The following is a 144,179-nucleotide window of genomic DNA, read 5'->3' as shown; positions in this document are numbered from 1 at the left end:
CTAAATTCCGTAAATCTACGAGAGAAATGTGTAAATAAGGTAAAGATCAGTAAAACTAATTCCTCTTTTTATATATTTTAGATACAAGTCCTTTGTCAAGTATGTAGTTTGCAAATATTTTCTCCCAGCCTATAGTTTGTCTTTTTATCTTTTTAATAAGATCTTTCATTTTCATAAGAGCAAATATTTTTAATTTGGATAGCATCCAATTTATTAATTATTTCTTTTATGGGTTGTGTTTTCACGTCATGTTTAAAAACTCTGTTTATACATTGTTGTATATACTCTGTTTATTCAATTTGCTAATATGTTTTTGAGGATTTTTGCATTTAAGCCCATGAAAGATATTGGCCTGTAGCTTTCTTTTTTTCCTTTTTTGTGTGTGACTTTGATATTAGGATAACACTGACCTCATCAATGAGTTGGAAAATGTTAGTTCCTCTCCTATTTTCTGGAAAAGATTATGTAGAGTTGATGTCAGTTCTTATTTAATGTTTGGCAGATTCCATTATCAAAAACATCTGGGCCTAAGATTTCTTTTTTGTAAATTTTAAGTTACAAATTTAATTTAACAGTTACGGAGTGTTGAAATCTCAGTTAAAACTGTGGGTTTGTCTATGTTTCCTTTCAGTTCTATCAGTTCTTGTTTCATGTATTTTGATGCTCTGTTGCTTGGTGTATACACGTGTGGGATCATTATGTCTTCTTGGTAGACTAACCCTTTTGTTATTATGTAATATTCTTCTTTGTTGCTGATAAGCTTCTTCTTGGAAGTTTATTTTACATGATACTGAAAGAGCTCTTTTTTTTTTAAATTAAGGTTTGCATGGTTTATCTTTTATAATCCTTTCAATCTGTTTTTTTGAAATAAAAAATGTTTCTTATGGACAACATATAATTTGATCATGTTTTTTATCCATCCTGTTTTTCTTTTAATTGATATAGCTGAAACAGTTAAAATTAATGCAATTATTAGTAAGTTAGTAGATAAGTCTTGTATTTTATTTGTTTTCTATTTGTTCCCTCTGTTTCTTATTCATCTGTTTTCCTTTCCTTCCTTTGGATTACTGAAAGGTTTTTTTTTTAGAGTTCCATTTGACTTGTTTACAATGTTTTTGAGTATATGTCAATATATCATTTTTAGTGATTGCTCTAGGTATTACAGTATACATATATTTACTGTCACAATCTACATGTGTCAACATCTGCTAGAATTGACATTTTATTGCTTTGAGTGAAGTGTGTACTTTATTCAAAGCAGCAACTTACAACTGTAAAGTTGACTTCCATTTTGGTCCTTTTACCCTGCCAACTTTTAAAATATAATTTTCTTAATTTTTTTTCTATGTACTTTGAGCTCACATCAGATGGTATTATAATTTTTGCTTCAACTAACAAACATAATTTTAAAAACTCAAAAACTCATAAAACAATTAAAAAATGACCCAATTAAAAATTGGGCAAAAGATCTGAGCAGATACCTCACTAAAGAAGATACACAGATGTCAATTAAGTGTATGGAAAGATGTTCAATATCATATGTCAATGAAGGGGGGGAAATCGGAGGGGGAGACGAACCATGAGAGACTATGGACTCTGAGAAACAAACTGAGAGTTCTAGAGGGGAGGAGGGAGGGGGATGGGTTAGCCTGGTGATGGGTATTAAAGAGGGCACGTTCTGCATGGAGCACTGGGTGTTATACGCAAACAATGAATCATGGAACACTACATCAAAAACTAATGATGTAATGTATGGTGATTAACATAACATAATAAAATAAAATTATTTATGTAGATCCAATTTTCACCTATATCATTTTCCTTCTCTCTAAAGAACTTTTTTTTTAAGACTTTATTTATTTATTTGAGTGAGAGAAAGAGCACAAATGGGGGGAGGGGCCGAAGGAGAGGGAGAAGGAGACTCCCCTCTGAGCAGGAAGCCCAAGGGGCTAGATCCCAGGATCATGACCTGAGCCAAAGGTAGATGCTTAAATGACTGAGCCACCCAGGTACCCCAAGAAATTGTTTTAACAATCCTTTCAAGACAGGTCTGCTGGCAACAAATTCCCTTAATTTTTGCTTGTCTGAGAAAGTCTTTATTTCTCCTCACTTTTCAAGGGTAATTTTGCAGGGTTCTAGGTTGATGTTTGTTTGTTTGTTTGTTTTCTTCTCAACACTTTAAATATTTCATTCCACTCTCTTTTTGCTTGCATGTTTGCTTTTGCTCCTAGATAGATAAGGTTTTTTTTTTTTTTTTTTCTCCCTCTGGCTTCTTTCAACATTTTTTCTTTATCTTGGATTTTTTCTAAGTTTGAGTATAATATACCTAAGTGTAATCCTTTAAGCATTTTTCCTGCTTGGTGTTCTCTAAGCTTCCTGGATCTATGGTTTGATGTCTGACATTAATTTGGGGAAATTCTCAGTTACTATTGCTTCAAATATTTTTTCTGTTCCTCTCTCTCTTCCTTCTTCTTCTGATACTCCCATTATGTGTATGTTATACCTCACGTGGCTGTTCCACAGTTCTTGAATATTCTGTTCTGCTTTTTTCAGTCTTTTTTCTCTTTCCTTTTCAGCTTTGGAAGTTTCTATTGTCATATCATTAAACTCAGAATTTCTTTCCTCAGTCACATCCAGTCTACCAATGAGCCTATCAAAAACATTCTTCACTACTATTATAGTGTTTTGGGTCTCTAGCATTTCTTTTTAGTTCCATTTTAGGGTTTCCATCTCTCTGCTTATATTAGCCATCTGTTCTTGCATGTTGTACACTTTTTCTACTAAAGCCCTTAGCATATTAATCATAGGTTACATATTTTTAAAATTCCTGGTCTTATAGTTCCAACATCCTTGCCATATCTGACTCTGGTCTTATGCTTCAGTCTCCTCAAACTATGTTTTATTACCTTTTAGTAAGCCTTGTAATCTTTTTGTTGAAAAGTGGACATGATGTATTGGATGAAAGAATCTGCTATAAATAGGCCTTTAGTAATATAGTGGTTAAGTTGTAGGGGGAAGAGAAACATTCTATAATCCTGGGATTAGGTCCCAGTCTTTTGGTGAACCCATGCTTCTGGACTGTGAACTTCACACCTTCTCAACTCCCACTTCCACAAGATGTCTCGATGGGGCTGACATTGGGTATTTCCTTCTCCCAGGTAGGTTAGGATCTGGTAAAATAGTTTCTCCTGAGGGAGGGTCTTGTTAAGAAAACAGTGCTCTGGTGTATTTCAAAATGGTTATTTTCCCCTACCTTTTGTCAGAAATAGAGGGGAATTTTTCTCTGATTATTCATTGTGAGAACCTGATAGAGCTCCTGGAGATAAAACTGATAAAAGTGGGAGGCCTCATATGTCTGGGTATTTCTAGATCTCTTAACTTTTAGTCTTGCCCTCACTGGGCCTCCAGCAATTTATCATTACAGTTTAGGTTTTCCTACCATGCTACTGGTTCCCAAGAAGCTTCCTGCTTTTGGATTTCTGCTTGGGTAAGTTGTGATTCTCTATACCTACTTGTCTGTCTCTCCAGTTTAGGAGGAGGCAATGGTTTGCCCCGTGACCTCACTATTCTGACAGATCTAAGAAGAGTCGTTGATTTTTCAGTTTGTTCAGTTTTTAATTTAGGTTTAGGTTGGGGTGGCTATTTTTAAGCTCCCTACATTTTGGACCAGAAACCAGAAGTCACACACTTACTTTTGTTTTATTTTTGTAGTTGGTGTAGTAGCATGAGTGAAATGTTTTCCATTTTCAATAAAACAGCAACACTTCACTGAGAAAATAGATTTTAAGGTGAGCTAAAGCAACAAAGTTTTAAAAATTCAGTGGTTTTATGGCCAAATATTAGACTGCATTTTGAAAAGGTCAAACTCTAAAAGGAATATTAAGTAACCAACTCTGTATTATAAATTCTATAAATCTTGGATACCATTTTAATGATATCTTTGCAAGTGGGTATTACACCTGTTAATTAAAGTTGAAAAAATAACCAACATCCTCATTATTAGTATCTATAAGTAGCAATTCATCTGCTGGGTATCTCAGGCATATATATTTAAAGCACAATGTGCTACATAAAATCAGTGATAGTCAGTTTAATTAGCATCTGATGGGAGTTAGCAATTTAACTTCAATTTACAGCATAAAGGTTAGGTGTGGTGAGCTCATTCTATAATCCTGGTGCTATTATAATAATGAACGGTAAATTGACCACAGAATAAAAAAATAAGAGTAGAGAAAAACCATCCACAAGTTTGGTAATCTGTAAAGGTACTATATCCCAATAAAAAAACATACTCTTATTTTTAATTTTTAAGTACATTTGTCATTACATGGTAGTGCTTATGGGAAGCTAAATCCTGAAGTCTAGTCTAGACCTAGACATAATGAGAAAAAGTAATCACGTTAACAGCAGTTGGTCTTACCCATCTGACTTCAAACCAGTTCTGATTTTTATAAAACTTTTCAGGTTACCAGATGCTGGGGGCAAATTCTTTGTAGTGTTTATGATTTCACACTCAGGAATCAAGATTATTTATGTCCTTTTCTACCTTCTTAATGTATTTAAAACTACCTCATATATTACTTTGTTGGTTTTCAACCTGTCTATAGTGGTTTCTATATTTGTCCCTGATGCTTTTAAATTATTCTTGTGGTGTTTGTTTTTATAAACTCATCTCACTTTTATAAGAAAGTCTATCAATTTGTACAGCCTGGGGAAAAAATGAAAAACGAAACAAAACAACAGCAAAACGCTGTGTATAAAAGTTTTGCAAACTGCTTTTGAAAAGTTGGTATCTCAGGAAGACAAGAAAAGTGAAAAAACCCCCAAATTTCTGATATTGACTTTTTCTGGGCGGGGTTATATCTATACAAACTTTTAAAGCTTGCATTTCCTCTAAGGTATATCACCTGTGAATATATTTTCCTAACAATCCACTTAGATCTTTTTTCACTATCAGGGCATCAGAAATCAATGAACTCATATAGTTGGAAAAGAAGCAGGGATATTTCTATAAAAAGCATGAGATTATTTTAGCCATAAACAGATGTGACAAAAAGACTATGGGACATGAAGTTACAAAGAGAATATGCATTTGGTAAGAGCACAATGACAGAGCAATAAAATTAAGCAAAAAAAAAGAAGCAAAACAAAAGCAAATCCACTCTAAAACCACCTAACAGGGTAAGTCATTTATTATACTGTAAATTAGGTAAATTTAATCTTCAGAATTGAAAACCTCAAATGCGCATTTTTTATTTTTCTTCCTAAAACTCTTTTTGCCCATCTTGTTGCTTTGTGCCTTTATAATCTTTTCCTCACATGTGTGTCCCTGAGAAATTTTCTTTTGCTTTAAAACACGAAAATGATGGCCTTTTCTATGAACTGTACCTGTAGATTCTTCTTTTACTTTCCATTTTTCAAGCATATAATGCTGTAGACGACACTGCAGAGTTCATGTGTCTTACCATGGTTTCATGGATGTCACGTCTTGCCTCTTACTAGGAAACTTTCCCTTGAGGGCAAGGCCCAAGACTACTGCTTTCTTTGAAACTTCAAAGTATTCTGTCTGCTGAAGTGTTAACTCAATAGGTACTCAGTAAATGTTAATTGGTTGAATATAGGAGCCAATGAAAGGAATGCAAATTCTTTTACCTTTGTTAAGAATGGTTAATCTATTCTTTTTTAGGACTAGTTCAAATGGCTGTAAGGGTATTCGTTGGAGCTGTTTATTAATTTAACTTGTTCTTGTTGTTGTAGAGCTTAAAGACATGGGCTAGTTTTCTGGTAATGATCCTATTCACTTCTGTAGCATACTTCTCAGGCACAAGATTAGAGATCCAATCTAGCAATTAATCACTGACTCCCGAGGTGACCTACATTTTCTACATAAAAAAAAAAAGGGTAAGGGAGCAGTAGTGGCAATCTTATTTATTTGGTGGAGATTGTCCAACTTAAACAAATTAATTAAATTTATTAATGGGGTGGGTCTCTCCTTTAGCCATGGCCCTGATTTTAAGTCAGTGAGATGAATACTACCAAGGAAGAATGTATATTGAGGAAAACTTTAATTTATACACACACATATCAATCTTTCTTTTTAAACTTTGGGTTTTAAAACTTCACCAAAATGGGAAAAAAATCTTTAGTTGAAAAATAAAATGCTAAAATATCTGATTATGTTTATTTTGCTTCAGATAACATATTTATTTTAGAATTGATGGAATATATGAAAGATGTATTTGCCAAGATTTTTGTCTATTTAAATCTGCAGTTCCAAGGCAGTGTTTTAATCCTATTAAAGCTAATTGAATGGAGTCTGCAGGCTTTGTCAGTTAGGTGAAGTTCAAGTTTAACTACTATTAAGGAAAGAAAAATATAAGAACCAAACAGTAACGTCTAACTTCTGCCATTTATTCTTTCCACTTGAACCTTAGGGCAATGTGAAAGAATGTTTTTTGAGTTCACAGGGCAATTCATTGGAGACATTGAGATGAGATCTGGTCTCTGAAAGGACAATTAGTAGGTTAAAAAAAAAAAAAAGGGCCCCTGTGTTTGGAAGTTTAAATTATGTCTTTATGGGGGATCTAGTAGCTCTACTGAAGATAAAGGACTGACAGTGTTTCCATTAAAACACCACTTTCCAGAGCAAACACTGTCAATGTAAAAATTTGCTCCAGGCTAAAGTTGGCCTCAAGATTCTAGCCTGGAAGGTATTTTGTTTTAGAAATTCATTTGGGCCAGTTTAGCTTAAAGGTTAAGGGGATGAATATATGTGTCCAATTGCTTTTTTTTTTTTTTTTTTTAGTGTAGTTATGAAATTCTTTTTTCAATTGTATTTGCAACTGGACAATTTTTTTCTCTATGCAACTAAAACAGACACATGTTTATAAAAAGCAGTTTGGAATTTGGCACATTTTCAATTTTGGATGATTTTGTAAATTGGGTTAAGTGATTATAGTTCTTGTTTATTATTATTTCAAAATTTCATGTTGAAAATTTTTCTCCATTTAGAGTGCAACATAATTTTGATATCCACTGAAAGCCAAATATCTTTGTTTATGTAGGGTCTTGAGTCTGTGTTCTTACTCTCCCATAGAAAGATTTTATAACTAAAGAATGATGATTTTGTAAGGGTAGTGACATTATAAATGTTCACAAATTGCTTATATTTGAAATCTCCTATTTGTGATGCCCTGAGGGAAAAACAAACGGAGGAAAATACAATCTTAAATTTTTATGTGAAAGACAGGGCCAATAACTTATTTCGCCATTTACACAGTATTTGCTTTTATTTAGGATCTTACATTATTTAATAAGGTTTTCAACAATTGAAAGTTTTATATAGTCTAACCATGAGATTTCAGGGAAGAGATCACTCTTGATGCCAGTTTAGATCTCCAGAACAGCTTCTCCAACCTTTTAACATTGCACGATTCTATAGGTAAAATATTTTTGAGCACCTGCAAATTATGTATGTCTATTACATTTAGATATTGATACTCATGATATTACTAATACATTTTCTAGATAAAAAATAGTTTTATCTTTGAGAAAAAAGAATAAACAATTATAAAAGTCTAGTATTTCCTACTTTCACCCCAGTGGTGAGACCTCACTTTGAAGACCAACATCCTAGATATCAGCTGCCGGTCTGTGTGATGGTTTGACACATCTGGAAGAAGTCATGCTGGACTTCTGTGGTTAGGGACCTCTTCCCAAATTCTAATACCATAGGCCTCTGGACAGAAGAGAAGTTCCAGGGATACTGGCTAGGACAGAGCTTACCCTCTTTGTTTTAAAATCAGCTTCTTCATATTATCCTATTTGTGTGCATTTTTCTCCCATAGCTAATGGTTGACATCTACCTGTTCTCAAGGCCCAACTTCAATGATCCCTCTTCAGAGATCCTTCCCTTAGTCTCTTCCACCTCAGTGGGAATTAGTATCTTTTCTTCTAAATCATTATTCAAATTTAATTTTAAGAGTAGCTGTAGCTGCCTTTATCAGAGTTTAAAAATATATATTTATATTTTTTAATGCACTTATTTATGTTTTTTGAGCCTTATATATAAGGCTAATAATGTATTTCTATCATTGTATCCCCATCAATGTCAGTGGCTGTGATTTGTGCATGATGGTCATTCAGTAAAGGCTTTTGGCTAACCTCTTGTTCAGACCACTATAAAACCTTTTAAATGGTCTCCTTGCTTAAGGGTCAACCCCTTCCCATAATCTTGCATATTCTAACACATTACATTCCTGAAGTAGAGCTCCACTTGTGTCATTCTTTCAGTAAAAAGCATTCATTGGCTACTTTTCCAATTAAGTGTATACTTTTCATCCTTCTATTCAAGGCCTTAAATAATCTGGCCCATTTCCACTTTTTCAATGTTAGTTCTTTGCTACTTTTTATGTACCATATTTTCAGTTCCAGGCATTAAGCTTACTATTCATCAAATACGGTCCATGCTTCTCGTGATAAATACTATGGAGTAATTATACGTCACAGGGTAGATACTGTTTCCACTTACTATAGATTTAAGCAAATACATGCCAAAGTCATAATGAAATATCGATCTAGTGATAATGCACTGTGGTGAATTTATAGTTGGCTGAATATTTATACATGAAGAGATTTTTTTCAAAATATACAATGTTATATTACTTTCATGTATACAACATATTGATTCAACAGTCCTATACATTGCTCAGTTCTCACCATGATAAGTGTAGTCACCATACAGTGTTACTATATTATTGACTATATTTCCTATGCTGTACTTTTCATCTCTGTGACTTATTTATTTTATAACTGGAAGTTTGCATCTTTTAATCCCCTTTATCTATTTCACCCATCCCCTTACTCATCTCCCCACTAGCAACCACCAGTTCTCTGTATTTAAGAGTCTGTTTGTTTTGTTTTTTACTTTTTTTGTTTTGTTTTGTTTTTTAGATTCCACATATAAGTATACGTAAAGAGATTAATAATAGAAGAGAATAAACAACTTTTTCAAATTTGTGCAATCATCAGGTGCAAGAACTGAGACTTAGACCCAAGATTATGTCCAAAGTCCTTGTACTTAATTAATAAATTTCCCTCTCTCTTTTCCCACCCCATCTCTGTTTCTCTGTCTTTGTTTCTGTGTATTTATGTGTATAATATTTATATAAATATAAATATATACTTCATATATATAGTTTATGTGTGTATCTATTATTAATATCTTCAGTGATGATGTTAAATGTATTTGTATTTCAGTTATCTGGAACAATTGGCTAAGATGAAAAGTAACAAATATAAATGATAAGCTCTTCCTTTATATTTAAAAAATCAACATTGTAAGTACAAAATTGTGTAGGCATAGTTTAGCATTAGCTTATGTAAAAAAGGAAGGGTTTTAGTTGACCACAAAAAATAATGACCAAGATTTATTGAAACCTTCCTATGTACTAGGGACTTCTCTTAGATTTTCATATATATTGACTCAATATTTACAGTAACGGCAAAATACTGTTCTCATTTCCATTTTATATATAAAGAAACTGAGGAACACAAATGTTCATCATCCTGCCACAATTTTTGGTTTTCCAATTATTTCACAAATATTTAGCTGCATCTACCATGTGCTCAGTTTTGGAGATGAGTAAGGCAGTTCTGTTGAAAGAGAGCTGGCAGTCTAATTGGAAACATGGAGGGAAAAAAAATACAGAATTACAATACACTATGAAAAGTCCCATAATGGGTCAGCACGCATTTCTACAGCAACACTAAGGGTGGAGGTGGGAGTGGTTAAGCCAATCTTTTGGAGCATTAGAGAAAGTTCCCCAAAGAAATTCATTCCTAGGTTAAGATCTGATGAATGAGAAACAGGTAGCCTGGATCAGTAAGGGGCCAGGAAATAGTGGTCCAAGCACAAGGAACAGCAGGTGCAAGAACTCTGAAATGTGAGAGATGGTGAAGAACTTGACAACAAAGTCATACAAAAAAGGATAAAGAAATATGTTACATATTTATCTCAGTAATTGGATTTAATGGAATTGTGATAGCAAGTGTTTTCTGAAGGATTGTTATATGGAGAAAATAATCATAGTCCACATTATTCCAGAAGGAAAAATGGCCTACAGAAACTAACATGTAGGAGTTAGAATGTGGTGATTTACAGTTTAAGATAAAAAATAAACACTTAATGTAGTAGATTGATCCGACAGCAGAATAGGTTTGAAGTTCCTGTTACTGGAGGCATTTAATTACAGGTTGAAAGATCTTTTTTCATGAATACTGAAAGGCTCTTTTTCTTTCATTGGGAAGGAAGTTAAATTGTTCTCAAAGATACTTTCTACCTCACCTACCCCTGAAATCATAACTAGATTGTAAAGTGTGATGTTAAGAAAAGATGAACAATGGAATGTAGCATTCCAATTTGCTGAGTACAGAATTTGTAGAAAAGGAGATATATTTGATAATAGTTGTATTTCAATTTGTGAGCAATCTTATAGTTCTTGAGTCAACACCCTATGTACTTTGGAAAAATAGTAAAGGAATATAAAATGTTGGTCTTTTATTATATACATTTTCAATTTATATATGGAAAGTCAGATAGATCTATCCCAGTCAATATTTCTTAGTATCCTAGACCTTCTATTTTGGTAGGTTACATATTTTGGAGAGCCCAAATATTAAATACAGCAATTTTTATTTTTTAATTTTCACCTGAAACACTTTCTTAAAAGATAAATAATTTTGTTGAATTTATGAAATGGTGTAGTAAAATATTTAACACCATTTTAAATATCATTTATTCCAAATAAATATATTCTAAGCAGAGTTTCTTTGGAATAAAATTCTGGACCCAAGGTTGTGAATTGGTGGCATCTAGGCTTAGTTGGAAGTTTTTAACATTGGCTGAAATATCTTTTCTTCCTTGACCTCCATGGCCTTGTGGGTCATGTACCAAAGAGTTTTGCCATAAAATTTCATGTAATGGTCCGAATAGTGGCAGATTAAGCCAGAGAGTGAGTAAATTTACCAAAGGAAAATAGCTCATTTATTACTGTTGCTGCTCTAAGGATGTGACTTCGCTACTTTTGGCAGGTTCATTTGGCATTTGGCAGATTCAGAACTATCTCACCTATAGATCCAGAAGGGAATATATTGGAAGAATAATCTTGTGAGACATGAGGAAACAACTGTGGGAGCAGAAATTATATAATTTTATAATTTCCATTTTGTTTTTATGCAAGCAGTTTACTAGTAGCACAAATAGGGGAGGGAAATTTAAAATCATGACTTGGCAGAACATTCTTTCTCTCTTTCCTGTTTAATGCCAAGTAACCATTCTTCTAGGATCTCATTCCTAAAAGTAAGATCTAACTTTCTCAAAGTATGGATGTTGTCATTTTGTGTTTGGTGCAAACAAACAATTCATTGGGAGAAATGCAGTGTCTTATAGCATTGCCATTTGGGAAACAGTGGGGACGGTAATGGTAAAGAAATATTCAAGATTCTAAAAAATGAGTACCAGAACAATTGAATGGTAATTTGGAGTTGGCCCTTCTCTAATTCCCTGGTCCTTAATATGGTATCATTATTTTAGGAAAGTGCCCATTATCTGATAGCCAGAAATAGAGACATAAATATTTAGTTTGAAAAAACTGGGCTGGGGGGAATGAAGGGGATTGTAATAAAGCAAATAAGTCCTTTGAATTCTGGGGCAGGGGTTAACATCAATTCAGAGCACCCCTCTTTAAGTATGGAACTTTGAGTTAAGAGAGGAAAATCATTAGAATCAAACTACTTTTTAAAACTATCATTTACCTTTAATTTTTATTAAGGAAAATAGCTTAATATCTTAATAAATCATGTGTGAAAGAAGTTAAATTTAAAAGAGAATAATTGGCATTCTAAAAATGAGGAATAGGCAAGCTACAGGCTCTGAAAGATGTATTTTTGCAGATGTTATGTAAGAGCCAATTAATTCATGGAACTATTTTTGCCATCCGAATGTTAATGTTAGAGCATCTTATGAAAGAGAGGTTAAAAGGATACATTTAATAACTTTGGAATCATGGTTGGTTATTTTTGTGTTAGCTTTATCAAAAGGTCAATCTGGAAAGTTCTGTCATCGATAACACTGAATGAACTAACCAAATACATTTAATACATAGCTCCAGCTAAAGGTGATATCTATGTAACTTTGAATGAATGATTGGTCTAACCTCACTGGAGCTAATAATTTCATTTTAACTTCATCTCGGGCTTATTTTATTCTTGTGACATTTAATGAAATCTATAAACAAACTTTTAAAAAATCTTATTCAACAATTACATACTTTGGACTTTTAAACATATTTTTATTTAAACCAAGAAGTTATTGGCCTGTTCTTTTGACATAATTACTTTGTCGAGCATAGCATTCTATCATCTGCTTAATGGAGATTAATAAATGCAATCCACGTGATCAAACTAGTTCTATGAATTAGACTTTTAAGTAAAGTTTTATCAGTATATGCAAAAAAACCTCTCTACCACAGAAGTAATTAGAAGATTTATGAAATTTCTACTTAGAAATGGATCCCCTGTTTTACTTCTCTCTTAGTTTAAAAACTCTTTGTTGTATTCTTCTCGGCAGTACAAAAATCAACCACATTATATGTTCCTTAAATAAAATATAACTTCTTGTCATAATCTAAAACACCCTGTGTGATCTGATTGTTACCTATCTTCCTAATCTAGTTCAAAGCCATTCTTTTCTCCTTATACTGCAAACTGGCCTTCGGTTAGTTCCTCAAATTCTACAAGCTTACTTCTAATGAGGAACTTTTGCATATGCTGTTCCTTCTGCCTTACTCTTTGTATGCCTGCCTCTTTTTTATTCTTTAAGTTAATGGTCCTTTTTGTTAATGAGTCTCCTCCTTCTTCTAGTTAGCCTCTGTTAATTAGTATTTATACTAATGTTTATCTGTTGATCTTTTGACAACACCTTTAGACTAAACTTCTGTGAGGGAGTGGTTATGATTAATTCACCCTTTATCCACAGCAGCCAGAAAATGCTTGTTATTTAGTAGCTGCTTAATAATTACTAATCAATGAAAACACAACTGCATTAATTGAAAAGAAATCAAGCACTTAATTATTGCAAAGCTCTAATATAGGGGCTCTCAAACAATTGTCAGATACTTATTAAAACTGAAATATATTGAAAGCCATGGATTCTTGAAGATTTTGAAAAATATAAAGAAGTATGAGGCATGATATACATTATACATCCCAGGAAGCACACTGTAAGGCATGATTATTTTTGGAATTATATTTCAGAATTATAACAATAGTCAAATATGGAAAATTTCCATAAACTCTGTAGACTCACCGGTTGATTCCATTAAATATCCTGATACTTTAGAAGTACTACTTAGGTCATATATTATGGAAACCTCACCAACATGCCATAATAAAAACTGAATCATATCGTTTCAGATCTTGGCTGACAAATGGGCAAAAAAAGTCATTTTTATTAAATTGCGTTGTGAATCAGAAGGGTAGAAGAACAATTTAATATTATAAAATGTTCAACTGTTAGTTAAAATAATTTTATTTGTTATAAATAATATTGTGTTTATGGCATAATTAGTACAGAAGAAAATTTAACTGCTGTACCATCATTAGAAGTTTAGGAAAGATTATATCATGAGTAAAGTTTTAATCACATCTTAAAGTTGTCTTGGTTTATTTTGTAGGCAACCCAGTGAAAATATTTTAGGCAAAACTTGAAAAGATGCTGGAAGGACAAGCAAAAATGCCAAGAATTGGGTTAATTGGCATAACACAAGGTGGCTGGGCACAGTTGGGGAAAGTGTCAAAGTAGGGAGAATCCCTACCAAGAAAGACGGTTTGTGCAATTAGCTCTCTGAACTTTAACCCTTCGAGAATAATTAATGAGTAACAGAGGGGATCAAGACAAAGACACAAAGTGATATGGTGGGTGCTAGCAAGTAATACATCAAAGAATGCTCGTAATTGGCCCTGTGGCTTTCATTCTTTGCCCTATTTCTTTCAATTCATTGACTCAAAATAATGGGTTCAGGTTCATTATCAACAGGTTTTTAGCTATAAGACTACAACATTACAACAAAGCTTAGATTGTGGCAGTGTTGATGGCCACGTAAGAAGTTGTAGTTGGTAACCACTCCTTGCAGAGGGAAAACAGCAGATTCTTTCTGAATGGATCAACAGCATTTACACACATATTCAGAATCTTGAAAGCCTTATATTTTTCAACACTACAATGTTGGAATATGGTTGGTGTGGGCAGGTATGTATATTTCCATTTGAATGATGTATGAAGCTGGGGTGAAAGGTTTATATTCCCTGCATTATTTTAAATGAAACTAAATTATTGGCATATGACACAAAAAGACACTAAGGATTTTGTCTCTCCAAGCATGTAACTATAGATTCTTTCTTATATTTTTGAATTATATAGCTGGCAGAAGTTTTGATTCCTTTTATTTACTTTAGATCATAATGAGGGAAAAAACGGAAAGTTTCCCAAGAAATTCCTAAGACAAGTGTTCTGAATTCTTCTAATTTAGTAAGCTAAATTTATTTCATATACGGATATGTTTTAATAACAACTTATATTTTTGTGCACAAGATGTGCAAATATTTTTAAGATTTATCCTTTGTTATTTAATTTTGTGTGTTCATTATGTAAGGCAAGGTAAATTCTATTTTTTGCACGTGGATACTTGAAAAATACCTTCTTTGCTAATCACTCCTAAGTTTCTAGAGGATGTTAGCACTGTAGCTATTAGTTTACCTTATCATGTTAGTACAACTAATTTCAATTTTGGAAATTAGGTATCATGATGTAATTGAAATATTATAATTGCAAATATCAGTCTAAATCTAATTAATGCATATGATTATTTAAAATGTCATATATTTTCATAGTACTTAATATTATCATTTCATCTAAAAGCATTTTAAATTAGAATTTTATTAAAAGCTTCTATATTTTTTAGCTATTATATTATAAAAAAGCATACTCTATATTGGTAAATATACCATATATTTGTTGATAGTGTTTCAAATTTATCTCAAACTTCAGAGACAAATGGAAGTCAAATACGAAATATGAGATTGAGTTAGGTATTTAGTTTTGTGATTTCCATTAATTTAACATCTATTAAAATGTATTGGAAATGATTGATGGATATGAGGCTGACTAGAAACATAATTTCATTATCTCACAATAATGAAATCTGTACTAATTACCTAGGATGTATCTGCCAACAAAAAATTTATGACATCATCACTAATTAATAAGAGCATATTGTTGGAAAATTATTATGATTCACTATAATTAATCCATGAATCTACAAATTTAGCTTTTACATTTCCTGGTGGGCAGTTTTTAACTCAGCATATTTTCTTTTGTTTTAGATCATATGATATATTAGATTTTAAATGAAGAAGATATTCTTTTTTTTTCCTCATCAGTAACAGAAAGCACTTTTTTATTTTGGTTAATAAATGATTTGTTAATACACAACATTAGTCAAATATTTTCTGTGGTGAGTTAAAAGTTTTCTGGATTTATAATTTTAGAGATTTAAGAGTACTTAGAGAATATCTTTTGACTTTAGTTTACCAAGTTAAACTAGCAAAAGGTCCTCCTAGCTCTAATATCCTATGCCAAAGTCTGGGTGAAGTAGTAAATTTAAGAGTAGGGCTTTTGGAGGATTTGCCTCTCCACTTACCCTGAAGCAAATGGGTATGTGTACATATTTATTATTCCTGTATACATTCCATGCATTAATAAATATTAATGAAGCATTTCCTAGTATAACAAGCATTGCAATAGAAGCATTGGAATATCAAGGATGAATAAAAGTATCATCACTAATCTCACAGTCTCTTGGAGGAGACAGATGTGTAAACAAATAATAACAACACAATAGTGTTCAATACCATAATGAGGATATGAATGCAATTCTTTCCAAAGAAGAAAGGAGTCACTAAATATGGCTGAGGGGTCTCCTAATTGACTTCATAGAAAAGGTAGCATTTAAACTTGGGCCTTAACTGATAAACATTAATCAGTCAGGAAAGGTGAAAGATGGAGGGGATGTATTATATGAAGGTACCGAGGCTTAACACATATGTGTTGAAAACGCAGCAAGTTGCTTGGAAGATTATCTTGAGTCTTGAGTACTTGTTGGAAAGTTGCAGGGTATTTGGTTAATTTTTTTGTGTGGGGTCAGGCTGAAAATTACCTTGTATCTATGCTAAAGGGTTTGGACTTATTTTGGGGAGCTATGGGGGAACTTGGAATATCTATAAGAACATGTACTTTAGGAAGTCAAATGTGTAGTCAGTGAGTAGATGGCCTGGAGAGAGTAGAGACCGGTGGCTTGCAGCAAGAACTTTTTGGCAAGATGCTGTGATTATTTAGACTGTAAACGATGACATACTCAACTGAAGCAAGGGCAAGTGAGCATAAAGACAATAGAACTGATTTAAAGATTGCTGAGATAGATTCCACAGGATTTGATACTGCCAAGTAAAGAAGTTGGTGCAGTTGAGGGAAATTCCCCAAATTTAATTTTTTTTGGTGTTTGGGACAATATAAATGTATTATTTCTTTGTAAGAAGATAATGAGATTAACATTAAAAAATAGCATAATTGATATATAATTTATATACCATTTAGTTCGCTCACTTAAAATGTAGAATTCAATGGTTTTTAGCATGTTCACAGAGTTGTACAAACATCACCACAATCTAATTTTAGAATGTTTTCATCATTCCCCTGAAAAAAACATCACACCTATTAGCCGTCACTCCCTCTTATTCACATTTTCTCAACTCTGGGCAATCACTACTATGCTTTCTATTTTTGCCTATTCTGACCATTTCATATAAATGGAATTGTACAATACACAGTTTTTTGTGACTGGCTTCTTTTGCTTAGTGTAACATTTTCAAGGTCCATCCATATTGTTGCATGTATAAGAACTTCATTCTTCAATCATTTTTATTGGTAAATAATATTTCATTGTATGGATATATTACATTTTATTCATCCATTAATTAATTGGACATTTGAGTTGCTTTTACTTTTTGGCTATTATAAATAATGCTGCTATAATTTACACGTATAAGATTTTGTATAGATGTAAGATTTCATTTCACTTGGGTGTATATACCTAGGTGTGGAATTACTGGGTCATACAGTAATTCTGTGTTTAACATTTTAAGGAACTGCCAAATTAGTTTCCAAAGTAGCGGCACAATTTTCACTTCCCACCAGAAATATGTGAAGGTTCCAATTTCTTCACATCCTTACCAACACTTGTCATTATTTTGTTATGGCCATCTAAGTGTGGCTGAATTCATTGTGGTTTTGATTTATATTTCCCTAATGAATAATGATGCTTAGCGTCTTTTCATGTGCTAATTGGCTATTTTTTATATCTTTTTTAGAGAAATATCTATTCATATCCTTTGCCTATTTTTAAATGGAATTCTTTATATTTTTTATTTTTGAGTGATAAGAATTTCTTTTATTTTAGATAAAAATTCTTCGTCAAGTATATGGTTTGCAAGTATTTTCACACTCTTGATGGTATCCTCGGAAGGACAAACATTTTTAATTTTGAAAATATATATATAAAATATATATTTTTTTCTTTCATCCCTTGAGCTTTCATGTCATTTCCAAGAAACCATTGCCTAACCCAAAGACACAAATATTTCCTCTTATGTTTTCTTCTGGGAATTTTATCCTTTTAACTCTTATGTTTAGGTCTATGATCCATTTTAGGCCAACTTTGTGTTTGGTGTGAGGAAGGGGTTCAACTTCATTCTTCTGTGTGTGGATATCCAGCTGTCTCAATACCATTTGTTGAAAAGATTTTCTTTCCTGTTTTGTTGTCTGAACACCCTTGTTGAAAATCCATTGACCATAAAGGTAAGGGTTTATTTCTGGACTTTCATTAATAATGAATAATTAATCTATGTCTATCCTTGGCCAGTGCCACCTGTATTGATTATTGTACTTTTTAAAAAAGTTTTGAAATTGTTAATTTTAAGTCTTCCAACTTAGCTTTTTTTTTTTTTTTTTAAGACTTGTTTTGGTTATTATGGATCTATTGAATTTCCATATGAATTTAAGGATCGACTTCTCAATTTCAGCCTGCTGGGATTTTGATAAGGATTTCATTGACTCTGTAGATAAGTTATCTGCAGATCAATTCAATTTTATTGAATCTGTATTGCAGTCTTAACAGAATTGAATATTCCTATCCATAAACGTGGCATAGCTCATCAAATATTTAGATCATTATTTTCTTTCAATGATATTTTATAGTTTAGGATAAGTATCTTGCATTTTGTTAAATTTATTGCTAAGAATTTTCTTCTTTTTGATGCAGTTGTAAATAGAGTTGTTTTCTTAATTTCATTTTTTGGATTGCTCATTTTAGTTTATGGAAATACAAATTTTTGTTTATCAATCTTGTATTTTGCAACCTTGCTGAATTCATTCATTCATTTTAATAGTTTTTCCATGGATTTCTTAGAATGTTCTATGTACAAGATTGTGTCATTTGCAAATAGAGATAGTTTTTCTTTCCAATTTGGATGCCTTTTATTTTTTTGCCTAATTGTCTTGACTGGGCTCTCTAGGACAATGTTGAATAGAGGTGGTAAGACTAGACATCCTTGTCTTGTTCCCAATCTTAAGGGGAAAATATTCAGCTGTTCTTCACTAAGCATCAACTTATTTGTGTTTTTTTTCCCTCAAAGATACTCTTTATCAAGTTGAGGAAGTGCTCTTCTATTCCCAGTTTTTTGATGGTTTTTTTTTTTATTATGAAAATGTGTTGGATTTTGTCAGATGCTTTCTCTACATTTATTGAGATGATCATGTGGTTTGATGAAATGGAATTTTAAATTTTAAATTTAAAAGTCCATGGATATATACCAATATAACATTTATAAGTCTGCTTAAACATTTTTGTAACAAATCTTATTTTTAAAAATATTTTTTTAAGAAAAAACTTTAGGCCCAACTATAAAAGCATGACCTGTGTATCCTATACTTCAGTATCCCATACTGAATATATTTTTTATGTGTAAGATTTTAAATATATTCTGTCTATAAAATAAAAATAACTGAAATTATTTCACAAACACACACAAGCATGCAGCCCCAGCTATATTTTTATGCATTTTCAAAAAAAGACAAGAATAGGGGCTAATCTTTGAGAAAGAAATAAACAATGAATAAATTCACTTCTTAGACTGTATATATTTCTATTATGAGAAATACACATTTTCTAGTTTAAGTAATACTATATATTTTACTTAAAATTGTGACATACAGAATTAAAAATGGATTTCTCATTTGATATGTGATATTAAAACTTGAGAAAATCCAAGCACATTATCATAGACAGTGAGGAATCATAAGCAGATGTTTAGATCAGAATAGGAAGTTATTAGCATTCATAAGAGACTTATTTAAAGTAAGATTTGTGTATTATGTGGCAACTGCAGAATTTCTCTCACTGTATCCCTTACATAAATATAGCAGTCAATATAAGAGACTAAAGAAATCTCTTTATATCTAGTTAAGTAGACTTTTTAGGAAAAGGAAGGAGGGATATTTTTCAAATTTAGCAGTTATTCTTAAAATAATGTCATTTCTTAAAACTATCTTTGATTATATAGTATATTAAAATCTCAGTTCAAGATAAATATTTCTGTATTCCTGCATACCTGAGTTGCCCTTTAAATGCCTAATAACTTGATTCATATTCAGTTTTTTTTAAACTTTAGTCTGCCTGCTGTGATGAAAGAGTTATCTCATCTTGTATTAATTTCATTTGATATATAGAATATCATTATGTCACAGCTGTTGAGAAGCTTAAATTTCTGAAAATCTCTAAACTCTAAAAGTAATATTTAAAACTTTTTTTGTGTGTTGGGAGTGTTTTTCTTTTCATTAAGTTGACCATTTTAGCATCATCTAAATATAGTAAAAATGTTAACTTGATCAGAAAAAAATATTTTATTTAAAAAGGTCCCTTTCTTATATAATAACAAAATAAAGTAACTTAAAAATGTGTGTGAATGTATTTTGTCATTTGAATCCTTGCCTTTTTTTTCTTTTAACATTCTGCATAGAGAATTGAGATCATGCTCAGGTCTCAGCTCAGAGGAAATTTTAAGTCAATTTCATTGTGCATTACCTGAGTATGTGTGTATCTATGTGTTATTTTGGGGTTTGTGCCCTTACTTTTTTGTTCTGTCTTGCTCTTCTCTGGGGGCTATTTCTTCAAATACATTTCTGAAAAAAATTTTTTTTTCATGCTTGTATGATAATGGTAATATTGGCAGTTACATTATTAAATTTGACTTTACGTGATAAAGATATCTAAGAGTGTTCCATAACTTGGTCATAGAGGAACCTTATTACTTTAAAACTAAATTTTGTCACTGAAACTTCAATTTAGATCTAATAGACCCTGGTATTTGGTATGTATTAAGAGATGACATTCTAATCAACCGCAAAAAAGAATGTGTACACCAAATGTGCTTTTTCTCCGCTTCTGATGTGTTTATATTTATATTTTCTTCAGACTTATCATATAATTCAATGATACTCCTTTCTAAGGGTATGATAGTAGATTCCTAAGTACCAAAATACTAAAATACCTAACACTATAGTTTTGCAGTAGATGATCTGAGAGAATTTATTAGTTCAATATTTGTTCATAAATATTAGATTTATAAATAATCTTATTTTTTCAGATAAAGACATGATAGGTATTTTTGTCTAAATAAGCCAAAATGATCCATTTGTTTGCATTAGGGATTAATTTGATCTCTTGCTTTGTTTGGTGACAGAGAAATAATAAATGAATATACTTGACATTTTAATATAAGAAACCATATTGAATTTTATAGATTTTGCTAAGAATTAACAAAGTTGGATTTCTTTGGGGATTTTGGAAACAGCTGTATACTCACACACACATATTTATATCACTTATATATGCATATTTTATGTATATGCAAAATAAATATATTTATATTATTTTAATATTATATATGTTTATATACATATATTTATTTATATTATTTTATAAGAAGCAGATCTGAGAGAATCAGAGTACATATCATCACTGGAGGCTAAAAATGGGTCAAATATCTTGACAGATTAAAATTACTTGACCATTAATTTGAGGTAAATTTCTAAATATATATATATATATTTATTTATTTAAAGATTTATTTATTTATTTTAGAGAGAGAGAGAGAGCATGAGTGGGGAGAGGGGCAGGGGGAAAGGGAGAGAGAGAGAATCCCAAGCAAACTCTTCATTGAGGATAGAACTGTTTGAGGAGCTTGATCCATGACCCTGAGATCACAACCTGAGCCCAAACCAAGAGTCAGATGCTCAACCCACTGAGCCACCCAGGGGCCCCATCTAAAAATATTTTAAAGTTGATTAGTAGAAAGATTAATTAATTGTGATTGGAAAAGAAAAACCCAAAACATTTTGGAAGCTTTTAGAATTTTTGATACAAGAAATCATGAACCTATCAGCTAAGGCAGGGGCAGTGAGAAGGAGAAAGGTGGGGAGATTTTTTTAACTACTGATTAACACATTAGTGGTATAGGATTAATCATTAATTATGACCTCTTTGGAAAAGGAAGCAGTGCTCACTAAAAACCTACATGAATAAATCATGTCAATCTAAAATTATAGCTAAGAATCATGACAGACATCTATTACATTGTTGATTAATAGTGGTCTCCTAACCTGAAGGTAAGGTTCTAGCAGCATTTCAGAGAATACTTTATTTGAACTTTTCCTCTTCAACATTTTTATCAATAGCATGAAGAGGGAATACGTATCAAATATGCGTTTAGGATTACTCAAGATCTTTGTTTCTTACTGAGTCAGTTCTGATGAGATGTATTTTTTTTTGGCAATTGTAAATTTTGCTTTCAAAATCATTGCCATATAGCTATTGATTATATTCTCTTATCATTTTAGTCTCTTCTTTATTTCTTTTATTATATTGTTTATGTCTTCTCTATTTTTTGATCAATTTTTCCAGAGATTTATCTGTTTTGTTAGGCTTTTTATCCTCAAAGAACCAACTTCTGCTTTGTTGATCTTCTCTAGGGTACTCTGGTTTCGATTTCATTGAACTTGAAGAATAATGACTCTTTCTATGTATGCAAGCTCAGCATGTTAGCCAAGAAACAAGTGTGGAGAAATGTAATGTTGGCAAACCCCAAATTTAACACATCTTAACACATTACAGTTATCTATTTTTCCTATTTCTACAAGTGTGTTCTTATTTCTGTTATTTCTTTGTGTTCAGCATTTGCATTCATTTTTATTATTTCAATGTTTTCAAGTTCAGTCCATTCCATTCTTGGGAATATCCTTGGAAAATATAAATGTTATAGTAAAAATGAGAGTGTGGATCTTTGTAAAATAGCCTGCATATACATTGAAGAACTAGATATATCTAATAGATTTTCTGCAGTTGCTTTATGACTTTTGGATATATTTTTTGTCTTTTACTTTTAGACTTATTATTTATTATTAAGACTTGTGAAGGCAAAGCATTCTTTTCTGGTAGTGTTAAAAATTATTAAAATTTTATTTCATAGATAAACTGTTTATACACAAGTCAACTTTTCTCCCACTTTGTTAATTATTTCAAAAATCTCCAGTCAAATTATTCAAAGAATTATAACTAAAATGTTTTGTACATATTGTTTGGACTATTGGAACTTTTTAATGTCAGGAACTCAGTTTAATTATTTTTCAGACATAGATATATATTTTTCAGCTTTTTGCTTTCCTGTTTACTTAACTCCCACAAATCTAACTCTGTCTACCCGCAATTTACTCTCCTCTCCTCTTAGGTTTTTAAAGTCAGATTCTCTGAATGCTTGTTTTCAAGTCGCACTTAGTGTAACACTTAAACTATTTCTAGGCTTAGCAAAGTTGAAATAGTTATTTGCCCAGATTCAGGGAGATCAGGGCCAGCTTATAGAAAAATAGGTAATCATCCTGTCGTACAATGTAAGGGAAACAGGGACCTCCAGATCTCCTCAACCTCCTCAAAAATATAAAAAAGAAATTGCTTCATTTTGCTTGAAATCCTCATTTTATTTTGCAACACTCCCTGAAATTCTACCTATTAAACATTCACTTGAGATACTATTCCCTTTCAAAACAAACAAGGAAAAAAATCCTCAAATGATTAACATTTATATGGATTTGTTCTTTTTAAAATATCTTAGATAAATTGGAGAGTTAGAGTGGAACTTCTGAGGAGAAAACGGTGAGAAGATTTCAAAATTTTCAGTGAAGGACAGGCTTTGGTGACATACTGTACTTTTGGTTAGAAATGAGACAAAAGCTCCTCCTTTTCCCTCCTTCCTCAGGGAATTTGATTTACTGAAGAGCAGCTTGACAACACTGAATGCTGCAGGTTAATGGCCAAACACATTACTATATAGAGAAGGAATGTAGAGTAAGTGGAAGAAAGACTTTAGTTAAGGACACAGTCCATTTTGACTAAAGATGGATTATTTAAAAGTGACTTTGGGGAGTAATAGCTACAATTAGCACACAGATATTAATAAGTATTTGCTAAATTCACAAATAAATGCATAATCAAAAAGAGTAGAAGTAGGTGTCAACATTCAAAGCAATTGAGATGGGATGATATGCCATTAATTGCCCTGTGCACCTGGTCTAAGCAAAACAAAGTGAAAATCAGTCAGGCTGAGTGCTTATAGAAAATGGATATCCAAAATTCTTGGTCAGTTGCCTACAGGTTTCTCCATATTTTTCTTGTCTTCATTTCTTGTTTCACTTTCTATTCCATGATTCAGAGCCAAGAATTATCAGCATCTCACTGGAGATGCCATTTTGTTTTTGCTGAAATCAGAGGCATTGTAGACATTCTCAGATTAGCACTTGAAATTTATTGATTCATTTCTGTCCTATACATGAAACGTCCATGACTAATAAGTCTTCCCGAAGTGTCTGAAATAAGTAAATCAAAGTTTGTGGAAAATCAGGGAATCCTTAGTATAAGCTATGAAAAATAGTTTTTCCTAGCTCCTGTCTCATGTTTTATGGCCTTATCCTTCTGGGCTAGTGGGGTTGTTCCAAGGATCCTTCTAACTCTTCCCTTTATAAAATGTCATATGCAGTAATTTGAATCTAAGAAATTTGAGTAGAAAAATCAGAATTTAAATATTAATTTAAAATGTGCTTTACAATTTATACAAACTGATCTCAAAGATCATGATACCATTTTTAAAAATTTTTCACTGTATTTTTTTAAATACAAGTAAATCTTAGGTGAGAGAATGATTGAATTTCCAATATTTAGCTTGAAATCACCTCTTGACCAAGATGAATTATAGCCTTTACATAAATTGTACTTTGACTTTAATAGATCATATACTCCTACTGTGTAAACTGCCCAGGGAATAATTTAGTAAATTGTAAATTGCGTTATCTTCTCAAGACTCCTAGGGTCCTATTGAGCTACTGAAGATACAATTTATACAGTAGACATAATCTATGATATATATTAAGCTCCAGAGATTTTTTTTATTTGTAAGTGAATTTTTTTAAACATCACACAAAACAATTACAATTTGGCTAAACTGCTTTATCTTAACTAGTTTAACACTTCACCAGTTAAGTTCAAAAGCTCTCAAGCCTTTTAAATGTTTCCCAGGATCATTACAACTCAGAGAAAGAAAATTCTTATTCCCAAATGTAATTCGGTATTTTAAAATTAGAATATATGTTGCTCTTCAGCTTTATCTCAAACACCTATTCCCTGATGGTTTTAAAAGCATTATCCTCTATTTAATCTCCACTAACTCAGAATTACAAACTAAAAAAAAATATTTTCCAGCATATTAAATGTTGACTAATATCTTAGGTAGGAACCCACTTTAACCTAGATGAAAATAAACATCTATTATAATGATTTCCAACGAGAAATGCAGCTACCAAGGTTGCTACATATTTGTGTCCTCTGATGATTGTATCTGATCTTTATAGATATAGATAGATATGGGCCTGGAATCAGAATAAAGGAGAATTGGTTAAGTGACTCAAACATTTAATGGCAGCAAGTAATGAAAGATGAGTGAATTTATTTCTTCATTAGAGACAGAAAAGCCACCGGGGCCATCAGGCTATGTTATGTAAGCAGGGCACCTTCTTTCTTGGGCGGGCCTTGAATGAACATTGCCAGCATTTACCAGGAAGATTCAAATTTTACTTTGTTTACTTTGCTGACCAAGGCTCCTTCTGTTTGATGTATTCTTCCTTGAGGTAAGATAATAACCTCAATCAGATTGCATTCAATTTTTTAACTGACTGGGAAGCCCTTTTCTCACTTTAGGATGATGCTGTGTAACTTTAGTGTGATGTTATGTCTCAATTCTGCTGCAGAAGGCCTTCTGATATTCCTAGGAGAACATCATCCACATCAAATCCACGCATAAGTGTGCACATATATTTAGACACCTATGTATTAGCTACCACCATACAATAGGTGATGAAGACTGTCGCAAGTTCAAATGGTGAAATATTCTTTGCTTTAAGAATCAATTTATAATCAATTTAATATTCATGCCATAGTTAATGTGCTATAATCTGTACTGAATATAAATCCTTTTGTTGGTGTCCATTTTTATCAGTGTTATACATAGTCAAAGAGTTCAACACGGCTCTTATAAAAATCAATATTCTACCCCCTGCCCCTTCCCTCCATTTACTCTGTCCCAGAAGCATCTCCATTCTTGACTTTAGCTCATTTGTTTGGTACTAGTCAAGTCTCTAAATAATGTATTTGTAGGATGAACTCCAATAAGCCATGTTATTTTTTTCATGTGATATAGTCCTGGATTCAATTTGCAAAATTTTTCTTTAATATTCTTACATTTATGTTCATAAAAATGTAGATATGTAGTTTCCTTGTTTTGTAAAATCTGGTTTTGGCTCAGGGTAATACTGACTTTCTAGAATGAATGGGAAAAGATTCCCTCCTTTTCAATTTTCTGGAAGACTTTGTGTAGAACTAGTATTTTATCCTTATCAGTGAAGTCATCTGAGGTTGGAATTTCCTTTTTGGGAAAAATTTTAACTTCTTTTTCTTTACTAGATATAGGCTATTCAGGTTATCTGTTTCTTCTTAAAATCTTGTTTCTGTCTTTTAAAAATTTTGTCCATTTAATTTTTTTAAAGTTTTAATTTTTTTTTGGCATAAAGTTGTTCGTAATATGCACTGATCATCATTTTACTATTTTTAGTATATATAGTGATGCCACCTCTTTCTTACTGGGTGGTTTTTATTTTCTTTCTCTATTTTCTGTTCTGCCTAGCTAGAATTTTGTCAGTTTTATTGATTTTCTCAAAAACCAGTTTTTGTTTTCATTAATTTATTTCTATTTCATTAATTTTCACTCTGATCTTTAATATTTTCTTTCTTTTACTTGAGGTTTAATCAGTCTTCTTTAGGTTCTAAAGGTGGAATCTGAGGTCTCTGATCTGAGGCATTTCTCCTTTTAATATAGGAATGGGCTGGTAAAAATTCCTTTCTAAGTACTGCTTTACCAGCATCTCATAAATTTAGCTGTTTTATTTTCATTCAGTTCAAAATATCGAATTTCTCTTTTGATTTCTTTTTTGACCATGGGTTATTTAGAAGTATATTTTTATGTTCCAAATGTTTGGTGATTTCAAGAGATCTTTCTGTTTTGATTCTGCTTTGATTATAGAGAACATACTTGGTATGACATGATTTTTAAAATGTTTCGATATTTGTTTTTTTGCCAATACTATGTTCCGTCTTGGTAAATTTTTCATCTACACATGAAAACAATGTGAATTTGTTGTGGTTGGGTGGAATCCCTAAGATTTTAAGGGTGCCTGGGTGGCTCAGTTGGTTGAGCATCCAACTCTTGATTTTGGCTCAGGTCATGATCTCAGGGTCCTGGGTTCGAGCCCTGCATCTGGCTTGTGCTCAGCATGGAGTCTGCTGGAGATTCTCTCTCTCTCTCTCTTCCTGTGCCCTTACCCCCCACCCCCGCTCCAGTACACACACGTGTGGGTGCTCTCTCTCTCTCTCTAAATTAATAAAATCTTTTTTAAAAATCCCTAAAATTTCAAGATTTTCTATTTCTTATTTGAGTTCAATCAGTTTTTGCTTCGTATATTTTGAATTTCTGTCATTAGTTGCATAATGGTTTAAAATCATTATGTCCTCGACACTTTCATTATTATGAAATGGACTTTATCGCTGCTAATATTCTTTGCTCAGAAACCAACTTCAACTGATATTAATGTTCTTTTGACTAGTGTCAGTATAATATAGCTTTTTCCATTCTTTCATTTTTAAAGTATTTATTACTTTATATTTAAAATGTATTTCTCTTAGGGACCATACAGTTGGGTATTACTTTTTTTAAAAATGCAATTTTATAATCTTTGCCTTTGAATCCAGGTAATAAGACCATTTACATTTAATGTAGATTATTTTTTTTTTAAACATTTAATGTAGATTATTAATTATTAATTTGGGCCATTTAAATCTATCACCTTAGTATTTGTTTTTTATTTTTCCATCCATTTTTTAATTCTCCTTTTCCTCTTTTTCTGCCTGTTTTTAGATTAGTCAAATTAAACAAATATAGGTTATGATTCCATTTTATCTCCTTTGGTGGTTTATTCATTATAATTCTGTTTAGTTATTTCAGTTGTTACTTTAGGGTTTATAATTTATATCTTTGACTTATCACATGTTACTTTCAGTTTATATTATACCTTTTAATGTATACTATTAGAACCTTACAAGAGACTTCCATTTCTCCTCTCCCAACTCTTGTGCTATTTTTCATTAATTTTACTTTTACAGATACTATAAACCTCACATTGCCTTTGTTATAGTTTTTGTAGTCATTTATCTTTTAGAGAAATTTAAATAGAATAAAATCTTATATATTTGCCCATAAATTACTATTTGTAGTCCCTTTCTTTCTTTAACACTAATAGTATGGATTTTCAGGTAATAAATTCTTTCAGATTTCATATGTCTGGAAAAGATTAACATAACAATAAAAAAATTAAAAAACAAAACAAAACAAAATCACCTTCACTTTCAAAAGATATTTTTGTTGAGTTTAGAAACTAGGTTTATCATTTTTATCTTTTAGTACCTTAATGATGCTCTTTCACTGACTTCAGTGACAGAAATCTGTCATCTTTATCTTTGTTCCTCCATACATAACATCCCCCCCCCGCCCCCCCCGGCTACTTTTAAGATTTTGTCTTTATCACTGGCTTTGAACAATTTAGTAATATATGCTACGATGTTTAGGGCTTGGGGTTAATTGAGCTTCTTGGATGTATGGGCTTATAGTTTTTATCATACTTGATAAGTTTTTGGCCATTATTTCTCCCAATATTTTTTTCTGCTCTCTCTCTCTTCCTAATTCTGGGGACTACAACTGCACTTATTATAGGCTACTTGAAGTTGTCCCACAGCTAACTGACATTGTGTTCATTTTTATTGTTGTTATTCTGGTTTACTCTGTGTTTATTTTGGATTGTTTATTTTGTTATGACTTTAAGTTTCCTGACCTTTTTTTCTCAGCAGTATCTAATCTGCTGTTATTCCAATCTAGCCTACTTTGCATCTCACAGATTGTTGTTTTCATCTCTGGAAGTTTATTTTGAGTCTTTTTTTTTGTCTTATGTAACTCTCCAAAATTTCTCAAACACACAGTACAGTTATCATAGTGTTTTAATGACATTTTCTGCTTATTCTTTTTTTTTTTTTTAAAGATTTTATTTATTTATTTGACAGAGACAGACACAGCGAGAGAAGGAACACAAGCAAGGGGAGTGGGAGAGGGAGAAGCAGGCTTCCTGCTGAGCAGGGAGCCCGACGCGGGGCTCGCTGGATCCCAGGACCCTGGGACCATATGACCTGAGCCTAAGGCAGACGCTTACCGACTGAGCCACCCAGGCAGCCCTCTGCTTATTCTTAAAGATTGATTTTTCTTTCTTTTCTTTTTTTTAAGGATTTTATTTATTTATTTGACAGAGAGAGAGAGCAGGAGAGCATAGGCAGGGGAAATGGGAGAGGGAGAGGGAGAAGCGGACTCCTCGCCAAACAGGGAACACCGATGGGGGGCTTGATCCCAGAGTCCTGGGACCATGCATGACCTGCGCTGAAGGCAGACGATTAACTGACTGAGCCACCCAGACACCCCAAGATTAATATTTTCTTGATTGATTTTTCTCCTTATTTTGGCTTCTGTTTTCTGTTTCTTTGCATCTTCGATTATTTTTTTAACAGATGCCAGATATTGTAAATTTTACCTTATTGGATGCTGAATATTTTTGTGTTCTTATAAATTTTTTTTTAGAGATTTTATTTTTTTATTTGACAGAGAGACACAGTGAGAGAGGGAACACAAGCAGGGGGAATGGAGAGGGAGAATCAGGCTTCCCACGGAGCAGGGAGCCAGATACGGGGCTCGATCCCAGGACGCCGGGATCATGACCTGAGCCGAAGGCAGACGCTTAACGACTGAGCCACCCAGGCGCCCCTCTTATAAATATTTTTGAACTTTGTTCTGTGACACAATTTAGTGACTTGGAAAGAATTTGAAAATTTGGGGTAATTTTTTAAGTTTTTTTGTTTGTTTTGTTTTGTTTTTTAGCTAGGAGCAGAGCAGTGCTAGATCTAGGGGTAAGTATCCTTATAATTGGGGCAAGCTCCTTCTTAGTTCTCTACGCAATGCCTGTGAATCATGCTTTCCAGAATGTCTGCTGTCTCTAATCATTTCAGGTCATCCTTTTTTGGTTTGGGTTATTTTTCTCCATAAATGCACAGTTCAGTACGTAGCTGAATACTTTCAGAGGGCTACCTGCAGATACCTGGAGTTCTTCCTCTGTGCAGCTCTTTTCTCCCCAGTGTACTGTCTTGAGAACTCTAGCCCCCTTAGTCTCCCTATATTCTCATTTCTGCTTTCCCCACTTGTAGAATCTGCCAGCTTCTGCCTGGGTTGACCTTCTCTGTAACACAGGCTGCAAACTCTCATGGCAGTAAACTAGGGAAATCACTGAACTTACTTTTTTCTTGAATGTCTCCTGTCTCTCAGGGATCATTCTCTTATTGACTCATGTCCAGTTTCTTGAAAGTTGTTTTTTCATTTTTTTTTCTCATTTTTTAGTTGTTTCTATTAAGAGGGTAAGTCCGGTCCCTGTTAGTCTTTGTCAGCTGTAGTCACATTCGGTTTATGCTTTCTTAACAATATTTTTACTACTGTTTTAGTGAGGTTTAACAATATGCTAACAATAGTTATAAAGTAATCTTTAATAGCTGTTAATTATAATATCAATGAAAACAGAAACAGTATGGCACAGTATGTACCAAATAGGGGCACCTAGGAATGTAGCTTATTGTAGTGAAAAGATCATAGAAACATAATAGGAATATCTGGTCCTTGAATGAAACTTGCAATTGATTAGTTTGTCGTATTTTAAGCTTTCTGTTTATTCTTGATTTTCTTATTTGCAAAACAGATATTCTACAGCTATACTATATTCTTCACAGAATTGTGAAATCATTGGGATGATGTGTATATATTACTTTGAAAAATGGATATCTTATGTACAAGATCTCTTTAAAAGTTTTACATTTTAATTTTATAAAATATTTATTACAAATCTTTTTTACAATATATAATCCATGTATATTTCTTATGTTGCTTATATAATTTGTTGGGAAAGCCCATAACAGGAAAACAGTACAAAGTCCAAATAGACTATAAAATCACCATATGACAAATATTACAAAATATTTGTATGTTTAATTCATTTGGAATTATTTAGATTTCTATTCTTTTTTATACACATATATTTCTATCTTTTTTGATTCTGTCTACATAATTCAATAAGGATTTAAATTAAAGATGAAATAGGATGAAATAGCATTGGAAAAAGAAAAAAAGCCATATTTAAATGACAGACATTACTATAGCATTGATTCCAAACTGTGGGGCCTATTGCTTTTAAAAGCATAACTTCAAACACAATGCTAAATTTGTTTTAAATATAACTATGGAATTACTGAGAGGGATCTTTTCCCATTTATGTCAGAGATGAAAGATGATTTGTGATAATGCATAGCTATTTTCCTGTCATCATAATTGGACTTACTCGCTAAACTGAATTAACAACATAGATGATCAGGGAGCCTGCCCATTGATATCTAATTACACATATAACTAGTGATAAAAATTTTAGATTGCAGTTTGTGCTTTTAAAATACTTTTGCTTTTATAAAATGCCATATACCTTTATATATTCATATGAATATAATATTGTAAGATCATAGAATGAAATTTACTCTAATTTAGCAGACTAGTAGTATAATTCTGACTTGGTAAAACTTATTTATTAATTTGCTTAAATTGATACTAATGATAAAGATATATCAATTTAGGAACTTAATCTGTGAGTAAGACAAATCTGAATTCAGATGCTGGCTCTATTAGTAGGCTTGCCAGATAAAACAGATGATGCCCAGCTATATCTGAGTGTCAGATGAACTATATATATATATATATATTTATATTTATATATTTTTTTGGTATATGTATGACCCACACAATATTTGGGATATACTCTCACTAAAATAATCAGTTTTATCTGAAATTAAAATGTATCTGGGCATCTTTTATTTTTATTTGCTAAATCAGGCAGCCCCATCCATCCATCATTATCATCTGAGTATTGATCCTCTTCATTCTCTGCATCTAGATCTGTGTCATTCTCTGGATCTGGATCATTCTCTCTAAAACTGGTTTTGTCTCGGTCATTTCAATACCTCTATAGATAATATCTTTAATACTTTGGTCTTTTAATCCCTTGATCTTTTTTCCTCCTAGGGATCTTGGACTCTATTACGTTAACCATCCTTTTACATGATTATATTCTAGACCTCATCATTCCAGATATAGGCACATCTTTCATAATTTTTAATTCTGTGAATTTCATCACCAACTAACACATCTTATTTTTTTTTTTAAAGATTTTATTTATTTATTTGAGAGAGAGAGAATGAGAGAGAACACATGAGAGGGGGGAGGGTCAGAGGGAGAAGCAGACTCCCTGCTGAGCAGGGAGCCCGATGTGGGACTCGATCCAGGGACTCCAGGATCATGACCTGAGCCGAAGGCAGTCGCTTAACCAACTGAGCCACCCAGGCGCCCCACATCTTATTTTTTATTTCATATCATTGAAGACCCACAACTGCAGCATTAATTCTTTTTTACTCCATTGGGACCTACAACTCATTGATCTTTCTACCATCTCATTACCTTTATCCTTCATGATCACAATTCTCTCCTTATTCAATAGATTCCACAGTTCTTCATGGCAGTATAGAATTACTGTTAGATGCAACCAGACTGCCTGGAATAAAAAGGCTTAAACCTTGCCTTCACCATTTACTAGCTATAGCCTTCAATAATTTACTTAATCTTTCTGCTTCAGTTTACTAATCTATAAAATGGAAATGATAACAGTTACACATGCCACGTAAGATTGTGAAGGAAAAATAATTTATATAATGTGCTCAGAACAGTTCCTTCCTGGCACATAGTATACACTATCAGGTTAGCTTTTGTTGTTGTTGTCCTCAGTATTAACATTATCACCGCTGGAAATGTCAAAATGCCTTTGTTCACACTCTCAAATTCTTGGTCCATCTCTTCCTTCACCTTTCTTGTCTACCAAAACCTCAATCCTATTTAAATCCAAATATACTCTGGACATGCCCCCACAAAGTATAGGGGAGAAAACCCGAAACAAACAGGCTGTTTGGTTTCACTTTAAATTAATAACTATGAATTTCAAATTGGCTTTTACTCTTGCCCAGAAATCCAATCACATGTCCAAATGCATTCCATCTCTTTCAAATCTCTCCTTTCTCACCAACCTTGAATACCTCTCCCTGCTCTTACATTTCTTCTTCACCTAGGAAATGGGAGCCATCAGCAGAGAACTTCCAAAAACTCTCAGCCCCACAGTTCACATTTCCCAGCTTTCTGAGTCTGTCCACACTCCCCGGCTTCCTTCCTTTCACTCTGAATGGACTCTTACCATCACCTTGACCAATCTCCCCACCTTGACCACCATCCACCTGGACCAGTCTCTCCATTTGTGCACTCCTGTATGTTTGCATTTTGTTATCTAATAGGCATCTCAAAGTTAACATGTTGTAACCCACCCTGCTAATTTCTCCAGCAACCCCATCCTCAGAACAGTCCCTCAGGACACAGCATTTGTGTCCTCTCTTCTCACAGCACAAATCCTTTGCATGAGGCTCCGGAGAGCACCTGACATACCAAAAAGTTAATTTAGCTAGTCCTTAGTTTGACAATATGGACTAAGTAGATGATAAATAGTAGCACCTATCAAAAATTTTTTGGAAGAATTAAACCAATAATGCAAGAAAAGTGCTGACCACAGTGTGTAGTAAATATTCAATAAATGTTTGCAGCTATTTTGACTATTATTAATACTATTCCTTTTTCTGTTCCTCCTCCTCCTCCTCCAGCATGTACTAATGTGGATAAATATACATACACATGTACCTGAATATAAGATACCGTGGGCATAAATGTTATCAGATGTGTATTCACACACAATAATACTATTTGCTCCAGTTCTGTAGAAGAGCAATTCCTTTTGGACTATTCTATGAGTTTAACTTGAGAGGTACCTAAAGAATCTCATCACTAGAAATCATGTTTTATAATGTTAAGAATTCAACTTGAGGGGCATCTGGCTGGCTCAGTTGGAGGAGCACACGACTCTTGATTTGGGGGTCATAAGTTCCAGCCCCACATTGGGTATAGAGATTACTAAAATCAATAAATAAACTTAAAAAAAAATTCAACTGGAGCCAGACCTCCTGAGCTTGAATTTTGCCTCCAATATGAATTTGTGTCTTACTTGAACTCTATGCCTCAGTTTTCTCATCTATAATATGGGAATTATTAGTACCTCCTCATAGGATTGTTCAATTTTTCCATATTTGTGTAGTTTTTAGTACGATTACTGAGATATTAATAACCCTTTGTATGTGTTCACTCTTGTTTTTATTATAATGAAGTGGTCTTCTCCATAAGAAGGTTCCAAGACATAAATTCAAAAGATTGCATAATAGCTCATCTCCCTTATAGGTGTTATGGTCTATGCATATGGGAAAAGTTTTTTACAACTTCAAAAATGTAAATCATCGTGTGATTTTTTTGCCCCATGTCCTTTACCATTTTTTTTTTTTTTTGTATTTACATCTTTCTGGAATGAGACAGCATGATTTGAGTTGCACTTAAAGTGCAGGAAATATCAATATGTTTGTCAATTTTATTTACTCATTAGAGAGCTATTAAGCACTAATTTTATGTTGTGCACTAAGTTTTCTGGTGGGGTTCAGTGGTGATTAAGCTAAAAAAATTTTCTGTTCTCTTTGAACTCATGAAGCAAGGAAGAGATCTTTTTCACATAAATTACTAGAAGCCCAACTATTCCTTTTCTTTTGGATACCTATGTTAGATTAAGGATCCAGCCGACTTCACAGCATCAGATGGTGCCAGTTTTTAGGCAGCACAGGAACGACGCTGGGATACATGGGCTATCGGGTGCTAATTTGCTCAGGTTTCCTCCATGCAATTCCTTGCGTAACTGGGAAAATCGAATTTGGTCTCCTTTCCACTGAAGTAGACACTGCTGCTAAGTGGAAATAAATTTGAAAAAGAGAAACCCTTCCCGGATGCTGGCCTGTCCCAGTTGGGTATTTTGCACCTTCCATAGTCAGGTTCCAAGTGGAACCATAGATTATGCCTGGAAGCCTGAGACCAGTCGGCTGTCAGATGCCTGAAGCCAGCAGGTGGAGGCAGTCAAAATGAGGAAGGAGAGAATGACACTCAGCACCTGGCTGTTTACCAGGAACCAGTCATTCACTTTATAATCTAACTTTAAATATGCTTCCCAAATGGTTGTTGTTCAAAAAACTGAGGAAAACACCAGAACTAAAGAAATTGAAGAACATTTTGTTGATACGGTAGCCAGAAGAAAATAAAGTTAGATTCTGATAAGATTTTGTAATAAAATAAGTGTAGGTTAGTTACACCTATTCTTAGTGACTATAGCACTGTGAAAGGAAAGAATATTCCAAACAATTTGATTTTATATTCGGAACATGTAATAAATCTCTTATTTTGCATATAAAGAGGCATAATATTAGTACTAATTAAGAGCAAATGCTTATTCTCATTAAATAGATTTTGTACAAATACCTTAAAATATCAGTTAGGAAGGGGTAACACATTATTGGCCTGTGGGGTAGCCCATAAGACTTGCTCTAGTCATGATGGAGAATATACATAGAAAAGCTTTAGAATATTAAATAAATCCCGCTCTTGTCTTCTTTAGGGCAACTCACTACTATGTTTAATATTCAGAGGGCTGAGTTCTCAACTTCTGAGAAAAACTTTACATTGTTCCTAGTGGAAGACTTAGGTGCTAATTCTGCCAGAAATTTAAATGCTCGAATTTTAGAGACTGTGGATTACTTTTTTATTTTTGAGAAAATAATTATGCATTATCTAGCAGCTAAGAGTCCCAGAAATTGGATAGTAGTGGCTTTGTAGTTCACATTCACAGGAAGACCCCATATAGCAGCCAGAAGTGTTCCCTAATAGCATTAGGAATCCCACCCATACCCATACATTCTCCTTCAGTAATCAGTGAGTTCAGTAGTGTTTGGTTTATTTTCATGACCCCCAAGTAGACCAAATATGCATGAGAAGTTGACCTAGGATTTGTCAGTGTATGAGTAAACCCACTGGTGTCCCCCCATGACATTTCTCAGTAGCAGCATCTCAAATGGTCACAGTCTCAAATACTTAGACATGCATTTTTATATGGGTTTCCTTTCCTTTTTCTACTTAACTATTACTTGCAGGTAAAACTATGTTGTTTTTAATACTTTTTCTTTGAAAATAAGGAATGTTTTATTCTTAACACATTTTTATAAATGTAAATAGATATCTCAAATTTGATCATAGCTTGCTTGGCCAGATTTGCTAGATGAGAACTGCCTATTTTTACTTAAATCCTCCTGTACTGTGACTCATTTTTAACAATTCATGTTTTAGCTTACCATTTTCTCCTAAGAATTCAATGAGGGATTTTTTTTAAAGACTTTTCCATTCATAAGCTTATTCCCCTTTGTATAGGGGAATATTCACTTACAGTGCATATAGTTTTTCAAAAACTTTGGTCCTCTGTTTGTAGAGTATGAGGCATCTATTATTAATAAAATATTGGTAGTTTTTTTTTTTCTGAATTGTCTTGAGAGAATAATGTTCCATTACTCAGGAAAAAAAGTCTTTCAGAATGAGGTATTCTTAAAGAAAAATCATTATATACACATATGTTCATAAGATACACTATTAAATTTAGTAGTCCCATCACATGTAAGCTTCAGATATTGTTGCTTTAATGCATTCCCTCACTACTTTGATAAAAGCCTTAAGATGTTGCCACTAGTTCTTTGATGATTTCCTCTGATGTTACAGTACCTTTCTTTTTTTCTCCAAAAAAATCTGTTTTGCATAAACATGAGAAGTCAAGACAGTTTGAGTTAACGAGTAAAGAGATTCAAGTTTTAGCAACAAATGTACATATATTTGTGATCAGTTCTCTCACACATTATGGCCCTCTCTTTCAACGTAAGGGAAGTTTATTTTAGATTTCTGGAAAATATAAGCATTATCTTTAAAAGAAGCCCAAATAAGTTACTCAAGTTTATAGTTTTGAAGCTTATTCAGCCTTTTCCCCATTGAATTAATGAGAGTTATTAATAAAATTCAGAGGGAGAAGAGTCATATTGACTGAGATGTTGACTTACTCTTAATTCATTTCTTCCATCATCCCTGCCTGACTTCTGAATGTGTCCTGAATTCTGTTGGATTCAGGAATGGATGGATATTTTTTTTAAATGTTTAGTTCTAGCTTCCAAATCCAAATCAGTTTGTGGTAATTACCTTTAACAAAAAAAGCCATTATGTCCCTAGTTAGGTTTTATATTCCTATAGAGATGAACTGTTAGCAAATTAATAATGAACTTAGCTTTGTCCATTTAATTATGAAGTTCTGCTTTCAATTAGACTATAGTTAATACAGTATTATATACTTGAAATTTGCTGAGGGTATGTCTTAAGTGTTTTCACTATAAAAAAGTTGACTATGTGAGGTGATGGATGTGTTAACTATTTGATCGTTGTAATTATTTCACTATATAAATATATCAAATCATTACATTGTACATTTTAAATATATACAATTATATTATTCTATTATTCCTCAATAAAGCTGGAAAAAATAAAAAACACCTAATAATCAGAATTAAATAATATTACTTAAAGAACTCCAAATTTACTTTTGATATCAAGTGGTGTCCATCTCATATCACTTCTTTTTATCAACATCTGGTCAAGTTGTCTACATTGTGAATGTTTCCCTGAGCCCATGTAACCCCTTTAGTTGTTCCTTGTCATATGCAGTGCAATCCTTCTAGTGCTTGTGCTGTATTATATATTTTTTTTGTAACCAAGCATGTTCGTCTGTGGCTCTATTCTAGAAAAGAATGCCATTCTACCAACTCTCAGTGGTACCTGTGGGCTTGCATTTATCTCATTGTGCTAAAATGTCATTTTCCCTTTGCTACCTATACTCTGTGAATTGATAATATAGACATCTAAAACCTAACTATTGTGCCTGGCACTTTTACCTGTTTTTTCTTTTCTTTAAAATTAAGGTTACTAGGCACCACTTTCACTATTGTTCCTTCTAGTCACCCTATTGTGTCCTGCTAATACCTGATTTATAGCTTCATATCAGATTGCCAGCTGAAGATGAACAGTTGTAGGTCTACATATTGTGTGAGAGATACAGCTCTTGCCCCTTGTTTTTTGAAATGTCTGATCATGAATCTCTATCTTGTAGGAGTGAGAGTCACCAACAGTCATATTACGTGTGTGTGTGTGTGTGTGTGTGTGCGTGTGTGTGTTCTCTTTGTTTCAGAGCTGTTATCCAAAACAGGGGAGCATAAGAGAGAACACAAAACCTGTGAAATCCCTGGGTTTTTTGAAGCACAGCTTTGCCTACTTTGAACTGAAATCAGACAATGAAGTACAGTTTTCTACGTGATTAGCAAGATCTACACACGGGAGAAAAGAATTACTTCTGAGCACACCATTACTTGTCATACGTTTCAGATATACCAACATGGTTACTGACACTTCCCAGCTCTCTTTTTCTCTTACTTAACATAGAAAGTTCTCAAGGCATTGAATTTTATAGTCTCCTAACTTTATAATTTCTGAAGTGTGTTACCTTTAAAAAAAAATCACGGTATTCCACAATATACGCAAGCGACAGCACCTAGCACAAGTCCTGGCACTCGGTCCATATGCCCAAATTATTTGAATATAGAACTGATATTTGAAGAGTGTTTGGCTTATATTTTATGATAGTTAACCACTTTCACTAGCATTTTAAAAGCTGGTTATGTTTTCATTTCTTTTTTTCTTTTTATATCTTCCTCCTTTTTCTTCATTAGATTATCAAAAAATGGAAGGAAGCATTATCATATGGGGAATGTAACCCACAGAAATGTTCTATGGAAAGATAAGGCAATCCACAGAGCTCACACCCAGTGCAATTGGTGTGTTTACATGCTAGTCTAGACACACCCAGTTATTTGCAGTTTGAGAAATATTTCATTTAGCAGATTTAACAGATCCTTCTTGTTTAAATCTCACAACAGGAAATAGATACTCAAGCTATATGAACTAAGTATCTTGGGAAATTAAGTATTACCCTCCCTTGAGGGAAACCTCTACATAATAAGAACATATTCCATTCTAAATTTCCTAAGCCATAGCAGTATATCTAATCTATCTCTCTGTCAAAATAAAAGTGAATGATCCAAGGTTAATTCTCTAACCATTTGGCATAATAATATTCTCGCAAACATGGAGTATGGCAAATCTGGGTTAAGTCATATTGCATGTGTTCCAAATGGCAAGGGTGCTGTTGGGAAGGTGGTTTGGAACACGTAGGATGGTTTTCATTGATCGTGATATTAGTGGCTAGATGTTGCGAATGTGTGACTCCATGTTTGTACTTGCTGGGTTCAGTGTGGTTGACCCAGGCACTCAAAGCTGACCACCACAACGCTGTGCAGTTAGAGCATTATAATCGATTTTTAATCTGGGGTGAGAAAATAAATAAAAATGGAATGCTTGAAATGCAATTGTAAACAAAAGTAATATTAAAATATCAGTCTTTCCATTTATAATTTTTTTGATTTATATGTCCTTGTAAAAATTTAAGGGAAAAGATATTTCAAAAGCTGCTTTGAGTATTTATTTTGGCATCTCTCTTCTGAACCCATATGAACAAATATAGAAGTATTTATTTTTTATTTTTTAAATTAGGAAATAAGAACAAATCATGTTGGCTACTTCCTAAGATACTATATATTAAAAAAAAACAAAACACTATTCCTGCCAATGCAATCATTTTCCTTGGGAGTTGTTGACACCCTTATTGAAGTCCTACGAGCCTCATTTTTCTTTGTTTTATTCCCATACCATAAAGCACCTACTACCAAAGTGAATTTAGATACCATTGACGTTTCTGGTCACCAAGAGTAGGAGTTATCTCTGACAGAACATTTATACCTTGCTTTATTCTACTCTTTTTGTTCAGTTCACATCTAGATCTCTCCCCCCTTCCATTTCTTCTTATTTTACTTTGTCAGAATATAGCTTTATTATAGATAAAAATGTCAATGAAAATTATAAATTAAAACAAGAGATGTGCATTGATGATTCTTCTGTGTGCATGAGCATTTTTTTAAACCTCTAAAGGAATTTTAAAAAATACCTCAAAATGGAAACACAGAAAAATATTTCTACATTTTCTTCTTCCAAATCTCTGCTCTTATTACCCTTTCCAGATTTTCTTCCTTTAAACATAAGTGTATTATTACAATTATTTTAGTTTCTTCAGGAAAACTTTATGTTTGCTTGTAGCAAAATATGTATTTGTGAAATAGCTCTCTCATATTTTTATGCTTCCCTGAAAGATGACAATTTCCCCCATGTAGATAGATCCTGAAAGGTGTTTTGGCAGAGATCTTGAGAACAAACGTAATACTGACAAACATACATACGCTTATACATAGAGTTTGTTTTTATTTTAGTTCTTATCTCTCCAAATCATGATGATCAAAATTATCATCTTCCGCTATCTGTCTATCTGTTTCCCCTCCTCTTCCTGTACTGTCTCTCTTCTTATTTGTATTTTTAGTGTAATGGCTCAGAATAAATCTCACAGCTTCTTATTGGGTGGATTGAACTTCTTAGGTGACATTATGGAAAAACACACCTTCACTGAAGAGTAATTCCCTGGGAAAAGTTGATATATTAAAGACTATTAGGAGAATGTTATAGTCGTTGGCCCTAATAACAAATATCCCTGTTATCTCTTATCAACACATGGGAGGATTGCAGGTTAATTTCCTTTGAACTAAGCATGGCCCTTGATAGCTTCAGCCAATGAATGATAAACAGAAGTGAGTCATTTCCTGCAGAAACTTTAAGAACCTGCATATGGTTCTCCACATCTTGTTTCCCTGCCTCGGTGGTATTGAAAGCATATATGGACTTGGGGTCTCCATTACGCTGGGTCTTTTAGTAACTGTGGCACAGAGCTCTCCATTATTCCACACTGGACATGTAGAGTATGAAAGAGCATTTTGTTTTTAACATTCTGGTTTTTTTGGAGTTGCTTGTTTCAACAACATATCCCATCCTTCCCTGTCTGATAGAGAGCAACTGTACAATTTTGGCAGACTGTAGAGGACTTGTCATTTTTCCAATCTCTAGGGAGCTGCAATGTCAATCATGGGACATGCCATCTCACCATTACAAAGGAAGAAGCTTTATGCTTTTATTTATTTTATGGATAATACATTGTCTAGTCTGAGTATAACAGTGTTCAGATTAGATGGCAGCCTCCATGGAATATTTTTGATTTCTGGAATTTTATATATAATAATTCCTTCACAAATTTAAATATATCTTCCCTCTTTACCGAAAAGATTCATTACCTTCCAAATGCAAATGCTTTGGGGAGGGAGAGTATTTTAAGTCTTATCAGTCATTTATACCTTAGTGAATAAAATGTATAATGAATTAATTAGAGAGTCCTCTAAAAATAGTTTTAGATAGCAGCAAAATGGACAGATGATAAGGAATTGTAGTACCTATCTGGCAAAAGGGAAAAAGACATAGAGATTTCATGTTAAAGACAAATGTTGCCTACTACATAATTTTCAGAAGGGCTGGCTCTTGTTTAATACCCTAGTGTATGCCAAGATCAAGATCAAACATCAACTCTAGGGAAATCTTAAAGCCTTTGGCATCATAGAAGAATTAAATTATATTAATGCCTTAAAGGTTTCCAGAGACTTCTTGTTCTTCAAAACTGAGTTGTTGGGGACAGAAAAACTTGGAAAAGTCATTTGATTCTCTTGATAGAATTTACCCATTTATCATGGAACAATGATTAAGTCCATGCACTTCTGCTGATACTGGTGGATTTATGAGATGATGTTTCTGAAGTTCACTGAGGTAGACGAAGAGTATTTTAAAATTAAAAAATAACTACTACTGCAATTGTATAATGATATGCATATTTTACTGCTGTCCCACAGCCTTTGCGCCTGGTTCATTGTTAAGGACATAATAACTCTGACAGGATAAAACCTAAGTGCAATTTTATGTTTTGAAAGTTTACAAATATTATACTTGCTAGTATGCTAATAAAATAGTAGAAATCTAGATAAGTTTCAATGTTAGTATTTTAGTCGGATTGACTCCTGTTAAATGGTCTGTAGTTCTTAAATAATATCAGAATTCAAGATCATTTGGTGTTTGTTAAAGTGCTATTCAGGCAAAGTCTGGAGTTATGACCTAAAAATATGGGATACTAACTTTCTAACTTTTGCACTTCCCCAAACTAGATAATGAAATCAGAATTTTAAATAACCAATGCCAATTATTTGCCAAGTGACTGAATTATAATATTAATCTCTCCAAAAGCATGATTCTTATTTATGAGTGACATATAAATTTCAGTTCTACATACTCACAACTGATTTTGTTTGTTTTCTATGGTAATATTGATCTTGGACTTTCTTTCCAAACTTCTTGGGGGAGATATATCATTTCCTTTGATTTATTTGATTCCTTTTTAAGAGAGAAGCTAGGTTTCTTCAGAGTTTATCAAATTGGAAATTTTCTATAATGATTATCTTTAACTAAGCTACTTGTTGGGAAGAAAAAGTCATATTTATGAGCATAAATATCCTCAACATCCCAGGTGTATAGTTATAAAGTCAATTTCCATTAAAAAGATTTTTACCTTTTATCTTTGAGACTTCTATGAAAGCAATCTGAATTAACAACAGGTGTGTTGTTTGTCCTTTTTGAAGGGCTAATATGCTCCCTTCTCCTCTACTTTTTACCAACCTGTAGAGCTACTAAGTCCCTTTCTAAAAGTGTGTTAGCTGCCACTTGGCAAGCAGTAATTTTTTCCTATATGATCTGTTAATACTTTTAATGCAAACATTATTTAACTTAGGCATTATACATTATTGATAACCTTAATGCTCCCCAGTATGTTTGACTTTAGAAACCCACCATCCTCTACTTTCATCACATTTCTTATTTCAATATCCTCCTTCCTACAAAAATCAGATATAAGAAAACAATCCTTCATTCCTTATATCATTTTTTTGTTATTTTAAATCTTACCCCATTAAAGTACTATTTTTCTGTCTTTCAACTATTTTAAACCGTGGGTGATTTATCTTTCAAATTCTATTAGATTTTAATCTCCTTGAGGGTAAGAACTGTGTTTCTCTTTATATCTGAGTCCCTGATAAATGGTAGGCATTCAATAGAAACCTATTAACAAATGAATAAATAAACAAATGTGGTATTCATTTTGATGGGAAGGTTAATGTAAAGAACGTGAAGGCTTAGTATTTAATATAGACTGTGTACTGTGTGACAGCACCACTTCTAAATACTTGGAGCAGAGACTGTTGGTGTTCTGTCTATACTTCCACATACCCCTTACTGTTTCAGTGAATGACAGCTTGTCTTCCACCAGCCTGCATTTGGAGTTTTGTCAGAGTGCTGCCCTCATTGTGACAGAATCCACTTTGCTTGCTAGTGTAACTTGGGCAGGATGTGTCTTGTGTCTGGGAATTAATTTTCCTTGGAGGCAGCCTGGAAACAGTGATTGATAGATTTCAGGGGGATAACTCTCTTAGATTCTTTACTCCCTGCCTAAGGTAGTTTACATAATTTTCAGTGTCATAAAACTAAGACAGAATCACTACTAATAAAAGAAGAAAAAGTTATAATCCAATCCGGCAATAAACACATTTTCAGGTAAGAAGACAAAAAAAGAAAATAATCAAACATTTATAATGCAGTGGTGACAATTAACTACATATTATATGTTTTGTAGCTACAGACAAAAAGCCATTTTCCCAGTTTTTGTTTTGTCAAATTATAAAAAAAAAATTTCTTTTCTTACAGAGGTTTTAATATTTATGTAATGAAATATGTTGGAGATTTCTTTGTTGACATATTACTCTGTGGGTTATAAAATAATCACTCACATTTTTCTAAATGATGTTTTGAAATTTTTATATTTAAATATTTAAGATTTTAAAATTAGATTTTTGGTGTATTAGAGGTATGGGTCTCTCTCTCTCTCTCTACTTCTCTTTCCTTCTTTTTTCTCAACAACTTGTTAGTCACTTACCCTTAGAATATTTATTGAGGAATGTATCAAATTCCTACTAATGTAACATACCACCTTCAATATATACTAAATTTCTAAAAATGCAGAAGACTTGAGTTTTATGTCTATTATACACCAGCAGTAAATTGTTTTAGTTAGTGTAGTTTTATAATGTGTTCAATATCTTATTTTTCAAGTACTTTCTCACTATTTTTTTTAAATATCTTGCCTATGTTTTTCATTTATTATCCTTAGTAAATAATAATAAAAATACCCATAGAAAGCAACTAGAATTTTGATGGATATTATATTGAATTTATAAATATATTCGGTATTAAAATATATTGACATAACACCACAGAAATATGTGTAAACTTCCACCTGTTCACACATACACACAAGTACATTTTTTTCTCTTTCTTTCTCTTTCTTTCTTTCTTTCTTTCTTTCTTTCTTTCTTTCGTGTTATAGAATAAATGTAGATTTTCTCAGTACAAATTATAGTGTGGGAACAAAGTTGAATCTTTAGATTTTTAAGTTCACATAGATAACTAATACATAAAATGAAACCTTTTAAAAAGTTTCGTTTGTAAAGGCAGTAAGTAAGTAACCAGTGCTCATGTCCCTTAAAAATACGGATCACACTAGAATATGAAAAAAAAATTACTAGAAATCTTATAAGCTGAATTATAGATCTTCCATCTCCATAGGAAGATAAAATATTCTTGGACAAGATGAAAATTATCCTGGAGTCAGTATGAGTGCAAAATCATATGTAAGGTAAATGTGACTACATGAAATATGGGAAATTTGATGGCCTTAAGCAAAACCTCAAAATCTATTAAGACTCTAAACAAAACTGCAGTTCTTAAAACCTGAAAATTGGTGCAGGGCAGTTTGTTGAACAACTGTTAAATGTGAGATTTAACATGTTGCAATAGATGTGGGATCTTAGTCCATTTTGATAACAACCATGTACTGCTTGTGTATATTCTGGGAAGAAATGTTAATTACAGGGCAATAATGGGATCAACGAGAGCTTTTACTGTGGCCACATTACTGTGGAATAGTTTTGTTGGAGTGCTGTTTCTCAAATTGGTAGCATATTTCAGATAAAGAAAGGAAGTCCCCCTCTACTTGAAACTGCTGTGTCATTTCTTCTTCCTTAACTGAAATTCCAACCAAGTTTCAGGAAATGCCCTAATGAGCCACTTCTCTTTTCTCTTTCCTCAACTAAGTGGATTCCAACCAGCCCTAACTATTCATTATTCATGATCAGATCATTTACTCTGGTTGTCTTTTTTGGCATGGTGCTTATGTTATGGGAAGAGGGATTATAATTTGGTGCTGTTTGTAGAGGTGATAACACTGATAGAATCCAATCATTGCTGGTAGGTAACTAAACTGGCAGGTTAATTTTCTGTACTTTAAACAAACTATGAAGACAAGTCTAATCAATACTTATTTTACTTTGATATGTGTGGCTTGCTTGTAATTACGGTTTCATCTTGCATGATCATTAGGTATCATGATATTAGAGTAGCTGAGCTGTGATTTGCTATAATTTAGGTAAAATATATCTGAAACTTTATTAATGTCTTACTTTTAATCAAGATGTAGAAATCACTGTTTTAGTTCATGATAACCAAAGCAATTTCTTCTTCCGGTTTAATATTCTTGGATATTTACTAAATTGTACCGATTTAACATTTTATTGCATCTTATATGTTATTCTATGAGTAAATGTTAATTTCTGTTTACATTTTAGCAATATATATTTTATTGGCTTTTAATGGTAAGAAAATATGAATTCTGTTCATAGCTGAATTAACACCACATAGTACTTTAGTGTATGTTATTTTTCCAGGGTTCAAAATTATTCTGGTTTTTTAAATGAAGGTTTGGATCTGAAAAGTTTGTGTAGGAGATGTCAAATATCCAAAGCAATAACTTTTTATAGTAATAGTTTTTAATTGTTATAATTGTAGAGTCGTGGTAGGGACTTGAAGATTATTTATATATCTGTATACGTACACACACACGTACATCTATTTCTTACATATTTGTTTCTGTGAATTATAATCCCATACTTTCAATATTGCCTTAAAATGTTTCATTGGGCATAGACATTTTGAGAAAAAAATAAACCTGAAGTAATCTTTAATTCATTTCAGGTAGCTTAATTAGTAACTTATTTACTGGAAACTTCATTTAACATTGACACTAAAATAACCTTCACAATTCTTCCCTATTCAGAGACTGTGTCAACAAAGCAGAGTGAAACAGAATGAGAGTTTCTTATCAAAATTATTCAGACCGTTCTGCTTCACTTCTATTTTAGATGAATCTAAGCATAGCTTTACATCTTCAAGTCACTTTTGAATGAATACTAAATCTTCCACTTTTTTGGTGGAAACTGCCTTGAATAGGCCAACTTTGTGATCTCCATTTTGAGAATAAAAAGTCTTTTTTCACTATTAAAACAAATGGAATATATATAATTTCCATGTTGCCTATTTTTTTGTTTTGATTATTATTAATATTATTTTTTAATTTTTCAGTTTCATTACAAAGCAGTAGAACAGTTAAATGCATGAGTAGAGTATATTTTGTTGAACTGAAACTTGGAGCTGATGTCAAAAATGAAACAAGCTGAAAAACGTTTCTTAAGCGTCAGCTTAATTTTAATGACTGTGGCACAAGGTTTGTAGTAAGTTCTAGATAACCAAAATAATTATGAGACATTTAAATCTGATGCAAATATCTAGCATAAGTGAAATTTTCAGAAACCGTAGTAATTAACACAGTGGGAGTAGAAAACAATTTTGAAAACAGTGGTTTGAATAGTCAAAAAGGAGAAATAGGAAAGGAGAAACTGAAAGAAATGAAATACTCTTACACAATTGTTTCAAATAAACTAATGAAATATGATTCAAAGGGGATAATGATGGATATTGATAAAATAATAATCATAATTATACGTGTGGAAATGCAATCATTCAACTCTTTGGAAATCAATGTACAAATCAAATTATCTGAGGTCAGTTAGACATGCCAGATTCTTATGGAGATAAATTTAACTCTTTTAGTAAGAAATACTGGATTTAAGCAGTGGAGTGATAGCAGATCTAAAGAGGTGATGTTTACTAATAGCAGATTGCAAATTTTATGCTATTTGGCAAAACAAGCAAATGTAGAGTGCAACATATAGTTCCCGCTCAGGTTTTACTAATTGTGTTTACTAAGATCAGGAAGAAGAGTCTCAAGCATAGAGCTGAGGATGTATGAGGAAAGCACGAAGAGCCACAAGTGTCCTCAAAAACATAAGCTTTGAGGAGAGAGCTTAACAATAGTCTTATAGAAAAAATGAGTAGCAAGAAACTAATGTATAAAAATATACCTTGTTTTATAGAGTTGTGAATTGCCATCCAGTTAAGGAGTCTCTAGGTTGGGGTGCAAGTGTTTGGAGACATATCAAAGATTTGGCAGACATCACTTTGCCTGTGAGAGCTTAGTGGATACCTAATTATGTGATTCTATTAAATTGTATTCACTGGAGCATGGGAAGTCTGGCCACTTACTCATCAGCAAAAAAAAAAAAAAAAAAAAAAAGTAGAAGAATGGTATGAGAATGTGTTACAGGTAGTTTATGTTAAACGTCAGAAAAATTGGGGGAATCTGTATTTTTGAAAAGTGAAATAGTAAGGTAGGTTGTAGAATTTCTTCAGGTGACCAGTTTAAAGACTAGATTGGTCAAGGAGAGAAAGCCCTTGTTACCGATGTTGTAATTGCTCTCAGGATACCATGCGAGGTTGGGCCTAATGATCTTAAAGATCCATTAGGTTGCTGTTTTTCTTTTTATCTCTTTAGGTTTGAAAGAATAAGTGAGATTTCAGAAATAGAACTAAAAAAAGCAGTTGAAGGGAATGAATCTAGGAAGTAGAGATTGAGTTTTAATAAGGATTCCCATGCTCCCTGATGTTCATTCCTAAGAGTTACCATGGAAGAGTATCTACAAATCATTTCTTGCCTTTCCTGAAAGACTCCTCCTCCACCTGCATACTAGAACACAACGTGATTCACTTTCTGGGTTTTTCGGATGGGCCAGAGAATCCTTCTATTCCTCCCTTTTGTTCCTTTCTTTATTTCTTATTTTGTGAACATGTTTCCAATACAGAAGTTCATATGCACATGAACAAATTAAGTTCTGAAAGATATTCAGCTTGCTTAGATGTATTTCCATCCAAATAACAATTTGAGCCAGGTCTCTCTATCTCTTCAATCAGGTATTTCTCTGTGTCCTTTTATCCCTTTGCCAAAAACTCATTCTATCCACCATCTTTCCCCACTCCCCCCAAAATCTAGACCATACCTACTACTTTGAAAATCTGTCTATAGACAGGTAAATGAGCTCAGCTAGTGTCTGCAAGGAATATCTCAGCAGCTATTTATAATCTCTGCTACCTTTGATCTTGTGCAGACTCAGAAGGATTTGAACCTACTGAACAATCTGAGGTCTGCAATAGAAATTTTGTCAGCAGCATTTTTTACCATCAGACTTTAAGTTCTGGTAAACTTTTAGGCTTCCTCTTAATTAATCTTATGCCAAAACGGCATTGATCATTTAGTCATACTCGCAAATGTTTCTATTTAGACAATTGCCTTTTCACTTCTATAGCTTATGATTGTCCTTCACATATGCAAGGCTCTTTTCACATGATGGATGATTTGTTCTTTCCATCAGAATTATACCTACCATTCAAGATTTTTCCCATAAGTATAGTCGACCTTCTTTATCTCTGCTCTCAAATTGTAAAACATCTATTGTTGTTTTTATTGCAAACAAACATTTTTTCTCTTAAAAGACTTTTGACATGTTGTGGACATGTAGGGATATAGTGTTTGGAAAACTCTGAGCATATCCACTCTTAGCGTAGGAACAAAGCAGTGGGTGGGTCTGCCCAGTGAGATGACTGATGACACCGTTTTCTGGAGAAGGTACGGAATATGCAATCTTGTCTTGAGCGATAACTTAGTTAATATCGTGTAAGTTGATTATCGTGTAAGTTGAAGGTGTATAAGTAGAGGGGTGTACCAGGTGTAACACTAGTTTCTAAGGATGCTAAGTTGCCTAAGATAGGTACCTGTCAATGAGCATTTGAGGTATCTCAACAATTAATCACACTGACAAGTTTTAAAAGTATATATGAATTCCCTGAGTTTGGGGGTTTGGGAAGGGTTCAAAGAACCCTTGAAAAATAATTAGCTATTCTTTAGGCAGGCAAAGGATAGGAGAAAGGCATCAGACAAAAAGACTAGCATGTGCAGAGTTGTGAAAAGCATGGCACATCCAGGGGTCTTTGATTAGAGCTTGCGATCATCGTGGGGAATAACATAAAGTAGGGCTGGAGAGTTAAGATGGGGGCAGACCATAACTATGCTTTTAAGTGTTTTAGGATTTTAACAAGAGGAGTAGCTTGATCTGATTGTGTTTTAGCTGAATACTCTGGCCATTTGGAACACAGTTTGGGGGGATAAAAGATTAGAGCCATTAGTTTTAGATTTTGTTTATACAGTGCCCCTGTTTCTGCTTTAAGAGAACAAGGACAAGTATGTGCCTCTGCATAATACTTTGCAAAGTGGTTGCACCTCTGGCAAGAACAGAAGGCAAGTGCTTTGCTAAAAATATGATAGAACCTACTTCATAAGAAAATCAAAGGTGGTGGACTGTGTCATTTTCCACTGTAGAAATAACCACTGAAATTGAACATGGATTAGCTCCCAAACCAGTGGGCCAAGCAAATATTTGCAAGTGATTCAGTGATTTCTTTGTGGTTGCTTGGTTTAGTGCTGATAGAACACACTGAAATGGGAAGTCAGAGTTCAGCATTTTCAGCTTGCTACTAACTTGCCATGTGACTTTGAATAAGTCTGTGTGTGTGTGTGTGTGTGTGTGTGTGTGTTTGCTGAATATTCTAAGTTGAATTAATATCTGGTGTGGAGAGTGAAGGGCTAGGGCTGGGACTGAGTGTGAAGGACAAGGGGTCTGGTGGTGTTAAAGTTTAGGTCTCCTGTGCCTGAAGAGTAGTTCTGAATTCACTCCTGGGATATCAAACTTAGATTGGATGTGGGAACTCTAAGATTGGAAATCTAGGTCGTAACCCAAAGGGAGGACCTCTCTCCTTCCCCCTATGGGATCCTTGATCTCACATTTCTGACAGATTTTCAGAGCATGAAACATAACCATGGGCTACTATCTCATATATCTGGCCTTTTTTCTCCCTCAATATCCTTTCCTAAATACAGGCTCAGAGGACTCTGCCTTTAGGACAGAGCTCTCAGAGCAAAATGAAGTAGAGAATGAAGCAACTCTGCATAATTCGGGAGGTAACTTAATTTGCCTTTCTTCACAGGTCATCTCTACTTTTCCATATTTTCTGAGGATGTAGTACCAATTCATTCACATTTCTATGTTTCAACATGAAATACTGGTTGTACTAAGTAGTATCTAAATTCACTTATATTCAGCCTTACTGAGCACACCTAGTAAAATGTATGACTAAACTTTTGAGCATTTGCTTAAGATGTATTTGTCTAAAGACAAAACAAACAAACAACAACAAAATAGCAAGCAAAGATATTCCAGAATATGCTAGAAGGAAAGAATTTATAAAATAAATGCATAAGCTAAAATAGTAAGTTCTCTACTTGGGGATAAAAAGGAGACAGTGACTGTTAACTATTCCTGCTTGAGGAGCAGTCATCTTAGAAGAGTTTTCATGAATATCAAAAGCAGCTATATTACCTGAAGTCTTCTCTTCTCCAGTTGATAAAAGTTAGCACTGACTGGACTCTCATCAGGTACAAAAGGCTTTGCACGTATCAATTCATTTGAACCTGAAAATACCCTTGAGGCAAGTGCTCTTATCTCCATTGTTCAGAAGAGAAAAGTGAGATTTTTTGGAAGATAGGTAAAGTTCCCAAGGTAACCAGTGAGTAAGCAATGGGGCAGCGACTTGGTTCTAGATCTGCATGGTGCTTAGACCTAGGTAAACTATATAATCTTTTTTTTTTTTTGTCGCTTTTAGATTTAAACTTTATCTTTGTTGTTCTATTTCATTCATTTTGAACAAGATCCCACCTTTATTGCAGAGAACGGGAAACAGTTCAAGGGAGAAAGGTTGGGGGAAATCAGAAACCATGCTATGCTAAAAATGGTTTCCAGGATTACACATGGATAACGAGGTCTTTGACTGTATTAGATTTGCAAAAATAGCAGTTGCAGAGGTAACAAGGGACCAGAATAGATGGCTCTATTTCATAAAAGAAAGAGGCAAAGTGAAAAGACTCATTAATGTTGAAGCAGTAGATGGATAACCAGTGACAAATATCAAGTAGATTTCCTTCAGTTTGGTCAGAGAAAGGTCATTGATTATTTTTGGTTAAACTGGTTCACAGAGGCCAGGTCTCTACTAAAAAAGGGAATTAATTGCTTCCATTTCCCACTAATTGCCTCAACATTTCCCTTTGCTTTGTCATTGGAGATTTGGTCAGAGAGGCAAAAAGTCAAAAGTCAGAGTGTGATGGAATCTACATAAAAAGGGAATCTGAGGAGACCAAATTATGGCATTTGGTGTAATAATTATAATGATACTTAGCATTTTTCCCTGGGAGTGCTGTGGATTTTTAGAGACCTTTTCAATCTTTAATCAGACCGTAGGGCACATTTAAGAGAGTTCACTGTTTTTATTTCCATCTAGAGGATAAGGCATCACAGAGAGATGAACTGACCTCGGGCAAGTCTCCTGAGATGTTAATCCTGTATGTTGGATTGCACCCTCCTATGTTGAGTTTTAGCTAGAAGCCTGGGCTCTTCCCAGAAGTATCATTCATTCATGCTTCTTCAGAGTCTAAAGACTTTTGTGCACATTATCTGAGATTACTATCTCTATCAATGACAGAAAAATCACCTAAGAAAACAGCATGAAATAGTCTTGATGTCACAACTATTGCTTAGTTTTCAGCTTATTAATTGGCGCTCCAGCCATTTTCAACTACCAAGACATTCTACTTTGTATTTGATGACTCAACCAGTCTTTGAAATCCTGCCCAGCTCTAAGTCCTCTGGAATAGGTGAATTTTGTATTCCAGACATTTTGTTTTATTGTTCTGAAACCCAAAGTGGCAATATAGAAAGGGGAAAGAACGTGAGCTCTGGATACGATAAGTCAGTGTTTACTTGTACTACCTTCAGAGGCCCAATAGACAAATGTTTCCCTTTAGGAAGTCCCAAATCTTCAATATTAACTACTCTTCTTTCTGGAAGAACCAGAAATATGTTGTTCTTAATTAGATAGTTATTACACTATAGGTCACTTAGAAACATGACATATTAGAATGAGCAGAAGTTTTAAAGATGGTTAGGTTTCAAAACCAGCTCTGTCATAACCAGTTGTTTGATCCCAGACAGGTCATGTAATTTGATTGAGACTCAATTTCTTCATGTGGAAACCTGATATACCTCATTGGGTTTCAAGGTTATAAATGAGAAAGTGGTGGTAAACACCTTGCTTAATGCCAGCATGGAATGAGGACCTAGAGACCTCACTCATGTGCTTATTAGTGTTGTTATTAGAAATTATAAAGATATTAAATGATACAACTATTAATTGGGGCAAGACTTAAAAAACATAAGATGCTGGTGAAAAAGAAGTCTAGTACTCTATAGAGATACTTTATTTGAATAAGATGCTCTCACAGTTATGGTGACCTTGAGCTGGACCTTCTTCCTCTGGTTGGATGCCTCTCCTCTCCATGGCAAGTCTTCCTTACTCTATCCTATTGAAAGTTCTTTGTTCCCATTGCCATTTCATAATCAGAACAATTCTGGGAATTCAGTAGTATTGGTGTATTATTGTACCCACTGTACAGGTAAGGGTATTTACGTACTGGGAAGACACTGAGCGGCCCAAAGGCACACAGCTTGTCAGTGGGGAGCCCAGGCTTGAAGTCAGGTGGGCTGATTCCAAAACCTGTAATTTCAACTGCTGTTCTAACAGTGCTTTTGAAACATCAGACTGCAGTTATAGCTGTCATTTGTGCAAGCTGAGACATTAAATTGCCTCCACCTCCATTTTTAAATTAATTAAGAGGTTTCTTAAAGCTTATCCTTCTTCTGACAAAAGTGGCTATTCACACTAAAATGGAAAACCAGTCGATAGTGAGATCTATGTCACTAACCCTACTTTGGTTTCTGAGTGTTTTAATTTAATCTCAAAAGGTATAACTAGCCCAATCCCTTGTCAGGACACATGTCTCAGCCCTCTAACCAAAAAATATTAGGAGCTGGGCCTATGGGTCCTTCCTGTTTCCATGGTGCTTTTCTCTCGTCTGCCTTTCCTCCTGTCCCCTTCCGTAGCTCTCGGGCAGGCCCAATGAGCCTTTTCTCCCTGGCGCCGAAGCTGAAGACCAACTCCGAAGAGAGCCCTAATTGTCAAACTAGTTGCTCACAACATTTTTGACTTGTTTCTCTTAAACAGTGTAACCTAATAAAACTTTAAGATATATAAACAAGGCCTACCTACTAACATAAGAAGAGCTAAGACTATGTACACATGGGAAACCTGGCTTGACTGTTTTGATTAACTTGACTGCTCAAGTCAGTCAAAAAGTACTCACCAGTGAAGCAAACCATTCTGACAGATTTTTTGGCCCACTGTGACTGCTTGTTTGACTGGCTTGCCTGTCAGGTTGAAGTGGTCAGATTGACTGGAGACAGTCTAACTGGGAAATTTAACTCTGGAGGACGTGGGTGTCTATATACCAGAATCTACTTTAAATAACTTTATTTGAAATCTGTACCTATTTTCCTGGGACCGGCAAGAGAAGTTTGGAAGTGACACATTGCAGCACTTGACTTTCTAGAGTGAGATGTCTTGTCGCTTGCTAGAGCTGGCAATATATTTATAGGCTACAAAACAACCACATTTTCCCCTATGCACATATAGAGTTCAAGAGGATTGAAACTCTACCCTAACTTGGCCAAGTCTTAATAAGGCATCATACTCTCTTACTCTTCTGAAGGGTTGATGATAGATATGTGACAGCAAATGACTTCTCAGATATCAGGATACCAATTCAGTCATCAGTGACTTGTGGTAAGGGCCAAGTTGACCTTGCCACTTATAGTAGTTTTTCTAAGAAGAAGAATTTATAAGAGAAAGAAAAAAAATCAGAATAAAACACCAAACAAAACCCTTGGTGAGATGCAAGAGAATCTGGTTGACATTATTACTTGAGCTGCTTTTTGAAAGCAAGCCCCTTTATATATCTATGCTTGTGTTCCGTTTGGAAATTTACTTTGAAATGAGCTCCCAGGTTTGGGCAAGACAACACCATAAGGATGGAAAGAATAATTTATTCTCACATGATAGTGTTGGATTTTATGGGGAGAACACATCAAGGTTATTGTCTGCTGTAAGCATATTTTTATATGGTCTGGTTTATGTTGGTTGAGTATCCTAATGTGTTTACATTAGGAATTTGAAATATCCTGTTATTGTTTGAAAGACTTTTTCATGTGCTGCTCTTTAACACTCCTAAAATTCTAGCTTTACTCACGGACATGGAAATGTTTAGTAAATATTCAGAACTTTGATGCTACCTCATGTACTTCTATTAAATATATTTAATAATAAGATTAGATAGAAGTTAGGGCTACAGTGTTAGTAAGGACTTTAAAGTTATGACACTTTTCCTAAAATAGTTTGCTTAATAGTCATATTTTCCCTTGTGTTAGAGTCACTTGGTGTATCATTCTATTTTTTAAAATTTTGTGATTAATGGACGGAAAGGAAGCTTACTTTAGTTTTGCTTTCAAAGTTTATACTTTCTAGTCATTTTATGATTAAATGTTTTTAGCAATAAAGCACTTTGATCTGAGTAAAAGAACAAGGTCAGATCTCACAGTTTAAAGAATGCTATAGAGAGGCCACTGGGATATATATTTAAATTTTATATGTTCTCTATATTATAGAATCATTATTAATTATGGTTCAATGATCATCTTGATGCTTCAGAGTTTTTACACATTTAGGATTATTTCCTTAGGCTATGCAAATGTATTGCACACATTTACTTCCTTGGTAGTAAGTCATGTGGGTACCTGTTGCATTGTTCCCTCCTCAGCACTAGGTATTAAGAATTAAGACATATTTGTTAAGTTGAAAGGCAAAAAACTTTGTTTTAATAATTACTTCTGATGAGGAACAGAGACTCAGTAGTGAGACCAGTGAGGATTTGAACTTTTGCTTTGCTTCGCTTCAAAGTTCCTTAACCTAGCCTCTATCTTCACTTTCTCCCATGGAGAGAATTAGGCTGCTCACCTCAGTGGCTTGCTCTGAGGATTACCTGAGACAAGGCAATCAAAGCTCTGCGCCTGACACAAAGCAATACTTACTTACTCACTACACTTATTACCACTTTATGCCATTATTGTCATTATGATTATTCGTATTTTTAACTTTGAAGAGAGTACAATGTAAGCATATGTGGATTAATTTTTTAACTGTGCCACTTCTATAACTTGGTTAACCTCTCTGAGCCTTAGTTCATCAATAACATGCATAAAATAAGGGATTAGAATCACAAGGGACCAAATATGAGATCATAAAAGGGATCAATGGATAAGAACGTGCTCTGTTAATAATAAAATACTGTATAAAATACAGTACACTGTGTCCTATTCGTTCTATTTACTATTGTCCTTGGATTCCATGGCAGTTGTCTGCTTACCCTATAATCTTGTGGCTGCATACTTAAAAATTCAGTTTCAATGACAGAGAAGACTCACATAAACTGTGACAATGATGGTGAGTTATTAAATGGTGGAAATACTTAGAAACCAAATTATCTATGTGATATATCACTGTTTTTTTGTTTAGTCTCATGGAAACATCATATTCAAAGTTAACGGATGTCCACCATTTTGTCATTGTAATATATTCTACAAGCGGTAAGGAAGAAAATTAAGACCGTGTTTGATGCTGCAATTTTTGGAGATAATTTCCCATTGAGAAGAGGATGTATGGTTGATAGTATACTTTACCAATATATCTTTTATGGTAGAATTTTTGCCACCACCAAGCAAGTGATCCATGTTAAGAAGCAGGGACATTTATGGGGATGTCAGGTGGTTTCCTTAAGCAGAGAGATAGTGAGTAACTGACAGGAAAAATGAAAATGTGAAAGTTGACAGAGGCAGATTATGGAGTACCTTGTTCAGTGGATTTCAGAGGATGATCCAGTGTCCAAAACTGGGGTCTCCACCTTCCAGCTTTCTTGCTCTCTTACTCTTTATACTTTCTCTTTGGTCTGATTGAGTCTTTTTTTAAATTTTATTTTATTATGTTATGTTAATCACCATACATTACATCATTAGTTTTTGATGTAGTGTTCCATGATTCATCGTTTGCGTATAACACCCAGTGCTCCATTCAGTACGTGCCCTCCTTAATACCCATCACCAGGCTAACCCATCCCCCTACCCCCCTCCCCTCTAGAACCCTCAGTTTGTTTCTCAGAGTCCATAGTCTCTCATGGTTCGTCTCCCCCTCTGATTTACCCCCCTTCATTTTTCCCTTCCTACTATCTTTTTTTTTTTAACATATAATATTTTATTTGTTTCAGAGGTACAGGTCTGTAATTCATCAGTCTTACACAATTCACAGTGCTCACCATAGCACATACCCTCCCCAATGTCTATCACCCAGCCACCCCATCCCTCCCACCCCCTACCACTCCAGCAACCCTCAGGTTGTTTCCTGAGATTAAGAATTCCTCATTTCGTGAGATCATATGATACATGTACTGATACTCTGACTGACTTATTTTGCTTAGCATGATACCCTCTGGTTCCATCCATGTTGTTGCAAATGGCAAGATTTTGTTGTTTTTTTGGTGGCTGCATAATATTCCATTGTGTGTGTGTGTGTGTGTGTGTGTGTGTATACCACATCTTCTTTATCCATTCATCTGTTGATGGACATCTTGGCTCTTTCCATAGTTTGGCTATTGTGGACATTGCTGCTATAAACATTGGAATGCACGTACCCCTTCGGATCACTACATTTGTGTCTTTGGGGTAAATACCCAGTGGTCTGATTGAGTCTTAATCCACTGACTACTCCATCTTCTCACCTTTGGGCCTTTGTTTCCTCCCTGTTCAGCCTTTACTCTAATTTCAGTCAGTTCTCACTGGTAACACTTCTTGCCCCGTTGTCCTGTTATTATGGACCATCCTTGACCAGCTCAGCCTCTCAGCTGCACCTTAATCCTTAATTTTATCACACCTTCAAAATCCCTTTGTAATGTAAGGTTACATATCCACAGGTTCTGTGGATTAGGATATGGATGCCTTTGGTGAGGGAAGCATTATTTTACCTATCACAGAATAATTGAAAATAATTGGTAAAAGCTTAAAAAGACTAAAACAATATATTTTCTAATTATATATATTTTTTCTTTTTAAATTTCAATAAAAAAGTTTTATTTTAATTGATTTGTCTGCTCAAATTAGAATGGAAATAGAATCCTGGATCTTCATCTCTGAAATTATGGTAAATATTTTCCGCATATTTCAAAGCTACAATATTAACTAGCATTTTGAGTTTTTTGTTATTTCTCAAAAGCAACTGACACACAAAAAAAGGTCTTACAAAGAAGTTTTCTGTTATTTCAACTCTTGCCAACTTTTTTTTTTTTTTTTTTTTTTTTTTTAAGGTTTTACTTATTTGCGAGAGAGAGAATGAGAGACAGAGAGCATGAGAGGGAGGAGGGTCAGAGGGAGAAGCAGACTCCCTGCCGAGCAGGGAGCCCGATGCGGGACTCGATCCCGGGACTTCAGGATCATGACCTGAGCTGAAGGCAGTCGCTTAACCAACTGAGCCACCCAGGCGCCCATCAACTCTTGCCAACTTTTTATGTGCATTTGTTTATTTCTTAAATTTATCCCTCAGAGCAAGAAGTTTAAAGAGATTAAATAGAATAGTCATGACATTTATTTAGAATGAGCCAAGCTGAAAATAATATTTTCTGCCTTCCTCACCTCCTCCCTCCCCATCCAACTGTTCTCTATCATGAAAAGGAGTCAGAGGTTTTCAGGAAAGAAACATTTAAGTAACAGTAAAGATGATATAAGGAAACTTTCTGGGGAAGAGGACTAGGACTCTTCAGAACAGTGCACATTTAATACACAGATCTAAAGACAAAAGTGGAACAAAACATCTTTTAAAAAAAAGGAAGCACTCATCTAAAGTTAATATTTCTTGATGGTAGATTTCAACTGTAGCGTTGTCCCATACTGTATGGAGAAGCCGGATCTTGCACCATGTGATGGTTATAAGACAGACAAAGTGAAACACAAAAACAAAATCATGAGTGAGCCAAGTCAAACTTGACTAATCATGGGGAAGCAACTCCAGAGGTTTTTCCACCAGGGTGGAGGCAGCTGGTGGATACTTGTATACAGATATAGGACACAGCTTTTTCTAAGAATGGAGGCTGGAGTTAATTTTTATTATCTTCACGAGCTGGTGATAAATACCTTGTAGTTGAAAGAATACCCTACTTGCAATCAAAAGACAAAAAGTGGAGTTCACTTTTTCGCCTGTGTGATTGTGAGCAAGTCCGATAACCCGTTTGAGCTTCAGTGTGTTCATCATTGGAATGAAGACAAAAGTCCTTCCTCAAACCATTGGAATGTTGGATTCCACGTGTGATGGTAGCTACTATTATATGGTATTCTGGGGCTTTCAATTAGTCCATGAGGTCCTATGATCAGTCTTCTTGATAAATTAATGTTTCATGGCTATGTACTTTCTGTAACTATAAAAAATTTGCGACAGAAGTATGTTTCTTCGATTCAAAAGGAACATTGTTCTTCAGTGACAAGGGGAAGGTGAAACTGTGCAACAACTCTGCAGCTGAAGGCCTTTCCTACATGAAGGCACGGTGACTGGGGGAATTTGATTAATGTAGATTAAGTAATAACAGATGCATTTGAAACACAGACAGCCAGACATCATCCTATTTACTAGTTAAGTAAAACAAAATGTAGATTTTACCCTTTTTTTCTAGAAATACTAGTAATAACTATAAAAATTGAGTGATAGAAATGTACTTATGATACAAAGCCATTTTCTGCAGTTTGTCAATCAAAATGAATAATTTCAAAGTCTCATTTTCAATTAGATTATTTTAATATTTAACTACCTAAAATGCCCCAATCATATTCTTTAGAAAATGGTTAGACTAGAATACCACAGTTCTAATGATGACATTTTATTATCATAAAAATGACTTCATTAATTGATGATCATATATCAACTCATAAAGTAGATAAGGGACATAAAAAGTTTTCAAGCCTGAGATAGTATAAAACCATTTGAATTGTTTAGAATTTTTTTCAGAAATAAACCTCTGCGATCCTTTTATTCTCACAAAAAAAATGTATGAATTTCTTTGTTATAAATTCAACTACCTTAAGTGGCCTGTGAGTTTGTTTTACAACAAGGTCTGTATAAATTGACAATATATTGATATTATCCCAAATCTAACCATTAAGATATATTAAGAATGAAAAATATAATGCCTTTGTAACAGAATGATGCAAATGATGGCAAGTATTATAAGGAGGTTTGGAATTTGTCCCAGGTGTTCTTATTGATGGTTTTGGATCTATTTTAGAACATGTAAAATTAAAAATAAATGCACTGATGACTTTCCAAGATATTTGAAACAAGACCTCTTAAAGAAATCACTCTTGTTTCTCCTTTATTCTCTGAATCCTTGAAAGAACATTTACAACTTCATAATGAAAATGATTTAAGGTCACTAGGCTGAGGATGAGAAAAAGTGTGTTTAACCATTACATGAGAGCTTTGTTTTAAGTTGAAAGTAACTGTGAAGTATAAGGTATCATCTAAACATAATTGTTGCTTTCTGAAGCAAAGAGGACTTGTAAAAGTCCTTTTAATAAATCTTAATGTTTAAGCCTTAATGTAGTCAGTTAAACTTTTTAAAAAAGAAATTTAAGACATTTTACTGAATCTAGCTGAAACAACTAACTTGTATATTTCTACATTACAGAAGACAATTTAATTGTATGAGAAACTTCTGAAAGCTTTGGAGAAGAGTATTAACTCATTTAAATACAGCTAAAAGCACTACATACAAATATGTCTAATATCAAAATATGTTACAACTGAATCATTCCTTCTTATTAAAAGAAAAACACATCTTGCATTCATTCAGTTAGTCTGTTGAATCAGAAAGGACATTTCCTCATGTCATTACTTCCCCAAGAGATAACATATTGCTCAATATGAATTTTGATTTTTAATACATTATAGTTTCTGAAAATAAAATGAAGTTAAATATTGTGCTGAAGTTTTGAAAAATAATTGTGAAGGCCCATTCAAGTTCTTTTATGATATTGTAATATTAAATAATATTATTTATGTAAAACATATAGCATAGTACTTTCTTCAGGTTGTTCACTCAATAAACAAAAAGAATACAAAATCTATTATCCAAAAACCTAGGGCTAGATGTGTTTTAGAATTCTCAGTATTCCAGATATTGAAAGATAATGTAGTACATATAGAGAAGCCCAAGACAGCATGCCATACTCAAACACATTAATGTATCTGCAGCAAAACCTACGAATATCTACTATAAGTGAGATAAAGATAGATTATAAATAGCCTTACTTTATTTCAGATCTGATTTTGCCACCAAATAGGTTTGCACCAAACTTAAAACAAAAACAAAAACAAACTTCTGATTTTCAGAGTTTTTGGATTCTGGAATTACAGTTAAAAGGTTGAGGACTGATAAAGAGAGTTGTAATGCCCTTGAATTGGGAAAATAATTCTAAATCTATATCAAAGGGTTGAATATATAACTTTGGAAATAGGAAAAACTAAATTATTTAATTAAGGAGGATTTATTCCACTGTATAACACATACAAACTTCAAGTGAACACTTTGCAAAACGTGTGAAAAGTGTAAGACTGATGAATCACAGACCTGTACCTCTGAAACAAATAATACATTATATGTTTAAAAAAAAAGAAGATAGTAGGAAGGGAAAAATGAAGGGGGGGAAATTGGAGGGGGAGACGAACCATGAGAGACTATGGGCTCTGAGAAACAAACTGGGGGTTCTAGAGGGGAGGGGGTGGGGGGATGGGTGAGCCTGGTGATGGGTATTAAAGAGGGCACGTTCTGCATGGAGCACTGGGTGTTATACACAAACAATGAATCACGGAACACTACATCAAAAACTAATGATGTAATGTATGGTGATTAATGTAACATAATAAAATTAAAAAAAAATCAATGGGATCTGGGGAAAAACTAGAGTTTAGAATCAGAATTGATTGCCTGATGTGTAATTAGAGCTTGGGCATCCACCATGTTCAGTTCTAGGCCCTCTCATCTTGTAATTCTGTGCATCCTCCCCAAATCATCTCATCAGTTACCATCTAAGTGTAAATGTCAAGCTAGTTTTATCCACAGTCCATACTTCTGAGTTCCAGACCCATGTATCTGGCTGCCTACTTCACACCTTCAAAAACATCACAAACTCAGTGTGTTCAAAACCAAACTTATGATTCTTTGTCCCTCCCAAAACCCCAGTCCTCTCTGTGAAGGGCATCACTATCCATTCAGTCACTTAAGCCAGAAACTCAGGTGCCATTTCTAAACATCTCTGAAATCCAGCTACTTGCTTCCATGTGATTACCTCACCCTTATCCCATGATCCTAGTTCAGGCAACCCATTTTTCTTTCCTGGACTCTCCTTTTACCTCGCTAGGACTCATCCAACTGAACTGCTAGTGTCCCCTTCCCTGTGATAAAGAAAATAAGACACCTTTATACACCTAAAAGCATTGCATGGACTGGCCCAACTGGCCTCCTCAGTCCCAGATCACACTGTAATCTCTCTGCTCCAGTCCTTTCATTCCTCTCAAGCATTTTTCTCATCTTCCTTCCTCCCATCATGGTCTTTGCACATGCTGTTCCATCTCCCTGGAATGCATTCTTTATACTCTTGCTCTAGTTACTTCCTTTTCATCTTCCAGATCCAGCCCTACCATCCCTTCCTTAGGTAAACCATCCCTAACTTCTATCTGGATAATTTCTGTCCACATGCTCATAGTCTTGTGTATCTCTCCTTCCTATTCTTACAGCATTTGAGAATTTACAGTCATTCGTGTGATTGACTAAAATCTTGTCTCTTCCACCTGTCCATAAGCTGCATAAGGAGAGGGACTATGTTCCACTTTGCTCACCACTGTTACATAAATGGTTACTGTATAGAGGCACACATATTCATTTGAATAACTTGCTTCCCTTTTATCTAGGTCTGTCTGCTTGTTTTTGAGATACCTTTTACTTTCACAAAATTTATCAATTGTGTTACAATTACATGTTTAGTTATCTATCTCTCTCAATAGACTGTGAATCCTTTGAAGACTGGGTTATGTCTGTTTTGTTCAGAATTATATCCCCAGAACTTATTATAGTAGCATAAAATCTGATGTGTAGTAGGCACTCAAAAAAATATCTGTAGAATCAGTGAATGCTAAACCTGTGAGTGCAGGGTCAAATGTATTTTAAAGTATTATGGCTCAAGTTATCTCCATGTTTCATATTAACTTATTTTGGTCATTGATGATATTGCCAGTTGACTTTAGTGTGTGCATGGCCTGTTGTGTTCTTTTAAAGCCAACATGAGGTGGTCAGTCTCTGATGTGATTCTTAATTGATATTTATGGCTCAAAAATTCCAAATACACATGCTCTTAAGAAACAGATCAGAATAATTATTGCTGATTATTATTGCTGATATTTGTTCTAAATCTTTTAAAGGTATAATATGATAATTTTCCTGAGGTGCTAGCATAAACAAAACAAATCAATGCAAGTATAGATGGAGCTAGACTGAGTTGTAAGGGAAGCTTAGACTTCATAGTGTAAATATGAGTGCTCATGGAGTGCAAGCATTTTTACTGCTAGAACACTACTGAATTAAAAAAAAAACTCTGCTTAATATTCATGCCTCTTTAAAGTCTCTTAATTGTGGGTCTCTTCTCAAAGACATACCATTGGAATTATCCAAATTCAAATGATTGGGACTGAAAGACTATGTTACAATCACATTTTACATTATTATCCATTAAATAGCTTTGGATTATATAATACTCAGCTGAAATATGCTGACACTTACTCAAAAATCTAAGTAAAACTTTTGATGAACCGGGCCCTACTTTGTTCAGTAGCTACATCTTAATCAGACAAGCTCGACTGTGTAATTTTAGGTTTAGTCAAGATGAGATTTATGGGTATATCATATCCAGAGACTGCTGCAAAGAAAGTAAGATTTGAAGAAATGAGTTATTAATCTTTACTATATAACATTAACAAATGTCATGTGGCTTTTATGAGTAAGTACCTAGAGGTAGTAGATTCATAAGTCCCCCAAAATAGATTTCTTCTTATATACCTCTGATGCTAGGAACATAATGAATAGTCACCTATTATTCACTTGTGATGTCCAAGCTTTTACTTCATTTATTAAATTTAAGTTTAGTACAAAATTAACAAAATTAAATAAGGACTGTCATGTTGTAGTGAATGGGATTGTCTGTCTTGCTTTTCGATAGGGGTATGTGAATGTGTACATACATGCAAATGTGTGTGTATGTGTGTGTTTGGTGACAATGTACATATTTTTCTTTACCATCATGAGGTACTATATTTACTATAAATCTATTTCTTGCTGAATATATTTCTGTTTCTGTTCTTGCAAATAGTCTAAACCTGCTTATTAGGTAGGTGCCCATGTTTGCTTGATTGATTAGTTTGGCTAGTCAAATTAATGGTGATAAAAAGTCTTGTTACTGAGATAATTGCTTGTGTGATGTTTGCCATCACTTTTTAGTTTTGAGTTTCAAAAGGCCAGTACCCAGAAGGTGTTTTATCTCCTCCCAGGTCCTGTGCCCTCAGTTTAGATAAGTGGTCTCCAGGTGGATAGTGACATGTGGGTCATAGACCTGCTTTCTAGAGAGGAATGACTTTCCCTTGGGACTAGCTTTAACAAAGAGCAAACTCTCATTAAATGTTAAACTCTCAGTAAATGTTGAAAGAATTAGCTGAGGGCTTTTATCATCATCTTATGGTTTCTCTATAAAAAGATAACTTTTTAAAAGAAGCTTATATATATGTGGGAATCATGTTTATAAGTTTTTTTATGATGTACAGCACTATTAAGGAGATATGATACAAGCAGACAATCTTAGAGAATCACAGGGTTTGTTGGAGTCCTTCAAAGATTTTTTTGGTGCAACTACCTACTTGCTTCTAAAATTTCTTTGTACATTATGTTCTCTCTGTTGTTATCCACTGGATGGGATATGAAACCCATACAAGAACTAGGTCAAAAGACTACAGTATAGAACACTGAAAAGTAAATTGGAGGAATGAACTCATGTATCTAGGAGCATAATTTGAAAGCCACTGTGTGAAAATAAGAATGACTCCACGTGGGGGCATAGAGAGTTCTTCTAGCCAGCACTGCATGGCTGGCCCACATTACTCCACAGTCTTCTACCTACCAGGAGATCTTAGATGCAAATGCAAATAGCGTCACTTAATAACATTTTGTTAATCTTAATTAATTTCTAACAAAATCTTTGCTGATGTGTAAAATTGAACCCTCCCAAGGCTGATTTAAATTCTGAGACTTCAAAAAATTTTATCAGACATCAGTTACCCTAAATAATTTCTTCTTGTTTCACCTGCTATTGTCAGAGAATGATAGCTGACTTTTTTCTATGACATTTGGCTGCTTTCTCGCGGACCTCTATCAATTCTCTCAGGATTCCTGCATCTGTTCTAGTCTGCAAACAAATAGAAAAAGGAAAAAAAAAAAAACACACAGATACATACATTTTGCATTTGTGATGTGATTTCCCAGTCATTGTTTCCTGCAACCAGGAGAATGCATTTTTTTTGCTTCCTGACCAACTCCTTCCCTTTAGCTTATTGTATTTGCAGGAGTTTGTGTGATTCTCATTTTTTAAAAATAGTTTGCCCATTAAGCACATTGCCCTAGTTCTCTTATTAGTGGATCTAAACATTTTTATAGCTCACTAATACATTATTTCTAATTTCTTAAAAGACCACATCCCTTTATTAGAACATGGGAGTCTAAACTACATATAAAACATTTAAAAAAAATAGACATTTTAAACTAAGTTTTTCATTTTTTTTAATTCCAAATGATGGAACTTTATTTTTTAATAGCATAATTTCCATCTAAAGGTTAGTTTGAGACAATTGTTGTTGGAGTGAAGATTTTACCAGGTGAGTCCTGGATTAGTCTATCTGAAGGTGGAGTCAGCAGTGTAAGTTGCTCTGGAGGCTGAGTGCTATCTAAGGGTCCAGTCAGGTTTGTACAAGGTTATGTATTTGGGCTTTTCACTGGAGCTGATTCATATTATGCTTTGGGCCTTTGATCAGAAATAAACATAGTGGATGTTATGGTGCATTGCCTAGACGATCCCCTTCACAACTAGCCACTCTTCCACCTATCTGATCCTGCTCTCCTCACCCTACTATGGCTAAAGTCTGAAATCACCCCCCAACAAACCTCCTGCAGGCATGTCTCAGAGTGTATTTCCTGGGTAACCCAATTTAAGACAATTTTCTAAAAATATGGGCATATGAAGAATTTCATTGCATATTTTACAAAAACTCCTATTGGGATTTTGTTCAATATTTTGTTCAAGTCCTCCATGAAAAATCCAGTTTATAAATTCTCAGATATTTGTAAAGATATTTGTCTTTCCTCAGAACTGGTATGATCTAATTACTTAATAAGAAATATGACCCATATGGAACCAACACTTATTTATAGATCAAAAATACTCAAATGTCTGCAATATCACAAGGTTCCACCTTATATATAATATATATGTAATATATATAAATTTAATATATATATTTATGTAATATATATATTAAATTTTCCCTTTTCCTTGGCTGCCAGGATGCTCATGGGTAAGTTTTTGTACTCAACTGAAATATTAATCTTCAGCCTACATTTCCTGGTGTAAATCATCTCTTACCACATTCACACTTCATATTTATTTGTAACATTTTGGAAAACGGGGAAACTATAAGTACATTCTTTTAAGTGAAATAAAACGGATTTCTGCATATAGACATTAGACTTAACATGACCATTGTTATGTTTAGTTTGCAATAGCAGCATATCAGAGTGATAATGTTCAAGCATGGTACTGAGTTCTGGGGATATGATTTACTTATTTGTTTTCATAAGAAAAATTTCCTTACATTTGGATGGTCTCAATTTCTTTGACAGTCCAATGAACCAAATCACAGTCTACAGCTGCTCCAGCTTTCTAGGTGAAGACTTTGACATTCTGGTTATGGTTTACCAGCTCTTCTAGTAGATTCCCCAAGTTCTCGGTGGTCACCATAGTTATTCAAACACTGTACTTCAATGACTCATTCATTCATTCATTGAACACATGTGGACACATTTTTAATCACCTGCTGGGTGCCATTCTCTGGGTTATGAACAGGATGTATGGCAGGAAAGAGGTCAGCAAGAGAAACACAGTCCTTGCCCTTAGAGATCTCGTATTTTTCTTCCCTGTCCAAACTCTGACTAGACCACAACTCTATGAAAGCAGGTATTGTGCTGATTTTCCTTCTACCTTCGGTGTCCCACTTGACGCATATACGCTTGGCACTCAATATTTCTTGAATAAGTGGATAAATGAACAATGGCAACCTATCATTTCATCTACTTCATCTCACAAAATACTGGGACCTTCAGTAAGAGAAATCCGATAGTTTTATGGCTGTGTCTTCAGATGCCAAGCAATTTAAAAGTATTTTAAAATAGGCTGCACAAGGGGCACCTGGGTGGCTAAGTCGGTTAAGCATCTGCCTTCAGCTCAGGTCCTGTGATCCAGCCCCATGGGCTCCCTGCTCAGCAGGGAGTCTGCTTCTCCCTCTCCCACTCCCCCTGCTTGTGCGTACTCTCTGTCAAATAAATAAATAAATAAATAAAATCTTTAAAAAATAGGCTGCACATGGTTTAGCTGCTGCTTAAAACTTAGATGTCTCATTGTTCTGATAATCAGCTCATGATTGGAGATGATGTAGGTTTTCTGGGGAGTAGTTTTTTCACATTCCATTGAATCTTTCCTGCTCCACTAAGCTTTTAGTCCCTTATGCTTACTCTACAGATGTTCTATAGATGTGGTCTCAGATGGTCCTCACTTTTGCCTGCTAACCCATTGTAATTCTCTTTTAAAAAAAAAACCTCAATAATTTAGGCAGAATTAGAGTTGATCCCATTTTATATTTTACTCCAACTCTGTATAGAATGGTCTACAGAGGAGATGGTCTTGTTTTGAGAAAGGAAACGTATTCACGTGAGTTCTTTTTCACAACTAACATTAGTAATTGTCTCCCAACTTTTTTTTTTTTTTAACGAATACCTCTTTATTTGGCTGCAGATGTAGAGGCTTTTTTTTAAAAAAAATAATTAAATAATTTATTTGAAAGAGAGTGGGAGAGAGAGCAAGAGAAAGCACAAGCAGGGGGAACAGCAGAGGGAGAGGGAGAAGCAGGCTCCGCACTGAGCAGGGAGCCCAATGTGGGCTCCATCCCAGGACCCTAGGATCATGACCTGAGCCCAAGGCATAAGCTTAATCAACTGAACCACCCAGGCGCCCCTGACCCCCAACTTCTTGTCTTCTTTCTTGTTTTCTTTGATCTTTTGCACTTGAGATTTCCCTCCCTTTGACCCTGTGCAAGGCCATTTCTTTCCAACACTTGATTTATAACCACTTTCTTTTATAATTCGTTTTAAAAATCCACTCCTTTTTGTGGCATTTTTAATTCATTGTATACACCACTGAGCTCTTCCTTTGTACTCCAGTCATTTCAATTATTTACTCAAGAGCCAATATTGCATAGTGTTTAGGAAGGCAGGCTCTGTATTCCAGCTCCATCCCTTACTAGCAGAGTGATAAGAGACATGTTATTAAACCTCTCTGTCTCTGCAGCTTCATCTACATAGTGCAGTGGGGATAGTAATGATACTTCCCTCCTAAGGTTGTAACAAAGATTAAAGGAAATAATGAATGTAAATATCCTGGTACTTGTTGCATATTATTATTATCATTATTGTTTTTACTGTGGTTGATATTAATACTGCCCAACTAGATCATAAGCCTGGAGAGCCCTGGGATCACATTTACGATGTCTCTTGATGTAACACCAAATGCAATAAGTACTCTAATGAAAGCTCTTAGAGTCAATGGATGAAAAGTAAAAAATGAATTAGTTAATGAATGTTGTAAATTCTGATTCAACATACTTTTCTTAGAACAAGAGGCATTTTTCGTTTGTAGGGATACATGTTCCTTAGTCTTCAGTTACATTGTGTGATTTGTAAATCTGAAGATGCTATTTATAATGTAGATTTTGTAAATGTATACAGATTAAGAAGGATTAACTAAAACTGTAAGATAATCTAAATAGCTACCCTAGAAAAATTATCACTGGCATTTTAATGAAATGTTATTTTACAACTGTAAAGCTCATAGCAATATAATTAGTAATATGTGTAATCTTTATTACCAATCTTAATCTTTTTTATATGACTGAAAAATTATTTTATGGTAGTACAATTAAAATAATGCTAAAAATGTCAGCATAACAGAATTAAACTAAAGTAACTACTACAATATTATACCCCAAACCAGCTAATTTAAATGCAAAATACTTTGTAAAGTCTATTTATCTGGGCTAATGCATGTTAAAGGATTTAAGGAGTAGTTTGTGTAGCTGAAATAAAAGGAAAAATAAGCACTGTACAGCAATCTTTACTATTGTTTAACATGAGGGAAATATTAAATAGGTTTATATATAGACCACTTGAGGAAAATGTATTAGAAGCCACATCACAGCATAGTAAATATAAAGAGGACTGGCAGGCAATACTAATTTCAAAGTCTTTTAAAGGAAAAGCTTGACATACATGCTTAAAATTGCACTTGTGCACTTAATGTAATATTGTTAACTGTGATAACTAACCAGAATTTTAAGGCTATATTTTGAAAAGGGATTTCAAAATACTGGACAGTTGTTTAGTTGGCACATGACGGCGGTTACATTTTTCTCTGAATGCTTCCTTCAATTCATAATAATCTACACAATTATTATTAAGTGAGAATATGGAAAGGCTTAAAAGTGAGATTATGTATGTATGTATGTTTGTATCTATGTAATCTCTAGACCCAACATGGGACTCAAACTCACAACCCCAAGATCAAGATCAAGCCAGGGGCTCCTAAAAATAAGATTTTTAAAAATAAAAATAGGGTATGCCTGGGTGGCTCAGTCGGTTAAGCATCTGACTCTTGATTTTGGCTCAGGTCATGATCTCAGGGTCATGGGATGGAGCACAGAGTGGGCTCCACACTCTGCAGGGAGTCTGCTTGAGAGTCTCTCCCTCTCCCTCTCTGTCTGCACCTCCCCCCACCGTGGGTGCTCGCACTCTTTCTCTCTCTCTCAAATAAATCTTTTTAAAAAATAAATAAAAAATAAAAATAAGTCTAGCATAGAAATTTTTTTAAAATATGGAAAAAATTACTTAGATTTTCACTACCCATAAAGTATCATACTTAATATTTGGGGTATGTATATTTCTAGTTTCTGCTCATCATGGATAATTTTTAAAAAAAATATCTAATAAAAAATAGTTGTGATTATGTCCCATGGAATATTTATATGTAATATAAAAAAATCCAAGAAATATATATTATATGAAAATTACTATATTTTCCTTGTATTATTTTAAGCTTCTTTTTCTAGAACCTCAAAAAGTATTGTTGCTTATATATTTATTCCAAATTTTGGTTCACTTACATGTTTTTGAGAGCTATGTTTTTTTTTTAAGATTTTATTTATATATTTGACAGAGAGAGACAGAGAGAGTGCACAAGCAGGAGGAGCAGTAGAGGGAGAGGGAGAAGCAGGCTCCCCGCTGAGCAAGGAGCCCAATGCAGGACTTGATCCCAGGACCCTGGATCATGACCTGAGCCCAAGACAGACTGAGAGCTATTCTTAAAAACTTGGTTAGTTTTAGTAAGTTTATTTTTAGTAAGTTTAAATTACTTCTTTCAGTTTTTAGTAAGTTTTTAGTATTTTTATTTGTTTTAAATATTTTATACGTTCCTTAGTCTTCAGTTATTTGTTTTAAATATATATTTTATTTTAGAAAGTTTAAATTACTTCTTAAAAACTATCATCCATTAGTATCATACGTAAATTATGACAGAAGCATAAACCATCAATTTGAGAGAAGTAGATGTTGTAATGTATCTATTGTCATAATTAAGTTGTTTAAAGTGGAACTCTGATTCACCAGATGATACTACACATTGTATTTATTTGGTTTTTATTCCGTAGGTCTCAGCACATCTGGAAAGTCCTGCAAAGTCCCAGCTACAGAAAGTCCAGAGACAACAAGTAAAACCCTTCATGACCCTTGACTACCAGATTGTCAACCAGACTCTTAAACGGTCACACCCTCCACCACCAGGCAGTGCACTTCTGGTGCAGCACGGACACCCATCTCCCGAGAGTGACACTGGCCTTACTGGAAATCCACTCACCAGGTTACTAACACTTGGGAAAGAAGATGACAATGTGGAATGGCATGTATGTCTAATAGCTACTTCTGAAAATATATAATCAGTTTTTGAAAAAAATTTAAAGAGATTAAAGTCTACATTTTTATACTAAACATTCCAAATGCAAATGCATTTAACAAAAGGGATGTCTTAATGTATTCATTATAATAGTTACTTATGCACATATTGATTCCTATGCACAATAAAATATAACAATTCATTTCTCAATACCTCATTTCAGTTATGTATTAATGTGAGTCAAAATAGGCTCTAACGGTAATTTATGTTAGGAAGATTTAGCTTTGTAAGGATTTTCTGGTGTATTTAGTTAAAATATTTATCGATAGCTATATTATCTTAAATACCCATTAAAATAAAACAGGAAGAAGTTGTTCAAATAGCAGTCAATATGTGCTCTAAAATAAGACTAAAAATCTTACTGCACTTAATGTTTTATGGAATTACATTTGGATTTCTTACTATTAATTATTTATTCATTCATTTCTATTTTCAACAAATACTTGTCCACCGTTGACTAAATAACAGGAATTTAGAGGTGCCAGGGATACAAAATGAGTAAGAATGTGTACCTTCATGGAGTTTATATTTATCATGACCTGCTTATGAATGAACCTTCGAAAAGTACTGAAGAATGAATTGAACCGGCAAACCACCAGAACTGGGGAAAAGACTTCCTTTAATATCTCAGTGAAGAAAAACAACATTCATAGCTGAGCTTTCTATTCATTTCCTCTTCTTTTTTTCCATTTTATTTGTTAGATGGGCCAGGTCCTGTGATCCCCCACATTTAATCTCCCAATCTACATTCCTGATGATTATTACTGATTTCAGGTCGCTGCTTTTTAGTTATGAAGTCTGTAGTCTCCAGTCACCAAAGATAATGCTCAGTGTCCCATTATGTGAATTCCAAGTGGTAGAGGAAGATTTCGTTTTTTGCAAATTTCACGTTCATCTGGAAAAGGGAAAATAATAAGTTTCTGGTAGACTGTTTAATAAAATATGAAACAGCCACAAAACAGGACTCATTGAAATCTAAAACTGAGCATAAGTCTCCACGTGGATATTTACTGATACTTCTCTGTAGTGACTATATAAAGAATTAAAAAAAAAATGAATGTAGAGCTAGTTTCTCTATCCACTCTATGAAGGGCATAAAAATATATGTAGGATGAAAATCATCTGTATAGTAAATATTAGAACTCAACCAGTACAATTTATCTTACAACCACCTTCTTCCAAAGTTCATTTCATTGTGTGGAAGATTGATTTCTAAAGGAAAAAACAAATCCCAAAGGATATGCATATGCCAGTCAGTTCCAGGCAAAACCCAGAAAATGATCTTATTATGTATCTTATGAAATATGTTTTCTAAAAAATAAGAAAGGATGAGTAACATGTATCAGTGTTCTTAGTTTTTCTTAGTAAATGTTTTTATTCCCTAGGCACACAGCTTACCTTTTCTTTTATAATAATTTTTTACATAATAAAGGAAATTTATGTGATTTTAGTGGTCTTGTAGGTGGTGCCCATCAAAGGGAGTGGCAGAAAAGGGCTGAAAGGCCCAAAAGGTGCAGCGCTCTGGGGCGATGTGCACATTGGCTACAGAATTTTTTTTTCTATTTTTTAAACCATTGTACCTTCGACTGTGTATATCAAGTTTCTTCTATCATTAATGTCTATTTAATCATAATTTTATTCAGTGTGTGTAGTTTTAATCAGTGTTGTTCTCTTGGAAGTCCACTTATCATGTGAACATTTTCACATACTGCCACCATTCACAGTCTTGTTATCTTTCACAGCTAAGATGTATCCTATGTCATTGCAATTTTCTAATATTCTTTGATTCAGGCTCGGAGTCCCTGTCACAGAGCAGCAATGTGCAGTCTTCAGAGTCAGACTGCATTGGGTTAGAACCACCACTTACTAGCCATGCGGTCTCAGTCCTTAACCTCTCTTCCCAGCATTCCTACGATTAGAAGAGTTGTTTTGATGTTTGCATTTTTAAAGGTCCTAACACAAAGGCAGAGTGGGGGCTCAGGAGATGGGGCTTTTGCCATTCTTTGGTGTTTCTTTCTCCTAAGTTTATCTTCCTGGGACATCCGAGAACATTTTATTAATTCAAAGAAGACCTCAGATATCACAGCTACTACAGAGTAAGTCTGTGAGAGCATCCTCAGATTCAGGATTTGGGCATTGGTATCAGGAGTAACTTGGTGATTAATGGTCTCTGAGACAGTGAAATATAAAATCAAAAGAAGCATTTTATAGCCTGGGCCTTTCCAGGATAAAATTTATACTCATGGCACACAGGACCCTTCCATACTTAACCCTTGCCTCCTGACCCAGACTTATCATTCAGTTGCCCCATGGCACTCTGTGCTTCAGTATGTGGGTTCACTAGTGCTTCTCACGGTGGCCAGGTTCTCTATTCTTATGTCCTTTCTTTATCATCTACTCATTCAGTCTCCACCATTTGTTGAGATAATTCTAACTCACTCTTCAAAATTCATTTCAGGTTTCTTGCCTAAGGTGATTTTATTGGTGGTTCCCTGTGTAGATGAGTGCTTATTCTCTGACTTTTCATAATAACACCTGTATCCTGTGGATAAAAATTGCATTTATTGCAGCATTTTCATAGCACATGCTATGTTTTAATTATTCATTGTCTTGTTTTCTGATCTGCTGTACCTCCTAGGAGCTATAAGTTGAAGGGAAAAGGACAAAAGTTAGCAAATAATTATAATATTATGTAGAAAGGACAATGGTACAGATAGGAGCATGAAAGTGCTCTTCTTATTCAGAAACGTCAATAGTAGAACCTAGAGAAAGTGACTAGTGGGGCATTGACACAGACGAGGTAGCATGAGTGGAGAATAAAGATGGGGAACAGCAGAAAATGAAGTGATCAGAAAAAGAGAGGCCGGTGGTAGCAAGAGGTGACATCAGAGGTGTAGGCAATAGACAAATCACAGAAAGGCTGGCACTCCATGTTAAGCAATTTCAAATCCTGGAAAGGTTTAAATGTAGGGGCTGGAGTGACATAATCAGATTTGACTGTGATATCATTCTGTCTGCTATGGAGGAGAGGAATCCTGGAGGGAGAGGGCCAGGTGGGAGGTTATTTCTATAACGTAGTGAAAGATGATGAGACCCTCTATTAGAACATGCTAGAGTTGAGGTATCTGGGAGACCACCATATGGAGAGGCCAGTGACAGCTAGAGATTTTTGCCTTGAGGAGAGTAATCTAGACTGGAAGAAGAGATTTGAGAATTGTCAGCATGGAGGGGGGCGGAATACTTAAAAGTTCACATGAGAAAGAGAGCTCCTGATGATCATGAATATAATAAGGAGAGCAGAGAACCAAGGATGGATTGAACCATCAGCAATATTTAGCAGGTGGTCAGAGAGAAGGGACTATAAAGGTAAAATAAAAAGATAGCCAGTGTGTCATTAAAGCCAAAGAGTTAGTTTAAAGAAGGAGGGACTGAACTATACACTCAAGTGTAGCAGCCAAGTCTAGTAAAATAAGGGCTGATAAATATCTATTGAATTTGGCTGTTAAGCAGTCAAGGAAAGTAACAACAAAAGGAATTTCAGTAGGATGGTTGGCAGAAACCATTCTTCCACCTTGATTTCAGAGTTGACAGGAGGTGGAGAGGTTGAAACCTGGGATGTTTGGGATGACCAGGCCGAAAGCTAATAAGGAAAAAACAGAGAGTCTGAAAATTGTTTTGTTGCTTTGCAACAGGGTCTAGATTGGATTTAAAAGGAAGATTTTGTTTTGATGAGATCATGGAATTTAAGATTTTAGAAATGGAGTGGTTTAGAGGATGACAAGACTCAAGGCCTGGCCTAAAGAACAGGTGAAGAGAAGGCTAAATTCAGATTTATGATTTTGAGAGAAATGAGTTAAAATATTCAACTACAATTGTTGATTTACTTTTCTATAGAATTCTGACAGGTTGTTGCTGTAGATATTTTTAAGTGCATATCAATTTATGATCATTTGATATTATTTTTCCTTTAAAATTTTATCTTGAATCTTACATGGCCTAACAGTAACATTGCTACTGTGATTTCCATTTAGTTATATTTGTGGTACATTTTTTACTTTATTTTCAGCTTTCTCTCTTGTTTTAACTATTACAATACCTTTTAAAAATCCAATTTGAGAGAGAGTTTCTTGAGCCGAGTGTTAGCTCATTTACATTCTTGTTATTACTATTAGGATTTATTACTTTTTTAATGTTTTAAAATTACGGTAGTTTGTTTCATTATTTGTCATTTTTTTCTATCCTCCATTGAACAGGTTGTTTTTCTCTCTTCTTTTTTTTTAAGATTTTATTTATTTATTTGACAGAGAGAGAGAGACAGCGAGAGCAGGAACACAAGCAGAGGGGGAGTGGTAGAGGGAGAAGCAGGCTTCCTGTGGAGCAGGGAGCCTGATGTGGGGCTTGATCCCAGGACCCTGGGATCATGACCTGAGCCGAAGGCAGATGCTTAAGGACTGAGCCACCCAGGCGCCCCTCTCTTTTTTTGTTCTCTAACTTTTTAAGATGCAATAGTTACATCTTTTTCTATATCTATATCATTGTTCAGCAAGATCTATGTCACACCCTTAAGTAAAAATCTTCCTGAGTATGGTCTTATCTCCTTATTCTCACCTGTCTCCCTGTATTAGGATTTATAGTATCTCTCTCTCTCTCTGTGTCTATTTATATTCTTGTTTAGGCCAGAAAAATTTTACTTTTATTTACTCATTTTTCTTTTTCTTTTTTTTTTTTTTTAAGATTTATTTATTTATTTTGAAGAGTGAGAGGGAGAGAGCATGCACGCAAGGGGAGGGGCAGAGGGAGAGGGAGAAGGAGAGAAGCAGACTCCCTGCTGAGCAGGGAGCCCCACACGGGGCTTGATATCAAGACCCTGAGATCATGACGTGAGCTGAAATCAAGAGATGGACCCTTAACTGACTGAGCCACCCAGGCGCCCCTATTTACTCATTTTCTTACATTTTATATCAATTTCATAGTTTTATTTTTCATCTAACTGGAGTACCTCCTGGAAGAGTTTTTCAAAGGACTTTTTGCCTTAAAACTTCTGGGTTTTTATGCCTTAGAACAATTTTATTTCACACATATACTTAAAGGATATCTTATTGGTTATAAATGTCTAGGTTCAAAGTTCTTTACCTTTAATACTTCAATTATTATCCCATTGTCTTCTTGCACTCAGTGTTGTTGAAAATTTTCATGGTTGGTCTTTTGTAGATCTTTATTTTTAAGCTTTTCAAATTTTATAAATGTTTTTTCTTTGCCCTCGAACCTCATACTTTGCATACCTATTATCTCCATTTTGATTTTAGTCAAAATAATTTGTCCTTTCTTGTATTTCATCTTCATTTATCATTTTGAAGATACTTATTCTGCTGATTTGTAATTCTTCTTTTGTCTAATATGTTATTTCTGTTTCATCTGATATAAAATGTTGTGGTTATTGTCTTTTTAAAAATAACAACTGGATTCTTAGGTGATTAGTTCTGAAGATTCCTGGAAACTGTGAAGCAAGATTTTGAATGGATCTTAGATCTTTTTTTTTTTTTTTTTTTTTTTTGAAGATTTTATTTATTTATTTGACAGAGAGACAGCGAGAGAGGGAACACAAGCTGGGGGAGTGGGAGAGGGAGAAGCAGGCTTCCCGCGGAGCAGGGAGCCCGATGCGGGGCTCGATCCCAGGACCTGGAATCATGACCTGAGCCGAAGGCAGACGCTCAACGACTGAGCCACCCAGGCGCCCCGGATCTTAGATCTTAAAATCAATTTAGGATAATGGAGGGACCGATGTCTTCAATAGATTAGGGGCAAAGACAGTCATGTAGGTGGATGAGAGAAATGAGGGATCGCAGTGTTAGAGAAGAAAAGAAGAGCCTCCAAGGAGGTTGAGTTTTCACAAGTAGGAAAGATAGGATTCTTAATGAAATAAGAGAAACCTAAGCATATTTGTTGACAACAGGAGAAAATTAAAGATGCAGGAGAGTGGGTCACTTATGATGCAAGTTTCCAGGAAGAAAGGGAATAAATGATAGATATATAATTTTTGTTGAAACTACTACAAGCACTCCAAAGAAAAGCAGTTACCATAAACTCTGTTTAGCATCCTTCTTTCCTCAGGTCTTCTTTACATCTGTTCAGTACAAATTTGTTGTCCATTGAATGATAAATTTGAATGAGAAAAATATCATGAAATTAAATTTTGAGTTCAGTAAAATCAAGAATATATTTTAAAACTTTCATAGACTGTACTAAACAAAAGAAAATAAAATATGCATACTTACTATCCTAGATCCTTTAAGGATCTCTCGATGCACATGGACTAATGCCTAATGTCCAGACCACATGTGAAATCTAAAAACAAAACAAATGAACAAACAAACAAAAAAGCAGAATCAGACCTATAAATACAGAGAACAAACTGATGGTTGACAGAGGGAATAGGGGTGGAGAATGGGCAAAATGGATGAAGGGGAGTGCAAAGTATAGGCTTTCAGCTATAGAATGAATAAGTCATGGAACTAAGAGGCACAGCATAGGGAAAGGTTTCAACAGTACTGTCATAGTGCTGTATAGTGACAGATGGTAACCACACTTGCGGTGAGCGTAGCATAACGTATGGACTCATCAAATCACTACGTTGTACACCTGAAACTAATGTAACATTGTGTGTCAACTACACTCAAGTTTAAAAATTAACATTAATTAGTTAATTTTAAAAATCCAGACCATTTTCAAGAGCTGCGCTCTTGAAGATGGTACTCACTAGCCCATATGCGGCTATTTAAATTTAATTTTAAATTCATTCAAATTCAATAAAATCTTTAAAAATTCAATGAGATCAAAAATTTAATTCCTGAGCCCAGGAATTTAAATAAAAACTTGAGAAGAAAAGATTTAATGCCTCAGTTAAACTAGCTATACTTCAAGTGCTCAGTCACCATAAGTGCTTAGTTGCTACTGTATTGAACAGTGCAGATACAAGACATTTCTATGCTTGCAGAAATTTTTGTTCGACACCACTGGCCTAGAGGGTTTTACAACCTAGAGGGCATACTTTTCAACTTAATCTCAAAACTGTCTCTTGCTTCATTCCCATTGACCAACATTCTTTCTCCAACATTCATCTTCCTACCTTAGGGTCTTTGTAATTTTTGCTTCCTTTCCAAGAACTATTCTTCGCCATGGTATTCATGTCTTTGTTCAAATATCAGTAAGTCCTTCTCTGACCATTTTCCAAAATAACACTCATTCCCATCAAGCTCTCTTCCTACCTGCTTTAATTTCTTCAGACCACTGTTTGTTATTAAGCTGTTTATTGTCTGTTTCCTCATTAGCGTTATCACTCCAAGAGGGCAGAGACTTTGTGCTGTTTGCTTTTATAGCTCCAGTACTTACAACAAGGTCTTGCCATAAGTATTGCTCAGCAAATATTTGTTAAATTAATATTGAAAAGAGTTCCAATTTTTTGGCATATCAACTTTAGGAGTATCTTAATAGAAGTCTGAATATTTAATTCTCTAAGGTTCTCAGAAATGTTGCTTTAGAAGATAACATTAACAGAATTGTAAAATATTTTCATATGTCTCTCCGAGTTTACTCCTAGTTGTTTCTGCAAATGTTATAGGAAATTCAGAGTACTACAGTTGTATAAATTCAGCATTCTCATTATCTTTGAGTTTACACCATATTTTAAAATTGCACTAAAGAGAATATAATGGGAGAGAGGAGAGCTAGAGCCAGAGAGAGAAAGAGGGGGCAAGCATGGTATTTTTAAAACACAAGCCTTTATTTATTTATTTTTGGTTTGATGAGAAACTTTTTTTTGTTGTTTCAAGTTTTTATTTAAATTCTAGTTAGTTAACATATAGTGTACTATTGGTTTCAGGAATAGAATTTAGTGATTCATCACTTTCATATAACACCCAGTGCTCATCACATGTGCCCTCCTTAATCCCCATCCCCCATTTAGTCCATTCTCTCACCCACTTCCCTCCAGCAACCCTCAGTTTGTTCTTGGCAGTTACAAGTATCTTATGGTTTGTCTCCCTCTTTTTTTTTTTTTAAGTGCAAGCTTTTAAAATCTTCTCCAGCTAAAGTACAGGAGGGAAGGAAGGCTATTTTAGAAAGGAATTGAGAAAGGGAGTAAAAAGCTGACTTAAGTTAGGACTTTAGGGCCAGATTTCCAGAATTTCAATCCTGCCTTTGTCACTCACCAGTTTTCTAATCTGGAATGAGCTATTGAGCACTTTTTTTTTCCTCTCAGTTTCCTCATCTGTACAATGGAGGTAATGATAGTATCCACTTCATAAAGTTGTGAAGATTAAATGAGCTGATGTATGCAAAGCACAGAGAAAGTGCCTGGCATATCCTCCCACACTATATGTTTGCTTTTGTTACTATTTTAGGTGTCAGTGATTATTGTTGTTGTTGCTATTGCTATTATTATTATTAGCCATTAGGGAAAGCTGGATAATATGTTTCCATGTAGTTTGTATCCATGTGGACCGATTGGCTGGTTTGACCACTGCTATTTGAATATCCACCTGTAAGATGCAATCAGAACATTTGTAGGAAGTCATCTCTCTACATGTTAAGTACATGGGCTCTGGCTTGAGGCACTTCATGATAACCACTCTATTTATAGAGATACTGATTTCCAAGGGACTAGCCCAGGGTGATTGCCCAGCCATCACCTGCCAGCTGGTGGAAGCAAATGCATGGAAAAACAACACAGATCAAAGAGTGGCAGGATTTCTTCATTTTAAGTTCTAAAGTAGTCTGGGTTTTGATATACATATAACCTTAATTTAAATATTCTTTAAAACTTTTAAAGATTGCTAAATATTTTCTCTCTGAATTCAGGCTGAAGCACAACTCTTATCATTATGCACAGTATTCTAAATGTATTATATTTTGCTAGATGGAAGACGTAATTGAGGATATAATCGGTATGGAGTCAAGTTTTAAAGAGGAAGGAACAGACTCTCCTCTGCTAATGCAAAGAACAGTAAGTGTTTCCAGACCTGAGGAGGTCAATGAGATTGAAATAAATAATGGCATCTGATGATAAAAAAAAGAAATCTAATTGATTAGTAAATGGTGTCTTCTCCTACATTTTGAAACAGACACAGGTAACAGATGAATATTAGGAAATATTATTGGTGCAGAAAAAAGATTATGTAATGTTATTGAGGAAGATGATAGGGCTTGTGATATTCCATCTATCTATCTATCTACCCATCTATCTATCTAGTCCTTATAAACATCCATCTAATTATATATCTAATTTGCTATAGCATTTTTTGTGAGTGATTTAATCTTCAGATTTCCTGAAACACAGCATATAATCAAAACATTCTCATAAGCTAATGCCTAAGTTTTGACAATTTTACCACAACTAACAACAATCAGATTCAGAGGCTCTAAACCTTGTAGAGACAAGAAAAAATATTACAACAACAAAAAATATGACTTTACTTTAGATCCAATAACCAGAGATCAAAGATGAACTTAAGAAAAGCAGAACAGGCCTCACCCTACTTTAAGGCATGTAGAGACATTTATGTTGCAATCAACACAAATTCCTGGAATGATATGCAATGAAGGGATGATATCTTATCTCCTGTTTGATTGCTATTGTCTTCTCATTATTCATTTATTAATCACTAAAAATGTTATTTGTAAAGGGCGTGCAAGGTCTTTTCACCTACTTCGAAGGGTTATTGTTGGTTGGTGTGTTTATAGTTTTGGACCTTTTAGAAAAATGAGAAAATATAAGGAAGACTGTGATTGAGTTGTTATTTTAAACATTTCATTTAAAGAAAATGAATTCTGACTATATTGTGTAGTATATCAATGTATATATATTGTGTAGTAAATCAATGAGCTGGAATATGTTAATGATGAACATTTAAGTTTACGACCTTAAGAAAAAATTGAAGAAAGTACCCCTTTTTTTCTTTTCTCTTTCTTTTTTCCCCAGACAGAATATCTAGAGAGAAGTATCTCTTTCCTCCTTTTCTCCTTTTCTCTGGTATGCAGGACCCCCTAGAACAGTTCACTAATACTGGCATTATCTGACAAAGGTCAAATGAGGTTTAAAACCTAGTCTTTTTGCAGGTTTTATTTTTATTTTACTTTATTTTTTAGGATGGACTGACAATTCTTTCTACCTCTTCTCTCTTCAGATTTCAGGCAGCATAGTTACATGAAATCTGACTAATTCTCTAGATAAATATATTACTAATGATAATTTCTGTCTAATTTCACACCATGAAGTTACTATTTTCTTAACTAGTATTCAACTTCTGGGTTTGAGGAAATGATACTAATTTCCTGAAATCTTTTCTTTGTTTGTAGTACTCATTAAAAGTGAATACTGAAACATTTTCTTTGTCAAATTAGCTTACTTGTTTTGCAGAGGCTGCATAGAATGGCTTGCTCAGTGCAAATTGGTGGCAATAACTATCTGGAATTTGCTTTCGATAGCTGGGATGTACTTTTAAAAAGATAGATACTCCTGGCCTACCCGCACTTATACAAAGAAATATGTGTTGACCAATCAGCAATCATTGATAAATCTAGATCTATATATAAAACCAAAGAGTTCAATTAACCAAATATATTTATTCCATATGTATTATGTACAAAGCAGAATACATGTACCATAGGAAACTAAAGTTGAGTAAGACGCAATTCACAAGTCAAGAGATCACATGATAGTGGGGCAGTGACAGAGGTGCCCCTGAGGGGCAGGGAGGGAGAGTGTGGATCTGTGTTAAACCCAGGTTCTAATCTAGATGTTGTGTAAGTCACTTAACCTCTCTGCTTTCTTCTGCATTACAATAATAATTAAAAATTTTTATCTCCAAGGTTGTTTTTATATGAACTCTTAGTACACTACATGTGTACACTTGAAATACTAGTCAGAGAGTTGCTCTGGGGTTCAAGTGAAGGGGAAACCATATTACATTGAGATTTTTTGGAAGTGCTTTAGGAAAAGATGATGTTTGAAATATAGTTATGAGGGATAGTTAAGATTTTAAGAGGTAGCCATGAACACAGAAAAGTAGCAAGTTAAGAGAGCAACATAAGAAAAAGCAAGAGGTGAGAAAAAAGAATGTTTAAGAATGGCTGGTAAAACAGAGATGGGAAACTCTGAAGGATTTTTATAGTTCATGTGGATAAAAATAAAGACCTGTTGGATTCAGAGGAATGCTTTGAGTGAGAGTATTAGCGAGTGAACTTTTGGTGCAGATGGTAGAATCTGGCTCATCTGGAGCTTAAGCATGAAAGAAATTTGTTGGTTCATGTCATGTGTAAATTCCTAAGTACTATCGCATGCGGGCAGCCTTCCGAAACTTTGCCTTTGTTTTCTTCTGTGCTGGCTTTATTCCCAGCTGTTGAGCAAACACTACCATAGCCTATTCCTAGCTATGCACATAGTTCCTTCTTGTGAACCCAGTTTTTTTTTTTTTTTTTTTCAGACATCTACTTCTTCACAAGGAAGAGAAGTTTCTGATTAATTTAAGCCAATCTTGGTGGCCCCACTTCCCCTGGCAGAGAGTTTTAAGAATGGGCTTGTGTTGCAATTTTGACATGTTGAGCAGCTCCCTGGGAATTTTCTTAAGTCTTTAAAGTAGACCCAAGAAAGAGAAGGTTTTGCCTCTCCGTGATGTTTAGGACAATGTGACTGATGTAGTCATTTTATTGCCCAGGAGCTAAATAAACTAAGGAAAACCAAACGAAACAAAGGGAGAAGAAAAGCCAAAAGAAATCCTGCTTATATGCCCCTGGAGAATTCTTTATCTGTGGATTTCACCTTATGTAAAATTTTTTTCCCCTTCATTTTATAAGCTAAGTGTGTCAGGATTTTCTGATTGCTATAGCCAAATTCATCCTAATGGATACATTCAGTCAGACTTGGCAACCTAAGAGAAGGAGAGCATCCTTTTCCCCTTTGTTTCAGTTAAATCCCTGGGATGATTCTTATTGGAGCAACGTCTGTTGTATGTCTATCCCTAAGTCAATTTCTCTGGGTCTTGGGCCCACCCTCGAGCTGTGGATTGAGCAGCCCCACACAACAAATTACCTAGACTAAGAGTGAGAACGAGAACAGGAATTGTTACCAAAATAAATGTCAGTGAATTCTAATGAGGCTAAACCAACAGATGTCCCTATGGTAAACTTCAAAAGTGAGATATTTATCAATTAGCAATAATTATTATTAATTTCTCACCTATTACTTGAAACTCACTTTTCTACGTATTTTACATATAATTTCTCTAGTTCTCCTAGAACGCTGTAGAATCTCAGGGGCCATCGATTGAGGGTGCTGTTAATCACTTTAGCAGGCTCTGGCTGTGGCCTAAGCAGAAAACCTTGGATGTCACTTAGCTAAGATTTAGCTCAGGACCATTGCATATAGGCTTAACTGAAAGTCATGTTATAACTTCTGTTGATGGGAAACTTGGAAGCTGCTGAGGGGAATCTTGAACCACTTGTGGTGGTCCTTCACATTTAGCCAGGTTGAATGAACTAGTTCAAAGTCTTCACAGATCAGTTTAGCCCAGGTATTTCTTACCCAGAAATGAATGTTGAGTAATCAGTGACTAGAGTCAGAATAATTAAAGAGAAGTTACCTCTAGGTTTCTACTAGCTATCTGTCAGCTTCTTCTTACTGCAACAACTATGTAAACGAGATTGCAAAGAGCCAAAGTGCAAGAAACGTTCAGCCAAATTAATCATATTTTTGACAAAACCCTAACCTGTCAGTTTCTCAGTCTCTTTAGTGCCAATGTATTTTTCTCTTTCTCATTTAGCCATCCCTTCATATGATGATAGCCTAGATCTTGTTATTACCATTTTTTTCTATCCTATAACATTTTTATTTCATACTTTTTGACCATGACATTCTATTTGTTCAGTACCTTTGCTGTAGTGTTCTTATTTCACCAATTGTTCAAGCTCCAAATCAATGTACTCTATCACTATTTTCAATAGCTATGACTTTGCACTCACAACATTTTGAAAATTTCCTTAACCTGTCTAGAGTCCTTGGTCAAGCACTCTAACCAATTGTCTTGCAAACACTCCTAATATCTCCCTGTTTTTCTTCATTTTACTTCCCTGGCAAACCCCTACCCTGATTAAACTTCTCTCATCTTACTCCACATCTCAACCTGAGCAGCTTAATGGATAAAATTTCACCACGTTGTTCATAGTACTCACCTCAAATACATGACCGAAATTTCGCAGGGCTTTTCACCACCTATTCTACTGGTATACACAGCCATGCCCTGGTAAAAATTCTCATTAATTGAGACCAATTTTTAATATCTTCTCTTATCTCCTCAAAACTCCACAATTCATTGTCCATTCTTCATTTTGCAGCCAATTTCTTTTTTACAATGTATTTCAAAGAGCAAATGTATGCAACACTATTGGAATTCATTCATTACCTTGGCATCACCAATTCTACTAAACCACCTGCATCTGTTTTCATTTCTTCTGCCATCTCTTCTATTAAAATAATAGCTCCAGCTCATAATCTAAAGCCAGCCCATCACCTGTGCCCTGGATCTCACTCCTACTTACTTTCTCAAGGACTTTCCTTCTCTAAATAGTGAGTCCTTCTCCTACATAATCAGTCTATTCTGATCTACGGGATTATACATATCAGTGTTACACTGGTCTTTAATAATACTCCCTAAAATTAAAACCAAACCCCCAAAACTCTCTTTGAACGCATTTTCTCTCCAGCTACCACACTATTTCATGACTTACTTACACACAGAAGAACTTCTTGCTTCCATCTTCACCCTGCCACCATTTCCTCCCCTCCTTTTTTCTACTCTCCAACAGAGCTGTTGTCCTCACCATTCTAAAGGAGCTCTTAAAACCAACCAAAGTAGAAGCCAGTAGCAAGTTCTTCATTCTCGCCTCACTTGGCTTCTCAGTGGTATTTGCCATGGTTGACCACTTTTCCTTCTTGAAGTATGATCTGGGATTCTCTGGCACCACATTTTCTGGTTTTCTACCCACCTCCCTGGTTCTTTCTCTTCTAACAGATGTCTAAATACTCACCTGTTCCAAGGCTCAGACTTCAGCCCTCTTTTCTCAGGTATGTATACATCCTACAGGTGATCTCCACCCTTCCCCAGCCTAGACCTCTCCCTATACGCTAGACTCATATATCCTACTGCTTGACATCTTTTATGCTTCTTTTTTTTAAAAGATTTTTTATTTATTTATTTGGCACAGAGACAGAGACAGTGAGAGGGGGAAGACAAGCAGAGGGAGTGGGAGAGGGAGAAGCAGGCTCCCCGCTGAGCAGGGAGCCCGATGTGGAGCTCGATCCCAGGACCCTGGGATCATGACCTGAGCCGAAGACAGATGCTTAATGACTGAGCCACTCAGGCGCCCCATCTTTTATGCTTCTAATAGACATCTCAAACTTAATATGACCAACAGAAAGTTTTTGTCCGCCCCCCCCCCCCCGCCAACTACCCAAATCTACTTTTGGTTCATGTAGAACCCCTACTCCAAAAGAGTCATCTTTCTTCTCTCTCTTGCTCCCACACCTCCACATCTATCAGTACATTCTAACGAGCATCCGAGATTTCCCGAATCTCACAGCTTCTTATCAGCTTCTCTACTAAAACACCATCATCTCTCGCTTGAACTTCAGAAACAGAATTCAGCCTAACTTCCCTGCCACTTCTTGCCCCCTTACAGCTGTTCACACAATAGCCAGAATGATCTGCACAAAGCAAAAATCAGATCCTGTTTCTCCTTGCTTAACATTCTGTTAACTTCCTAAAATCCTCAGAATATAATCCAGACATCTTACCATTGTCAGCATTTCCCTTTAACTTTAGGCTCTGGTCTCAATAGCCTTCTTCCTGCTCCTTGAACATGACATGCATACTATCATCTTAAGACCATTGAACTTCCTTTTTTGTCCCAGAACTTTGCATCGCTGCCCCTTTATGTTTCCAACCTTTAGTCAATATCATCTTGTCAGAGAGGCCTTCCGTAGTCAGCCTAGTTAAAAGACCCCATCTCATCACTCCCTAAATCACTATCTTATTTTGATGACCTCTGACACTTATGATCAGAATTATTACTTTATTTACCTATTTATTGTGTGCTCCCACCCCTAGAATGTAAACTCCTTGAAGATAACAATTTTATCTGGGTCCCTGGAACCTAGAGCTGTGACTGTTCATTATTTTATCCTCGGCACCTAGCACAACGCCTAGCACATCATAGGTGTTCAGCAAATGCATGTGAAACACTTCAAAATCCACACATTGTATTGAAAAAAGTATTCCTATTATACATTAGTATTTAATAATTTTTTTAACAGACAAAGGCAGTAGCAACGAGGATAACAACCATAGTAATAGGTACCGTGCCTCGGCTACTTGTTATGTGACGAGGCTTGTGCAGAATGCTTTTTGTGGGGCGCCTGGGTGGCTCAGTTGGTTAAGCGACTGCCTTCAGCTCAGGTCATGATCCTGGAGTCCCTGGATCGAGTCCCGCATCGGGCTCCCTGCTCGGCGGGGAGTCTGCTTCTCCCTCTGACCCTCCCCCCTCTCATGTGCTTGCTCTCTCATTCTCTCTCTCTCAAATAAATAAATAAATAAATAAAATCTTAAAAAAAAAAAAAAAAAAAAGAATGCTTTTTGTGAAAAATTGCATTGATCATCACAACAAACCCAGGGGAGAGAGACTAGTATTACCTGTTATCACTTTATAAATGAGGAAAGGGGCTTAGAGAAGTTCAGTAATTTGTTCCAGTTACGGCAGTTAGTGAATGGCAGGGGAGGGTTTGAATCCAGCCCTGTAGGGTACCAGATGCAACAGCAATCCTACCCACCCTCCTGTGCCATCAGCCTCGAAAGGGAGCTGTTTCCTAGTCCTGTAGAATCCTAAGAGTTGAGGGGACCTCAGACTGATCGGATTCCCTACCACACACGTGCAGGTTGATTGCTTAGCCCGTGAGTTTAGATCTGTGTCCCTATAATTTCCACCCGGTGGTCTTGGTTTCACCCCTTCCTTTCCGAGACGTGGTGGTGCATAGTAACTCATTTCTTTTATCATAGATAGCTATTTTTCAATCAGGTGTCTGTAAATGCTGGTGGCATTTGGCAATCTCAGTAAACTGTTATAGTTCAAGACCGTTCCAGAGATGAGGACTGAGTAAATATTAACAGCCCCTTGCGCTTGGTTGGAACTTGAGAGGACTGTATAACATCACAAGCAAGCTTTTGTCAATCACAATCTAGACCAGATTAGTCTTAAAGTCCAAGGAAGAGCCAAAGTCCACCTTGGCACCAAGTTTTCTGCCCAGTCCTCTCAGCTATTGTTTGCCAGTTTTTAAGGAAAAGAAAATGATGAAGTAGAAAGAGAAAAACATTGCTCTCGGGAAGGTTAGAGACACTTCAGAGTTAAAACTGGGGAGCAAGGGAATTTTGGAATTCTTTCAATGTTTGGATATGAAGCCACCTTAAATACTGAAAATAAACTTTACAAACTAATAGTCAATAAAACAAGGTAGGTAAAAATTGAGCTTTGAAATGCATAATACATAATCTGCTGTACTGACAAGCTTGCTTACTTACAAGATAGTTTTTGGTGCTCTGGATACAGTAAAAATACTGTTATAGTTTCTTTAGTAAAAAAAATTGTTAAAAATGTTTTACTGGGACTTTTCTATCAAAAAGTGAGGGTTCCACTGGTTATTTATTGCAGTGTTTACATTAAATCAATAGCTGTTTTTATTAATTTAGTACTAAATAGATCATATGCATATAAAGTGTATGATGCAAAAGTATTTATAAGTTACCATCTCTATTTTGTGTTTTATCTTTTCTACTTAAGTTATAAGCCAGCTGGTCAAGGACAAGGGACCTTCTACTCCCGCCCAACACATTATTTTTATTCACTCATAATAGAACAAAAATAATAATAACTCAGTGGGACTTCCCTATTCAATGTTTGTCATTCAAACCTCGTAGCCCTGCTTTTGCAAATAAAATAAAGAGGGAGATCAATGATGTGTGTCTTAAAACTGGAAAAATCTAGTTTACTACATTTAAATGAACAAATACCCCAAAGGAAAGAAAATAATCTTTTAAATGCCAGTTTTTTATGTATGCATACATTGTGTGGTATATGCTCCCTATAGTGCTCTCTCTTTATGCCTGATGTTTCTCTTCTTTTTATGTCTACAGTTATTCTAATAATCTCATACTCACTTTTACTATATTAGTTCCACAGTGAGTGTCTTCACAGAAAAGAAAAATAGAAGATCCAAACAACTCAAAGTTTTCCCTCAGTTTCCCATGAAACTTACACTAAATATATGATATAAATATAGATACATAGATATCACACATAAACATATATATGTAAGGGCATATGAAGTTTTTTGCTTTTAGTGTTTATACTGAAAAATTGCCTGAAAATATATAACTATATGTATTTTCTTTCCTCTTTTGTATTTATAATGAGATTATCTGGAAGAAGGATATATCACACACACAGACCACACATACACATAGACACACATACACAATATACATATATAATACATCTATACACATACATTATACATACACACACACACACACACACACACACACGTCTCCAGAAAATTCTTAGGGTTTTAGATAAGTAATTAATTTTCATGAACATGGTAAGTAGTATATACTATTGTACTCTCCTTGCTGAGTGAATATAAATGAAGAGGGGTAAAACAATAAATATAAACTAAATTATTAAATTTATGGATGAGTTTATTAGTCCTATATGTTTTGGTGAAGAGAAAAATAAACCGGGCTGGCATGAAAGACAGTGTTGGAGAAGGTTTGGACTTTAAGTTGAGCCTTAGAGAGTAAGTTGAATTTTGATACTTGAATAAAACTGAGAAAAAAAAATAGTCCAGTGGCTTCCAACTTTTTTGCATATTCAGATCACTTCTTACCATTAAAAGTGTTAAGGCAAGGACCTTTCCAGAATAGGGTAGGTAGTAAGGAATCCAGCCTTTGTTTCAGATAGATCCAGGATTAAATCCCAGGCCCACTATTTATATAACTGTTTGATCTTGAGATAATTACTTAATTTTTCAATTTTGATTATTTTCTATTTAAAATGGGAAATATGATACCTCATAGAGTTGTTATGAAGATTACTTGAGATAATGTTATTTGGTATTATTATGGAATATACTAGCTTAATATCCGGCACATAATAAATACTCAACTGCCTATGACATAGTATATGTGTTAGGATAATATTTGTATTTTACTATCTTTTTAAAAAAAAATTACCAATATATAGACTCATATGTTCCTTGTGGCAACACTCTTTCCCTCCCTCCCATTGGAGTCTGAAATCTATTTTGGAAGCCATGCCATGGTATATGTGTACATGGTGACAAGAAATATTTTATAACTTGAGAGTCGTGGCAAATAATGTTGACTAGATAATGAGGGGCCATTTAATGAGATTTTTGAAAGCTAGACACAAGAGTTTGACCTTAATATGGGAGTTGGAGGGGAGAGATTTTTGATTTTTGATTTTTGGGGTGGGGGAGATCAGAAGGTAGCTGTATTTTTAAAACATGAGTTGGTCTGAGAAGGGCAGTTGGGAATTAATTGACAGGGATGGAGGGATAGTAGATGGAGGGATATAATTTACGTTTAGGACCCTGAAGAATTGATATATGAGGACAGAGAAGAAAATATAAACTGATCCATGATTTAAAAGAAAAAAAATCATACTGGGTGATAGATTGGACATAGTATATGAAGAGGGAAGAGGCCAAAATAATTGGGAAAACATATGTGAAATTTAGGTCAGATTAATGATGTTGTCCTTTATTATATTTAGCCTGATAAGAATAAATGGATATATGAGCATTTTCATAGTTTATTTAGATGTTTCTACAATATATTTGGACCCAGATTTTATTTTCTCATAGGGCAGCATGATTTTAACAATAGACAAATCTATATTTTTCTAGGGTTATGGAAATTTATTATTTTCTCAAACACTAAGAACTTTATCATAAATGGGATTGAATTTTATCAGACTTTTTCTGAATCTATTGATCTGATCATAGATGTCTTTTTCTCTTTTAACATCATAAAATATGTTTATGGGAAACCCAACATTTTTAGGGCAAAATATCTTGTTTATATTCTCTTGGATTCATATTGCTAGTACTATTTATTTTATTGAGGTATAGTTGACACCCAATGTTACATTAATTTCAGGTATACAGCGTAGCGATGGCACAACTCTGTATGTTACGCTATGCTCACCACAACTGTAGCTACCACCATTACAAATACCATTGACTGTATTCCCTCTGCTGTGCTTTTCATCCCCATGATTTACTCATTCCGTACCTGGAAGCCTGCACTACCCTTCATTTAGCCAATAATATTTTGCTTCAGAGTTACAGTCATGAGTGAAATGGGCCTATAATTTTCCTTTCTCATAATGTCTCCATATGGTTTCAGACTCAATGAATTAGGACATACTCTCTCTTATCTCTATTGTCTGAAAATGTTTGTACAAAATTAGGATGATATATTTCTTGAAAATGTAACACTTTTACCCATAAAACCATCTAGTGCAGATATTTTCTTGTGCAAGTTTGTTTTTATTTCTTCAGTAATCATAAGACTGTTCAAGCTATTAATTACTTCTTCAGTCAGTTCTACTAAATAATATTTTTCTAGAAATTCATGCTTTTTGTCCAAGTGTTCACAATCATTGGAAAATTATTATGGGTAACATAGCTTATTATCTTCTTATTGTGGTGAAATGTGTGTAGCATAAAATTTGCCATTGTAAACATTTTAAGTGTACAATTCAGTGGCATTAGGCAGATTCATAATGTTGTGCAGCCATCATGCTATCCATTTCCAGAGCTTTTTCATCATCTGCAATAGAAACTCTACACATGGTAAACAATTGCTAACTCTTTCCTCCTGCCCTGAGCCCCTAGTAACTTCTATTCTACTTTTTGTCTGTATGAATTTGACTATTAAAAGTTACCTTTTGTGGGGCGGCTGGGTGGCTCAGTCGTTAAGCGTCTGCCTTCGGCTCAGGTCGTGATCCCAGGGTCCTGGGATCGAGCCCCGCATTGTTCCGTGAGAAGCCTCCTTCTCCCTCTCCCCTGCTTGTGTTCCCTCTCTTACTGTGTCTCTCTCTGTCAAATAAATAAATAAAATCTTAAAAAAAAAAATAAAAGGTACTTTTTGTAAGTGGAATAATACAATATTTGTCCTTTTCTGTCAGGCGTATTTCACTTAGCATAATATTTTTAAGATTCATCCATGTTGTAGCATGTATCAGAATTTTATTCTTTCTTAAGGCTTTATAATATTCCAGTATATTATTTTTGTTTTTTTCCTTCATCCACTGAAGGTCATTTGGTTTGTTTTTCCTTCATCTGTTGATGGTCATTTAGGTCATTTCCACCTTTTGGCTTCTATGAATAATGCTGCTATGAACCTTAGTGTCTTAAATATCTGTTTACGTCTCTGCTTTTTTTTTTTAATTTTAATTTAATTTAATTTAATTTAATTTTTTATTATTATGTTATGTTAATCACCATACATTACATCATTAGTTTTTGATGTAGTGTTCCATGATTCATTGTTTGTGTACAACACCCAGTGCTCCATGCAGAACGTGCCCTCTTTAATACCCATCACCAGGCTAACCCATCCCCCCACCCCCTCCCCTCTAGAACCCTCAGTTTGTTTCTCAGAGTCCATAGTCTCTCATGGTTCATCTCCCCCTCCGATTTCCCCCCCTTCATTCTTCCCCTCCCGCTATCTACTTCTTCTTCTTTTTTTTTTTAACATATAATGTATTATTTGTTTCAGAGGTACAGGTCTGTGATTCAACAGTCTTACACAATTCACAGCGCTCACCATAGCACATACCCTCCCCAGTGTCTATCACCCAGCCGCCCATCCCTCCCACCCCCCACCACTCCAGCAACCCTCAGTTTGTTTCCTGAGATTAAGAATTCCTCCTATCAGTGAGGTTATATGATACATGTCTTTCTCTGATTGACTTATTTTGCTCAGCATAAGTCGTCTCTGCTTTTAATTCTTTTTGGTAAAAACTTAGAGGTAGAAGTGCTGGCCACGTGGTAGTTTTATGTTTAATGTTTTGAATAACCGTCATACTGTTTTCCACAACAACTGCATCACTTCACATTCCCAGCAGCAATCACCAAGGTTCCAATTTTCGCATCCCTACCAACACTTGTTATTTTCCTTTCTCTTGACAATAGTCATCTTAATGAATATGGAGTGGTATCACATTGTGGTTTTGATTTATATTTCCCCAATGACTAGTGATGTTGAACATCTTTTCATGTACTTATTGGCCTTTTGTAGATCTTTGGAGAAATGTCTATTCAAATCCTTTGCCCATTTTTTAATTGGGTGGCTTGTTGTTGCTGTAGTTGTTGTTGAGTTGTTAGAGTTTTTTAAAAAAATATAGTCTGGATATTAATCTCTTAGTTATATGATTTGCAAATAGTTTCAGTATTATGCTTAGGGATTATCTTTTCACTCTCTTGATAGTGTGCTTTGATGTACAAAGCTTTAAATTTTGATGAAGTCTAAATTCTATTTTTTTGGTCGCCTGTGATTTTAGTGTCATAGTAAAAAAAAATCATCACTGAACTCATTATCAAGATTTTCCTCTATCTTTTTTCCTAGAACTTCCATAGTTTTAGTTCTTATGTTTAGATCTTTGATCCATTTCAAGTTAATTTTTGTATATCATATAAGATAAGGGTCTAACTTTGTTCTTTTGCATGTGGAATCTACTTTCCCCAACACCATTTTTTGAAAAGACTGTCCTTTCCCTATTGAATGGTCTTGGCACCTTTGTCAAAATCATTTGACCATATATTTGAGGGTTTATTTCTGCACTATGTCTGAAATAGTGCAGAAATTCCACTCCATTGGTCTATGTCTGCTATTATGCAAAACACTGTTTTGATTATTGCCACTTTGTTGTAAGTTTTAAAATCTGAAAGTGTGAGTCCTCCACTTGTGTTCTTTTTCAAGATTGTTTTTGCTATTTGGGGACCCTCGAAATTCTATATGAATTTTGGAATGGATTTTCCTTTTACTGCAGAAAGTGCTTTTGAGAGTCAATTGAATCTGTAGATCACTTTGGGTACTGTTGTCATCTTAACAATATTAAGTCTTCTGATCAATGAATATGTGGTCTCTTTCCATTTATTCATGTCTTCTTTAATTTCCTTTAGCAATATTTTTTAGTTTTCAGCATACAAGCCTTTTGGCTCCTTGGGTAAATGTATTACTAAATATTTTATTCTTTTTGATGTTATTGTAAATAGGATTGGTTTCTTAATTTCCTTTTCAGATTCTTTATTGTTAGTGTATAAAAGATGCAATTGACTTTTGCATGTTGGTTTTATACCTGGCAACTTTGCTGAATTCCTTTTTTGGCTCTAATAGCTGTGTGTGTGTATATGTGTGTGTAATTTCAGGTTTTTCTAACTATAAGATCATGTCATCTATGAACATGATCATTTTACTCATTCTTCTCCAATTTGGGTGACTTTTGTTTCTTTTTCTTGCCTAATTGCTCTGGCTAGAATTTCTAATACTGTGTTGAATAGAAGTGGTGAAAGCAGACATCCTTGTCTTGCTTGTTTTTAAATCTCAACTTGTACTCTTAGTACACTTCCTTTCACTTGAAATAGTATTTATTTATTCTTAGTTCTTTTTACTAAGTCTTGCCAGAAACATGTCATTCTTGTTAATTAAAAAAAAAAAAACTTCTGTGGATCTACTTTTATATTTTTTTTCAATAATTTATGCTCTTATTTTGTTATCTATTCTACTTTCTTTGGGCTTATTTGGTTATTTTTCTAGCTTCTTGAGAATGATACTTAATTTATCAAATTTCAATTTTTTATCTATTTTTCTCATATTACTTTTTAAAGGTATAAATTTCCTTGAAAGTATTGTTTTGGCATATCCCATAAGTTTTTTTATGTGTATTTTTAGTATCTTTTACTTTTTTCTAAATTCCAGCATGATGTTGTCTTTACCCTTGAATTATTTAAAAATTTCCAAACATTTTAGAAATCAAGTGTCAATGAAATACACTGAAGGTGTTTTTTGATGAGTTCATAATCAATATTTGTATAAGTCCCATATGTTCTCGAGAAAATTGTATATTCTCTAATTTTTGGATATGGAAGTGTACAGTGTCTATTAGGCCAAGCTTTTAGTTTTATTATTCAAATATTCTATAACATTACTGATTATTGTTGTCTGCTTGACATTTTGAAGAAATGTCAAAATTTCCCACTACATTGGTGGATTTATCGATTTTGCGTTATAGTTCAAAACATTTTGCTTCACATATTTTGAGGTTATTTTATTACATGAATGCGTGCTTATAATTATAATGCATTTTTGCAGAATTTAACTCTGTTAATATATAGAGACTCTGTCTATCCCTAATACATTTTCTAATTTTAAAATCTATTTTCTCTGATATTTATATAGCTATGTCAGTTTTCTATGGTTATCATTTGCTGGCTATATCTTTTTCCATCCTTTAATTTTCAATCTTTGTGTGTCCTTTTACTATGTAGGTGTGTCTCTTATGCTGTCTAATCCAAACGGTCAGCCTTTTTTGCTGAGAGGTTTGACCTGTTTACATTGATATGTTTTCACCTGTTTCTCTCATCTTACTTTATTATTTAAGTGTGCCCATTTTTCTCCTTAGTACTTTTTAACCACTTTTATACCCTTTGGTTTCCTTCACTCCACCTCAATCATACTGATATTATTTAGACTTTAATACTGAGTTATATCATTATATATTTCACTTTATTTTTTACCTTGGTTCCCCTCATCTTTTTTAGACTACAACCACTTATTAAGATATTTGATCATTTTTGTTTCATATTTTTGAAGCGTATCCTTTAAGTATCTGCTTCTATTTAGGTACTTCATCCAAAACTGTTTTCAGTGTTAGTTTTTCCAGGTAAACATCCTTAAGTATTTTATGACTTCAGGAATATTTTTATTGTGGCCTCATTTGTGAATGACACTTGGGCTGGATATAAAACTTGTGTTTTAAGTTATTTTCTTTCAACATTTAAAAAACACCGATTCACTTTCCTCTTTCATTCAATTTTGCTGTTGAAAACTCTTATGTTAATCAGATTCTTGTTCCTTTGGAAATAATCTTACCTTTTTCTCTTTAGGCTTTTAGATTTTCCTTTTTGTCATTGTATATTCTAAAATTTCACTATAATATGTCTGGGTGTAGGTTCTTCTTATCTATCTTCTTTCACATTCTATAGGCCTTTTGATTTTTTTTAAATAAAAATAAAATCATAATAAAATAAGATGAAATAAAATAATAGAATTTAGTTAATTCTCAGAAATGTATCTCCATTATTTCTTAAAATACTTTCTTTCTTCTAGTTTTATTTCTCTTTCTCTCTGCAACTCCTAATATCTGTATTGTAGTTCTAATAACTCTATCCTCCATACTGATTAGATTTTCTTTCATATGTTCTATTTCTGGGTCCTTTTCTTCATCCTCCTGAAGGATTATTTCAATTTGGTTTTATAATTTACTAATTTCATTATTCCTTTCTCACTGTGTTCATGATGCTACTTTTCCATTTTATATTTTCAAGTACTATATTTTCAAATCTCTTGTTTCTGTTTATTCACTTTGGCCATTTATATGTTTATTTGTTCTCATTTTATATCATAAATTATTACAAATATCTTTTTTTTTAGGATGAACATCAAGCTAATTTAAGAAAATTGGTTTCATGTGATCTTCCTTTTTTAAAAAAAAATTTTTGCTTCTGATGTTATTTCTCACTTTGCATGTTGTTTTACTTTTGAAATAAGTCATTTTCCTCAAATGTTTTGATATTTTGACTGGTTTGCTTGTTTTCTTCAGGGAATATCAGCTACTGTGAAGGGCAGTGGGAAGGTCAGAGCCTAGTCTACTTCAGTCTCTATAATCTCAGTAGTGGAGCTGTGACTAAAATTTAGGGTGGAGAACCCTAGACAACAAGAACCACTGGCAATCACTCCTTACCTCAAAGCAAATTCTGAGATCAGGAGTTCATGGTTTTTACCAGAAAGAAGTATTGTCTTGAGGAGTATGTTCTACCTTTTGAAAAGATTTTATGATAAATTCTTTATTATAGGTCTTAAAAATTTGTGATTTTGTTGTTAATATTGATATGTTCCTCTATTGTCATGTCAAAGGTTTTGCTTTACTGAAAAAGTGATGTTTTTAAAACCAGAATAATAAATAGTTCTTCATAAAATATCTATCCAGTTTCCTACTAATCTACAAAATAAACACATTACCTAAGTAGCTTATACCTTTGAGAAAAGTAGATATAATTTTGCTTTGTAAGCCTTTTCAAGGGTGTATGTAATCTTCAAATTTTCACTAACATTATACTCACATATTTTAATGGAGGAAAGGCACTATAGATAACAGGAAGTGTAGTACATACTTTGAAACTGAAACCAATTTTCTAATGATATTCAAAAAGTGATTAGCCATTTACATGAGATAAAGTAGTACCTACAGCATAAAATTAAATAGGATATTAATCATTATGCTTTAGGGCATAAATTAAACAATAATCAAGGTCAGAAGAAAATGTAATATACCTATAGTTAAGCAGGATTAGATTCATTATCAGAATTCCAGCACCATTTCTATATTAGGTATGGTCTGACCAAGTAATATGGACCAAGAGTAATGTTATAGTTAGGAACCTATCACTTTATTGTTACAGTATATATGTAATATAGCTCCTTTTCTTCTTAAACATTTTTGCAATTTGCCACTGCTGCATTGAAATCCATCTGAATTCAAGCTCTTCAGAGAAAAGTGCCCTTTCTCTAAGTCCTTCCCTCTTCCCCCTCACTCCCTATCTTTTTGTTCAACAAATCCATTATGTTTCTCAAAGACACAGAGGAAATGTACAATTCAGGTTGGTGATGCCTCAGCTTATAACCAATAAGATTTTCAAAAAAGGTCTTGGAAACTTTTTACTTTTACAGTATGACTAAATGACTCACACTTTAGGGAAATACCTGCTTTTCGGATTTCTTCCTAATTGTGTTGTTCTGATATCCAATTTTATCAACTTTGTCCATATTTTCAGATGAGGAAATTGAAAAGGAATAAATACTCAACTTAAGGGTTCCCTTCCAAGATATATGAAGTAAAAATACATTTTAAAACAATGACTTTGTATAAAATAAAGATGAGGAGTCTTAATAGAGTAAATAATGAAAAGAACCAATATATAAAAATATATCAGAATAACATATTCAGTCTATGATGTCCTTATTAATATGCATATTCACATTTATTAGCCTGATTTCCACTGTATTTTTCAAGTTCTTTTTCCTCTGAAATACACAATATTTATTACATGTAGTTTAATGGATTATTATGTCAGAATTAATTTTGGTCTTATAATGTTTTTTCTTCACATTTATTTTCAGTCTGATTTTATAAGTATCAAAAATTTCCCCCAGTTTGAATTGGAGTTTTATAAAAAATGGAAATAAGGAGTTAAGAATCTCTGTAATAATCTGGTTATAACTTTGATTATTTGTATTGTTTCTAGTCCTTAAGAAAAGAAAAAATTACTACTTATTCAGTTCTTATTTTACTGCCCAGAAATGGATTAAAGATACTTAGAATGGAAATATTTTAAATGTTCAAATCCTACATTTTAAATGTGGCTTGCTCTGGAATAATGAATATTAACTTGAATTATGAATATTATTTAAGTTAAATTTTCTTAGGAAGTCAAATCAATAAGCATATTTTAAATAATAAATTTGTACAATTTTGAATTGTGTTATAAAGCATCTTAGTTTTCTGAAAAATTATTCTCAAGAAGCACATTAGGAATTGCAGTGTTTCTATAATTAGATGTACCCTATATCCACTAGAGGCAAAAGTAGTTTTAGACTACTTTTGGTTACCAGCTGGGATATTTATAATAATCTAGAACATTAAGTGTGCGATGAGAAAAAGTATGCCTTCCAGGAAGGAAAGAAAGTCTCTCACTTAATTAACAGTGTAAAACACCTCTTGACTGTGAGTTGCTGGTAGCACTGATAGTATTAGGAAGGCTTCCAAAATGTTCAACCATTATACTTAATTTATGATATGCAATGAACTTTCCAGCTTTGCTAATATGTATATTGATTTTGTCCAAGTGATTTTTTAAATCTTACTCATTTATAACCAGGTAATGTGCAGATCAAACTTCCATAACTTCGTAAATATTAATCAGAATTTTCTTTCATGAGTGAATTAATTTCTCTTTTTGCTTAAATATAAATAGCTTTTTTCAACCTATCCACAAGCATCCCATAATGATTTTGAAAAGTCAATGCATACTCACTCTTGTTTAAAATTAAAATGCTGTATATAACAAATTATTATTAATAAAATGGCAAGTTTAAAATATGCATCTAAATATATCAATGTCTACAGAATGTTTGATTCATCTTTCCTTCTTTTTATTTCTAAAGTTATCTGGAAGTATTTTGGATGTGTATAGTGGTGAGCAGGGAATTTCACCAGTTAATATGGGCCTCACAAGTCCTTCCTGTCCAAGTAATCTGCCAATGAAAAGAGAAATTACAGGTAATGTTGCTTTTATAGTTTTATCCCTTTTTAAGTCAACTACTTAAGTTATGAGTGACATATATTACCAAGCTAAATAGAATTTTAAAAATGTTATCAAGATAATCGGTTAAAATGGGAGAAATGTAGATAGTAAATCCTCCCTTTTTTTTCTATGACAACCAAGCAGCAAATTAATATAACTTACAATTCAACTGAATTGATTATTTTAGGAACTGGGCAAATATACACTTATGCTCTACACATATATATGACAACTTGACTAAGTTTTTCACTTAACATTGGTTCATTTTGATATTGAACTGATGCAATTTATTAAATTGGTTACAAAATAATAGATTAATTGATCAGGGAAAAATAGTCTTTTCTGTATGTGGAATTTGATATAAAACAGATTGTCCCCCTTTTAGCTTGTTTTATGAATTTCATGATAAACTCACATTTAACTTTCTCAAGTAGGTTTAAAAAAAAAAAGAACCCTCAATTTTCAGTAGTTCTTTTCAAAGTTCTTACAACTCAAAAGAATTGTAGGGGCACTGGCAAATTCCTCCAATACATAGATGAAGAAATCAAGGGTCAGAGGAGTTACTTTCACAAATGTACAGCTGAGTTGAAGAAGATATGCATCAAAATAAGGATTTCCTGATTTACAGAGTCCCATGTTAGTTCCTCCATAAGAAGAAAATAAAATTCAGTTGAAATTTCTGTAACAAGTTTTTAGTTTGGGGCCCAAACATTGATCTTTAATAATTATTACACAGTTGACATTAACATTTTTGTAAGTGCAATATGTCCATTCTTGGAGTCTAGCCAATAACTCAAAAATATCTATACATACAAATTATTTAGACTAAAATGAATTAATATAGTTTTAAATAAACAAATTTAAATAAATGTATTCCTATGTTACCTATTTTAAAAACTAGAATAATGCAAAGAACACTGCATTAATTATTTATTGCTATATAACAAATTATCCCCAAACTTAACAACTTGAAATAATAAACATTTATTCTCGTATATCATCTCTATGGGTCAGATATCCAGAGATGGCTTAGAAAATTGGTTTGCTCAGTCTTTCATTAAGGTTGCAGTCAAGATGTTGTCCAGAGGTACACATTTGACACAAGGCAGCCTAGAGGATGCACTCCCAAAACAGTTCAGTTGCAGGTCTTGCAAGTTAGTGCTGTTTGTTGGCAAGAGGTTTTGGTTCTTTACCGCATGAACCTCTCCATGGGGCTGATCAAATGTCCTTATGACATGACAACTGGTGATCCAAGAGACACTAAAATGGTAGCTTTACATGTCTTTTATGACCTAGTCTTGGAAGCCACACTAGTCATTTTCATAGTATTCTGTTGATGTCCCAGGTCAGCCCTATTTAATGTGCAAAGGAACTACCAAGGGTGTGAATATCATGAGAATCATGGTAGGCCATTTTGGAGACTGACCATCACAAATGCTTGCAAACCATGTAGTACACGGAGTAAAGTGTCATTGTGTTTGATAGGAATACTTGGGGATTGTAGCTAGTTCCAACTCCAGGGACATAGAAATCATAGTTATGTATGAAAAATGTTAGTTGTAAAAATTAGGCTGAAATAATTTTGAATAATCTTAAAATTTTAAAATAATAATAATGATCGAGCAGTTTAATATTTGCTATGCACTGTACCTCTTTTCATCATCACAATGATTATCAGATAGGTATTATATTATGCCAATTTTACAGATGAGGAGCTGAGACACAGAGAACTTCGGTAATAGATCACATGGCTATTAAATGGAAGGCTAGAATATAAATCCAGGTTTTACTATTCAAAGCCTAAAAGGTTTGCCATTGCCTCTTACTTAAAGTGTGCTCTGCTCTAAATTTCTAAATATTTGCATAAAAATATTATTATGCCATTTGGAGCAAATAATATTGTATTTTCACCTAATCTTTCTGAATTACATTGACTAGAGAGGTTGTAAAGTAGAACTAAGTACTATTTAAATTATCTTCCTTTTGATCAGAAACAGATACGCGAGCTTTGGCAAAAGAGAGACAAAAAAAGGACAACCACAACCTCAGTGAGTATATTTTCCTTTTTTCTAAAAAAAAAAAAAAAAATTAATGCAGGAGGAAATGCATGGAGGTTAAAATATGTGGTCTTTTATTGTCACTTCATAAGTATAATGGGGTCACATAACCAAAATAGCCAAAATGAATAGTATATGTTCACTAGTTGAGCTATTTTGGGAAATTTAAATGATGTGAACTCTCAGAAGAGCTACATATTTTTAGGAAGTGAAACATCTCAAATTGTCTCCTTGATCACTCTGTCTCTCTCAGGCAGGCTGAGTGTGACAGAGATGAGTGCATTTAGTTATATTTGAACTCTGTTGTGACTCATTGACTCAAAGGTTTAAAGAGATAAAAGTGGCTTTAGAAAATGTACACCACTTATAAAGCAAGAAACTACTCCATGGTCTCATCTTTCTGTGTCAGTCTGCTCCTCCCTTCCTAATGATAAGTTATCTGAAAGAGATTGCTGAATTCTACCCCTGCAAAAAAATGTCCTTGTTGCCTTCCTAGGGGGTCAGTTTGACTCTGATAACGGGTACATGAGATGGAGAAATACAAGCGAGGGAAGTAGGTTAGCAGCAATGTTGAGCTTGATAGTGTTTGGTCATGTCTCAAGTGCTTAACTGCCTCAAGTGAGCTTGACTAAGTGAGTGTGAAGCCTTTCTGTTTTGGAAGGCCAATCAAAAAATGAGAAAAGAATAAAATAGAATAAACATAAATAAAAACTTTAAAGCTCTAAAACAAACCAGGAATTTTCTTACATGTGGTTAGCTGAAATTGATTCTACACGGACCTGTGGACCCCACGTCTGTCTGTTCATATTGCACCTGCCTGCATCACAGACTGATCAGAGTTTGTTGACTGTAAGATTGCGAGGGAAGAACTGACAAGTGGTTCTAACTGTCTGCAGGGTCATCGTGGAGACGGAAATGATCTCACTCTGAGAGCCCTTAGCTGTAGAGCAGATTGGCTTTGGTCCAGATTGTGAGACAAGTAGAACATGAGTAGGGGGAGCTCGTTGTTGATAGAAAGGATTAATACAGCAAGGAACCATGGGCTTCTCTCTTCATTTTAAACCTGTTAACTCATTATGACTCTCCTTGCTCTTCTCTACATCTCCAGTTTAAATAACAGGTCATTTAGCCTAGGGGTGGGCCTACTGGTGTCAAGGTCCTCACTCAGGATGATGGACACAGGGAGTGGCCTGCACAGGCTCTGGAAGTGGGCTCAGGGCATTTGGGAGGATATTCCTGGTGCGAGTTACTCAGAGTGTAGTTTGACTCTGTGACTGACTTGCTCAGTGGGGAAGGAAGGGTTTGGTGAGAGAAGGCAAAAGTGGCTTCTTTTAAGTATAGGTCCAGGATAGAGACCTCTCTCACCCTGATCTCAGGACAGGAATGAATGAATATATCAAGACTGTGAAGAGTGAAACACACATGACATATAATAACTTGGTAATTTCTTAAAACTTGACTCCTTTACAAATAACTAGTACTGGATATGAAAACATTGAGGAACCAAAGTTCTCATTATAATTAGCCGTTAAAAATTTATCAAGCACAATCTAAGAAGAGTAGAGTAGGAACTTCTGACATTTTACATAAGGTATATTTAAATAATAGATTTTAAAGAAATATTATAGGACTAAACCAGTTCCCTATTTTGAGGTAAAACTGTGAACATCCTTCATAGCTATTCTTCATCTTATATTTAAAAGTCTGTTTTATAATATAGGAGTGAGTATGTGTGAACATAGAATTATTAATAATTCTTACTGTGAAATATGGATGTATTTCTATCAGCTTTACCTTTGTTTATTTTCTTTTCAGTTTTTTAATGTGGTGTCATTGTTTTTTGAATTACATGCATAGGGAAAACAGGATTGGCAAAGAGGGAAAATAAACTCCCTCAAGAATCAATTATATTCTAATTTTAGAATAATCCCAATATATTATTACTGAAGGTCAAATCCATTCATGGTAAATTGCTTTGTAGAGTCAATTGTTATTCTTTCATGACTTTCCTTGTTTCTGGTAGCAGATCTTAATTTTTAGCTTGTATTAAGTATTTTCAAATATTTTTGATATATGATTTTCTTCTTCTTCATGACCTTTTTCTTCCTTCGTTTCCCTGGAAAGCTTTAAAAATGTTACCTATTGAAAAAAAAATACTGTATAGAAGCATATGTTGTGGTTCTTGATTCTAGGAATACAGAGTCGACTGTAAGACTACACTACTGCGTAAGACTGTTTTCTCATAGGGGTCAATATAGGAAATTCTACTTATTTGTATATCTGACATTTATTGAACATTTATTAGATGCATAAAATTTCCAAAAGCAATGAATTTATGGAAATGAAAACAGAGAAAACAGTTCTGAATAAGAATTTATACCGGTAGTTCTCAAAATGTAGGCTCTAAATAAACAGCATCAACATGACCTGGGAATTTGTCAGAAATGCAGATCCTTGGGCCCCAACTCATGTATGCCAAAGGTTGAAAGCCACTACTCGATATATTATTGAAAATTTTTATTTTTTATTTTTTTATAGATTTTTATTTATTTTTTGACAGAGAGAGAGAGACAGCGAGAGAGGGAACACAAGCAGGGGGAGTGGGAGAGGGAGAAGCAGGCCTCCCTGCTGAGCAAGCAGCCCGATGTGGGGCTCGATCCCAGGACCCTGGGACCGTGACCTGAGCCAAAGGCAGACGCCAAACGGCTGAGCCACCCAGGCGCCCCGAAAATTTTTAAATTAGAAAAAAATATTTACAGTCTAATCAAATTTATTTAATACCTCCTATATGCCAAGCCCTCTGAGGATAGAAAACTGAGGAATAAATGGCCCCTGCCCTCAAGGAGGTCACAGTCTAGTTGGGCACACACACCCACCATCTGCCAAATGTTGTCTTAGGCCTTTGGGGATTTTATGAGAAGAGTGAAGCACGGTGGAGACCTCAAAAGATTGTGATCCTGATGGGCAAAATGCATATGTGTGAAATGATAATCCAGTAGGATAAATATATATAAATATATATGTATTTCAGTATGAGTAAATCTTATAGCATTTCAAAAAGTGAAAAAAAAAAGTTGTTTTGAGAGAAAATGTTTTTAAAGCATTGCCAATAATAGAATCACAATTCTAATATAGTCATTTTTACTTTTAGATTGAAATATATTTGAATTTTTATTTTATTTTTGAGTACTCTTTTGATTATATGGAAATTTTTTCACTCACTGTTTTTTTTAAAGATTATTAAGAAAGTTTACAGCTGACCAAAAGTGAATTGTGCTTTAATGAGAATAATCAATAATATTTCTCTTTTAATAGTTGAAAGAAGAAGAAGGTATAATATTAATTACCGAATCAAGGAGCTTGGCACTCTTATTCCAAAATCTAATGATCCGTGAGTTCAACAATCATTTCTATAATAATGTTATGGTTTGAATACCCTCCAACATGGGTGGGAGGGGAAGGGGGAGAGAAGAACCAATTGCTAAGAAACTAAGTAGCTTATGATAAAGGTAAAGCTAACTGCTGCTCTTATTGTCCTGTTCAAGACTGATAGTTATTAAGCATCAAGGTTGTTACTAACATTTGCTCTTCTGAGATATAGGAAATAAGGAAATTATTTCTTCTCAGTTCATAGCAGGCCTTTCTATATGGCACCAATATTGGCAAATTTAGTGGTAGTATCAAATGTTGTCTATGACACTTACTGGTATACTTAATTTATGGTTATAGCAATTCTTCCAATGTGAGATTTATGTGTACATTAACATTGAATTGTTGGGTTTTCAGAGGTCCCAAAATTCTGGAGACATGCAAGTACAAAATGGAATTATAAAAGCATGCTGATTTTAGTGCATTAACATGAATAAGTTAATGTTAATGCAATAATCAGTTATTGTAATTAAATTTTCAGCCATGTTTTGGTGTCGTACATACTCAAAGTCAGTTAAACAAGATGTTTGAGGTTGTAAATTTCAGGAAAGAATCGATTAATCAAAGCATCAAGTTAGAATGTTGAATGTTTCTCCAAAACATAAAAATAAGGTTTATTGCATTAATAATGACTTGAAAAATGTTTTATTCAAACTGAGAACTGGCCTCTCCAAATACTAGTGATCATCTATTATCAGAAACAGTGATGTTTGATAAAGTGATATTAGTGAAATTTAGAAATATTCTCCCTGAATCCAAATGTGCCAATTCACTTGGACAATTCAATAATTTGTAGTAGAAGGGAAGGTAGTATTTATCCTCATGGGCATATTAGATGGAATGGCAGAAAGAGCTCTGGATGGAGCTCTGAAGAACTCAGTCATAGTGTAGTTGTCATTTGATAACTCTTCAAATCTTTTAAAGTCTCTAAGCATGCAACTCTTTTTTTTTTTTTTTTAAGATTTTATTTATTTATTTGACAGAGAGAGAGATAGCGAGAGCAGGAACACAAGCAGGGGGAGTGGGAGAGGGAGAAGCAGGCTTTCCGGCGAGCAGGGAGCCTGATGTGGGGTTCGATCCAAGGACCCTGGGATCATGACCTGAGCCGAAGGCAGTCGCTTAACGACTGAGCCACCCAGACACCCCTAAGCATGCAACTCTTAACATTAGCAGAAGAGAATACCCATTGTCCCCATAGGAACTTTTTTTCTTTAGCCCTTAACATATATACATGCACATTTATTCACCAAACATTTGATGTAAAGCCAAGGCTTTTCTGTTTAAATATGTGTTTCAACTTTTCTTCCTTACATAAACTGCACTAAAATATATAGTCTATTTTAATTTCTTTAAAACAAAAACTCACACAACCTAAATATAGACTTTTTAAATGTTTATACCCTTATTTTTGACAGCATATATTTTTTAAAGATTTTATTTATTTATTTGACAGAGAGGGAACACAAGAAGGGGGAGTGGGAGAGGGAGAAGCAGGCTTCCCACTGAGCAGGGAGCCTGATGCGATGTGGGGCTTGATCCCAGGACCCTGGGATCATGACCTGAGCCGAAGACAGACGCTTAACCATCTGAGCCACCCAGGTGCCCCTGTGACAGCATATTTTTTAGCAACCCACCTTTACTGACATTTTAATTGAGTTTTTCCAAAGCTTTTAATACAGTCTTCCTAAAAACAGTTAACTATTTTTATAAATACTTTCTTTTTTGGCATTCATATTTCATTAGCTAATTTAATTATAGGTAATTCATTACCTATAATTTAATTATATTATCATCACAGTAATTACAATGGGCATTAATTTAACCTCTCAGTAAGTACATGGCACCACACTGACAACAGAAATACTTGGATGTATCAGAGGGTAGCCCATCTCTCTCTATTACCTATTTTGTCCTGACAACAGTCAGTGAGTGTCACAAAGGGAATGGAGAACATTAATTAACCTTGAAAGTGATTGGATAAAGGTCAGTTAAGAGAGGTTCTCTTGGGGCACCTGGATGTCTCAGTCGGTTAAGTGTCTGCCTTCGGCTCAAGTCATGATCTCAGGGTCCTGGGATCGAGCCCCGTGCCGGGCTCCCTGCTAAACAGGGAGCCTGCTTCTCCCTCTCCCTTTGCCTGCCTTTCGGCTGGCTTGTGCTCTCTCTCTCTCTCTCTGTCAAATAAATAAATAAAATCTTTAAAAAAAAAGAGAGAGGTTCTCTTGTAAGTGGTGGAGCTAACCCACGGTGTCAAGGCACGGTTATATGCAGAAGGCAGATGAAACTTTAAGACTGGGCTCCGAAGCCCAACTGCCCATGTGCAGACGTCACTATGCCTATAAGGCACCGACTGTATGGTTGGGTTTTTATAAACATAAAACCAAATAGTATATATGAGAATACTGTACAAACGATAAAGCTTAGGTGAGGGATTATTATTCTCTATTTTATAGAAACTTTAGTTATAAAAAGGCTCCTTTCTACTTCTAACTCACTGTCTGGAACAGAGAATGGCAACCTTTTCCTGTAAGGGACCCGATAGTAAATATTTCAAGCTTTGTGGGCCACATAGTCTGTGGCAATTTTCTAACTGTGTTGCTGTAGCATGAAAGCAGACGTAGGCAATATGTACATGAATGAACGTGGCTGTGTCCACTGAAACTTTACTGATAAAAATAGACTGCAGGTCATAGTTTGTCTGTCCCTGATCTAGAATATAGAAAATCGATTTATCAGAGAATCATATCCAAAAGAGACTATCATTGGGAAAAGTTTATTGTAAACATTCTTAAGTGTTTTTCTCTTCTTTATGGATCTCAGAAAGAGGTATCATTACTTGTTTTAATTGTATTATGTTCTATGTATGGGAATGATATTTACTTTGGGTCTAATTGAAAACACATTAATTCATTAGATGTTGAAGATATCTGTATGTGGCTCTGCGCACATAGCACAGACAGAAGAGATACTTCACTGCCGGCCGCAGCATTCCAGACATCCAACACCAATTCTGTTTCAATACATCTCATCCCTTGGCTTGCTGTGGCCTCACCTATTAACCTAGTACTTCCCTTTAGGGTCCACTAATGTGAGTCCCATGGGTGAATTCAGAACATAGCCTCTTTAAAACTTGGATCCATGGGGGGCGCCTGGGTGGTTCAGTCGGTTGAGCATCTGACTCTTGATTTCGGCTCAAGAAATTGGTTAAGGAGAAACCTCATATATTAAAATGGCTTTAAAATAGAATGAACTTTAAAAAATTTAGTGCCAATGATGTCAGATAGAAATGGTCAGAAGACCCATTGTCTGGTCTCTACCACCATTTTGAAGGTTTATTTTAATAAACAGCACCTTAAACTTCAAAGCTGACCAGAGGTTAACCTTTCCATAATATTTCTTCTGTCCTTCAAGTGTTTTTTTTTTTTTTCCCATGAGAAAAATTAAATAAAATGAGGACCAAAAGGCTCCTGCGGCAGCTTAGAGTTTTAATTCAGGAGTTCAATACCTTTTTGAGTTACAAGTACCTTCTTAGTTTAATGATAAAGTAGCCTCTTTTTCCATAGCCTTCTCATCACCCGGGAAGTGAGTGGAATGAGACCAACAGCTATGATGGCCCTAGAGGAGCTGACAAAACATTTGCACCCTTTAGACAGACTCTAGTAATGGGCTGGTGCTTTTCAGTAGAAAATGGCTTAGCCAGGCCCTAGTAAGCATATTCACCTGCCGGTAGAAAATATATCTTCCTCTATCTGTTACAGCTAATGGAAGTATCATCTAACCTGAACTTCCAGTGAGGCATATGCAAGTGAGATTTTTCATAAACTATATTTTCCCACTTCTGATCACTTAATAAATAAATATTAATTTCAATGTATCTCACATAGATCATATAAACCAAAAGTACATAAAGTGTAATTTTTAAAAAAGATTTCCTACATGCTGGGGCTCCTGGGTGGCTCAGTTGGTTAAGCGTCAGACTCTTGATTTCCACTCAGGTCATGACCTCAGGGTCCTGGACTCCAGCCCCGGGGGTGGGCTCCATGCTTAGCAGGGAGTCTGCTTGAGAATTCTCTCTTACCCTCGCCCTCTGCCCCTCCCCCACCCTGCTCATGCTCTCTCTCTCAAATTAATAAATCTTTATAAAAAGTTTCCTACGTGCTTACTGTATGCTGTATTAAAATAAATCTCATGACTCTAAACTGAAAATTCATCAAGGTTTTCTGCAACTCTGATTAACTTTTAGCAATTAGTTTGGCTGCATTCTCCACATGCATTATTAATTCTCATGTAGGATTAAATTCATTGATGTTACAATCGGTAGCCTGTTTCATAATTCCAGATTTATCACTTCTCCTGACTTAAAAATAAGTTTTAATGAAATATTTTTTCTATGCTCTAGAAAGGTTATCTGGTAATGTTTAATTGTATTTACTTGTCTTAAACTTATTTAAAAATAGGCATCCAGTTTTTAAAACAAGTATTGATGTCTTTTGTGCAGAAAAATTTGCCTAATGATTCTAGAAAGTTTTGCTCTATTGCTTAAAGTAGATGTTGCCGAACTCTGATTTGTTTCACAATCACTCAGGATCACCATTCAGAAGGCACCTTATTTTTTTTTTTCTTAGAAGCATAAAAGCAACCTTATTAGAAAGTAGGTTAAAAGACTGGTACATTTGAAATGATCTTAAAAAATTTAGGCTTAAGTCCTCAGTAATGTACATTTCCTAGTTCATTAATGCAGAAATACCGCACATAGATTTTAATCTCAGAGTTAATAATAAAAGCAATTTTCACTAAAAATATAAAAACTGTAATGGTAGAATCATGATATTGCGTTTAGCTCTCCCACAAAAAGTCACTTTATTACTTTCTTTTGACACTTATTTTCATTCTGGGATTAATTTTACTATATAAGGGCTTCTTAACTATTCTATTAAAATTTCTATTCAGAAGCAATAATATCTAAGAGTGAATAATAGTCATGTAAATCATTATTTCATATTAATGTAAAAGATTTTGTAAGTTCTTATGAATTCTGCTGACATGCACAATTGTGAAAAGGTTATCTCTCCGTTCTATAGTGATATGCGCTGGAACAAAGGAACCATTCTAAAAGCATCAGTGGAGTACATCAAGTGGCTACAAAAAGAACAACAGAGAGCTCGAGAATTAGAACACAGACAGAAGAAATTAGAGCAGGCTAACAGGCGGCTTCTACTCCGGATTCAGGTTTTTATAAAAATGTTGCCATGAACCACATTGCTTATATATGACTTACCCATCATCAGTTTTATTCATTGTCTCATTTATTTTTTTCTTATTAACAATAATTTTCCTTCCAAAGGATAATTTTATTGCCTTTTAGAAGCTCACAAATTGGGTTGTTTCAGTTAGACTTTGATTAGAAGTCCAGGATCAAGGCGGCTTTAAAAATAGAATGAATGACAACAACTAATTGCAAAATGCGGAAGATAGAACCAGTTTGATAAACACACAATGTTATCTCAGCCAAAAAATAATAATAAATAAAACATTTGTTTCTCTATGTAATATTGGACACTAAATTCTTCTCTCTCCCTTTTATTTCTTTAGTAACATTGCTATGGATTTCATTGCCGCAAGGCATATTATGCCAATATATATTAAGTCACTCCTCATCTGTTCATGTGACACAAAATATCAAAATATGGGTTTTCATAACTCTCAAGATTTTTTTTATGTGAACATGCTTATTGCCAGGTAAAGCACTACTCTGTTCCATGAAATGGTCCTATAGTGAGAAATTAATCAGGAAGAATAAGTGAAATATTTTCCACTATCTCCAAATGGCTATATTGTAATCCGAACCACTATGGAACCATTATATGTTATGTATTCCTTTAAAGAGCAATGAGAAGAGAATTTTTTTTAATCTGTATAGTTTTCTCAGGGTTATTTTTCAGGCATTAGAATTATACTAGGTTCCATTACTTGCAAAGAATATTATAATATGTATTACGCTTCATTTTGAATGCTTGTTAATATTTTGTTTCTATTTCTGGTTTATTTTCTAGAGTTAAGTCCACTTGCAAAATCATTATTTAATTATTCTTGTTCAAAATTGCAGGAACTAGAAATACAGGCTCGTGCTCATGGTCTGCCAGCCCTGGCTTCACTTGGCACAGTTGATTTGGGTGTTCATGTCACCAAACAACAGACCCATCTTGAGCAGAATTCAGTAGACTATTGCCAACAACTGACTTTGTCTCAGGGGACCAGCCCTGAGCTCTGTGATCAAGCTATGGCCTTCTCTGATCCTTTGTCACATTTCACAGATTTATCATTTAGTGCCGCTTTGAAAGAGGAACAAAGATTGAATGACATGCTACTGGATGACACAATATCTCCATTTGGAACAGATCCTCTGCTATCTGCCACTTCCCCAGCAGTTTCCAAAGAAAGCAGTAGGAGAAGTAGTTTTAGCTCCGATGATGGAAATGAGTTATAAAAAACAAACAGACTCAATTCATCAACTGGGAAGCAATTCTATGCTGGTGCTATGCAAGTATGTTCTGTTTCATATATTGCTTTGGCTTAATTTTTCCAAAAGGAATAGACTGTTCACAAAAAACCGATTAGAAATGACAGAAAAATTCACAGGAAGAAGAAACATGGTGTTGAAGAATTATTGAGAACTAAAAAGGATTTTTTTCCTCTTTGACTAAGACATCCAAATCTACTTAAATTATGTTTTCCTGGAAAGAGGTACAACATAAGAAATAGCTCTCTACTAATGTTGTAAAAGTAGCGATGTGGTGATGTACCATTGGAACCAACTGACTTCAAGGAGTAAAGCTACTGAAATATACAAACCTTTTTTCACTAATTCACTTCCAACTCTTCTATTCAAGTCTTACATTAGTCGTCAAGTATCAAGATCAACAGATCTGATAGTCCATTGACTTTCTCCACTGTCTGGGGGACATGTTGTTGAAAGTTTAAACTTGATAGAGGAAATAGTTAAAAGATACAGTATCTGTCACTTCTAATTGAAAAGTGAATTTACAGTAAATATTAGAATTTTCCGCAATAAAATACCAAAAATTTATAAAACCTTTGCTTTCTCAAACGAGACCATAATCCCTTTTGTCAGTTCAATTACATTAATTCTAAGAGTATCTTTGCATATTTATGGAGACATGCTGTGTTCAAAAAAGGAAAACATTGAATACTTTCCTCAAGAATATGAGCTAAAATTTTACTCCTTCACACAAACATACACTTACACACAGGCACACAAGGTACTAGTACATGTCCTTTTTACTTTCCTTCACTTTCATGATTTTTCTAATCAGCATCAGAAATCATATTCCAAATCTTCTTTTCTTCATCCAAAAGAGATATTTGATAATCAGTTTCAAAAAAATAAATTACAATTAAAAAAACCCTACTAGGACAATTTCTCAGCTAGCTAAAATTTATCGCTATCTCTAAAAATGGATGTAAATTAATTAGGTGATACAGTTTTGCTCCAAATTGACAAAATATAGAAACTTTGTTTGCCAACTGACAAAATCATTAGTAAAACAGAAACTCTTTCTTATTATATTGAGCTCTGAGTGGAGGATAAAGCTCCATTCCCATAAGTACTTAGAGTAGCCTATGACCTTTGCTAGCTTTGTTAGCATTTATTAAAAATATTTATAACTATAATGCTCTACTCAAAATTTTCTTTCTCAAGAAAGAAAGCTCAAGCTTGGGATTAGGAACTGACTTACCAAGAAGGTTGCTCTGTGCTAGACCTCCATGAGTGATCATCTGATCAATGAGTATTTATGGAGGGATACTCAAACTTCAGTGAATCCTGTGAAAATGTAGAACAGATGAGCAAGATATGGTCTTACTCCTCAGGGAGTAACAAGTCTACATGAGAAACAACAACAAAAGATAGAAGACACATAGAATTAAACTCTACATGGTACAGTATAAGCTGTAAATACAGAAGGTCAGAGAAAATGGAAATGAATGAAGAAGGTTGGAGAATCACAAAAGTCTATGGGAAGGTAGAATGTAACTTCTTTAGAAGCATAAATTTGGTGAAAGGGAGGGCATATTAGGGAATAATATCAACCAAATGACAAAAGTGAGAATAAGTTGAGGAAGTATCTTCATGGAACATTCATTAGAAAGATCTGGCCACCCTAGAAGATACCACGTTTGAAGTCCTGGAAAATAATATTGGCAACAGGTTGTGGAAGACCTTGAATGGTACGATGAAATGATATGGTAGAAATTGAATTTTTTTTTTACTAGGAGGGAGAAACATAAAATTAAAATGCTACTTTACATTACTAAAGTAATTCAGAAGTAATCTTCCTTGAATATTAACTTTGGGATAAATTTTTGAAAGGGTACTTTAGGTATTACTCATAGGGAAATATGTCATCACAAAATTTGAGACATAATGCTAATGAAAGTGGGAAAATATTAAATTCTTATGGTCTAGTAATTATCTCAGGCTTAGCTTACAGCATTAGCTCAGAGTTTGGAGAATTAAAATAATTTTTATTGTTTGACATGGAAAAATCAATTCTAAATTTATAGGACTAGTCATTAAAGACAGATAGATAAATTCATCTGAAATACGCCATGTGAAAAAGAGCAATAAGATACACTTGAAGAATTTTCGAGAGAACATTATATACTTTTAACTTTATGATAAAATTCCACTTTATTATCTGGGTTGATAGTTTAATATAACGATACAAATCATAGAGAAGGAATATATGTTTGAATCCATGCAAAACACATTCTAGACAGAGGCTGATTTCTGTTTTCATTTTATCCATTATCTTCATTTCTTCATATTTTGAGAAGACCTACACTGATGATGTCATTACTCTGTCATTCTTTTACATTCTGTTAAAATACTACTACTCAGCCCTGAAACTCATTCCTCACAATCTTAGCCAATGTAAGGGCTTGACACAGGCGGGAGAGTCTGGACAAGAGAAAGCTGGGAAAGGCACTACTAATATTTGCTGCTACTTTCAGATTATAATAGCCATCAGGGGATTGTAAAATGGGTAATGGGTTTTTAAAGACAGAGTAAAGAGTGGTGCTGTGTCACGGTCAACTGAAACAGATTAAAAAATTAATTTTAGTCAGTAGTTCTTAACTTTTTAAGGTATTGAGAATCTAGGGAAAGTTAGAGACTCCTCAGAAAAATACAGAGTTGTATATATAGCCCAAAATTTGCATGGACCAAGAAGTTTTAGGGACCTCCTAAATGTCTTGTTGGACACCAGGTGAAGAATTCCTCTATCAGCTCTGTTACTTTCATGGAAAGCATCGTAGCTGTGTATCTATCAGGAGCTCAGTGGGTAGTTCATGTCACATACAGTGATGGAGGAGGGAGCCCTATTTATCTGTATGTCACTCTCCCAACCCTAAGAGTGTTGAGGTTGCCTAGGAAAGTGAAAATATACCAAACACTAGACTATTCACAAAGGAAATTGTTTACTTATAAAGTAGTCCCCCTTCAAGCATCTCCTGTTGTTTATATACCTCCTGTTATATACTCATGTTATATATTCATGGGTCAGTTTCTCTATGATTATTGGATATTATAAACATCTGCCAGTAACAGTTTAAAATAATGCATATGTATATCAAGATAAAAATATGTAAATTCAAAAGTAAATTATGTGAGTATCTAAGAATCAAGAGAGATCCTTGAGAAAATTGATGGATGTCTAGAATATTTTTGTAGGAATGAGACTTATAACAGTAAAAGAGGTATATTGCTTATCAAACAATTTTGTCACAAAAAGCATCAGCTATCACTGGACTATTAATATGCAATTAACCAAGTTTTGTTCATTCAAAGGATTAATGCATAATTGTAATTATAATAAACTTTGTTTAAAATAAGATAAAAGTTTTATTTTACTTTTAGTTATCTAAGATAATGTCCCATCTAATCTTTTACCCCTATTTATTATAAAATATTGGCTATCTTTTTGTGGATTCACATTAAGCAGCCTTTCCAATTCCAAATTATCTTGAAATAACAAGTACCTCCTTTGAGTACCTCTTCATATTTTTTTCTTTTTAGTGTCCTTTTCCATAACTGGAAAATTTATATGTACAGAACACATTTCCTCTGTTTACAGACATGGTATCAGTGACTATAGCCTTCTTTACATGGGTACAAAAGTTCTAAATAATAAATACCCAGATGAGCTGGGGACATTGAGAAATAGCCTTCCTCTTTTTTTTTTTTAACTCATTTTTTTCCACTCACATGACTGTAAATAAAATATTTAATAGCTCTTACTTGAAAAAAATTAGGTACGAGTTTCTTTATTTGGCATGCTCATTTACCTTTATGTCAGGGGAGAAGTTAGATTTCCCAATGTTAAGAAGAATGTATTTCTTTGTTTTGATAGATTGAGGCATATTGGAATTTTCTTATACTTCACAGTACCTTGAAAATATTTTTTTGCTGGTCTGATACTGTGGAATTTTGATGTTTAAATAAATAAATGTCATAACTAGAAGTGTTTCAGTGTTTTTACAGTATCTCTAGGCTGATATTTACTGATCTTATAATATCTAAGATGTAGATGAAAACTGGAATCAATTAATCATCTTGCTGTGTTATCAGCACTAGATCAACCATCTGGGTTTCTTGAAAACACCTGAAGGATTGAATTTTACTTGAGGCTTGATAATGGCAGAGCCCATATATGCTACGTGGAATGACATCATTCGCCCTTCCGGTGCCCTGTATGTTGATAAGTATAAGATGTCAACTTGAATTAGTGTAAGTTACATATACAGAGATTTCATTAAATGTATTTAACAAATACTAAACACATTTAGAGTGTTGCTGATCTAATGTGTCAGATGACCTTCCTGTAATCATTATTCATTGCATGTACCAACATTTTATCATTTGTATAATATTTAATTTGTAAATAAGGAACCTGTTCAAAAACTGATAAAAATAGTTTTCTCAAAATTTTTCTGTGTTACTTTTTTTTTCTGTGACATTCATAGAGAATTTGAGTGTATAGGAGATTATCAAAAAATAGTTCTTTTGTTTAAAGAAAAAGCAACCTCTTACTGGATTCAACTAATTTAATGATGAAATACTACTCTCTGCTGCTGTATACATAAAAGGGAACATTTTGTCTTCTTCTTGTGAAGGGATTTATGTATGTATTTCTACATATCCAAATTATTTCTCTTAACCCTCAGTAAAATGTCTTTTTCCTACATTTATTCAACAGGCTTCAAGAATAAAGTCAAAGATTTTTGTGTTTGCAATGCTGCTTCTCCTATTCCTGCACTACCATTTTATTGCAAAAATTCTATATTTTCAACTTTGCTTTTTCCACAGAAATAAATTTTATCTCTATGTTACCTAAAGCTGGTGGTTAGGGGCGCCTGGGTCTCAGTCGTTGGGCATCTGCCTTCGGCTCAAGTCATGATCTCAGGGTCCTGGGATCGAGCCCCGCCCGCATCGGGCTCCCTGCTCCGCGGGAAGCCTGCTTCTCCCTCTCCCACTCCCCCTGCTTGTGTTCCCCCTCTCGCTGTCTCTCTCTCTGTCAAATAAATACATAAAATCTTAAAAAAAAAAAAAGCTGGTGGCTATATATAACAAAAAAAATGAGAAAAAATGCAAAAGAAATGGTAATCATTTTGCTGAAAGAATTATATACGATCAGAAGGTTCCACATTATATTATTCTTTAATACATGACTACTAAAGTTTAAAAGCTAACTAAATTCAAGGATCTTATCTAACAGCATTGTAGTTGCTTATGGCATAACAATGTAGTTAAAAATCTTTGACTTTAATAGTGTTTTATATATACGAATAGCTAAAGTAACGTTCCTATAACTTTAGTCTAACATTGCTTAGATCAAGAAAACATTGCTAGTCTAATAAGACCATAGAATTTCTAATTATTGCTATTTTTCATTTTTATATAACAACGTAATGTGTCTTATTTTCTAGGAAAATGAAGAAAACTGGTGTGTACACATTTTTTAAAAAAGAATTGTGCACATTCTTTAAAAAAAGCACCAATATTTTCTTTGTATATATTAAATGAAAGCACAGACTTATTAAATGCTTTAATATACTTTTTGTTCTGCCTTTGTCTATAGACTGCACTGGAAAATACAAAATCAGGTTAATCATCTGAAAGGATACTTAACAGCCCCAAGACTTCACAACTGACAACTGCTCACCACACAGTCCATGCTGAAAAGAGTGATCCAATATTTCCCTGTTAGTGAAAATAATAGTTACGTTCTTTATTATAGTCTCCTGCCATCTGCTTTTCCATGCTGTTATGGTTTTGACTTATGGAAAATATTTATCAAACTGTTGCAAATTTGCTAACAGGCATAATTGTAGCAGTGTAATCACTAAGAAATGCTGCAAAATCTTTTAATATACTAGATGGTCCCCAGGTAATCTAGGGTAAATAGAATACTGTATTTTAATACGTAAAAGATTTTAAAGCTGCTAATTGGTATTGAATAGACCTATCCCTTGATAATGAAATTAATCGGGATTTCAGTTAAATGTTAAGACACTCTAATATTTAATACCATGTTTATGAATTTTCATCTACATACCTGCTTCAAAAATAATCAAACAGGATAGCTCTGAGTTGACTATAGAAAACAATATTTTATGTTCAAACATAGGTTCATTCCTTTTTTTAAGGCTATACCATATGAATATTTTTTAAAGCATTAATCAATGCCAAAAAATAATTTCTGTGTGGAAAGAAATAACCAATATAATATACATCAAAAAATCAGAATGACTTTTTGGCCCTCTACAGACTGAAGAGATGGATAACTGAATGAAGCTTATACCTGATTGTTCATCGTGTATATACGTACATGTGTGATGTGTTTGGGAGTGGATACATATGTGCCCATGTGGCAGCTTACAAAAAACTTTTCTAATTTCTTGATATTCGAAAGGACTCTACTATAAGAATGTGTTATTCTTATGTTATTGTTTATTGGAACCTACACATAGGCAACATTTGGAGTTGTCCCCAAATCTGTTCTATTAGACACACACACACATCTTGCTCTGAATTGAGTCCAAAAAGTGGGATAGATGAAGACTGCTGTAACAGGTTTTACTATTTTTGTTAAAATAAGTGATATATGTAGCTATCAACCATTTAGATATAATATAAGCATTGAGTTTATTGACCATCAATATTACCACCTGCAGTGTTCTAGCTTTGGGATGGTTAAGTGGTAAAATACAATAAGGCTTATTGGCTAAGTAGTGGACACCCATCATGTAAAATATATATCAGTTTCATTAATTGGCAACCATAAGACAAGTGTACAACATTCTAGATGGTGATGATTTCGATAGGACCGACCACATTGCGGTTAAGTATATGATTCACGTAATAAGAAAAAGGTGCCTGCAGGCTATTGTTCCTAGCATGGATTAAAATTTACATATTGCTTCTCCTTATGTCAAAACATCTGGTGCCTGCAAATGCTAACATTTCGTTAAAAAGTTTCACAAGCCAGGAAAAGTGGATTGGAAACATTGCATGTGAATCATTCAAGCATTATAATAGAATAAGAGCTATGTTCAGAAAAAGTTAAATTGCTGCAAACAATACTATAGTCAAGATTGTAATTTATTTGCTTATGCAAGTGAAAGGTGATGCTGTGTATCTGTGGAGAAAAATAGTGTTTGAGTTATATGGTTACCTCTTCAAAAATACTTATTTCATATAATTACACGGAGCAAGTAGGTTTCTAAGTCCTTCAAGATTTTACAATGACTCAACAATTTTAGAAGCAGTCTATAGTTCTATAAAAGCCATTCTGCTATACCTAAGAACGGGAAGAGGGGGCTATCTGAGACTTTATTCATTCTGGCATTAAATTTTTATTTACTCATTGGTAAATAGAAGAAGTATATTTGAGGTGTAGATGAATTACCTTCCCTACGCAGGTCCCCAAATCAATAAAGATAAACATCCTTGCACCTTCCATCATAGTCCAGCCTTCTGTTCTATAACCTAACAAGGCCACTTCAGGATTTTCCTACTTTTAAAGCTCTTCACCACCCCACTCCGCAGTTATCATTATTATCTTGGTTCCCGCTGGCTATCCCAGCTAGCTGCTACTTAAAATCTTTGTGTTGCTATTTATTATAGCTAAGCATAGATTACCTGCCTCGTCAAAATGGATGGGCACTGCAAGCAAAAATTATGCCTTAGCTTTCTCTGTATCCTACATTACTTAACACAGTGTCTTGCTTGACATGTTACTTCCTTAAAAAATCAATAAAGTGATGGTTAATTTTAGGTAAGGAAAGTGTACCAGTGTCAAATAATTCAGATAATGAAATGGTCCTCACTCAAGGCTGTGACAATTCATTGGAACGGATCTCTTCCAAGCTCTCGTTCAATTCTTACAACTGCAGTGAGATAACTGTTTGTGTTTCTTTCAGCTTATCTAAAATATGAGTTTGGGACATGAAACTAATATCAAATGTTGCAATAATGGATTTAGAGAAATCTACTCTAGAATTCATCCATTTAGTTATTCACTGTTCCTTTAATAAGCATCCCCCAAGGAATAATGGTTGTTGCTAAGGGGAATGTAGAAGATGAAAGTAACTGAGATCTTTCAATAAAGGGTAGTAAAGGCTATGCTGGCAGAATGAAGGGTGCTGTGGAAGCCCAAATCAGGGCATCTATACCAGTATCAGGGAAACTGAGACCTAGGGGCAGACTGGGGGCTGAACATGGTGCAAGAGGGGAAGGCGAGGCAGAGGGAAGTGCTCTTTAAACAGAGGTGACCAGTCAGATGATGATTACTGATTCAGAGGGCTTATCAATGCTTTCAGGACATGGAATGTAACTGTGTGGGGTCAGAAATTTTAGACTTATTTGGAGTAATTAATCTTAAATTCTTATTTATCATGCAGGATCCAGGTTATTCAGGTATTTGGTCAGAGGACAATTACTCCTCCTAGGCCTGGAGTAGGAAGGCATATATTACATATTTCAGTGTGTGTGTGTGTGTGTGTGTGCGCGTGCGCACGTAGGAAGAGCAGGGGGAAGTATACTGATAGGGTGAACCAAGGTATACTGTTCTCAAATTATTACTTTTTTCCCCAAAGATTTATTTATTTATTTGAGAGAGAGAGAGAGAATGAGCATGAGTGGGGGGAGGGGAGGAGGGAGGGAGAGAGAGAGGGAGAGAAGCAGACTCCCCGCTGAGCATGGAGCCCCACACTGGGCTTGATCTCATGACCCTGAGATCATGACCTGAGCCAAAATCAAGTCAGTCCCTCAACGAACTGAGCTACCCAGGCGGCGCTATTCTCAAAGGGCTTCACCACTACTCATTTCTCCTCTCAAGACAGGTGATGAGCTTGTTCTTTTTTCTTATTAGTATTAAGCCTATAGTAAGCCCTATGCTTCCAGGAGTAGTTCTGCCTTGAAGTACCTCTCCCACACTGTCAATGAATGCCCAGCAGTGATCAATTACACCTTGCCCCTTTTCATTAATATTCTACAGATGTTATTTAAGAAACCTAGTGTGAAGAGAAGACTGCCTGAGTAGAAAGGCATACTATATCCTTGGATGGGAAAACTCAATATAATGAAGATTTTAATTCTCTTTAAATTAATTTACAAATGTTATCAATACCAATAGGTTTTTTTTGTAAACCAGACAAGTTGATATTAAACTTTATGAACAAATAAGAAAAAAAGGAAATATCTGAAAAAGAAGAGCAGTGAAGAAAGACAAGGGCTACCAGATATTGAAACATATTCTGAAGTCTGACGAATTAAAAATCTGTGCTATGGGACATGAATAAACAGACTGTCCAAAGGACAGAACTAAACCTAAGTATATATTGGAATTAAACAAAAGGAAGCATTGCAAATCAATAGAAACAAAACTATTCTATAAATGGTGTTAGAATTATACCAAATGCCCATCTATATGAGAATTACAGCGTGTCCATGTAATGGAATATTATGCCCCTGCAATGAGAAACAACAACAACAAAAATCACTCTGCATTCTGATATGGAAAGTTCTCCATGGAAGTTTTTAAATTAGTAATATATGGTACTGATTTGCATGTATGGGTGATGAGAAAGATAGGAATATGTATTTATATTTGCTGTGTATGGAAAAATAAACTGTTGGCAGATACACTGTGTTAAAGAGGGAGTAGACAGGGAAATATTTTCAATAAATACCTTAAAAAATTTTTTTTGAAGCAGCTGTGTAATTTTGGTAGAGTTGATTCCATTCAGAGTTTCAAGGGTGGGTTTTTGCTACAGGGATTGGGTCAGATAACCCAGGCATGCTATTGGTTCATGGCTTTTCTTTGGCACATGATTGGTTCAAGGGTGGTAAAGTTCGGGAAGCTCGGAACTTTTGTTTAATGGTTTTGCAAAGCGGTTTGCTCGCTGTCTTTCCATGTTTGTGAACAGGGCAGCATGTGGGACCGGTTAATGCCAGCAGCCGTCGCGTCTTCTGGAGGAAAGTCAGCGTGAGCACAAAGCAGACACATGTGCGGAGGGAGACGTTTGAGAATTTCGGAGCAACGACTGGAGCACTAATTGAATCCCACCCAAATCCTGCCCTATCACATGTCTTGTTAAGTTCTGTGGTTTAAAAAAGAAAAAGGCTCCTTTAATGTTTTAGCCAGTTTGGGTGGGAATTTCTGTTACTGGCAAATGAAAACACGCTAATAGATGCACCAGAACTAAGACAACATTGCCTAATCTTCTGACAGCCTCGGCCATGTGTGTGAGACACGGTCACCTGCAGAGCGTTAGAGCACGACTCCCATGTGTTGATGTTTAAGTCGGGAGCAGGAGACTGAGAGACCCTCCATCTGAGCTCTTCGCAGGCCGCGTGGAATTGTTCACATATTGAAAGCCCCTATGGCCCTGCTTAGGGACCTGTATCCAATGTGCTCAGTTCCTCTAGCCTGAAATGTGTGTGCGAGGAAATTTGGGTGTCAGAAAGACAGCTCTTTTTCTTTTCAAACAGAGCAGGACTCGGTCACAATTCTTTTTGGCATCCCCCGTAATGTAACTAGTCTCTCTTACTGGTGAAAATAAGTTAACTTACATCGTTTGAAACGTTTCTACATATTTACAGAAATGCGAGTAATTCTGAATGCAAAATGGACAGGATCACCGTGAAAATGTGGCTGCTTCCTTTCACCCATCCATCCATCCATCCATCCATCCAACATTTCTTGATTTCCTGCCAGGTGCGCGATATTTTACATCTGTCAGTGGTTGACAGAGATTAGGTTTCCCGAGTTCCCATCCTTAAGAAACTCATTGGTGGAGGAGAGGAACCAGTATGCCCATGATTAAACACAGAATCACGTAAGAGGCCCAAGTATCCAGACTTACGGGGGTCAGGAAAGGATTCCTGAGAGAAAACGCTTCTGCCCTGAGTTTGGGGTGAGTGTTGCTATTCCAAGTCACTACAAGAAGATTTCTTAAATTTTTAAAGGAAATTATTTCTCTTGTTCTTTTTTTAAGTAAATCAGTATTATTTTTTTTTGTAAAGAAATAGTTACTAGCTAAAAAGTCCAAACAGTATAAAATGGTACAAATGTTATGATATATAAAGAGATAAACTATACAATTATATATAATAGTTCGAACTTCTAAAATAACATACAAGTATGATCTATTCATCAAAATATATAAAATTTATATATGCCCACTCAGATTCTCACATTGTAAAGATTCCTATTGATCTTTTCTTATATTCTTCAAGCCTGTTGATGTATTTTTGTGCATGTGTGTGAATGTGTGTGTATGTGTCTCAGTGTACATAACACGTATAAGGTTTGTTTTTGAAAAAATAAAGTTGTATTGAGTTTACTTTTTGACTTATTTTCTTAGGGTTATCTTTCCTGTCATGGAATATTTTCTACATTGTTATAAATGCTTCATTGCAAAGATATAACTGATTTGACTTAACCATTCCCTGTTGGTGAGGTCAACTTTTCACTTTTACAGAAGATGCATGAATCTGCATGTGCATGTCTCCCAGTACACACGCAGAACTTTTTCTCTAGGGCACAGTCTGGAAAATTAATAACTAGAGTATGGGGTAGTGTCTTCGAAAGTAGGAGTATTATTTTGTATCCCTACTTAAAGCATTTGCTCATTCCCTATGGCCACAACTCAACAACACTTGATTTTGTCTTCTGTTTTATTTTTATCAATTTTATGGGATAAAATGTTTGTTTTATCTTATTTTACATTTCACAGATTCCTACTAAGAATAAATTTTAAAAATACATTTTTGGCCATTTGGGGTTTTTGTGTGTGTGAGTATTCTCTTTCTATCCTTTGCCTCTTTTCCTGTTTTGTTGTTTGAAACTATTTTTTAGTTCATTGTAAGAATTCTAAATATATTCTGGATGCCAATTCTTTGTTGCTTATACCTTTGTAGATATGTTTTGCTAGCCTGTGGCTTTTTTCTTTTTTAATTCTGACTTTGTTGATGCTATATCCTTTGAAACGGAAATTTTAAACTTTGACATAGTCAAATTTTTCAATCACCGTTTCTGAGTTGTATTTCATATACTTATCTAGGAAATTTTTTTGTAGCCTTGTTAATTGAAGATACTGCATATATTACCTTATAATAGTTTTAAATTTTTATTTTGCACATTTAAATCAAAGTCTTCAGGAACTTATTCTCCTATATAATAAGGCAATAATAAAATGTTTTTATTCCAACATTCCAATATCACTTATTCAATCATCTCTCCTTTATAAAATGTACATTTATCATATACTGTGTTATATGCGGGTATTTTTTTGTGTTCTCTTTTCATTTTGCTTTTCTGTGACATATTTTGTCAGTTCCATACTACTTTAATACTGTTTTAAAGTAATTAGTAACATACAGGAGAATATGTTCCTATACCCTTCCTTCAGAATGGTCTTTGCTTTTTACAGGTCTGCATGTGTATCTGAAAAATATTTTCTAGCTTTGTAATAGATCATGCATATATTTTAAAATTTCATTTCATTCAAAGAATAATTTGGGGAAATTTCCATCTTTAATATGTCACATCTTTCCCTCTATGGCAAGTTTTATGTGCCTAACAGTGTTTTGTAATTTTTTTCTAAGGTCTTGCACATCTTTAATTATATTTTAACCTCTTTCATTTTTCTTCTATTACAGGTGCAATTTTTTTATATTAAAATTTTTCTGTGCTTATTTTTATTTGGGGTAGGAAAGCTATTGACTTTTATGTTTCTAGGAATTTGTCCATTTCATCTAAACTTTCTAATTTGTTAGTACACAGTTATTCATAGTATTCTCTTATCCATTTCATTTTTGTAAGATTAGTCGTGAAGTTCTCTCTTTTATTCCTGATTTTAGTAAATTGAGTCTTTCTCTCTCTCTCTCTTTTTCTTGGTCAGCCTAAGCTACTGTTCTTTGTATGTTGACATTTAACCCAGAATTTTTGCTGGATTTTTTTGTTATAATAATACTTTTGTAGATGTCCTTGAGTTTTCTATATAGACGGTCTCCGAAAAAATTTTTTCTCCTTAGTAATGCTTATATCTTCAGTTCATTTTGCAAGTATTAATTCATTGACTTCTACTACTAGTACAGTGTTAAATTAGCAATGATAGGGGCTTCCTGACTTCAGTGGTGTCAATAAAAATTATCCTTTCAAGAAAAAGTATTCAAAGTTGGAAAAATGTAAAAGAGAACATGGAGTGCTTTTTCAGTGCTTGTGACTTTGACTTTTTATTTACTAAATGATTTTAAAACTCTGAAGGGGTAGGTGTGAACTTGCAGAAAATGGATTGCTATGTAAATTATTTTCGTATTAGAGAAAAGCAAAATCATCCTGTCCATGGCAACACAAAAGAGTTTTGTCTGATAGTCATACAATTGATTTTAATACAAGTTTACTTTGTGTTTGGATGAAAGTTATGTTTTAACTTCTTAAAACTATGCTTCAGCAATGAAAATGTTTATATATATTTTTAGCAATAAATATGAAGTTTGCTGTAAGTTTTTACTAAGTTCTTTTTATCAGGCTAAAGAAGTTCAATCTACTCATATTTGTGTGGAGGGGAGCTCAGGGGATATTTGTCTTGAGATTTTTTTTTTTAGTTTATCTTTTTCTTCTTTTTATTTTTATTTCTTTTATTTTATTTCAATGGATATCCCATTTTTCCAGTACCATTCATTGAAAAGACTGTCTTCTTCCGCTGAATTGTCTTTGCACCTTTATTGAAAATCAGTTGTCCATAAAATTGTAGGTGTATCTCCGGACTCTATTCTGTTTTATTGACTTTGACTAATTTACGTCAATAGCACATTGGATACTGTATGCTTATAACAACTTGAAAGCACGTATTGTGGGGTTCAGGATTTTTTTTTCTTTTTTGGGTTTCTTTACATTTCCATATGAAATGTAGAATCAGCTTGTCAGTTTTTGCAAATAGATCGCTGAAATTTTAATTGGGAGTTTTGAATCTATAAATCAACTTTGGGAGAAATAACATCTTAAGAATTTTGAGCCTTCCAACCCATGATGATGGTATCTCTATTTACTTAGGTCCACTTTAATTTCTCTCAGTTTTGTAGTTTTCAATGTGTAAATTTTACACATTTTTGTCATACTTATCCCTAAGTATTTCATATTTTTGATGCTGTTGGTGAATGCTATTTTATCATTTCAACTTCTAATTTTTTGTTTCCAATACATAGATACATAATGTTTGCAAATTTATCTTATGCAATGTGGCTAGTTTCACTTATTAGTCCTAGTAGTTTATTCTGTAGAGTCCATCAGATTTTCTACATAGATGGTCATGTTGTCTGTGAGTAAAGATGGTTTTACTAATTCTTTTTCCATTGTGGATCCCTTTTATTTCTTTTCCTTGTCTTACTGGTTCAATGGCTAGAAGCAAAGATACAAATTGAACAAAGGTAGTGTGAGCAGACATTGCTATAGGTTTCTGATCTTTTGGAAGAAAATTCAGTATTTTGTCATTAAATATGTTTGCTGTAGGTGTTAAATGGATGCCCTTTATCTGGTTACAGAAGTTCCCTTTTGTAAGTTATCTGTTGCTACATTAAAAATTACACCAAAACTGGGGTGCCTGTGTGGCCCAGTTGGGTAAGCATCCGACTCTTGCTTTCATCTCAGGTCATGATCTGAGATGGTGCTTGAGCTCCACCTGGGGCTCTGGGCTCAGTGGACAGTCTGCTCCAGATTCTCTCTCCTTTCCCCTCTGCTCCTCCCCCCACTTGCACTCTGTCTCTCTAAAATAAATAAAAATAAGATCTTTTAAAAAAAAATACACCAAAACTTAATGGTTTGAAACAACAACATGTATTATCCTATAGCTTCTGTGGGTCAGGGATGCAGACCCCATTGAGGCAAGACCTTATAAGTACTCTACACAAATCCTGTGACAAATGAGTTCTTTCTAATCTGTTTCAGAAGACAGAAAGTGCCATAAAGAAATTAAAGTTCAGACCCCATTAAAATGGAGAGTCCTTGGTAAATATCGTAGGCTTTTAGGTGAGAAAGTCTATGCTCTAGGAATAAGGATTATGCCCTAAGAGGAATGAATCTGCCCTTGGAGTAACAGCAAAACTCTATGAGTATGATACACACTTACATAAAATCATATTCACTTTAACAAAGCCTAAAACTGAGTCTTGACAGCTGCAATGCATCCTCCAGTAACTTAACATTTTGCCAAAAGAAAATTTTACACTCTCTAGAGGAAAATAACATAATCCAGAGTTTCTTTACTATAATTTTACAATGCTTAGGATGTAATATAATAATGTCACTAGACATGTGAAGAAGCAGGAAAAAGATACTGATACTGATAAACAAGGCAATGTTTTTTTGTTCTTGTTTTCTTTTAAAGATTTTATTTATTTATTTGACAGAGAGAGAAAGTACAAGCAGGGGGAGCAGCAGGGAGAGGGAGAAGCAGACTACCCGCTTAGCAGGGAGCCCGACGTGGGGCTCGATCCCAGGACCCTGGGATCATGACCTGAGCCAAAGGCAGATGCTTAACTAACTCTAGCCACCCAGGCACCTTGACAGTTTTTTGCTTTTAAGTTAACAAGAGCAAGTCCAGGGATAATCCAGATTTGGGATTTAGCAGGAAATTGCTTCAAAAATAAATTCATTTTCCAAATATTTTTACTTTGCAAAAAAATCCTATTTTGGATTTAGAAGCTACTTAAAAACTATTGTTTCTCTTTTAATTTCTGTGGTAACAATTGTAACATTCTCATAAGTAAATGAATGGCCTTGTGAAAGATCAGTGTAAGGAAATAAAAAGGAGAAACTTCATAATTAAAGTTAAATAATGCATTATCCTTCTTAAATTGCAAATTTAAGGATAAATTAAATACAATTTTGTGCCTATCAAATTAAGAAAAAATAAGTATCAATATAACACTTTATTACTACTTGGAGGGTTTAAATTGTATATACTCAAGCAACATGACATTATATATCAGAAACCTTGAAATCCTTAACATATTTGATACTAATTGTATTTCTAGGAATATATCTTAAGAACAAAATTTCAAGTATAGGCAAAGATTTCTATGTAAGTGTGTTTATTCCAACCTTATTAATAATACCAAAGTGTCAGGAGCATACATGTTTCTTATAAAGTTGAATGATTAATTATTCACCCTTTTGAAAAAGCATGCAGTCATTTAAATATTACTTTAATTAATTTAATTATTTAAAAATGATATATGTAATCATATATGTATATGATATATATACACATATGCATATATGTATGTAATAACATGTAATCATATGTGTCATAAATATGGTACTTTCTCAATTAAAATTATATGCATAAAACAACTAGAAAATATACAATAATAATTTATTATTTTTGGCTGCAAAACTATCATTCAAAATTATTATTTTCTCGTATACATGCTTCAGTATTTCCCAACATTCCCACAGTTATTGTCTCGTACATCTCTTTCATGTACTCAGAATTTCTCACTTTCCTGCCCTTGCGCCTTGCATAAGCTCCTCCAGAATGGTCATCATTTTTATCTCCGCATGCTGATTAATCTTCATGGATCAGTTCAAATTTTATCTTCTCCCAGAAACTTTCCATAGAACCTGTAGCTGGAAGTTATTTTTACCATGTCTGAAGTGTCATAGCACATTATCTCTACCTTCTTTATGGCCTTATCCCTTTCCATCTTCGATTATGACTACTTATGTATATATTATGATTCAATGGGTAACAGAATTTAAGTTTGTTGAGAAAAAGAATCTTTTAAAACTTTATGCGTATTTCACAGCATCGAGCTTAATTCATAGCAGGTGGGTGTTTAAAAAATCTGTTGAATGAATACATTTATAAAAAAATGGATAGCAATCAAAACCAACATTTCAATAATTCAGAATTTACTATGTAAACATTTGTGTACATATTTGAGGATATGGCTAAATAAGCTCTTTCTTCAAGAACAATTTACTGTATTAATGACAAATATACATATTATGCTTTTCACTGGGTAGTCATTGCTGTGGGCATTTAATATAAATTAAATTACTAAATCTTCTTAATTACCCTATGAGGATATTTAGACATGGAGATGCTAAGAAACTTGACCAAAGTCATACATCTAGTGAGGATTGGAACCCAGGTAGTCTGATTCACAAAAACTTGCTCTCAGTCATATTACAGGGTTCTGAATTTTCATTAAGTCTTCTGATATGTTTCATGCCTCTGCAAAGCAGTGGTTATGAAAATCCTTTCATCTGAGTGACATTAAGATTTGTGGATAAATTATATATACATATACATGTTTATTTGTATTTATATGGATATGTGTGTGTGTGTGTGTGTGTGTGTGTATACACACACAGGATGAATATACCTCAATGCCCAACCAATTCAAATTAAGTGCTAACCCTGGCTTGCCACAGTATCAGTTGCCCATTCTACTTGCCTTTATATTTAATCCTTGGATTAACTGACTTGAGTTTTTCCCAGAAAGTCACTTGAAAATAATCTATATACAGCAATCTCTGCCTTTACAAATGAATGCAGATAGTTCATTAGATAATTAATTATTAACTTTGTCCAAAAGGAATAAGGTTAGAATAAATTTATTTTTGTGGAAAGGGAAATATGGCAGGAACAAGTCTAAAATGATGGGACATAACTCTGACTGGTGATAATCCAGATGAATAATTCAGAAGTGCCCTATTTGATTCTTGGGAAACTTGGGGTAAACTTGGGGGTTGATGGCCATGCTGATCAAGGCCTGGGTAAGAAAGGTAGGAAATATTTGAGTCTTAATCTATTTTAGAATATTGCTTGGGATTGACCCCATTTGGGGAAAGTAGTCTGAAGAACCCAAAGACCTAACTAGAATATTCTAAAATTACTTATGATATCCCACTATATGTTATTTTAGTTTCTTTGAGGAAAAAAAATTAAAATAGCAGATGGAAGAATTGTTTGGCATCCATCCAGGCCATCTGGTTTAGCCACAGAGACACATCCACTAGGACAATTTACTCATAATAACAGAAGGATATACCTAAACAGGATAGAAGACTGGAATTCTTCCGCATCATCAAAGATGTGCCCAGAATATTTGAAGAACTGCCATTGTCCTTCCATCTTCCCAGAAAAGAAACTTGTAAATACAGATCGTTTGGGGGCTGACAACGACTATGTGTCTACCAAAACCGGTCAGTTCAATGAAAAAAATAAGTCCATCATAATTGTAATTTTCTTATAGAGAGCACTAACAGACCTTTTAGACTCTTCACCTCGTTTTTGGAGCATCACCCTGTCATGGTCATTGTGGTGTTATGTCTCTTTGATTGTGTACTAATGAACCTTATCAAGTTTTCTGTCAGTCCATATGCAGATGGTCTTTTGTGCTTCTAGCAGTTGGGTTATGTATGACCTGTCAGAATATGTTCTGACTATTATGGCCTACTCTGAGAGGGAACAAATGCTTTCTCCAGAATGACAGATATTCTACAGCTTTGGGGTTTTTATTTTATCCAAAAGCTTATCTTATGTAAAAGAAACTAGTAAATACCATGAAAAACAACATTTCCGTATATGTTTTGTAATGCTTTATCCCCAATTACAAATAATAATACCTGTATGTGGTACATAATTCTAATGATATTATCCAGTCTTAGTGTTTTACTGCCATTCATAAACTGCTTCAGCAGAACTACTTGTGATTTACAGTGTCAATAGAACCCTTTAAATTACATCCTATATTATGAAGTAGGGCATGTATTGCCCTATGGTCTCACATGCAATGTCAGAGACAGAACAAGAAATGGAGAATTGTGATTTCACTGTAAATCAAAAGCTAAGTGTTGTTTATGAGCACGGGGGTTTTAGACATGATATCATTTCACCTTTTTTTCCCTTTTCTATGGCAGTTAACCTAATGTGGGACAAAAACCTAATTCAACCAACAATTATTTATACTTTAATGTCTTTGGCATCGATAAGTAAAGGCAAATACTAACCATATAATTAATCCTCCTAAAATTACTCTTATTTTAAAAATTGGCTGGATTTTTAAGAATGGAAAGAATATCGAAAGGGGTGCATGCTTATCCCAATGCGTATGTATACATTGTTAGGCACTCTACAAACATTTGTTGACATTTCCATTAGTTATAAAAAAAATGAAATTTATAAATTAAATTAATTTATTTGAATGTAACTGATAATACAAAACAATGAAAGTTGCACTTGAGAACCCATCTACAGTCACCAATAAGTTTGTTTATTTTTTAATTTCGATGATCTGTTTTAACAAGTGAAGCCACACTATACCAAACACAAAAGTTGGATTCGGAAGAGACACTGAATTCATTTCATGGCCTAAATACTTGAAGTTTCATATCATCTTCAGTGATTTATTTTAAGACTTATGATGACAACTGTGATTTTTTAAAAGCACTTTAGGGTAGCTTGACCTTGAATTTTTGCAGAAAAAGATGTCTTTTGACCTCAGATTTCCCCACAAAATCTGAGCCTAGTAAGTAGTTAGAGATAAAAACGGTAATAATTTGTGATGAAAATGCAAGCATTTCATCTGAGCATAACCAGATTCATTTACCTGGGAGTAAAATAGTGTAAGAGGCAGACAAAATCCAAGTGAAAAGACAAAACAAAACCAAACAAACACACTTTTCATCTATAACCATTAGTTACCCTTGCACGTATATGGGGAGGTACTCCTGCTTCCAAATGAATCTATCTTGTCTCTTCCATTTGTGACTTGATGTCTCTAAATCCTGTTTAAACCATAACCAGCAACTCTGAAATTCTATCAACAAAAGACATGTATACAGATGAACAGGAGTCATTTAAAAAAATAGATTCTCAAGCCCATTTGGATTCAGTTAATCTCTGAAGAGGCTGGTTAAGAAATCAGAGAAGTAGATGAGGTTATTTCTCCATTCTATGTGTCTAATATTTACCTGCAGGCATATATGAAATAATTCTTAAATAACTGTGGCTACTTAAAATTTCCAGAATTGAACCTACGCAGGAAATAGTTGATCTGAAACTGACACAAACCAGATAGTGTCTTAATGTTACTCTAAGGAATTTTAAACTGACTCTGTTAACGCTAAGGTTATTTGCCTTGGGGATGCCTAATGGAAGGGTTATTATAACACTGTCCACAAACAGAGGGCCTTGAGAGAGGCAGGCCACAGCACTCCATTGACAGCTAATACGTTGGACCATTGCCCTGTCACAGGGATCTCCAAGGCCAAAGGTCATACCTCTTCCTCAATATTTAAATAAAGATACTTGACAAAAGCAAAAAAACACCTTATTGCCAGTGATGGGGGCTGCTCAATTTATAAGAGCCTTTACAAAGTCATGCTAATTCTCGGCCTTCTTAGAATGCATGGTAACCTTTCATAAATCCATCTTTTCCAGATGTCCTTGGAAATGACAGTTATAAAACTACAAATGATTTGTAATGCAAAATGGGACCGACAGACTTGAAGATTAGGGCTCCATGTACTAAAATGACTAAGATTATAGCTAACAAAAGGCATAAAATGCATTGACAAATAGCTGCCGAAGTAGCTCAAGATTATTTTAAACATCCCGAGTCAATGCTAGAACAAAACAAAACAAAAAGGAAAACTTTTCTAGGCAGTAGAATTTTTTTTTCTCTTATGTCACTTTTTAACTTGTCAATCTATGACCTTGATTTTTAAAATCTTTCAGGAATACTGGACTAGTTGAACTTAATTATATATTCTCTTTTCCTTAACCTTTAAAAAACGAGTCAACCAAATGCTTATCCTTTTAACATATCTACAATGAATCACAAATTAAAACCTAATGAAAAACAATTTTCATTCTTCATCTTTACTGTTGAGATGACTTACATTAACAGGATAAGCTGGGGCTCTGTATTTAAGCCACACATCTCGGTGAATGTTTTCAATTGCCTGTTTTCAGGGAAACTGAAAGTCAGGAAATAATTTGAAGCAAAACTCGAATGTTGTAATCTGAACTTTTGAAAAAGACTTGAGGAAATGACTAAATACTACTTTTCTGTATAATTTTGAATAACCTACATGATTAGCCACCTGCCCTGTTGCACTTTCAAATATCAAGTGTAAAGTCTGCCTCCAAAACCATCAGGACAGTATTAGGAGCTTGGACCCAATAGGACCTTTGACCTTCTGCTGGAGAGGAAGCTGACAGCTGACGCATTTTCAATGTTTTGGTTCTGTTTGATTCTTATCCCTCTTTTCTCCATATGTCCTCTACTTGAATTTAATTCCTTCCATGCTATTCTCACTTCTCTTCCTAATGGCTGTTCATTGAAAATGAGACCAAGTCCATGGCCGTGATTATGCTAGGGGAGGGGAGAAAAAAAAAACCAACTTAAAAATCACCGAAACCTTCAGAATGCAGTCCTTCATTTGCATTCAGAGAGCTTGAAAGTGAGCCACAGTCTTCCAGTATTTAGTGACTTAGAACTAGAATTCTAGTGAAGACATTTTTGTAGAGGAGCTAATATATCTTTGAAACAGGAAATAATACATTTTCAAGGAATCTCTAAGTTTTTCTATGAATAGTTGCATTCATTAGTCAAATTTACTCAAAGTAGTAAGTTCATTTCTAAACATTTCTGGAAACCGTATGTGTGCTAAGTTTAGTTAAATATAAAATAGATTTGACCAAAGCATGGAGAAAGGATATTTCCTTTTCTTGCTTATTTTTCCAGTGCCATAAAATACGCTATCATGTTTACAGTATGTCAGAGTGATATCATACGCAGAACACTAAAACAGATGATGTTTTCAGTATACGGATGAAAAAAACCCCTCAGAGCTCACTAGGAGCCCTAAAACCAAAACATTATATTGACACTAGGTGGACTGTATTGGGGAGGCTAGGCCCCTGTGAAAACCAAGGCATGCCTTAACCCGTCACGTGGTCAACTTATCTCCTTTCTCACCCAGTCCATCTTATGAAATGATTAGGTTGTTGGGTGGAAAAAGCAATGCACTGTGGGGTCCAGCTATGGAGCCAAGAAAACGGGCCTTTTCTAGATATTTCGAGTATCAGACCTGCAGTATTAATATCATTCCTTCACCATTAGCTTAACATTTATTTATTCACGGAACCCAAGAAAACTCACTTTTTGGGATTCTTTGAGAATTTGACCTGTAATTTTTATTTCACTCACTCATTCATTCATTCATTCACTTATCATTCAACATTTATTGTCTTCCATGTATCAGCAACTCTTCTAGACACTGCAAAGCATGAAGATGAGCCATGGAGCATCTCCTTTAAAGGCCTGATAATCATCTTAACATTGTACCCTCCTCCAGTGACTTGACCTTCTTCATCTTCATTTTGACTCTCTCTTCAATATTAACTGATACACTTTCACTGAAAGAGATCATTTCATTTGTCTTTCTTACCTCACTAAGATGTGGATTTCTACAGGGAAAGAACTAGGCTTCGTCAATTTTAGAACCCCAGGGTAAGTGTTAAATTAAAAAAAAAAAATCAATGAATGAATGAACAGAATACATAGCAGCAGAATTATATTTGCTTTGTGATCTTCAGCTAGTTAGTCTTCATTCTAAGATACTCAAATACTCCCATGACACAGTGTTTTCAATCATCTTAAATACTATTTTATCCCAAATCTTGGTTTGGGAAAATTTAAAAGAAAAAAGCAGAAGGGGAAGCTTATGATTCAAATATGGGCCAGAGGAGCCCTTGTTTACTGTGTGGTTATACTTGAGAATAAAAAAGACCCAAAGTCAAGATGAGATCCACAGAAATTTCTACATCTATTACCAATCAAGACATGTCATATTTTTTTAAAGATTTTATTTATTTATTTGAGAGAGAGAGACAGAGATAACGGGAGAGAGCATAGGCGGGGATGAAAGGGAGAAGCAGTTTCCCCACTGAACAAGGAGCCCGATGCGAGGCTTGATCCCAGGACCCCGAGCTGAAAGCAGATGCTTCACCAACTGAGCCACCCCAGCGCCCCAAGACGTGTCATATTGACATTTACGATATTTAACATTGTTTAAATGATTCCCTAATTGATAATTCCTCATGCAACGTTTATTTGGTTTGATCTATGTTTACCCTAACATGGGTATCATATAGTCTGATTGTCTTAAATGATTCTTTATAACATTTCTTTAGTACACACAGGATGCCATCATCACCTACCCACCCCCCCCCCCCCACCCCACCACCTCTCTGTTTGCAACACAGAAGCTTTTTTTTTTTTTTTTTTTTTTTTTTGAGTAACATTATTCTTTTTTCTCTTTTAAATACAAATCCAGGCTGGCAAGCACAGTGCTATGTATACACTGGATTGAATCAAAGCAGCATTCTCCTACTTTTCCTGTGCATAGGAAGTGATACTAACAAGAATCAGATTTTCCTGGACCTGTAACAGAGTAACAGAGGAAACACTTCTGGCACAGTAATTCTTTGAACTGGAACCATGAAGGCAAGTACGAATGTATCCTTCTATTGCATGCAATGCCTTATGCACAAAAGCAGTTTTTTGGCTGTTGAAATGGACTGAATCAGACTTGCGGTACTAAATTTTTAAGGGTATGTGAATATTTTGATTTATTTTGAAGGATTCTATGTTCACAATTCATCTGGTCAGATGAGGAGTTTCAGTTTTGATTCCATGTAATTTACTTATGGAATGGATTTGAGACAGATGTTTAGGAAGATGTTTTATAAATATTTTCACTCGATCAGAAGAAGCAAGACAACTCGTAATCCAACAATATTAATGCAATTAATACAAGCTTATAGTGTTGGATTATTAGTAGTATTTATCAAGCATTCACAGGATTTGGAATAAGAAGCCTGGAGCCCATGATTGGCCATTGATTAGCTGAGTGACCTGAAGCAACACAATTAACCTCTGTGAAACTCACTTTCCTCATCTGTAAAAATGAAGCTAATTATACCAACCTCACATGGTTGTTAGGTTCAAAGGATTTCACAGAAGTAGATGTGTTTTTCAATCTGTATCGTTACTAAAAATCATATAATTATTTATTTCCCTTAGAATGTGAGCTGTGGTAGCACTAGGATCATTTTCATAAAAATTTCTACACTGAACACTAGTCCTGGCACGTAGCAGGTGCTCAATAAATGTTGAATATATCCACAAATGAATTGATTCAGGATACTAGAGCTACAAGGATTAATATAATCCCTGTCCTCCAAAAACTTAAAATTTAGGAGAGGAGAAAGATATATGTGCCATATACTCTGACACAATTTAAAATTATACCCATACAACCTTAGCAGCACGAGGGTAATCAGCGATCTGGTAATTTCTCCATTCCTTCTTTTTGTGTGCAAACATCTGCAGAACAATATGCCAGAACAAATTCAAGTTCACACTGATATATGCTACTTTTAAATTCCTGTGAATTTTACTGTATGAGCAAAGAAAAATAAAACCAGAGTTTTTAGATTTGGGAGAGGTACTTTAGATAACATATCTAGTGAGGAAAATAAGCCCAAATTATACAGATGCCCTTTTAGAGATGATAGGTGAACACACCCATTTCCTATTCCCCTATATTTGATGTAGGAACAGTGGACTTCCAGAAAATCCATGATGACTGAACTTGGTGATTTCTCATGAGGAAGGTAAAGTAAGCCTAATGTTTCACTCTAGTGAAGAAATGTTGAATTAAGATGTTGGTTATAATAACTTACATCTCAAGGATATTTCCTATCAGAAATGTTTTTGTTGACTAACCAGAGAAAGCTCTGCTTACTTAGTAAGTACTTAAATAATTCCTGTTGTAAGGATGGGACCAGATGACCTCACATGCCCTTTTTCCCCTCTGAAATTCCATGAGGATGAAAAACCTAGAACAACCAGGGATTAGCCACTCTAGCCCTCTTTGGTGCACTCGCACCTGGAACCTGAAATCACTTATCGGCTGGAAGATAGTGTCAAACACTAATTGGCCCCAGCTGCTTTATTGGCAAAGGGAAGGAAACACCACAGGTCAATTCAAAGTTGGGCTTAGTCTCACCCATAATTTACTTCAGTCGTGTGGCTATAGTAAGATCTCAAAACAATGAATGCAGGATTGAAGCGAGGGGGATTTCAAGTATGGTCATCAAATCTGTTAAGCAGAATTCTTCTAACGGTATCCTACAGATACTGTCTTCATTTTCCTATGCAGAATGTTACTTTGTATTTCTTTAAAGCATTTTATCTTTATAGCAACATTTGGATGGGGAAATAGTGATATCTACACATTGCAGGTAGAGAAAACAAAGCGCAACAGAGTTAGGGACCTACTAAGGTGACCTATTTACTGGCAGAGCAGAGACAATAATCCAGTGTTGCAGAAATTAAGAACACTCACTGGTCCACTGGTGCATGTTTGGTTTTTTGCCAGAATGCTTTTCCTAATAGTACATCTTGTGCCGATTTGGTGGTTCATGCTGTTGGAATGGGAATAAGGGTTAGAATGACACCGAATGGTGGGAAATGATAAATTTTGAATTAATTTCTTGCAGCTTGAAAGAAGAGTATTTAAAAACACAGCCCCAAACTAGAAGTGAAATTAAAAATAATGCACACATTTAGTGCAGAAAGTACTCTTACTCTCTTTCTTCCTCCCTTTCTTTATTTCCTCACTATTTTATCCCCATGATTAGCATGCAAAAGAGAAGCAAAACGGGTGGTAGTTGATGTATAGATGTTCAACAATTAAGACAGGGGTCTGCAACATACCTAAAATAGGAATGACATTATATTTGCAGAGTTCTTTCCTCTTGCTGTGTGTGCATGTGTATGTGTGTGCGTGTGCGTGTGTGTGCGTGCGTATGTGTGCGTGTGCGTGCGTGTGTGTGCGTGTGCGTGTGTATGTGTGTGCCCAAGGTGCTGAGTGGGATGCTGTTTGCATTTCAGCCTTTTGGTCAGACCCGATTGTGACTTTTCCACTGAGAATTCTGGCCCACTCTGAAGACTTTTGTTTCCATCTAACTCTTTCTCAAAACATCCTAAGATGCTTACGGAACTTAATTTTTTGTAGAGCATGAATGGGGAGACCTATGAAGAGCAGAAAGAGTGCAAGGAAACCATTTAAGAAGTGCATATGCTTATAGAGACAGGGTTCAATATTGTTAGGGGAAATAGTTACAAACTGAAATGTGCAAGTTTTATTTAAAGAAGACATGAAAACCTAAGAATGTGGTTCCTTTTATTTTAAAGAAGAATCTGGAAGGAGGCCATATAATAAATATGTTGCTTTATGCTTTTCTATCTTTCCAATTTTTCTTTTAGGCATTAGAATGATTTTTAAATATAAACAAAAAAAATCTCACTCAAAGCCTCCCAATTTTGATGCTATTTTTCTTTCAAGCTCCATTCTAAACTGGAAACAAAGTCATGGAAATGACATTTGTGTGACACTCTCTAGCAATACCCTCCCTCGTTCCCCCCGCCCCCCATCCCACACCACTTCCGATTTTCATTTAGCTGGCTGCCAGCCACCAACCCAAATTTGAAGAGATTCATGGCCCACGCTTCCTCGGAATTATGATGCCCTGTTTTATGGGATGTTCAGACTTTGGTAAGAATGGGAAGATAGATCCTCTTCAGTATTAACTGAGATGTATTAGTATGAGGACTATAAGGGCTGTGAATTACCTGCCTCAAAAACAGGCTCTAAAATTTCATTGTCCTGAGGAAAAATTGAAGAGGGTTTTATTAAAGACAATAAGCAGAATTAAAGCTAGTGAAGAAAGCTAGGAGCTGACACTGAAAATAAAAATAGCCACAGGAAATACTCCTAACCAATTTGGATGAACATCTGAACAATAATAAAAACTAAATCTCTATTGTGGTTAATTTTTTAAAAGGTATATGTAACAATTATCATTACCACAGAAGAGAATTTCAGAAATTGTTACTATATGCAACTGGTTTCCACAGCTATAATACTTTTCTTAAAAACTGTGACAATATTTCAGTGCTGAGTTAAAACTACACCATTGGATTATCAACTTCTTTCACTTTCTCCCTTATTCTTGGAGCACTTTCTTAAATTCTGTAGCTCTGGGTCAAAGTGTCTCCCTGAACTAAAGAGGATGTCCCAATTTAAATTAGAAGTTCTATTACCACCCAGTTGGTAACCACAGTGAGTAGACCCAAACTTCTCTGGGATTTAGTGCTGTATCTCTAAGTAGAAAACACAACCTAATTTTTATATTTATCATTAATATTGCTTAAAATAGAACATTTTTGTAAGTAGTCAAATTAGTTATACATCAGAGGGTGAATTAAGTGCAATTGTGTGGAGAACAGAGGAAAAATAATCTTAAGAGTAAGGAGCATTAGGGGCGCCTGGGTGGCTCAGTCGTTAAGCGTCTGCCTTCGGCTCAGGTCGTGATCCCAGGGTCCTGGAATCGAGCCCCACGTCGGGCTCCCTGCTCTGCGGGAAGCCTGTTCTCCCTCTCCCACTCCCCCTGCTTGTGTTCTCTCTCTCGCTGTGTCTCTCTCTGTCAAATAAATGAAATCTTTAAAAAAAAAAAAAAAAGAGTAAGGAGCATTAAATTAGTTGAATGAGATACTCTAATCTAGAGGCAACTATTTTCTTCAAATAACCAGCACTTGGGTCCCTCCCTACTCTGCATATGACCGACCTTTGACTTTTTCCTAAAAACTAACTTTCAGTTATTTATTGTTAAAAGTTATGATTTGTGAAAAACTGGAAAATCCCCCAAACCCCGCCTCGCCGTCCACACATAGCAAAGTGCTTTGATATTTTTTATATGTCAAAATATTACTTACAAATAAAGTATGAATCAAGCAAACAAATAAAGCCACAGTTCCTAGATCCTGCAGTGTCTCCAAATTCTGGTTGCCCACTCACAAATCTTGTCTTTCTGCAGAGATACCTGTAAGTTGTTTTTCAAAATCTTAGGTCTAAGAAGTTAAGTCTCCCTCAATCACTGCATTGCTCCACTCTGAAAGGCATTATTTGCTTGAACAGATCGCAGGTCCTAAGCCTTAAGGAGGAATGCAGTTTGCTGTTTTGTGGACACTGCCTTGAACAGCAGATGCAAGTTCCGTTTTTTTCAGATGAACCATAAACAATAAAACCCTTCTCCAAGGCACTTGCATTTTTTTCCACTAGAGGTCTCTCTCGTAACAGCTTTCCTTTTGTTGGGAATCATTATTTTACTCAAAGGCACAATTCTACCTTTTAGATTGGAATGCTGCACTTAACATGTTATGCTAGAGAAAGATATAATACCTCCTTAGCTTGTTCTCTTCCTTGATGGGTAGATATTAGGTGGACTGAATGAATCATCTTGGGTATTTTATTACACAATTGGCTACACTTTGAGGTTGGAACTTTCACCTACGCCTACAGAAGTCTCAAAATTTGACCGGTTCAAACAATATGCTACAGTAAATATGCCTTATCAATGAGCCTAAACAGTCAGGCTTGGAATTCTCCTAAGAACATGTAAGATCTGGTGCCAGCTTAGATCATAAAATCGCAAGCCTGAAATCATTTTACATTCATTACTTCCACTTCGGCACAAAAAAAAAAAAAGCATGCTTTCTTATTTGTGTAGGGATATTTAATTTTTGCTGATTCCTTGTATATTCTTTTTACAGAAAATAAGCGATTAACTTCAAAAAAATCCATATTATGGAGGTTTTTGTTGTTTTTAAAAGATGTTTTCTGGGGAAATACTAATTAGGAACTACATTTTTACCAAAAAGTCCCCTACCATTAACTAATGCAAAAAGACCAGTAAGTTTCAATAATGTTCAAATAGAAAGGAATCTGAAATGAAAACAAGCACTGACTACTCTCAAGGAAAATTGCATTGAACAAAGAACTATAGAATAAAAAAAACACACTGACATCAGTCACAAAGCCATTTAAATATTCAGCAAACCCAAAGAGTGTGCAGATTTCTGAGGCTGGAAGTAGAAAGACAGTGCTGTGCTCCTGACACAAAAAATTCAGTGGGAAGATGTGAAATGTGAAGAAGCAAAGGAGCGCCTAGCAAATCAATTTTAGTGTTATACTGAAAGTAGAGTTTGTCTGCATGAACGGATACAGTGGCTCAGCACAGAGCAATACTGTATAATGAAAAAGGGCGCAAGGAAATTTGACAAGCTGAAAAATGTACCACCACCTGGCCAGGAGAACACAGACCTGTCAGACAACAGTTTTGAGAATCAGAAACTGTCCTAGAACAGAAGCAGAAAATAGATAATGCATTATTTACATTATTGAAATTGTAGTCTGCTACCCAAAGGGTTTACCCAATACCTCTTCCTCCAGCCGTAATTTATTAAGCAGTTAGGTACCTGCTTGCTTTCGACACCCACTCAAACATATCCGTGTATTTGGTGACAGAGGCTAAATCCCCACCTGCAGCCGCTTCTACTGTCACTGAATTACTGGCCGAGTAACAACAACCACCACCACCCAGCCATGGAATTAAATACGAGATTGGCACATTTTTAAACTCGAGCGACTAGAAGAAGCAGGCATTTTGACAGGGTTTTGGGGCCCGTGTGCATGAGTGACCGGCACCCCCCAACGGCGCCCCCCACCGCCGAGAAAGCACATGCCGGGAGCTGGCTGGGCTGTTCACATGGCAGGAATGACCGCACAGACCTGACAGACTCCTGGGATTTCCGTCCTGGAAGGAGTCTGAGAGATCCGTTTTTTCACTTTACAGTTGAAGAGACTGTTCAAGGAGGTTAGTGACTACCGTCGGACCCCAGACGACTGGGTTGTTCTGAGAATATGGTCGAGAAAGAGACCCAATTGTTTAAAAACAAACAGCAGCTTGGTAGCATCATAGACAGTTGAATACACCACAGTGATATATAGACTAACAGCTTTGAGAGTTAAGGACACGTTAACAGTGTGTTATTATGGAAAAAAAAATATTTTTTTGAATATTAATTGGCTCATTTTAATGGAATGTAAAATAAGCACTATCTTTAAGAAAGATGGTTTTTCAGGATAGGCATTCAGTGCAGGAGGTTTTTTTTATCTATCAGAGGACACTATGCCCCTAAAGGTATGTTTCCTTCATGTTTCTGTTCCTAAGTTATGAACTATTATCTCTGGTTTCAGGCAGTTCTTATTATTTTTTATTTAATCTGGGATATTCTAATTAATAAGAGGGTAGATTGACCCAGTCAGCCATACCCAATTGGAGCAACAACAAAATCATCCAAATGAGAGCAATGAATAAAGGTTTTGGTTAAGTGGTAGGTTTTTTTCTTCCTTCCTTTCTTTCTTTCTAAGGCAGTAGGTTGCTGAAATTAGTCCATAGTCAAACTTGTGCATTTCAAAGTACACTTTTGAAAAAAGGATGGCAAAATGTCATTAAAATATGGAAACTAAAATTCTCTACAAGGGAAATTAGAGATAAGGAACAAAGCTGCCTTTTCCTTGAAAAAAATGTAATATTGCATCTTCATGAGATCTTTTTCCTACATACTTACGTAAACAGGGTAGTTGATAACTACAATTCTGTGTGTTTATCACATCATCTTTATTCAGACAAATTATTGACGTTCTGATGTTGAGCATATTCTGGAAAAAAAGTATTCTATGCAGTTTCCAGACTTCAAAAAGTCATTACGCCTTCTTTCTTAGTAACCCTTTAGGTAAAAAATAATGTGTTTATTCTATTAGTTACCAGGGAATTATAAAGGAATGCAATATGTTTGAGTTAGATTGGTTCAGACTTGTGTGCAGTCTTAATACCTAGAAGGCTTTACTTTTAATATATTTTGGAGTGAGGGGGAAACAACCCAGAACCCCCAAAAAGTTTTTCTCATTTTTCCCCCTTTCATTAGTTCTCCCTCTGTCTTTTAATCCTTTTTTTAAAAAACCCTTTTTCTCCTTTTTATCTCCAGTGACATTTTAGAAAGTTATTTGCTTAGCTTTTGTTCCCACATCCACTTTCAACCCTGGATGCGTTTCCTGAGGTCAGTGAAAACCATTTGGAAGACAATGTAAATTCGTTTTAGTGATTTTTTTTTAAAAAAAAATGCTTCTTAATTCATATGTATATATATAGATTAGTTCTTTTTTTTTTTTTTTTTAGTCCACCATGGGAATAAAACTATTCAGGTATCCCCTCCCAGCATTAAATTATAGATTGTAGTAATCCCCAGTCAGAGATAAAAATGCCAAGATGATAGGGATCAAGTGTGTTCTCCTTCCACTGAGAAGATTGGGTTTATTGTCTAAGCAAAAGCTGAACCTTCTCCCTGTGTGGCCAAGCAGGGTGTGGGCACAATTTATGAGACAAACCCTGAAATAGGCTCTTGTTTTCCTCTTGGAAATTTGCATGTTTTTTTTTTTTTTCTCTGACCATTAAGCTTTTAACAAGTGTTTCCCTAGATGGAGTGTTTTACAGCTGGTTGTTAAGGTAAAATAGCACATTTCCCTACCTGTGCAACGGCGGCTCACCAATTAGATCGTGCACAAGGTTGTGCCTGAAAGAGCAACAGGGCGCTCGGGTTGAGCTCTGACTTGGGTGAACTTAAAAAACAATCGGCTTTTCTTTCTTTAAAGGAGTTTTCCTTAATGGAGAAAGATTGCTTCTCTGAAGCAAACGTTCAAACCGTGTTGTTGATAGTTCTTTCGTTTCGGCAGATAACTGAAATGGTACAGGAGACACATCCTGGAAGGTCGTCGGCTTTATTTGGCTTTTAAAAGGGCCCACTTTATTTTCATAGGACTCTGACATATTTATGTGATTGTTTTTCCTTTAAAGTACAAGTGAGTAGTTTTTAAAACGTCTTTGTCAGGAGCCATCTGATATATCATTTCGTTTGGCTTTGTTTACAACAAAGTTTTGACATAAATAAATATGAATATTGGACTCAGCACGGTGGCTTGCGCCTCGGCTGCCCTCATGAGTGGAAACACGTCCACGTACTGAGTCGCGTGTTAAGGGGCCTAATCAGAACAGTGTGTCATCTGGGAGCGTGGAGGAGGACTGGCCAGGCCAGAATCATTGACAAGTTGCATTTTGTGTCCTAGAAAGTTTTATAAATGAGGAAAAAGATATCTGAAAAAAAAAAAAACAAACACTAAAAAAATGGAATGTAACATGTTGGTTTCAAATATGCAAATAATAATTTTTAAAAATTGCAAGCATGGTATTCAGTAGATGTTACCAAACAGCCAGAGAGTTTTATAGCTCAATCCTTTTTTTTTTTTTTTTTTTTTTGAGTATACCAGATACACAATGTTACATTAGTTTCAGGTATCCAACAGAGTGATTTGACAAGTTTATACATTGTGCTGTGTTCACCACAAGGGTAGCTATGTATAGCTCAATTCTCATAAAAATGTTTTCATTAAAATTGTATTATTGTTTATACTGATCCTCTCTTCCTGGGTCACTGTGGATCTGGCATCAGAGAGTCACTTTTTGGTTAGTCGTCTTTTTTCCAGTTTTCAACTCAGAATGCCACAGCACGATTGGTTGACGTGGACCCGCGTAGGAGAGTACCCCTGTGGTTGTGTACTCGATGCGTGTTGAGATAGGCCACGTTTGTTGAAGGTAAACGGGTATGTGCAATGTCAAGACAGGTAATTGGATACTTAAAGGAGAAGGAAGGAGACAGTCAAATCTAGGAAGCCCTTGGAATGAGCAAAACTTTATTTTCAAGGACCTCAGATTCCTCTTCTATACCTTCCTTTCAACTTCAAACCCTAAGTGTTCTTATGTTTTCTTTCCCTCTTTACATAATTTTTCCCCACCCTGCTACTCTTTCCACCTTGTTCTCAAAGCATTTTAATGGCTATTAAATGGTTAAATAAAATGAGACAAAGCTGTATCGTTGACACTTTAGAAAAATTTTACCTATCTTGTGTGTCTAAATTCATACCTCAGATAATTTGCCTGACACTAGTTTGGCTTTCATCTCACTCTGCAGGGTTTTTCTTCAAATAAGTACGGTACAAAAGCTAGACCTCTATTTGGGTAATTGGATTCCAAGTTTCTTAAATAATCAACAATAATGATAAGTAATATGGTAAATGCAACTTTGAGAGAAAGCGCTGATAACTGATAAATAAGTAATAATAGAGTTCAAGTCACTTTTTCTTCTATTAATGATTATAGGTAGTTGACATACTTAGGTACCAAAATATTATAGTATATTTTGAGTATCTGTTTTTCTTAGAAGAAAAGATTTTTACTTGCGATAGATTTTCACTGAGTCACTATTTATTATCTTTTACCTTGTGATAAATTGTGCACACACAAGATATAGCTAAATGGAAGAGATGGGGATCAGGGCATTTTGTGGTAAAATATTTAATTGGT

General features: G+C 34.5%; 1 protein-coding gene across 3 annotated transcripts; it reads left to right on the top strand.

Moving 5' to 3' along the window:
- Window positions 1-45,330: 45,330 nt before the first annotated feature.
- Window positions 45,331-115,191, top strand: TFEC (transcription factor EC). 3 transcript variants are annotated; one of them, XM_036103934.2, is made up of 8 exons: window positions 45,331-45,438; window positions 70,630-70,881; window positions 79,846-79,932; window positions 98,564-98,678; window positions 100,695-100,751; window positions 104,076-104,151; window positions 109,268-109,415; window positions 110,293-115,191. In XM_036103934.2, the coding sequence occupies exons 2-8, from the start codon at window positions 70,702-70,704 to the stop codon at window positions 110,671-110,673; spliced, it is 1,044 nt and encodes a 347-aa protein (XP_035959827.1). In that variant the 5' UTR covers window positions 45,331-45,438; window positions 70,630-70,701; the 3' UTR covers window positions 110,674-115,191. The 3 variants fall into 3 exon arrangements, with proteins under 3 accessions (XP_035959827.1, XP_077915610.1, XP_035959829.1); XM_078059484.1 differs by lacking the exon at window positions 110,293-115,191 and adding an exon at window positions 109,779-110,079; XM_036103936.2 differs by lacking the exon at window positions 79,846-79,932.
- Window positions 115,192-144,179: the final 28,988 nt, after the last annotated feature.

The sequence above is a fragment of the Halichoerus grypus genome, chromosome 12 (genome assembly GCF_964656455.1).
Source record: "Halichoerus grypus chromosome 12, mHalGry1.hap1.1, whole genome shotgun sequence".
Lineage (NCBI taxonomy): Eukaryota > Metazoa > Chordata > Mammalia > Carnivora > Phocidae > Halichoerus > Halichoerus grypus.
The sequence above is the reverse complement of the archived record's forward strand: the minus strand, read 5'-3'. Positions and strand labels throughout refer to the sequence as shown.

Bases quoted from the DNA above. Each gene is read 5' to 3' on its own strand.
- TFEC (XM_036103934.2), top strand. From the start codon at position 70,702: ATGACCCTTGACTACCAGATTGTCAACCAGACTCTTAAACGGTCACAC. The intron at 70,882-79,845 runs GTATGTCTAATA...ATATTTTGCTAG, and splicing joins ATGACAATGTGGAATGGCAT to ATGGAAGACGTAATTGAGGA. The intron at 79,933-98,563 runs GTAAGTGTTTCC...TTATTTCTAAAG, and splicing joins CTCTGCTAATGCAAAGAACA to TTATCTGGAAGTATTTTGGA.